Source organism: Hibiscus syriacus, unplaced genomic scaffold (assembly GCF_006381635.1).
Source record: "Hibiscus syriacus cultivar Baekdansim isolate YM2019G1 unplaced genomic scaffold, ASM638163v2 tig00110388_pilon, whole genome shotgun sequence".
Lineage (NCBI taxonomy): Eukaryota > Viridiplantae > Streptophyta > Magnoliopsida > Malvales > Malvaceae > Hibiscus > Hibiscus syriacus.
The window spans coordinates 2,369,874-2,514,052 of record NW_024062718.1 but is presented as its reverse complement, the minus strand read 5'-3'; the positions used below and the strand labels follow the sequence as shown (position 1 = coordinate 2,514,052).

Genomic DNA, 144,179 nt, shown 5'->3' with positions numbered 1-144,179 from the left:
ATAATATGAAATACTATCATGTATCAAAATATTGAATCTAGACTTATCACAAGTCTAGAACTGAATAAAATACATATTCATGCTATGCATATGCACTCACCTAGATTTCTTTGTCTTTCCCTCGATTGATCCTACTTATTGATGGTTCCGAAACTCGTTTAGGCTCGATATCTATATAGTAATTCATTGATACTTATCAGTATACTAATTAATATATTCTAAACTATCATTTCTTAGGCTAAAAGAAAAGCCATTTTCATCTTTTAATGGAGGTATGCATCAATGCACTACACCATGCATCGATGCATAAATCCTATTCGATGTTTGTATTTAATAGGGATGCATCGATGCACTCCTTATGCATCGATGCATAAATCCTATTCGATGTTTTCTTTTTAAATTAATGCATCGATGCACTGCATGTGCATCGATGCACCTTAAACAATTTCTGGAATTTATCATCGATGCATCGGTGCACAATGAATGTGCATCGATGCACATTGCCCAGAATTGTCATTTCAGCACGAAAATCTCTTCTTAGTCTACTTAACACTTTATATTTCCCCTCTTTATATATCCTTAACTTGCATACTCTTACTTAAACTAATTATTATCCATTTCATACTTTTGAAACTTAAAAATCCAATTCTCCATGTAGAATTTAAGAATCTAACCCAAATTCCAACATGTTCTAATTTTAATTCTAACACCTCATACTTCTTAGTTAGCTTTATGACAAGTCAAATTCCACTTCTAATTCGTCCTTAAATTTTAATTGTACGGACAGATGGGGATATTGAAGTCGCATATCTTCTTCACGTTCCCACGTAGCTTCTTCTACTTTGTGATTTCTCCAAAGAACCTTGACCAACGGAACTGTCTTACTTCTTAACTGTTTGACTTCAAAAGCCAATATTCTCACTGGTTCTTCTTCATATGTCAGATTCGATTGGACCTCTACTTGTTCTGGTGCAATGATGTGAGAGGGATCGGACCTATATCTTCGTAACATGGACACATGGAAGACGTTATGGATCTTCTCCATTTCCGGTGGCAAGGATAACTGATATGCCACGGGTCCTATTCTCTTAACAACTTCATATGACTTAATGAATCTAGGACTTAACTTTCCTTTCTGACCAAAACGTAATACTTTCTTCCAAGGAGATACTTTAAGGAAAACTTTATCTCCAACCTCGAACTCATTCTCTTTTCTTTTAAGATCAGAATAGGACTTTTTCCGATCAGAGGCCACTTTGAGGTTATGCTGAATTTCTCAAACTTTTTGTTCTACATCTTGAATTAAATCCAGACCAAGAACACTTCGATCTTTGAGTTCATACCAATTTAATGGAGTATGACATTTCCTCCCATATAATGCCTCATATGGGGCCATCTTTATACTAGACTGATAACTATTGTTGTAAGCGAACTCTGCCAGCGACAAATATTTTTCCCATGATCCTTTGAATTCCATCACGCATGCTCTCAACATATCTTCCAATATCTGAGTAGTTCTCTCTGATTGCCCGTCAGTCTGAGGATGAAAAGCCATACTAAAGTTTAAATGAGTCCCCAACGCTCCATGCAAAGATTTCCAGAATCTAGAAGTGAATTGAGGGTCTCGATCAGAGACTATGGAAATAGGCACTCCATGCAATCTAATAACTTCTCTAATATACAGCTCTGCATATTTTTCCATAGAGAAATTTGTTCTAACCGGGAGAAAATGCGCTGACTTAGTTAATTGATCAACAATTACCCAGATTGATTCTCTTTTATTCGGAGTCAAGGGTAACCCCGAAACAAAATCCATCGTAACATTTTCACATTTCCATTGAGGAATGACAAGTGGTTGCAATAATCCTGACGGAACTTGATGCTCATCTTTGACTTGTTGACATATCAAACACTTAGACACAAATTCAGTGATGTTTCGTTTCATCCCTGGCCACCAAAATCGATCATTCAAATCCATATACATCTTGGTTCCACCCGGGTGCATCGTTAACGGACTGCAATGAGCCTCTGTTAATATTTATTTCTTCAAGTCGTCATTGTCGGGTATTACAATTCTTCCTTTACAATATAGATTTCCATCTGACTTAATCTCAAAGTCTTTAATCTCTTTGCTCTTTACTTGCTCAATTCTTTTCAAACACGTTTCATCTTTACTTTAAAATTCTCCTATTTGTTCCAACCATGCTGGTTTAAGTGTTAACTCTGCACAAAGACCACCATCTCCCGTTAAAGATAATCTTGCATCCATAGCTCATAAAGCTGCAAACGTCTTTCTACTCAAAGTATCTGCTACCACGTTAGCCTTTCCGGGATGATAGTCAATTATCACATCATAATCTTTTAAGAACTCTACCCATCTACGTTGCCTCAAATTCAACTCTTTTTGAGTCATCAGGTACTTCAGGCTCTTATGATCCGTATATAAGTAACAACGCTCCCCATAAAGATAATGACGCCAAATCTTGAGAGCGAATACTACAGCAACCATTTCTAAATCATGAGTGGGGTAATTCTTTTCATATGGTTTCAACTGTCTCGATGCATACGCTACCACCTTCCCTTCTTGCATTAATACACACCCCAACCCGTTATGGGATGTGTCACTGTATACTACAAAATTCTTTCCAGATTCCGGTTGAACTAATATCGGAGTTTCCGTCAGAATTCTCTTTAAAGCTTCAAAACTTTCTTGACATTCAGAAGTCCAAACAAATGGTACATTCTTTCTCATCATCTTTGTTAAAGGCAACACTATCATTGAAAAATTCTTAACAAATCTTCGATAATAACCGACAAGTCCAAAGAAACTCTGAACTTCAGATACATTCTTTGGAACTTTTCAGTCCATTATAGCTTTAACCTTCTGAGGGTCTACTCTAATCCCAACTGCCGGGATCACATGCCCCAAGAAAATTACTTCGTTTAGCCAAAATTCACATTTGGACAATTTCGCATAGAGATTTTTATCCCTTAGAATTTGCAAAACTAGCCTCAGATGTGCACAGTGCTCTTCAATGGACTTCGAGTAAACTAGTATGTCATCAATAAAGACAACAAAAAACTGGTCCAAATAAGGCTGAAAAATCATGTTCATGAGATCCATGAAAGCAGCTGGTGCATTCGTTACTCCGAATGACATTACGATGAATTCATAATGACCATATCTCGTTCTGAAAGCCGTCTTCGGAATATCTTTCTCCTGAATCTTCAATTGATGATAACCCGGACGTAGATCGATCTTCGAAAATACCGAAGCTCCTTTTAGTTGATCAAACAAGTAATCAATATGCGGAAGGGGATACTTGTTCTTGATGGTTACCTTATTAAGCTGTCGATAATCAATACAGAGACGCATTGATCCATCATTCTTCTTAACAAATAACACCGGAGCTCTCCAAGGTGACACACTTGGTCGAATAAATCCCTTTCCTAACAACTCTTACAATTGATTCTTTAACTCTTACAATTCTTTCGGAGCCATCTGATAAGGTGCCATTGCAATTGGAGCGGTTCCTGGCATTACTTCAATTTGAAATTCTACCTCTCTATCTGGAGGTAATCCTGACAACTCAGCCGGGAAAACTTCAGGGAATTCTTGAACTATTGGAATCTTCTCTAGCCCTTTCTCTATAGCTCTTAAATCTATCACATTTGCAAGAAATCCTTGACATCCCTGTAGCAATAGCTTCTTAGCTGACATTATTGACATTACATTTGCTAAGGGATTAAACTTTTCACTGCTCACACTTATCTCTGTTCCTCCTGGACTTTTCAAGGTTACATTTTTCAATCTGCAATTAACATCTCTATAGTAACGGAACAACCAATCCATTCCCAGAATCACTTCAAACTCGTCAAAGGGTAATTCCATCATATTTGTATGGAATTCAATTCCCTGAACCTTTATGGGACACCCCTTACAGACTTTATTCACTCGAGCACTATGGCCTAACGGAGTTGTTACTATAATCTTATTACTCGTAGCTTCTAAGGGAATCCTTAATTCCTTTACTAACTTACTTGTAATATAAGAATAATTAGAACCCGGATCAATCAGTACCAATACTAATTTATCGTACAACTAAAAAGTACCTGCTATAATATCAGGGTCATCACGATCTTCACTTGTCTTTAGATTGTACACCCGTGCGGTTGATCGAACTTCAGGTTGAGCAGAGAATTCAGACGGGTTCCTTCCTCTGCCTCTTCCTCGTCCTCTTTGTGAGGAAGAACCAACTCTTTCAGATGGTGCAGGCTCACCAACCATCAATGGACAATCCTGGATAAAATGTTCGGCTTCTCCACATCGAAAACAAGTCCCAACAGCCATCCGAAAATCCCCAGAATGGTTTTTCCCACAGTGCTGACACTGTCTCGCTTGACTCGGAGCAGATCTCCCAACACCAGATCCCACTGACTGCGTCTGTCTAGGTCTTACCTGACTTGCTCCCCTAGCAGACGATGCAACTGATTCTGATCTAGCTTGTGATCAAAATCCTGAGTCTCTTCCCCTTTTTGATGGTGCTGAGCTAGAAGAAGCACCCGTTCTCTTTGATGTCTGAACTCTAAAATCCCCGAATCTCTCATTCTGAGCTCTTTCAAGAGCATTGGCACGATTGATCACCTCTTGGAACGAGAACAAATTCAATACTATCAGCATCTCTTTCAATCTAGGGCGTAAACCCTCCACAAACCATTCACAAGCCTCTTTTTCAGTAGGCACAAGCTCGGATGCAAACCTACTCAACTTGTTGAACTCACATTTATACTCATATACAGAGCAGTTCATCTGTTTCAAATTCAAAAACTCATGCTTCATCTGTCGAATAAATTGATCTCCAATGTACTTATTTTTAAATTCATCTAAGAATAAAGACCAAGTCAATTGGTCACTGGGCATCCTCATGGTGACGTTCGTCCACCATATTCTCGCCTGACCCCTCAACAACGAGACATCTCCATCTAACTTCTCCATTTCAGAATATTGGAGACCATCCAACATGATTTTTAAATTATTTAACCAAAGATTTGCCGCAACCGGACCTTCTTCAGTTTCTCCCTTAAATTCGGGAGCTCCTAAACCTCCCAACTCTTTTGCTACATTCATCCTTTGAGTTGGTGGAGCAGGAGGTTGAAGACGCGTTAGAATAACGTCTAACGTTCTGAAGAACATATCTTGATCTTGCACAGGCACTCCTTGAGATGCATGTTCTTCACCTTGCCTGGCCAGGGCAGGTGAATTACTGCTTTCAGCAGGCCTATCTTCTCCCGCTTCACTTCGGGAGCTATTATGTCCGGACATCTAATAAGAATAAACACATTGTTCTATTAGCAAAACAGCATACTCATACTATACCAGATCAGAAGTTCTCACTATTTGTTGGTATGTATTCCATTTAAAGACTGTATAGACTCTAGTTTATGCCTAGAATTGGCTAAACCATAGCTCTGATACCATTAAATGTAACACCCCCAACCCGTATCCAACCCGGATACAAGTCAGAGATATTACATTAACTTTTAAAACACAACTCATTACAAATAATAGTAAAATACTTGAACTTATATTACAAAAAATACAATAATATACATATGGTAATATAAGTTTACCAAAATATTCAGAGCATACACAACTTAACTCTTTAATTACATGCTAACATCCATTTTCATAACAAAATGACCTACTGATTAAGTTGCTTCTGATCTGATAGTTGCAGGAGTAATGTTGTCCAGCTTCTTAACCTCGATCGTTTACTTTATCAGATCCTACGTGTGAAACACTCACACGCTAAGTCATCGACTTAGTGAGGTAATATAATAATAATATCAATAAATATAAAGTAATTGCCAAAATGAGATGGGTTGCAATAATAAGATGTATGTAAATAATGCAATAACCAAAACCATGTTTCTTACACATATACTTATCAATTTCACATTTATAAGTTCGCCTTAGTAAGTTCATTAGCCCATGGTACCATACAGATAACCTAAGGTATGTGAGTATTATGAGGTTGTGCACTATGCTGTCACCACAGCTCATATAATTGCACCTAAGTGCCCTGTAGAATTGCACCGGAGTGCCGCGTAGAATTGCACCGTAGTGCCATATAATAATGTCCATAAGGACCATATATCATTCCTTAATAATCATATACATATGCCAAGGATCAAGTATGTGTCTCACCAGACCTCACACATGTTTCAAAGAATACATATATATCCCGAAGGACCACATATCATTCCTTAAGAATCATATACATATGCCAAGGATCAAGTATGTGTCTCACCAGACCTCACACATATTCCAAAGAATACATATATGTCCCGAAGGACCACATAGACCCTCTACCCTTGGCATGCCAACTATGCCTATAGTTCTCATTTTCATAACATGGGCTTTCACAATTTATCTTATTTGTATCACGTAGACATATTATTTTCATACCTTTATCACATAACTCATATAACTTTTTCTTGCATATTCATGTCCCATAATGCATATGGTATGAATTCATGTCATATATCATAATATGAAATACTATCATGTATCAAAATATTGAATCTAGACATATCACAAGTCTAGAACTGAATAAAATACATATTCATGCTATGCATATGCACTCACCTAGATTTCTTTGTCTTTCCTTCGATTGATCCTACTTGTTGATGGTTCCGGAACTCGTTTAGGCTCGATATCTACATAGTAATTCATTGATACTTATCAGTATACTAATTAATATATTCTAAACTATCGTTTCTTAGGCTAAAAGAAAATTCATTTTCATCTTTTAATGGAGGTATGCATCGATGCATAAATCCTATTCGATGTTTGTATTTAATAGGGATGCATCGATGCACTCCTTATGCATCGATGCATAAATCCTATTCGATGTTTTCTTTTTAAATTAATGCATCGATGCACTGCATGTGTATCGATGCACCTTAAACAATTTCTGGAATTTATCATCGATGCACAATGAATGTGCATCGATGCACATTGCCAGAATTGTCATTTCAGCACGAAAATCTCTTCTTAGTCTACTTAACACTTTATATTTCCCCTCTTTATATATCCTTAACTTGCATACTCTTACTTAAACTAATTATTATCCATTCCATACTTTTGAAACTTAAAAATCTAATTCTCCATGTAGAATTTAAGAATCTAACCCAAATTCCAACATGTTCTAATTTGAATTCTAACACCTCATACTTCTTAGTTAGCTTTATGACAAGTCAAATTCCACTTCTAATTCTTATTATGAACTCTAATCCAGGATTTCACTTTTCTACTTCCTTTCTTTGATTCTTCATATTCTCCTCATCTTATGGTTTTAAGATAATCTAAGATTTCCTTAAGCTTGGTTATCAACTAAGGATCAATAAGAAACCTTAAATTCATCAAGAATTTAATCAACAAGAAAACTCACCTTTAGCTTGGCTTCACGGCAGAGAAGGAGAAGGAAGAAGAAAGAAATATCCAGAACCTTGTTTCTCTCATTAGCTTTCCACGTGGTTTATTAAATATCCTTAAGAAACATTTAATTATTTCCTTATCAAAAGACTCATTTACCCCTTTAGTTCCTCATGCTTTGCTAATTGATACTACACCAAATATTTCAATCAATTCCCTTAACTTTCAATTTATCAACTTTGATCGCTAAATTATAAAATTTCACAATTTGATCACTAACCCGATATGGAGGATGTTACAGATTTATACTACATTCTTTGAAGATGTTGTTCCATCCAATGTTGAAGAAGCACTTCAGTCAGCGTCGTGAACTATTGCAGTGCATGCTAAGTACTCAGCGTTACTTCATAATGATACATTGATTCTTGTTCCCCTACCTGCTGATCGAATTTTGGTAGGGTACAAGTGGTTATTTAAGATGAAAAGGAACCCTGACGGGTCTGTGCACATGTACAAGGCTCGATTGGTTGCAAGAGGTTTCACACAAGTTTCTAGACTTGATTTCAAAAACACATTCAGCCCATTGGTGAAATTCTCAACCATGTATGTGCTTCTTGCCTTGGCAGTTGTAAGAGGATGGGTGTTAATGAAAGTTGATGTTAATAATGCCTTCTTGAATGGTGATTTGAGTGCAAAGGTATATATGCAGCAGCCTTCAGGATTCGAATAGTGTGATGCATATGGTACACCATTGGTGTATAAGTTGCCGAAGGCACTCTATGGTCTTCGCCAAGCACCTCGAAACTGGAATGAAAAGCTTAAGTCAAGTTTTTTGGAACTAGGTTTTGTTTAGTCAAAGGAAGATGTGTCGTTGTTTGTTAGACTTCAGAGTGATTGTTGTACATATGCTCTTATTTATGTCGATGACATTATTATCATGGGCACATCTGCCACTGTGGTTAATCAAGTTATTTGTATGCTTAGCACTTGATTTTCACTTAAAGATCTCGGCGAGTTATCGTATTTCCAGGGCATAGAAGTTAAGAAGTTGGGTGCTGGTTTGATGCTGAGTCAACGTGCTTATATTTGTGAATTGTTAAAAAAACTAACATGAGCAAAGTAACGACAGTGTATACTCTGATGGTTGCTGAAAATATTGTTGATTAGGAAGGTAAGCTATTGTCTAATGCTCGAGAGTATCAAAGCATTGTAGGAGCTTTACTATATGTTTGTCATACTCGACTGGATATAGCATTTGCGGTTAATAAGGTGGCACAATTCATGCAGTCTCCACGAGATGTTCATTTTGTGTTTGTCAAAAGAATCTTGTGTTATTTGGCAGGCATGCTGGATTATGGTTTGATGTTTTCAAATAATGATGCTCGACTATGTGTTAAAGGATTCTCGGATACTGATTGGGCTGGAGATGCTCATGATCATAGATCCATGTCCGGTTACTGCGTTTTTTCTTAGAGGGTGTTTGGTTGCGTGTAGCTCAAAGAAACAGAAGACTGTGTCAAGTTCAACAATAGAAGCTGAGTATATGAGTGTTGTTGAATCTGCTGCAGAAGTCACTTGGCTCACTGTACTACTTCATGATCTTGGTTTGTCATTATCGGATGTACCTGTTATTTGGTGCTATAACACGAGTGTGGTTGCCCTGAGTGTAAATCCGATGTGCCATGCTCGGTCCAAGCATGTTGAACTAGATGTTCTCTTTGTTCGAGAGAAGATTGTTGCTGAGCAACTTTGAGTTAGCTATATTCCTACTGAGTATCAAGTGGCTGATGGTTTAACCAAGCCAGCATTTGAGCAGTTTCGAGAAAAACTGAGGGTGCTAACTTGTTAGAAGAGGGGAAGGAAAAAGAAGTGGAGAGAATGTCAAGATATAGAGTATGCATGGCATGCATGTTAAGTCATCGTCTGCATAATATGCATGTGTGCATGAAAGCTGTTAGCTGAGGTAGTTGGGCTGAGTGCAAAGGCTGTTAGTAATTAGTTTTCAAGTTGTTAGGTTGTTTTGAAGTTAGTTACAGATGTTCTATAAGTATCAAGTGTAGCTAAGGTGTAAATGTGATATAGTTTGTTTAATAAACAATTCTTGATTACAATTTATATTTCCTCTGGTTTTGCATCACTGCAATACCTAATAATGACCTAATAAGAACTCCAACATGGCATAATTAAATAATACGATAATATGATATATATATATATATATATATATATATATATGTATATAAACATAAACATAAATATTATAACCGATTAATATGTGAATGTATTTTATTTATATTTTAAATCATTTTAATGAAAAAATAAAAATAAAAATAATTTTAATATATTACAATTGAAATATAACGAAGTGTTCCGTTGACTTAGAATTTTCCTGATAGTTGAGGGCTTATTGTAGTAAACATTGAACTTATGCATTGAATTGTTTATATCCCAATTAGAGTAAGAATTTTGTATTTTATTATTTATTCATTATATATTTGAAGAAAATTTTAGGGGAAACTTGATTTTATTGAATTAGTTTATTTTAATATAGAGTTGTTAAATAAGATTAGAATCCGATCGATGTTATAATATTTTAAAATATAAAATATGATACATTTCAGTTCAATAAAATTAGAATAATAAAGACAATTTATTGATTTAAAATATGTAAAATAATACATTTCAATTATAACATATTAAATTCACTTTTATTTTAATTTTTGCATTAAATGTGATTTAAAATATAAATAAAACATATTCATTTATTAATCAATTATAATATTTGTTTATATATTTTTACAATATTCAATTATTTCATGTTTGAGTCCTTATAAGGTCATTTATTACAATTAACTATATTATAAATCATATAGATCATGATCTATATACAGGGTAAATTTAGTGGTCTAACTTAGTGGTTAGAGTACTTAGTTTTTCAACTTGTGTCTCAGGCTCAAACCTCATTAGCTGCGGTTATTGATTTAATTTATTTTTCATTCATTCAATTGGTGACATGTGGCATCATTTGATTGGATGGAAAAGTTTATTAAATAAAAATATTAAAAAAATCCAATCACACAATGACACATGTCACCATCGAATTGAGTATTAAATTATTGAATTAATTAAAAGATAAGACCAAATGAATAAAATGTGTAAGTAATGAAGATTACTAAATGTGTAATTATATAAATTTAATTAACTGCCACGTGATCTCCTCCGTTAATATTTAACGGAAGGTGGCTTAATTGACAATATTTAAATAGTTAGGTGACCTGATTGATAAAATTGAAAAATCGGTGGTTAAAGTAAAAGGGATAAATAGTTTGGTGGTTAATGATATAGTTTACCCTAAAAATTAATGTTTTATAAATATTTTATTTTAATTAATTAAATTTAGATTTTTAACTAATTTATAATTATACGTTTAAAATTTTATAATTTAATGTTTTATAAATTAATTTAATAATATTAATCATTAACGATGTTCATTCGTGCTCATTGGACGTGTCGGCATCATCCCTTATTATTTTACGTATATTTTTCATCCATTAGTAACGGAAGCAAATTTAGACTCTAATTTAGAAAGCTGGAGATTGATTCATTGACAAACTTACTCCCAAAAGCGGCTAATTAATTGAAATTTAGGAATAACTTGGGGTATGAGGAAACTTGTTCGTGAACGATGAAAGAAAGAAGAAATAATTTAGCGACGGCTGCCCTAACTAGAGTATATATATAGATATATATGTATATATACATATACATATACATATATATATACATATACATATATATATACATATATATATATATATATATATATTATATATATATATATATATATATATATATATATATATATATATATATATATATATATATATAGTTTTACATCAATTTTCACCCTTCGAACTCTTTGACACCATTTACGTGCGTAACCTAACTTTATTCTATATCAATTCTTCAAGTAATATAACTAAACTTGTGGCTCTTATTTACATTTTCTTTTATTTTTTATTAGTATGGAATGATCACAAGGTAATATCTATTTAGAATATTTTTAACTTATTGATAACGTATACACACACTACAGACGTAAATGTTAGAACGCAAGATCTTTAGAAAGAACAATCTTTCCTTTTATCATTAACATCATTCGATGAATTCCTACTTTTCTCTTTTAAAAACGAAAAAATAAGAATGAATGAAAATATAATAGTACGGCCATTATAAACATATAACTACTCTTTCAAGGAAACGTATGGTTTATCACTTAGTTTCCTTTTATTGATTCATGTTATACCATCTCAGGTTCCTTCAATAGGTTTAATTAAATCATTTGTTAATTTCATTTTGAGTGGATCGTTTAAGCATTCGTATATTACAATATTATAAAATCATTCATAAATTAATATAAATAAATTAAAAATTATAATGCTGTTAAAAAATACGTATAATACTAAATTTAGTTCTCAATATTTATTTTTCAATTGAATTTGATTTTTAATATTTTATTTTAATTGATACGATTTTTATATAAATGATGATTAGGTTGTTAATATTTTCACGATACTAATGTAGAAATCAACTTGACAATCTATGTGTATTTCACTAATGAATGGTTCAGTGTTACGTTAACAAATAATTTTAAAATTATATTTTTTAAAATTTCAATTTACTGTAAAATAATAAAATATAACACATGCTGTCATATCATTAAAACGGTGCCACGTCAATAATGAAATACATACAAATTTATCAATTCTGTTAGATTTTACTATAAAATTAAGATCGTTGACTATAATTTAAATCTATAAAATAATTACGACCAACAAAATAAAAAAATATAAATGTTTTTATTTTGCAATATATATATATATATATATATATATATATGCCAGTAGAAATTTTTAACATTTGGTTTTTTTGTGTGTGTGTAAAATAACTTTAAACAAGAGGTATACTATAACATAAAAAAATCTGAATCAAATATAAATTAAAAAAATGATAAGGTTCAAATCTGAACGATTAAAATTTCAGGACTAGCACGAATTAAGCGACATCGGTGACAAAGAAATTGTTGTTATTTTTTGAGGTTTTTAGTTCGAGCACCATGAATGTCAGGAGTTTGAACGTTTTGTGTCTAATGGTTGAGAATCTTTAAATAGATACTATATTTTACTTACTCCAGATTAATTAAAAAAATTCAGAACTTATATTATCATTTTAAATAATTTCTGAATATAAAATAAATAAACGAATGAATTTAAATAGCACAATTTTAAGAGAAAACTGTAAACAAATTAGAGGATGACTGCCCAAGTACTCCAAAGAGTTTTCATAGGGGGAGACTTCAATGGCCATATAGGTAGTGTAACCGACGGGTTTGACGGTGTTCATGGGGGTTTCGGTTATGGTAGCAGGAACGATGAGGGACGTAAGTTGCTTGAATTTGCTACTGTACACGATTTAGTGGTCACTAACTCCTTATTTAATAAGAGAGATGCGAACTTGATTACGTTTCATAGCGGGGGGCATTGTACCCAAATCAACTTTCCTTTCCGTCCAAACCTCAATACTTTCTTCCATGGAGACACTTTCAAGAACACTTTATCTCCGACTTGAAATTCAATCTCTTTCCTTTTTAAATCAGCATACGATTTCTGTCTATCAGCTACAACTTTTAGATTATTCTGAATTACTTGAACGTTTTCTTCCGTATTCTGAATCAACTCAGGACCAATAACTTCTTGATCCTTAAGTTCATACCAGTTCAAGGGCGTACGACATCTTCTTCCGTATAGAGCTTCATAGGGAGCTATTTTGATGCTTGACTGATAACTATTGTTGTACGCAAATTCAGCAAGTGGTAAATACCTTTCCCACGATCCTTTGAATTCAATGACACAAGCTCTTAGTATATCCTCCAGAATTTGAATAGTTCGCTCGGATTGACCATCGGTTTGAGGATGAAACGCTGTACTGAAGTTCAACCGAGTTCCCAGTGCTCCATATAATGACTTCCAAAACCGTGATGTGAATCTAGGATCTCGATCAGAAACTATGGAAATAGGTACACCATGCAAATGTATAATCTCTCTAATATACAGTTCCGCATACTTATCCATGGAGAAATCAGTTCGTACCGGAATAAAATGGGCTGACTTAGTCAATCTATCTACGATCACCCAGATTGAATCCTTTTTGTTTGGAGTTAAAGGCAACCCCGTGACAAAATCCATCGTTATGTTTTCCTATTTCCATTGAGGAATTGAAATTGTTTGTAACAATCCTGACGGAACCTGATGCTCAGCTTTGACTTGTTGACAAGTCAAACACTTTGATACAAATTTCGTAATGTCTTTCTTCATTCCCGGCCACCAATATCGACTCCTGAGATCCATATACATTTTATTCCCTCCCGGATGCATTGTCAATGGATTACAATGAGCTTCCGTTAACAAATCAGTCTTTAATTCATCATCATCCGGAATTACTAATCTTTCTCGATAATACAAATTCTCATCAGACTTAATCTCATAATCCGTACCCTCTCCATTTCTTATATGTTGTATCTTCTTTAAACACTTTCTATCTTTAGCTTGCAATTCTTTAATTCGATCTAGCCATGCTGGTTTGACAATCAATTCTGCACAAATTACACCATCTTCTCTTAATGATAATCTAGCATCAAGAGTTCGCAAAGCTGTAAACGTCTTTCTACTCAAGGCATCAGCTACCACATTTGCCTTTCCGGGATGGAAATCAATCACAACATCATAATCCTTGAGAAATTCCACCCATCTTCTTTGTCTTAAATTCAACTCTTTATGAGTCATCAAGTTTTTTAAGCTCTTGTGATCCGTATACAAGTAGCATTTTTCACCATACAAGTAGTGACGCCAGATCTTTAAAGAAAACACTATTGCCGCCATCTCTAGGTCGTGTGTTGGATAATTCTTCTCGTGCGGTTTTAGTTGTCTAAAAGCATAGGCCACCACCTTGCCTTCTTGCATTAATATGCATCCCAAACCACTATGAGACGCATCACTATACACTATAAAGTTCTTACCAGACTCAGGTTGAACTAACACTGGAGCTTCTGTAAGAATCTTCTTTAACTTTTCAAATCTCTCTTGACATTCTTGAGTCCAAACAAATTTTACTTCCTTTTTCAACGGTTTAGTTAGGGGTAATGCTATGATCGAAATTTTTTTAACGAACCTTCGATAATAACCAGCTAACCCTAGAAAACTTCTAACTTCTGATACATTCTTTGGAACTTCTCACTCTAGAATAGTTTTAATCTTTTGGGCATCCACTCGAACTCCTTCTGCAGAAATTACATGTCTAAGGAATGTCACTTCATTCAACCAAAATTTACACTTAGAAAATTTAGCATAAAGCTTTTTGTCTCGTAAAATCTTTAAAACAATCTGTAAGTGTGAACTATGCTCTTCTTTTGACTTTGAATATATTAAAATATCATCAATAAACACCACAGCAAACTGATCCAAATAAGGTTGGAATATCATGTTCATTAGATCCATAAAAGCAGTTGGTGCATTCATAACTCCAAACGACATCACGATAAACTCATAGTGATCGTATCTTGTTCTAAATGCCATTTTTGAATGAATCTTTAATTGATGATAACCCGAACGTAGATCAACTTTTGAGAACACTGAAGCTTCCTTTAATTGATCAAATAAATCGTCAATTCGGGGAAGTGGATACTTATTCTTGATAGTCACTTTATTGAGCTGTCTATAGTCGATACAAAGACGCATTGATCCATCTTTCTTCTTAACAAATAGAACTGGAGCTCCCCAAGGTGATACACTTGGTCTAATAAACCTTTTGTCTATTAACTCCTGTAATTGAATCTTTAATTCTTGCAACTCTTTTGGAGCCATCATGTATGGTGCCATTGCAATAGGCGGTTGTTCCCGGTATTATCTCAATCTGGAATTCTAGCTCTCTGTCCGGAGGTAAACCTGGCAACTATGCAGGAAATACATCGGGAAATTCTCTGACTATAGGAATTCCTTCAATCACTTTCTCCTTGGTTCTAACATCTAACACATTAGCAATGAACCCTTGACATCCTTGTAGCAATAACATCTTCGCTGACATTATTGAAATTACATTTGCCAATGGATTTCATCATTCACTAAATACCACCACATCTACCCCTTCTAGACTTCTCAGCGTTACTCTTTTCAATCTACAATCGACATTAGCGTAATAACGATATAACCAATCCATTCCCAGTATCACTTCAAATTCGTCGAAAGGTAATTTCATCAGATTAACATGAAATTCAATTCCCTAAATTTGTATGGGACACCCTCGGCTCACCAAATTTATCCGGGCAATGTGCCCTAATGGGTTCGTCACTGTCACCTCATTGCTAGCAGTTCTAATGGAATGTTCAATTCTTTCACTAACTTACTAGTAATGTATGAATATGTAGACCCCGTATCAATCAATACAATTACACATTTGTCAAACAATAGAAAGGTACATGTTATAATATTTGGGTCATCACAATCTTCATTGGTCTTGAGGTTGTACACTCGAGCAGTGGAGTGTATCTCCTGTTGAGCAGATGATTCCGATTGGCTTTTTCCTCTGCCTCTACCTCTTCCTCTCTGGCCTGCAAAAATAGATCTCTCTGGCTGTGTAGATTCACTGGTTAACATTGGACAATCCAGAACAAAATGCCCAACATCCCCACATCTAAAGCAGACTCCAGAAATCATCTGGCATATCCCTGAATGATTCTTTCCACAATATGGGCATTGTCTAGCTTGACTCTGATTAGATCTCCCAGCTCCAGATCCCACTGACTGAGTTTGTCTACGTCTCATCTGATTTGATCCTCTTGCGGAGGATGCCACTGACTCTGATCTAACTTGGGGTCGAAAACCAGCATCTCTGCCCCTTTTTGATGGTTCAAAACTCGAAGAAGCACCCGTTCTTTTGACTGTCTGAGCTCTCGAATTTTCAAACCTCTCGTTCTGAGCTCTTTCCATAGCCTTGGCACGGTTGACTACCTCTTGAAACGAGGATAAATTCAAGATAATTAACATTTCCTTCAACCGAGGACGTAACCCCTCTACAAGTCACTCACAAGTATCATTCTCCGTATGAACTATCTCGGCAGCAAAGCGGCTCAACTTATTGAATTCACACTCGTACTCATATACAATGTGATTCAATTGCTTCAAATTCATGAACTCTTGCTTCATTTGACGAACAAATTGATCTCCGATGTACTTATGTTTGAATTCTTCTAAAAACAATGACCAAGTTACTTGGGCGTTAGACATCCTCAATGTAACATTGGTCCACCAGATCCTTGCTTGTCCTCTCAACAAGGAAATTACTCCATCCAGCTCTCAGCATCGGAAGAATGAAGTCTCGTAAGCATGACCTTCACGTCATTAAGCCAAAGCAGTAACTGCAGTAATCAGGACCTTCATCGGCTAAAGAATACATATTAATCATTTACAGGCATTCCAAGGATGTCTGTTCTTCACTCTGCCTGGCCAGGGCAGGTGAATACTACTTTCAGCGGTCTATCATCTCCCGCTTCATTCCGAACTACCTCTCCGACATCTATAAAATACAACCATATAGTTCTATTAACAAATACATACTTACTATTCCATCAGATCAGAAGTTTCCACTATTTTTTGGTATGCATACATTAGCAGACACTCTAGACTCCGGTTTATACCGAGAATTGACTAAACCGTAGCTCTGATAACATTAAATGTAAAACCCCTACTCATATTCGACCCGAATACAAGTCCGAGATGTCACATTAACTTTTCAAACTTTGATTCTTAAAGAAAAATCCTGGAATTTAAAACTTTCATTAAAACAAAATACTTTAATTTACATAAAAGAGACCACTTAATACAAAATCGATCAGAGCATTCGCAATTAACCAATTATTACATACCAACACTTTATACACAATAAAATACTATTTGTCAATTACTTCTGATCTGATTTCTTAGTAATGTTTCTGTCCGTGCCACTGCTATTCTGAATCTTCTTATTTCTTGTTATACGTGTAAATCACTTACATGCTAAGTCATAGACTTAGTGAGGCAATAAATGATATGCAACAATATCTTCATGAATATGTATCTTACCATTTCCTTCATGACATTTCATATGAATGTATCTATTACACAATAACTATATAATCATATCATGCATGTACAAAACTTACCTTCTTGTACCCACTTTCACTTTACTTTGTATTTCAATGCCCATGTATTATTGAGAATAGAGGTATGTGAGTACATAGAGGTTGTGCACTAATGCGTCACCACAGCTCGTATCATTCCTCATGGGCACCGAACCTTAGTTCAGTATTCCTCCCGAAGGACTGTCATATATGTCTCGTAGGACCACTACATCCCGAAGGAACTACGTCCGAAGGACTATTATACCCTCGACTCTTGGCATGCCAATTACACCTATAGCTCTCATATCGTATACTATGGTTCTTATATTTTATTGTTCATGTAATCATGTCATTTCTTTTGTGATCATGTAGCTCATGTCATGTTCTCATATCACATATCATACACATGTGTATTTGAATCTATTCATATATATACATCATTTATCCAATCACATGAACATATATATGCCTTATGCATGTATTACAATAATTATCATGTATGCATGTTCACAACTATTGTACTATGAAAATCAATATAGGAATTAGACTTATCACAAGTCTTATTCCATTATACTATACATATAGTATGCACTTACCTTAGCTTTGCTTTGATTCGATTCTAATCCTTTGATTGTTCTGGAATAAGCTTACTTTGTATCTACATAATCACATGGATCTATATTAGTATTATAGATAATACTCTAATGGTTCACTCTTTAGATTAAGATAAATGCCAATTTCCTCTTTAATGAAGGTGCATCGATGCACTACTTGCATCGGTGCATAAAAGCATTCGATTTTTTATTATTAATGGGATGCATCGATGCATGCCTTATGCATCGATGCACTAATTGCATTCGATGTTTTTATTTTAAAAGAGTGCATCGATGCACTACATGTGCATCGATACACCTTCAAACACTTTCTGGGTTTTAACATTGATGCACTATGAATATGCATCGATGCACTCTGCCCAGAATCCTCTTTTTGAACCTGAAAATTCATTCATTTTGGATTAAATCCTTCATGTTTAATCCTCTTTTTTCATTCTTAACTATAGTACACATCCTTAAACCAATTTATACTTATTTATTCATCTTAAACCTCCAAATTTTATCCTTCATATATAATTAACAATTACATCAATAATCAACATGTTTGAATTTCACTTCTAACACTTCGTATCTAACTAGATTGATGAAAGTCAAATTTAACTTCAATTCTAGTTATGAACTCTATTCCAAGATTTCATTTAAGAACTTCAAATCTTAAATCTCTCATAACTCCATCATCCTTGATATTAAGATACTTAAGCTTTCCTTAAGCTAGTTATCATCTAATAATCAAAACCCAATATTAAATTTAACAAGAAACTCAATAATCAGAAATCTTACCTTTGCTTTGGTTCACACGCACAAGGAAGAAAGAAGAAGAAGAGAACTCTGGAAGTCTTGGGTGTTTTCTCCCCTTCCACCCACGTGTATCCTTATATATACATACTTATCCCTTCTTTAATTATTTTTCCTTGCAATTACTCTATTATCCTTCCATTCCTTATTCCTTTCAATTCCATCCACACAATAATTTACATGTAAATCTTATACTATTCATTCTTTATTTTAACCACCAAATTCTGATACTTTACAATTTAGTCAGTAACCCGATATTGAGGATGTTACAATAATGAGGTCTTATTCCATTTTGTAGCATCCTGTTTGACTTTGTTTTTTTGAACTTTCTCATATTCTTTCGTAACTTGTTTGTTTTTTGAACTATTTTTTTATAAGGATATTTAAGTAAATTTATGTTGAGCATTGAATCAAATTTATAACTTGGAATTCTTTGAATATCAACTAGGGTTAAGAAACTTTGTAAATGATCGGAGTTATAGATCTTTGACAAAGTGACATGATCAAATAATGACCCTTGGTTTACCCCAAGACACACTTGAACACCATACCCTTTTCTTGCAAGAACTGATATGCCTTCTCCTTTCATAAGAGAATGAACAAGAGCTTGGTATTAGATATGCATAAGAGAAAACATGGGGCATCTTTTGTATATGGCATTATTACACTTTTGTTGAGGACGTTTGATGACGATAATGATCTTCACAGATGGAATAGTTGAGTAGGTGAATCTAGTTTAGGTCAATTGCTTGGAAATTGAACTCTAAAGATGAGGTTCCTTGACTTTTAATAGCACCTAGACTATAACAGGTTCTTCTTGATAAACTTAAGAAATTGGATCCGTATACCCATATTATAATTTTTATATATACAATAAAGCTTGAGTTATCCTAGAGAAATTGGTTAAACGCCCCAACTTTATGGATAAGATTCAGCTAGCCTGATAAAGTTGATTATAATATCTATACAATAAAGCTTGAATCATCCCACTAGAGCAATTGGTTAAACGCCCCCGGCTTTATGGATAAGATTCAACTAACCTGTAAAGGTGATTATAATTGAGATGTCCCTCTAGAACAATTGGTTTAATGCCCCGACTTTATGGATTCAGCTAGCCAGACAATGGCATTAAATTAAACTAAGAAGTTTCGGTAAAAATGGATTGAGTTAAGGACACCTGTTATAGTCAATTTCAAACGAGCACTCAGGAATTTCATTTTTAGACCGATATTTATGCACTACCTTTGTTAAAGGAGTCTACAAATCTTGAACAAATGGAAGATTTCAGAGGACCGAAATGGAAGGTCTAGTATTTGATTATGCTAGTTGCGTCAACTTGTCCACATCCGATTAAAATGCCAAGCCAAGAAAAAGGCATGTTGCAATGACCGAAAAAAGACATTTTTTACGGCTGAAACCTTAGAAAATAGGAGGCCAACCTAAAGCCAACTCATCCATTTGAATATTTTTCAAAGAGCTATAACTCTGAAAACATTAAAAGAGCTATTGATTCCTTTGATATACTTTGAACTCAGGTTTATGATTTGATTCGATTGCAAGCCTGAATTAAGGGGCAATGTTTTATAGAATTCTCACATTTTTATATCTTTTTTCTTTCCCCCTAAGATAAGATAAAGGAGAAAATATTTTCAAATAGGACAATCTCAAATGTGAAAAGTTTTGGAAGCTGTTGATGCTCATTTTGCCTCTATTGAAGAAAGAACGAACAATGCTCTTGAAAACAATCAGTTCGAGAGACCAGATAGAACTTGTGACATCATCAACAACCTGAGAAGAAAATGGGGCATGGTCGATTCCAATGACAAGACTAGCAGACAAAATGAGGCCATCCAAGAGATAAAACAATTTAATTCATGTTGCATGCATCTTAGACATACTTCACATTATCATTTTAGCATACATAATTTTTTGCAGTTTTTAGAGTCAGTTTCAACTTCAAGACGAAAGATACTTGATTCAAAAGCACATTCAGAAATTGATGGTGGTTGCTCAACTTCACAACGAATGAGTGTCTGTCAATAACAACTTTCCAGTTTCATTCAGAGTCAATTCAACTTCACGGTGAAGGATATTGACTCGAAACAACACAGATTGGATTTCAACTTCACAACGAATGATATGCAATTCAAAGCTCAACTTCACAGTGAAGGAGCGTCTGTCAACAAATACTTTCCAGTTTCATTCAGAGTCAATTTCAACTTCACGGCGAATGATATTGGAGTCGAAACAACAAGATTGGATTTTAACTTCAACTAATGAAATCCAATTCAAAGCTCAACTTCACAGCGAAGGAGCGTCTGACAATAAACAATTTCCAGTTTCATTCAGAGTCAATTTCAAATTCACAGCGAATGATATTGGACTCGAACAACGCAAGATTGGATTTTAACTCACAAACGAATGATATCCAATTTAAAGCTCAACTTCACAACGAATGAGCCATTCACGATTTCAACTTCACGACGAACGATATCGTGCCCACAAGCAAATATCTCGAGATTGATTTCAACTCACAACGAATGATATCCAACTCAAAGCCAATTTGGTGAAACTTACTCAAGATTGGATTTCAACTTCAGAGAAGGGTTATCTGTCATCAAATACCTTCAAGTTCGATTGCACTCAGCTCAAGGCACATCAAATTTACAGCATAGCTCAAGGCGAGAATGGTTATCTGTTAACAAAAGACCTTCGAGTTCGATTACATTCAGCTCAAAGGCATATCAAATTTACAACATAGCTCAAGGCGAGAAGGGCTATCTGTCAACCAAGACCTTCAAGTTCGATTACATTCAACTCAAAGGCATATCCAATTTACAGCATAACTCAAGGCGAGAAGGATTATCTATCAGCAAAACCTTCGAGTTCGATTACATTCAGCTCAAGGGCATGTCAAATTCACAACATAACTTAAGTTGAGAATGTTGTGAAAAGCTATCTATCAACGAAGATTTTTTAGTTCAATTTTGTTCAGCTCGAGGGCCTATCAACCACATGGTGGGGTCAAGGAATTATTTTCCAGTCAAATTTTTAAACAAAGGTCTTTAACCCGAGAAGAAGACCGAAGTTGACTACAATTTGGCAACCAGAAGCCACTATCCAAATTTCCTATGATTTCAACTTCATAACGAAGGATATCGTACCCTAAAGATTGACCCAACTTCACAACGAAGGAGTCATCAGTAACACAACAACATCGAAGTCTTCAGGTCAAGTTTCATCTTCACAACGAAGTATCTTGAGTTAGAAGAAGATCCAAGAGCTACTTGCCAAAACTTTGAGTGCAATTTCAACTTCACGACGAAGGATATTGTGCTTAGAATTTTTCAGTTCAACTCAACCTCACGACGAGGGAGTCATTTCGTGATTCAATCCAAATTGACAAACCAATCTTAACATTGGATTTCAACTCTACGACAGAGGACGTTCAAATGGATGAAATTTGTGTATTTTATTCTTTACTCTATTTTCGTTACACGATAATGAGCAAAGAGGGGCAGCTGTCGACACATATTTTCGTCCATGTGGCATTTACATGTTAATTTATGTGTTATTATTTATAATATATGGTGTATCTGTATTATATTACATAATATATACATATCATATTATATATTATAATTATATAACTTATTTATTTATTTATTATTTCATTACATGTTTCAGGCCTAAATATTTGGCCCCTTTACAAAACTGCTGGCCCACACCAGACCCAAGCCCTACGTGCAACCTAACTGCAGCAACCCAGATTCAGTGCAGCAGACCAAACACGCGACCCGAACCCCCTTGGAGCACTCGAACCAGCCCGAATCAGCTAGGGTTTTCGAACCCTAGCTTGGCCATCACTCAGCGCCGCATAGAGTCAACAACCCACGTCCGAATTTCATGGCAACACGCCACCAATCTCGAACCGTCCGGCGCTCATGAGACCATCACCAACAAACAAGCAAGGCAGTTCGATTAGGACTCAAACACTATAGTCTAAAAATAGGAAATTGTAGACTATAAATACATGTGTAATCAAATACGAAACAAACATGAAATATACTACGATTATACACAAAAATACGCACAGAAAAATCACAAAAAAGGCAAGAATACTCGAAGCATTTTTTTGTAAAAATTCGAAAGAAATACAAGGTAGAAAAATCTTACCTTTTCATCGTTCTATGCTTGCATGCTTCCCTTTTTATGCTTTCGTTTTTTTAAAAAAAGTATTTGGCCGATGAATGGGGAGGGCTTTGAGATCTATTTTTAGATCTAGCCCTCCCGAGGCACTTTTTGAAAAAACCAAGCCTGTATTTTGAAAGAGGAGAGGGTTACCTTTCGAAAAAAGAAAAAAAATAAATTTTGCCGCGTTACAAGGCAGCGGGGTGGCCGGTTTCTGGGTTCACCAAGAACCCACGGTCGTGTTCTTCGGTTTGAAGAACACTTGAGAGCATTTAAAGAAGGGGTTTTTTAGTGTTACAAATGAGAAAATGAAATTTTTTAGTTTGATTTTGGGTTATATACTAACCCGTTAGACCGATTTTGATCCCCAAGGTTTTTAATGTTCAATCTGATCCCAATTCGATTTTGATTTTGGGTTAATCCCCTTTCTGGTCCTTCTCTGTTTTTAATGTTCAATTTGAACCCCAAATTCAATTTTGATCCCAATTTACTTTTAAATTCGACCTTCTGTTTTGGTTTTCTTCCAATTTGGTCCCTTATACATATTTTTTTCTTTTTGCAATTAATCTTTTTCTTTTCTTTATTTATTTTTAACATAATATATTTTTTCATATATAAATTATTCTTATTATTATTTCTTTCTTTCTTATTTCTGTTTTTATTATTATTATTTTCATATATATGTATATTTACTATCATTTTTTTCTATTTTCTATTTTATTTTATTTTTATTTTTGGTTGTATTTATTTATTTATTGTATGTGTATTATTATTATTTTCTTTGTTTTATTTATTATTTTTCCTTTATCTTTACTTTTATTTCTTTTATTCTCATTATCGTTATTTTACTTATTTTATTTACTTTTTTATCTTTACTTTATCTTTTTATTTCTTTATTTCATTCGTTTTTTTATTTTATTTTCTCTATTTTATTTATTTTCATTATTTTTTTATGTAACCCGTTTCTCGACTTTTTAAGGATACATTTTTAAATCTATTAGAGGTAAGTAATTCATATCGTTATTTTATCTTTTAATTCAAACTTTCAATTTTATTAATTAAAGACAACTATAAATTATGTAGTATGAAAATGGCAGTTTAAGGGTACTAATCCTTCCTTGACTGTAACCGACTCCCAAATCCGACACATATTTGATAAGATGCAGATCAGGTAAGAAATAAGGTATTCGATCAACCCATTGTTTTAAAATAAATGATCGGTAGTTACTCTAATCCAATTCATTCACGTCGAAGTCTAATTTCGATCCCACCCGAAAGACGGTTCCGACAGTTTTGTATAATTATTTTATTTTTTTTTATTCGATTTGATTTAGAACAAATAATTTTCATATGAAAAAACCGAAACCAAATTAAAGTATATAATTATATTTTTAAATTGAACTAAAACCAAACCGCAAAATAAAAAAATCGAACTGAAATGCACAACTAAATTCTGATAAATTTTTTTTTTGGATATCTCGATATCTTTGCTCATCCCTAATAGCAAGTCGCTTATTAGATTTTGAGAGGGCAGAGAACACGTGAGTTTTCAAGTTACTGTTTTGTGGTTTATTACTTCGCGTGCCTTTCGACTTAAATCTTTTGTCGCCCAAATTTTTATTTCTTTACTCTTTAGCTCAAGAAATGCCAATGGTCCCCCATTTTTTATTCTCCTTTCCGAGAATTTATTGTTATTATAATTAATTAATTATATTTAATTTATTGATTAATTAATTTAAATTAAATTCTACAAAGGTTTATTATAGAACAACTTTTTTAATTCAATTTACTCTATTTATAAATGTAAAAATTTGATTCTTGACCATTCGAATAAATTATCAAAGCATGATAAGCCAATTTTCGTGATCACACATGCTTAACATTTTGACTATTAACATAATTTTTATTGTGTATTAACGATAATTTTAATTCTCATTTTAAAAAGTATTCTAACTTGCACGAATAAATTATATTTTTCTTGAGAATAACTCTAAACATACATATAACATGATTTATACTAGAATAAATTTATATTAAAAATTTACACATAATATTTACATATGATAGGACTCAAATTTATATACTTAATATATATGATATAACTGAAACATAATATAATAAAAACAAAAATCATTCTCTTCAAAAGGATCAGCCTTAGCCGAGCAAACATTAATCAATACCTTGAAGTAGCTTTCAATCGTTTCCAAATGATGTTAAAAAATTGCAGCCACTTCATGGCCACTAATTCTGAGATATGTTTTTAATAATTAAATTGACTTTGGTGAATTGGAAAAAAAAAAGAAGAGTTTGACATTTAGCAAAATTTCACTCTTGCATTGTCGAAAATAGTGGTTGAGATCATCCTAATGATGAAGTTTTATAATAGACCACAGCACGCCATGATAGCATTTTATATTAGTTTTTTTCTCTAAATTTTATTAATTCAAAATTTTATTTCTGCACATAAAACGAAAACACATCTACGTGATAACCCATTTTAGAAAAAATTTCTCTAAAGAAACGTTTTTGCTTATATGATATGTCATAAGTAAAATATATATTATATTCATACTTGAAGTGATCTGTCACATAAATAAAGACATTTTTTTAAAAAAATAATTTTTTAAAAGACTATTATATAGAAATGTATTCTTCCTATGTAATAAAAAATGAATGTTATTTTAGAAATGAAATATTTTTTAGTATTATTCTGATAAAAAAATATAAGGAATTATTTTAAAAATTTAGCTGCGTTATCCATTCCTGTTTAGCCAATTATGAGCGTCTTTCGCAGCTAATGCTCCTGTGTGTATAGGCATATGCGCTATCATAATTAGTTTTGCCCACAAGTAATGGCTTTCTTGCAACTTCAAACTTTAGTTAAAGTTCAAATTCATATGTCAATGCGTGCATGAATGGACCCAAAATTTTATGTTAGATGAACTTTTAAAATTTTAAAAGAAGATGAATTTATAAAATTTTAAGAGTTAAAAATATATTATGAATAAAGATAAAAAAATATATTTAAAATATATAATAATTTAAAATTTTCAAAAGAATGTTGCATGCAAAGCGAAAAAATATAATTTTTGGGCTCGGCTAAAGATGAAATTGAAAGAACTATAATGTACCATTTTAATATATTACATTATCTGTCTATGGTGGTTAGCTGACCTTTTCTTTAAAATAAATTTTAATGATAATATAGAAATAAACCCACTCGTTAAGCATTTGATTCATCATCTAAGGTTTTGGATTAGAACAATCAATTTAATTTTCGGATATGCCAAAGACTTCTATCCAAGAAAGTTCTGGATGAAAATGGCATCAAATAATTCTCTTTCAAAACGAAAAAAAATGTAGAAATAAAACTATTCCATTATCAAAGCTAATAAAAAATCGATCATAGTGAACTTATTGAGTGATCTTTGAGGTCTTGGATTTGAGTAACTGTATATGTATAATATATGTGCATTGTCAATGATTAAGAAAAATTATAGACATACTATCTTATAATCATCTTATACTATTAAAAAAATTGATCATAGTAATTTATTCCTACCTGTCCTGTGTACTAGGGATGGACGACTCTGTTCAAGGATCCAACGGGTTGTTCTAATGCTTCAGGAATGCTATTTGTAAAACTGTTTGAAATGTACAAAATTATTTCGATAGATAGTCTTACAAAACTAGTTGGCCTGCAATTTGAGGTATGTAATGCGAGCTGCTTCAGATTTCTGTCGAACATCCTCAAACATTTTCACAGAGGCCTCGGAAAATCTCGTTAGCCTATCGAGTAGACGAGTCATACTTGTTTGAATGCAGCGTAAGTTTGAAGATGCATCATCATTTGTATTACCATCAGTTAACACGTTAACACCGTCTCTGATCTTGGGATCCCCTTTGTTTGTGTCGACGGATTTCTCTTTCTTTTGCGGTTGTTCGATCGACAGGTCCGTTTGATGGCAAATATCAGATAAGAAGGTTTTGATGGCAACTCTAAGTTCCTCGGCTGGCAAAGCTTTTACTGCTGCTGACCACTCATGACAAAGTACATATATCGGTGGTCCAAATCCCGGGTCTAGGCGAGGAGAGAATGGATACCTATTCTTCGAATGTTCCCGCGGTTCTATGATACAGTTTTGCATCCAACCGTTTAGAGCTTCCAAATAAGATACATGGCTATTGATCCAATCCGTAAAGCTTACACCAAAGCATTCGATCCCTTGCCGAAGCTGAGCCATAATCTGCCTGTGTGTATGTCCCTTCAGAGCACCGGTTGAGTTCCTCGTGTGGTATGCCAGTGAGATGGTGATATACTGTGAATGATGGCATTCAAGCATGACATTCCACATCCTTAGCAATCTGCATAGACGAGATTTACGAGATATCAATGTCAATGATTCGAGAACGCTCAAGATTAAAAGTTTTTCTTTAATTCACCCCTGAATTAATTCCACAAGTTGTGGCTGCAACTCTTCATCTCTCATTTTCTCAATCCGCTTCGATACAGTATTAACAGAATGAAGTGCAACTCTAATCACGGAATGTAGTCCCTTTACAACTGCCCGAGTTTTATCTATTACTTGAGTGTTGAGATCCTTAGCAAACTGGAGTCTGAGCCGATCACACTTCCGGTCATACTCCTTCCAGATAGATTCACTAGCCTAAAGAGTGCAAACAAGGCAACAATGATATCTTACACCGATGAAAACGACAATGAGATTAGAAGTTATACCAGAAAATCAACATTGGTCTCACAAGTTCAAGTTTCCAATATGTATATATATAGGAAAGAAGACATTCACATGTTGAAAATATGTTCAAGGGTTTCATCTGATACATTAACTTCATCATAGAGTTTTTTCCCCATGCATACAATCTGTCCAAGGTGGATGAATGGCTACCAGCAACCATGCAGAACTCTTCAATGAAGTCACTTCCACTGTCATCAGCATCGTCTTTAGACGCTTGGTTAGTGGATTTCTCGATGAAGAAGACCTCCAAGATGCCGACCGCTTCCAATGTACGACTTTAGTTACACGTGGCACCGACTCTACAACATCATGACATGAGAAGAAGAGTGAAATGTTCATTAGAGGTTATCAAAAAATGTTAAACAAGTAAAACCTACAAGTTGAAGAGACTATCTTTCAATTAGCTGTATGCAAGACAGGTTATGACCATACTAACATAAAAAGAGAACAAAACAGTTGAACTTTGTCTCTTGGTACTAAAGCAACATTCAATCCACCATCGATGCAAAATCCCAAGATTTTTCTCTGGTGAAATAAACTTATCGTTCCACCCTGCAACACCATATACCATACCATGGGAAACAAGAGCCGTGTTTCTTCGGCAGCAAACAAGTCGAAAAGCTGCCATAAAAGTTGAGGATCCCCCTACAAGTAGTTTATCCATAAGATACTCGCAGCCAAAATTAAAAGTTGAAGGAGAAATAAATTGCCTCTCATGGATACAATGCTTACCTTTGCCTTCAAAATATCCAACCCTGATTTTGTTTGACTCAAGCATCTTGGAGACTTCTTTGCCTGCTTCCGAGGCTCGAAAGAAGCGATGTTCGATTACTTTTATGCTTGAAAGAAAATCCTTGGCCCTATGGGTAATAAACTCAGAAGGGTCCGCTTTCTCTGCAGATAAATCATCATCTTCAGCACCCTTTTCTCTCTTTGAACTTGATTGTTCAAGAACACATTTTCCTATCAAAGTTTCACCTGGTTCATTGACATTATTCCCCGCACATAGCTGCCTCACTTTCTTGCCATTTCTCTGCCTTATATCTGCATTTCCACCCCTTGATCCAATAAAAAACATATCATTATCCATGGAATACGAGTATACTTGCGAGTTCTTGCCGTTGTTGAAGTATCGGATATTTTGACAGCATTTCTCCCTGAATCGGGCCAAAAAGTCCGTTTATTCAGTTCATTATTTTCATCCAAACCACCATGATCAATCCCTGTGTTCCTAAACTCTCTCGAATCCTCAAAATCCACATCCATTCCATTATTCCTCTCAAATCTGAAGCTCTCACAATCATCAATGGGATCAAAAAAATCCCACGAAGAACCTGACTCAAACGGAGGAGGTGGGGGGTGGGGGCGGGGGCATTGCCATTGCCAATTACTCATCCTCCACAAAACTAGGATTAATCATAAAAGTCACACCAGCACTCTTTCCTGCTTTCATATAACTCAAATTCGCCATTTCTGGTGAAATGGGGCTCTCATTATTCAATGGCGAGTCAGCTCCTAAATGAGAAGGAGATGGTGAAGGGTAGGAGGAAGGGGAAGGTGTTTTATCAAGCTCGGTAGCTAAGGTTGATCGAGAGGACTCTATCAAAATATCAGCTTCAGCCAATCTTCTTAAAGCTAGGCCGATGTTTCTAAAAGATTGAATGTAAGAAACATGTGCAGCCGCTAGAGCGTACCTCGAATCAATAGCTTGCTTTATGAATCTCCTTTCTTTACATAGACGCAAGGCTTCATTTTTATCAGCTTTTGAGCTTCCACAACCCATTTGTTGCCCCAACTAAAATGACCCGGATCATAAAATCAAACTCATTTAACTGTGATAAGTAATTAAATTTATTTTTTGGAGTAGAAACTCTATAGAACAGTGAAAACAGCGGAGAACAGACTAGATTTTCTTTCTCGGGCAAAATGCAGAAGAATTACAACACAAAACGAGGAACACAGTTCCAGAAATATTTTTTCAATGACGATTGAGACAAGACAGCGAAAACGAGAAACGAAAGAGATATAGTTTTTGGAATTAAACAGTGGGAAAATAGCAAAGAGAAAGCAGAGGAGTAGTTTTTCATAAAGACAGAGAGAGACGAGAGAAGAAAACAGAGGCAAATGCAAACAGAAAAGAACAAGAACAGGGGAAAATCAGGGAGAAAAGAGAAATGTGATACAGTACATTACCGATAAGAGGAGACTTCCACGATTTTTGTCATACATTCCACTGCATGAGTAAAGTTAAAATACTATGAAATCAAAGAAATTAATAATAAAGAATAACAGAGGTCTGAAATTCCTCGAGTTCTATGATTTAGTAATTATAATTTAATTAATTTTTTAATATTATTCTAAATAATATAATGATAATATAATCAAATTATAGAACTTTAAATTAGTAAATTAGAGAACATAAATCTAAATCTACAATTAATAATAATATAAGTAATATTGACATAATTTAATTTATTCAAATGAGACTTAAATTTTAAATCTTAAAAATTATATAAAAACAATTAAAATAAAATATAATGACTAAATCTATAATTTATATTATATATAATACAAGTGCTAATAATAAAATTTAGCTATTTTTTCTTATAGATTATTTATAGAGTTGAGGATTTAGTTTTTTATTAAGGGAAAATATACTATATTTTCAAAGTAAACGTTACATTCAAAAGTACATATATAAAATTGATTATTTGTATATAAATTTTCATTTAATTTGATTTTTACAAATCATTAACATTATTATCAATATAGCATTATTTTATGTTTAGAAATTACATACACAAACATTTATTTTTGTAAACAAATTGATGATTCTAATTTTAGGCTTAATTAAAAAATAAGTTACTAAATTTTGCCTCAAAAAAAATTTTAATGCATAAATAAATTTTCGTTAAAAATAAGTGCATAATACTTTCATCGGAGATTTTTAGTGTTTGGATAGTAACGACCGTTAAATTTGAATGTTAAATGACACGTATCACGTATGGTAATTTTAAAAATTTATTTAAAAAATTAAAATGTTTTTTATTAAAAAAAACCCACAGCCCCACGTCACCCCTTTCTATTTTCCTTCCCCGTCTCCCTCCCCTTTCCCCTTTTTCATGGTCGTCGGCTGGCCATCCATGACCGTCACCAGCACCTTCATCAGCATCGACATCTACCCCTGATCAAACCCTGTTGGCCTTTCGTCGTAAAGTGTCACCGTTTGTCGTAGAAAAACGTTCAAAGATTCGTCGCATTTAAGCCACTATCACTGTTTTTCGTCGATTCCGACGTCCATAAGCCACACCGCCATCACCAGTCGAACCACCATGCAATTATGATCAAAACCCAAGTGTTCGGTGACGATGGTGGCCGAAAATGATTGGCAACCTTTGGTAATGGGGTTGAAATGAAATATTTTAATTTTTCAGAGTTTTTTATAATTTCATTAAAAGTTTGGGATTTTTTTATCAATAAATTAAGTTTTTTAAAATAATATTTTATTATTAAAAATTAAAAAATTAAACGGTAAGCACCTAAACATTAGACACGTATTTTTAGCAAAAAATTCTTTAGACACCAAAATATTTTTTGAAGCATTATTTAGACAATTATTTTTATATTAAGCCTTAAGTTTAACATTGTATACTTGAATACAAATTAATTTTTTATTTTATAATTGTATAATATCAAAGTTCATATTATATTAAACAACAAACTAAAATTTATGAAAATTTAAAATTAATCTCATTAGTTGAATTATAGGTAGAGTGACAATAAACTTATGTTTAAGTTTTCAGTCGATACCAATCTCGAATTTGATCTTTAGATAATTCGTATACCTGTCAATTATCTTTATCTTATATGTATATTCCCAAATTAATATCTAAAAGAAACAACCCCAAAAGCTAAATATTTTGAGGTATGCCTATCAACACAGGCAATCATATTAAAACATTTAAAAATCAAAGAAAAACGACCAACTTATAGTTTTGATAACCGTCAAAAACCCAGCTGGGTTGCAAATTATTAGGACACTAACATATTATCGAACCACCCAAATGTCACTTATAGTAAATATAGGCATCTTTCTTCGTCTCTCTAAATGCTAGAGGTATGTAGGCAGGGCGTGAAGCAGCTCCACTAGTGCCGGCTTCTCTTTTACATTTTCTCTTTTTCGGTTCAACCTGCAACGGCAAAGTTGCCGATGAGTATCTTCTCGGATGGATCGGAACCCTTACACCCTCCGGTTGATGTCGTTTCTTCCCTTTCTTCTCCATTTCATTATACCACCTATTTTGAAATGTAACGAACATTGTATTATGCTATCAAAACTTTTTATTTTAAGTATGTATTCGAGTTCGACCTCTATCTTAATGTGTGCATGAAAATATATAGTAATGTGTGATTGTGGCAAACGGTAAATTACATATGATGATTTATTTACCTGGGATATGTGACTCGATGATATTCATTAACCAACGATGGAGGAGCTATAATTTGTTGTAATCCTTGATAATCCACTTTCTCAGATACACCATTTTCATAATTTATCTGCGTAAAAGAATTGAAGATATGTGTACTACATTACTGTAGAATATAATCTATGAAATTTTTAATGTTTTCAAAGTTAAAATAAGAAAAAAAAAAATCAAACCTTGAAGAGTTTGGTTTCACCGCAGTAATTCAAAACCTTACCCATATAACCTTTGTTATCAAATTCTTTATTTACCCAAACTCCCATCCAATTTTCAGCTTTCACAGGAAAGGGTAACATTGCACTTGATTTTGATTCAGACTTTGTAGCATCATCCAATAAGCTGCTCTCAACTTGGTTTGATACTGCATTACAGAAATTTTGTTGTAAGATTTGATAAATATCTCAAAGGAATATATATAACCATTCATGCCTTATATGAACAATACATCTTAATTACTTCACATAAACTACCCAATCATCATTAATATACCCGTACAAAAAAATCATAATTTTATTTCATCGTGCTATCTGCGCACGTCACATATGCCAAGTTAACTATTAATCTATTCAAGTTATCCATGTCTAAATAATTGTTAGATCTAATTCCTTCACACACAAAATCTAATTATATTTATTGTGTTATTTGCAAAAGTCATATATCTTTTATTTGTTAAATTAATTATCTATCACATGTCAAATTAACTACTAATCAAATAGAAATCCGACAAAAAATTATTATATGTATAAATAAATATCGATCAAATCTATGTCTTTAGAATAGAATCAAATTTATATTCTTTACTTTAAAATTATCTAAAAACAAGAATACACAATAATTAACAAATATCTTGCAAAGATCCATCAAATAAAAAGGCACAATTCAAGATTCCCAGTTCGAATATATTTATATTAACCAAAAATAAATCATCAATCTATAACGTGAAATTATGTAGAGAGAGTGAAAAAAGATTATAAAAAATAATGAAGTAAACCATTTAGAATGCTTTGTGGCATCAAGACCTTACCTCTAAGGTTGCTTTTGGCATCCACAACTTCACTCATTTTCAAACGAAGATCTCTCAAGGATTAGATCTATAAATCAAATTAAAAGATTATCAAGAAATCAGTGTTGAACAATATATATACCGTATTTATTATAAATATACATACAAGGCAGCTAAAATGTTGATAATTATGAGATAACTTTTATTTGGTAAAATGACACCAAAAATATGATAATTGGTCAAATTTAATGAGTTCTTTGTTTTAAACGACACATGCATTTGAGATTGTTTGAAGAAGTGTGCAATGGCATTAAATGTACAACTATTCTTCTAAAAATGATAGGTGAGATTTATTGGGCAGTTTTTTAACATTAGGAATGATAGCTAAACTGAGACGAACGTAAGAATTTATGATAAGGAGCAAACTTATAAAATTTTAAGGGGAAGACGAAACTTATAAAATTTTAGGAAGACGAAAATATATTTTCGATAAAGAAATACAAAGAAAATATCTAAAATATATAAGACTTCGAAATTTTCAAGGGGGACGACCGCCCCCTTCAATCCATCCAAGCCCGTTTGCACTAAAGTTTTTAGTTTTGAATGATGAATATGATCATAAGATGATATCAGTATAAAATCTTTTTAAATTATTAATAACACACTTCTTGTGAACACAACAACTTTAAAAATAATAATAATTCATTTTATCATGGAAGCTAATGACTTATTATAATAAAATAAGTTTTACTTCAAATTCAGCCACTAAAATAGAAAAGATGTAGCAAATAATTCTCATAAAATCAAAATAGGACAAATGTTGTTATGTTCTCTCAATTGGTGATACATACGAATTACGAAATGTCATTTCAATATGATTTTGCTCAGTATCATCATCGAATTTTACTGTTATTGTGTTAAAAGTCAAATAATTTAGGCACCAAATGGTGCTTTGTCAAAGTAAAAAATTAGGCACCTAATTTTTGTTGAAATTGGGTAATGGGATAATTAATTTTAGTCATTGTAATTTAGGGTATTTATAAGATTAGTCCTTAAGTTTCAACTATAAATACCCTAGCTCATTTAGCTTCAAAATCATCACAAAGCACTCTAGCTTTCTTCCAATACTAGAGAGAATTTAGAGAATTTCTTGAGAGTTGTTTTCTCATTTTTATCAAGAGAGAATTATCATTGTTTTCTCCTTGGTAGATCGAGAGAAGTTGTAATTCCTATTTTCTCATAGTGAAATTCTTCTACTGTTGCCCGTGGTTTTTACCCTATATTATTCAGGGGTTTTCCACGTAAATTTTGTGTCTCTTTTATCTTCATTTTTATTTTCTCAAATTATCAGTTGCGATTTTGCTCTATTCGATAGCCATCTTCCGCAACAATTGGTATCCGAGCCAGATTTGAGTGTGTAATATTTGCTTATTGTCTTTGTGGTTGCCACCAAAAGGTGGATCATCCGACATAAGAAAATAAGAAGGTATTACCCATTCTTTGAGGTTCTAGAGAACTATTCACGATAGTGAAATAGTGGGAGCTATCAATAATAGAAGCTATGGCAATAAAATTTGATATTGAAAAATTCAATGGGAGAAATTTCTCACTGTGGAAATTGAAGATGAAGGCCATCCTGAGGAAAGACGGGTGTCTAGCGGCTATCAATGAAAGGCCGATGGATTTCGCAGATGACAACAAATGGAACGAGATGGAAGGAAATGCTATGGCAAACTTTCATCTAGCATTAGCAGATGAAGTATTGTCAAGCATCGAGGAGAAGAAGACAGCTAAAGAGATATGTGATAATCTCAGCAAATTGTACGAGGCCACATCGTTGCACAATAAAATTTTCCTTAAGAGGAAATTGTACACTCTTCGGATGTCAGAATCTACTTTAGTGACAGAGCACTTAAACACACTGAACACTTTATTTTCTCAGCTTACATCCTTAAGCTGTAAAATAGTAGAACAAGAACGTGTTGAACTTCTACTTCAAAGTCTACCAGATTCGTATGATCAACTCATCATCAACTTGAAAAACAATAATGTCACCAGTCTAGTCTTCGATGACGTTGCAGCTGCTGTTCTACAAGAAGAAAATCGGCGCAAGAATAAGGAAGACAGACAAGTAAATCTACAACAAGCAGAAGCGTTGACAACGACGAGAGGGAGATCAACAGAACGTGGCCAAAGCAGCAGTCACAAACATGGTAGATCAAAGTCGAGGAGCAAGAAGAATTTAAAGTGCTACAACTGTGGAAAGAAGGGTCACTTGAAGAAGGATTGTTAGAGTCTAAATAAAAACTCCAATCCACAAGGCAATACCGCAAACACTTCAGATGATGGAGATGCACTATGCTGTGAAGCGTCAACCACCGTGGAAGGAAGAAAAAGATTTATAGATATATGGCTCATTGATTCAGGAGCAACATATCACATGACCTCAAGAAGAGAATGGTTTCATCAGTATGAACCTGTCTTAGGAGGATCTGTGTATAGTTGTAATGATCATGCCTTAGAGATCATTGGCGTGGGAACCATCAAATTGAAGATGTATGATGGAACAATTAAAGTTGTTCGAGATGTGCGGCACGTGAAAGGCCTAAAGAAAAATTTATTATCCTACGGATTATTGGATAATAATGCAAGCAAGATTGAAACACGGAAAGGAATCATGAAGGTGTTCCGTGGAGCGCTTGTGGTGTTGAAAGGCAAAAAGATAGCAGCAAACTTGTACATGCTGAAGGGAGAGACTTTGTTAGAAGCAGAAGCCTCTGTTGCCTCATGTAGTTCAGATTCTGCAATGCTATGGCATCAGAAACTTGGACACATGTCAGAACAAGGAATGAAAGTCCTTGTGGAGCAAAAGCTACTTCTCGGCTTAACAAAGATATCACTTCCTTTGTGTGAGCATTGTATAACAAGTAAGCAGCACCGGTTGAAATTCAACACGTCAAATTCTAGAGGCAAAAATGTTCTAGAATTGGTTCATTCTGACGTATGGCAAGCACCAGTTACATCCCTAGGTGGAGCAAAATACTTTGTCTCATTTATTGATGACTACTCTAGGAGATGTTGGGTGTATCCTATTAAGAAGAAGTCAGATGTGTTTTTAACTTTCAAAATCTTCAAAGCGCGGGTGGAACTTGATTCTGGAAATAAGATCAAGTGTTTCAGAACAGATAATGGAGGAGAATACACAAGCGAAGAATTTGATGACTTTTACAGAAAAGAAGGCATCAAAAGACAGTTCACAGTGGCAAACACTCCTCAACAAAATGGAGTGGCAGAGCGGATGAACAGAACCTTGTTAGAAAGAACAAGAGCAAGGTTGAGGGATGCAGGCCTAGAAAAATCATTCTGGGCAGAAGCAGTCAATACCGCTTGTTATTTGGTGAATCGAGCTCCATCAACTGCAATAGAGCTGAAGACACCAATTGAGATGTGGACTGGTAAACCAGCTGATTATTCAAACCTCCATATATTTGGAAGTATTGTGTACGTGATGTACAACTCCCAAGAAATCTCAAAGCTGGATCCAAAATCCAGGAAATACAAATTCTTGGGGTATGCTGATGGAGTCAAGGGGTATCGCTTGTGGGATCCCACTGCCCGCAAAGTGATCATCAGCAGGGATGTTATCTTTGTAGAAGATAAGCTACAAAGAAAAGAAGAAGATGGTAGCGCTGAAAAGTTAGAGACTACGCAGATACATGTGGAAAAAGAGTTTGAACAAGGAGATTCTTCTGAAGCAGAACCGACACATGATGAACAAGAACCAGAGAGTTCTGAAGCTCCAACAACTCGTCAATCAGATCGTGTGAGAAGACGTCCTAATTGGCACTCAGATTATGTTATAGAAAGTAATATTGCATACTGCCTTTTAACAGAGGACGGTGAGCCATCAACATACCAGGAGGCAATAAACAGCTCAGATGCTTCACTGTGGATGATGGTAATGCAAGAAGAAATCGAAGCCCTTCATAAAAATAATATGTAACATCCCAAACTACGGGTTAGTGACTAAATCGTAAATTTCAGAATTTGATAATAAAAGTAGAATACTTGAATAGTTCAATGATTTATTTGAGGATATTTCCTGAAAGTTGTTAGTAATTATCTAAAGAATTAAAGGGCAAAAGGGTAATTTGTCATGAAAGATATTTTATTCCTTTATTAAGAGATAAAATACATGAGAAGATGAAAGCATTTCATCTTCTTATTCCTTTCTCTTCCCCTCCCGTAAGAGCAAGGGCAAAGGTAAGTTTCTTCATTAGTTGATTATTTGTTCAATTCAAGGTTGGGTTTTGATTATTAGATGATAATTAAGCTTAAGGAAAGCTTAATTTGTTCTAAAACAACAAGATGAAAGGTATATGAGAGATTAAAGATTTTGAGTTCTTGAATCAAATCTTGAAATAGAATTGATAAGTTGAATTTTAAGTTGAATTTGACTTGTCATCTATGAGATTAAGAAGTTAGAAGTGTTAGAATTATGTTTGAATAACATGAAAAATTTGATATGATTATTGAATTCTATATGGAGAATAGAATTCTAAGGTTTAAGATGAAATAAATGAATATAGATTGGTTTAAGTATGTGTACTAGAGTTAAGAATGAAAAGGGGATGATATATGAAGTGTTTGAGAGAAATTGAAGTGATTTTCGAGCTAAAAATATGATTTCTGGGCAAGGGGAATTGGTACCCATTCAAGGGGAACCGATACCCCTTCAAACGACAGAATTCCAGAATGCCAGAGGGGAACCGATACCCCCACAGGAGGGAATCGATTCCCCCCTAAAGGAAAATGTTAATATTGGTTTAATAAGTTCGTTTAAGTTGCTAGTATCCAATTAAAAGGTGTGGGTATCTAATAATTGTCTTAAAATGTATAATTATGTATATTCAAAGCCTAAACGAGTTCCGGAATCATTGACAAGTAAGATCGATAAAAAGGGAAGATAAGAGATTGAAAGGGACTAGTGAGGCCAGGTGAGTGCATATTAATTCAATTATGGTGCTAAATGGAAACAAGACTTGTGACAAGTCTATTTCCTATGTTTAATGCATGAATATATGATTATATGTATATGTATGACATAAATTGTATGTATGCATGATTATAGGTGTTAACATGCTTTTGAATGAATGATATGAAAAGTGTATAAGTGAAATAACATGATAGGTGATAAAACTGCAAGTCTATATGATTATGTGTTATATGTACATGATATGACATGCAAGTTACATGAACAAATGAGAAATGGTATAAGTCATATGAAACGATCTACGTGAATACATGCACTTGTGATACAAGTGATATGAAATGTTATAAATGATAATGCCCATGTTATGTGATATGAGAGCTAGGGTATAGTTGGCATGCCAAGAGTCGAGGGTTTACCTATGTTCTACGGAACATATGGACAGTTTTACCTATGTCTTTCGAGACATATGGACAGTATACCTATGTTCTAAGGAACATATGGACAGTTACCGAGGATCTTTATGACCTCTGGACAGTTACCGAGGATCTTTATGACCTCTGGACAGTTACCGAGGATCTTTATGACCTCTGGATAGTTACCGGGGTCTTTGTGACCTCTGGATAGGTCCTTCGGGACATTTATATGAGCTGTGGTGACAACATAGTGGTGCACAACCTCAATAGACTCCCATATCTACAGTTCTCACAGGTGCACATGGGCTAATAAGAGATAACATGGAATGTACTGTATATGATATATGTGTGTTAGTGATTATTGTATATGCTATAAGATATATGATATGAGCTTAATTGATTATATGAACAAGAGAATAGAAATATGAAAGGTGATAATATGATAATGATAGGAAAGAAGATAATTATATGTATGCGTGGATATATATATATATATATCTATATGAAAGGTGCATAGTAGGAATCATTACATGTATATGTGGGTATGGTGCTTGTACGTGATATGTTAGTAGAAATTGTTCAAGCATGATTACGAGTTAGAGTTTTATTATATGTTTTATGCCTCACTAAGTCAACGACTTAGCGTGTGATTGTTTCACACGTAGGTTACAGAAGTGAGAAGAGTAAAGAGCTAAGAGGAGCAAGACAGGTCAATTCTCCTTACCCAATTGTCAGATCAGAAAATATATGTACGGTATATAGAGTGTAGTTGGCATGTAGTCTAAAGATATAAATTGTATGAACTCTGATATATTTTGTAAACGTTTTGAATGAGTTAAATGTTATCCAAGTTTTTAAATTACTCACTATTTTATACGAATAAATGTTTGAAAAGTCAATGTGACACTTCAGACTCGTATCCGGGTCGGATACGGGTTGAGGGTGTTACATTTAATGGTATCAGAGCTACGGTTTAGCCGATTCTAGGCTAAAAATGAAGTCAAAAGTGCTTTAAAAAGTATACATGCCAACATAAAGTGAAAAAAAATTTCTGATCTGATAGTGTAAGGAGTATACTATCTTGTAAATAGAGTTAAATTGTTATGTTATATAAGATAAGTGAATACATGATGATGATTTATGAGATATATATGTTTATGTGATAGATGATATGTGAACATATGCAAATGACATATGTTAAATTATATGAATTGGATGATCATATGCACATGTTATATGTGATAGAAGAAATGATATTAGTACATGAATATATGAGAGCTTCTAAAGTGAAGCACAAGGCAATAGACTGCAGGTAATAGCATTCACCTGCCCTGGCCAGGCAGGGAGAAGAGCGAAAAACCTCAGGGCGTGCCTGTACAAGATTAGAGAATGTTTCATGATATGTAATGATATTATGATATATTTTAATTTTTTACTTCAATAATTCATAGAATGAATGTATTGAAAAGAGTTGAGAACACCCGAGTTCAAGGGTGAATGTGAGAAATGTTCCATTGTTGCGGAAAATTGATCAAATGGTAGGAAGATAATGTTAGAAGATTGTCATTTCTCCAAAGTGGAGAAGTTAAATTGAGTAGTTTCGTTACTAAGTGGTCAAGCTAAAGTATGGTGAACAAATGTCACCATAAGAATGTTAAAAGATCAAGTGATGTGGTTATCATTTGTAGAAGAGTTCAAGAATAAGTACATGAATGATCAGTTCATAAAACAAATAAGCTCCAATATATGAGCTTGAAGCAAGGGAATTATACGTGCATGTGTATGAGTATAAGTTTAATAAGTTAAACAGATTTATTGTTGAGTTGATTTTGATTAGAAAGGATAAGTAAGAACATGTGATTGGTTGTTTAGGGCTTGCGCCTTAAATTAAAAGAGTGTTACTGGTTTCGAAATTTTTCTTATTTCAAGAAATTATTAATCGTGTTAAAGTTTTATAAAGAGCTCAGAATTAAGAGATTGGAGAACAAAAATCTCATATGATTAAGAGAATTAGTGCTTTATATAGTTAAGCACCATTAAAGAAAGATAGAGATTCTGATTTTCAACTTTAAACCCGATATGAATTAGTTGTATTCTCTGTCAGAGAATCGAATTAGATGAGAGTCAGTCAGACTAAAGCAGTAGGGTATGATATTGGAAGATTAATCAATGAGTTAATTGATAATAAGTCAAGGTTAAAGACAACCTTTGTGAATTGGGTTAAAAGCCCTGTTAGAAGTTATGTAAATCGAAGCAGAAAAAGTATTTGAAATGGATTAGATGAGTATTGAAATCTGGTGATTGTTGAAACAAGTGGAGAAAACATAAGTATAAGAATGATAAAGAATAAGGTTTTGTGCAAGTAAAGTTGACTATCAAAGTCATGAAAATGTGATAAGGAGTGATAGTTAAGGATAAATATATGTGATATAAAATAGCATGAGAGTATGAAGGACATGATATGGTTTAGTTATGTATAGGACAAAGGTAAATGGAATGGTTGAATTCGAACCAAAGGAATTATATTATGGACAAATGAGAATTAAGGTTTGATAAGTGAAGGAAATAGAGAATGAATTATTTTGATTGAGAAGAATAAATATATGGATAGTTTGATGAAGGTTTATGTTTTGATTGAAAGAAATTAGTTGAATAATAAAGTAGTGTGATAGTGAGCGTATTAAGTTAAAGGATTTGTATGTTTGACGGAAACTAAGGATTGATAGAAAAGTTGAAAAGGATAAAGAAGGAAAAGTATAAATGATATGAAAGGAATGTAAAAGCATAAGGAAAAATGTAATGAAAGAATTAAAGTAATGAAGTGAAGTTTATGATAGCACGAAAGATTTATTGAAGAGATGATATGTAAAAAGGAATAGTAGACGTGTAAATAGTATTGTGTATAAGAAAGAGTAATAGAAAAGTTTAAGAATGAATATGGATTTGACAAGTTAAGTAAACTATTATTGAGATAATTATGGTTGAAAAAAAAATATAGGATTAATTAATTAGGGCTCGTGCCCTAGATTGAACAGTTGATATTTACTAACTGTGATAGTAAAGGTGATAGAGTTATAAGATTGGAAGAAAAGATAAAGTGAGTTAATCAAGTATGATCTGGATTTGAATATGGTTAGATATTTGGATCATATTGATATGATGAAGACAAAGAGAAGAGTATTTACAAGTTTTAAAGGGAGCTTTGAGGAAAAATAATACAAAGTACAAGAGATGATAAAGAATGAGGTTCTGTATAAGTGAAACTGCTTAACAAAGATATAAAGATGTGATAAAGATCGGTAATTAGAGATGAATATAAGTGAGATGAATAGAGTATGAAAACATTGATGAAAGATATGATTTATTTGTGGATAATGAGATCTTGATTATAGAAAGATGGAGATTAAAGGATCAGATATGATAAAGGTTATATGGAAATGTAAATTATAAGTTTAATGGAGAAGTAAGAAAAATGTGCAAGGTGATGTGAAAAGATGATTTGATTCCGTACAGTATATGTTTAATCACAATTGAAGAAGATGTAAGGTTATGTTCTTGGTTAAACGATGATGGAATAAAAGTTTAGTTATTGTTGCAAGGAAATTAAAAAAATTAATAAGGAATTTTATTGATTCGTGATACTAAGTGATGAAAAGGATTGTTCATGTCCTACGTGATGAGTGACATTATATGAATTTTAGAGAGATCAAAGGGAAATGCAGAATCGAAGGAAAGAAAAGACAGAAATGGATGAGGCTACCAGTTACTGTTTATATGATAAAAGACAGTAGATGAATGAAAAAAAAAACTAGTTGAAGAATTAAAGGAAATAACATAAGAACATTAGAAGATATGTTCTTATCAATGTGTGCAATGAAAATTCGAGGACGAATTTTATTAAAAGGAGGGGAGATTTGTAATATCCCAAACTACGGGTTAGTGACTAAATCGTAAATTTCAGAATTTGATAATAAAAGTAGAATACTTGAATAGTTCAATGATTTATTTGAGGATATTTCCTGAAAGTTGTTAGTAATTATCTAAAGAATTAAAGGGCAAAAGGGTAATTTTCATGAAAGATATTTTATTCCTTTATTAAGAGATAAAATACATGAGAAGATGAAAGCATTTCATCTTCTTATTCCTTTCTCTTCCCCTCCCGTAAGAGCAAGGGCAAAGGTAAGTTTCTTCATTAGTTGATTATTTGTTCAATTCAAGGTTGGGTTTTGATTATTAGATGATAATTAAGCTTAAGGAAAGCTTAATTTGTTCTAAAACAACAAGATGAAAGGTATATGAGAGATTAAAGATTTTGAGTTCTTGAATCAAATCTTGAAATAGAATTGATAAGTTGAATTTTAAGTTGAATTTGACTTGTCATCTATGAGATTAAGAAGTTAGAAGTGTTAGAATTATGTTTGAATAACATGAAAAATTTGATATGATTATTGAATTCTATATGGAGAATAGAATTCTAAGGTTTAAGATGAAATAAATGAATATAGATTGGTTTAAGTATGTGTACTAGAGTTAAGAATGAAAAGGGGATGATATATGAAGTGTTTGAGAGAAATTGAAGTGATTTTCGAGCTAAAATATGATTTCTGGGCAAGGGGAATCGGTACCCATTCAAGGGGAACCGATACCCCTTCAAACGACAGAATTCCAGAATGCCAGAGGGGAACCGATACCCCCACAGGAGGGAATCGATTCCCCCTAAAGGAAAATGTTAATATTGGTTTAATAAGTTCGTTTAAGTTGCTAGTATCCAATTAAAAGGTGTGGGTATCTAATAATTGTCTTAAAATGTATAATTATGTATATTCAAAGCCTAAACGAGTTCCGGAATCATTGACAAGTAAGATCGATAAAAAGGGAAGATAAGAGATTGAAAGGGACTAGTGAGGCCAGGTGAGTGCATATTAATTCAATTATGGTGCTAAATGGAAACAAGACTTGTGACAAGTCTATTTCCTATGTTTAATGCATGAATATATGATTATATGTATATGTATGACATAAATTGTATGTATGCATGATTATAGGTGTTAACATGCTTTTGAATGAATGATATGAAAAGTGTATAAGTGAAATAACATGATAGGTGATAAAACTGCAAGTCTATATGATTATGTGTATATGTACATGATATGACATGCAAGTTACATGAACAAATGAGAAATGGTATAAGTCATATGAAACGATCTACGTGAATACATGCACTTGTGATACAAGTGATATGAAATGTTATAAATGATAATGCCCATGTTATGTGATATGAGAGCTAGGGGTATAGTTGGCATGCCAAGAGTCGAGGGTTTACCTATGTTCTACGGAACATATGGACAGTTTTACCTATGTCTTTCGAGACATATGGACAGTATACCTATGTTCTAAGGAACATATGGACAGTTACCGAGGATCTTTATGACCTCTGGACAGTTACCGAGGATCTTTATGACCTCTGGACAGTTACCGAGGATCTTTATGACCTCTGGATAGTTATCGGGGTCTTTGTGACCTCTGGATAGGTCCTTCGGGACATTTATATGAGCTGTGGTGACAGCATAGTGGTGCACAACCTCAATAGACTCCCATAACTACAGTTCTCACAGGTGCACATGGGCTAATAAGAGATAACATGGAATGTACTGTATATGATATATGTGTGTTAGTGATTATTGTATATGCTATAAGATATATGATATGAGCTTAATTGATTATATGAACAAGAGAATAGAAATATGAAAGGTGATAATATGATAATGATAGGAAAGAAGATAATTATATGTATGCGTGGATATATATATATATATCTATATGAAAGGTGCATAGTAGGAATCATTACATGTATATGTGGGTATGGTCCTTGTACGTGATATGTTAGTAGAAATTGTTCAAGCATGATTACGAGTTAGAGTTTTATTATATGTTTTATGCCTCACTAAGTCAACGACTTAGCGTGTGATTGTTTCACACGTAGGTTACAGAAGTGAGAAGAGTAAAGAGCTAAGAGGAGCAAGACAGGTCAGTTCTCCTTACCCAATTGTCAGATCAGAAAATATATGTACGGTATATAGAGTGTAGTTGGCATGTAGTCTAAAGATATAAATTGTATGAACTCTGATATATTTTGTAAACGTTTTGAATGAGTTAAATGTTATCCAAGTTTTTAAATTACTCACTATTTTATACGAATAAATGTTTGAAAAGTCAATATGACACTTCGGACTCGTATCCGGGTCGGATACGGGTTGGGGGTGTTACATAATACATGGGACCTTGTGCCACTACCACAAGGAAGGAAGCCAATTGGTAACAAATGGGTTTTCAAAATCAAGCGAAATGGTGACGATCAATTGGAGAGGTATCGTGCAAGACTGGTGGTAAAAGGATATGCTCAGAAAGAAGGTATTGATTTCAATGAAATTTTTTCTCCTATGGTTCGACTAACAACAGTTCGAGTAGTCTTGGCAATGTGTGCTACATTGAACTTACATCTAGAGCAACTAGATGTTAAAACAGCTTTTCTTCATGGAAATCTTTAAGAAGAGATTTACATGCTCCAGCCTGAAGGTTTTGAAGAAAAAGAAAAGAAGAACTTGGTTTGCAAGTTGAACAAATCTCTGTACGGTCTAAAGCAGGTGTCAAGGTGTTGGTATAAGAGATTTGATTCCTTCATTATGTGCCTTGGATACAGCAGACTTAATGTAGACCCTTGTGCTTATTTCAAGATGTCTGGTGATAACGATTTTGTTATATTGATGTTGTATGTGGATGACATGTTGGTTGCAGGACCCAACAAAGATCATATTGACGAATTGAAGGCACAACTGGCTAGGGAATTTGAAATGAAGGACTTGGGATCAGCAAACAAGATTCTAGGGATGCAAATTCACCGAGACAGAAGTAATAGGAAGATTTGCCTTTCACAAAAGAATTACTTGAAGAAGATCTTGTCACGATTCAGCATGCAAGATTGTAAGCCAATTTCTACCCCTCTTCCTATTAACTTCAAATTATCCTCCAGTATGAGTCCTAGCAGTGAAGAAGAGAGGATGGAGATGTCTCGAGTACCGTATGCATCGGCAGTGGGAAGTTTAATGTTAGCTATGATATGCACAAGACCAAACATTGCACAAGCAGTGGGAATGGTTAGTCGATACATGGCGAATCCAGGCAAAGAGCATTGGAATATTGTAAAGAGGATCCTAAGATACATCAAAGGGACCTCAAATGTTGCATTATGTTACGGAGGATCAAATTTACTTATAAATGGGTATGTCGATTCTGACTATGCAGGGGATTTGGATAAAAGCAAATCTACTACAGGATATGTGTTCAAAATTGTTGGTGGAGCTGTAAGCTGGGTTTCAAAATTGCAGTCAGTTGTGGCTACGTCCACAACAGAGGCAGAATATGTAGCAGCTACACAAGCCAGTAAAGAAGCAATTTGGTTGAAAATGCTATTGGAGGAGCTTGGGCACAATCAAGAGTATGTCTCTCTGTTTTGTGACAGTCAAAGCGCCTTGCATCTAGCAAGGAATCCAGCATTTCATTCAAGGACAAAGCACATACGAGTTCAATACCATTTCATTTGTGAAAAGGTGGAAGAAGGAACGGTAGATATGCAGAAAATCCATACCAAAGACAACATAGTAGATTTCGTGACGAAGGCAATCAATGCTGATAAATTTACCTGGTGTCGATCCTCCTGTGGCCTGTCAGAAACGTAAGCAACATGAAGGTACAAGGTAGAAAGAATGGTGTGAAGATATGATTATTCCAATCAAATCTTCAAGTGGGAGATTGTTAAAAGTCAAATAATTTAGGCACCAAATTAGGCACCAAATGGTGCTTTGTCAAAGTCAAAAATTAGGCACCTAATTTTTGTTGAAATTGGGTAATGGGATAATTAATTTTAGTCATTGTAATTTAGGGTATTTATAAGATTAGTCCTTAAGTTTCAACTATAAATACCCTAGCTCATTTAGCTTCAAAATCATCCCAAAGCATTCTAGCTTTCTTCCAATACTAGAGAGAATTTAGAGAGTTTCTTGAGAGTTGTTTTCTCATTTTTATCAAGAGAGAATTATCATTGTTTTCTCCTTGGTAGATCGAGAGAAGTTGTAATTCCTATTTTCTCATAGTGAAATTCTTCTACTGTTGCCCGTGGTTTTTACCCTATATTATTCAGGGGTTTTCCACGTAAATTTTGTGTCTCTTTTATCTTCATTTTTATTTTCTCAAATTATCAGTTGCGATTTTTCTCTATTCGATAGCCGTCTTCCGCAACATGTTGAAAGTGTGTTTTCAATCGGAGTTTTTACTCCTAAAGTAATTGATGTTTCAAGGTTTTATGTAGTCCAACAATCATATAAAAACAAGTATTTGTCTACTATAGTTTTAAAACTATTTTCAATTAGCTCAACGATAAATTTATAATCAAAATAGGATACATTACACTAATAGTCACTAAACGTTTAGGATGTTTGCACTTTAGTCATTAAAATTGAATTCATTGAAATCATTGATGTTAAGAAATTTGTTTACTTTAGTCACTGGACCATTAAATGACTAATGACATATGAGTTATCATGCTAACATCTTATGTTCCGTTAAATAAAACTTATAGAATTCGTGTAAAGATGGAGATTGTTAGAGTTTAGCCCGAATTTGATCTAATTCAAATTAATGAAGATTTAAAATTAACATAAAATAAAAAAAAAGTATGGAACTTAAAATGATTGAAAGTAAAAAATCTATTAGATTTTATATAGATTAAAGATAGAAAACATAGTTTGAATAGATTTTTATTAAGCTTTTTGAAATCAAATAACCATCCCTATAAATAGATAATAGGGTTTGAAGAAAAAGTTGTTTTTAAAAATCCTTTTATAATCTTCTTTTTCAATATTAGTGAAACTCTCTTCTTCTATTCATACTTTTTCTGAAAAAAAAAAGTTTACGTAAAATCTTGGTATCTATTTTATTGTGTGATAGCTATACTTATCGTTATCTTCTAATAAATCGATATTATAACATATTCATGTTTAATTCGATCAAAATAATAGTGTTCATGTTCGATTTATGTTAATTTATTTATTTTTGAATATGCTCGTGTTTGTTCATTTAGCGATTACGAACATGTTCATTTAACGATTACGAACATGTTCATTTAACGTTCATGTACACATACGTTTAATGTTTGACAACCAACGACCTCTTTTACTCTTTTTATTTGTAAGTCAAAAACATGGTGAAATTACATCACTAGTCCTTAATTTTCTTAGGTTTTACAGTTTGAACTCTATAATTCACCTTAGGTTCAATTTGGTCCATATCTTCTCCAATATTTAAAATTTAAAAAAAGAAAAAGAAAAGGAGAATCAAGTATACAAGATAATAACACGAGCTTATAAACGAGTCGATAGATGAGTTTTTTCGTGAACACAAATGAAACGAACACACATTTGTTCGTGCTCGTTCATTTATTAAATGAACATAAAAATTTTGTTATTGTTTATTTATTTATTTTAATAAATGAAAGTTACGTGAACAATTTACGAATAATTTGTCGAACGCTCAGTTCATTTACACCTGAATGTAAAACTAAAAAAAATATATAATACGATTAATATAGATTCATATAATTAAAATCAAAATCAATCATTCTAGAATAAAAATAGATGGATTCATAATCGATTATATCTAAACATGATACACATATAATAAAACTTAAACCAAAATAAAATTTAGATCGAAAATCCACCACCTTCACCAACAAAGTCAATGCTTCTAGGACACAAATAAACCTTTTTTTAATGCTATATGTAAATGTAAATACCAATAAATAAACTCAAATTAAGAATAAATTTATTTTTATATAATTGTATTGACATGGTTAAATAGTATTTTTGAAATTTACACATATTTTTATATAAAGATAACCTATTCTAAATTTCTAGTCATTGTTCTTGTAAAGAGTGAAAAATAAAATAAAGAAAGTGATTTCAGATGAAAATAAATGCAGGTGAAATTTACTTTAAATGATCTAAAGGGAATAAACAAATAAAATTTGGAGTTACAACTCATAGAAACTATGCCGTTTAGGTATAGAATCTTCGTATTGCGATCTCTTTACCGCACATGAATAACCTTTCCTGAATCTGTTACCGGATTTTCTCGTCACTTCGACTTTCACCGTAAACAATGACGAAACGGGCCGATGATCGGAGAATCTCGTCTCACCACGGACGTACGATAATTGCTGAATGCTGTAACCGTGCCATAATATTCGATCACACCTAAAATGTTCCCGATTAGAAAAGCGATTAATTAGATGATTTTATCTTTATCACAATAATGTACACAAACACTGATTTGTTTAGAGTGAATGAGTACCATGCAGGGGTTCGTCGTTTTTTCTTCGATTTAACAGTTTCACCGGCATATAAATCTGAATTTTGCGAATACTTGTACGTAGGAGCGAAGATTATTCGTCCCTCGTGGAATCCATTGAAGACACTTCCGGCATCTCTCTCTATGTTTAACTGCAAAAAAACAACACATTTCCAATGAGAATTACTTATTAACCTTTCCTCTTCATCTAACCATGGCGAATTTTACCTGATCTTTCTCGAGAAGGACGTCCCAATTGTTCCCCTCCAACAGAGTCCTGGTTTTCTCATAGCTCAAGGCTACCCGATAATTCAAATCTCCAAGCCATATTACTCGGCTGCAATATTGATGATACTTGTTAAATAAAACACACAACAGAATGTTATAATAACGATATGAAAGGAAACGTACTCATGTTCTATAATTCTCTCCGGTGCTCGAGGATTCGAAGCTTTGCACATCTTGGGGAACTGCGTGCTTCTGAGTATCTCGTTAACATCAGCATTTCTCTTGGGTTCATTGCCTTCCTTCTCACCCGAAGCTAAGTGACTGCAGACGAAGCAAAAGCTGGTCTGGTGCAATGTCATGCTTACTGCTATACATCCCTGCAATGCCCCCATTGTTTATGAAACAAAGTGACCTTATATGGCGAGGGAAGAGATCATGTTCAAGGAAGATTTATATTCTAACCTTGTTGCCGAGACGTCCCAATATTCCTGTTCCTATACAGGAAATTCGTAGATGAGCAATGTATGGTACTAACTCAGTTCGAGCCCATATCGAGAGGAAAATCCCAACCATTTGCTTACTAGCTACGAGCCGGTAACCCATGTGTCCGTTGGAAAAGTTTTGGGGCATATTAGAAAGATCAACCAAGTCATCATCAGCGGCACCATCACGACGCGCGGGTAGGGGACGGAGGTCTTGTTTGCTGGCTAAATCCCTAAGCTTTTTTTGCCCTCGTTTCGCCCCATGTGTGGATTCAATCGGACAATTGCAGGTCTTGAGAAGGCTACTTTCCGCCCTGAAATTCTTACTACGGATTTTGAGTGACGGCTTGTGGAAGAAGTGACTGTTGGGAGATTTTGACTCCTTCAATAAGGACTGGGAGCATTTCAAACTTTGGATACAGTCGGGAGATGGCTGCGTGATGTCGTAATCGGGCTTGTTAAGTACTTGGTTTGTAAGGACCAACCATTTTGCAGCAGGCTCATTGTCTTCAATCACTAGAACATTTCCGGCATTGAGTGGAACTATTTCCTGAAACCTGGGAAATCGATGTTCTAAGTAAAAAAAACTCCAAAATCTTGTCATTTTATATAAATGAAATGAAGCCTGAAACAATCATAACCACAGACATAAATATCTGCAGAATCCTCAGTTAGAAAGAAATCTTCAAGGTTAATGTCAAGATTGGGTGCCTTCCCTCCCACATTCCAAGTTGCAACGAATACCCTGAAAATGCCTTATATTACTTCTGTAAGAAATAAACATAGAAGGAAACAGCAGCATAAAAAGGAAAATGATATATGGATACCGGAAATCCCGAGGTTGAGTCTTTGGTGAAGCCATGGAACACCCGAAATCTGAGAGATTTAGCCCTTCGATTAGCCCTCCAGTAACTTCCTCTCTTCCTAGGAGCAGATAAGAAAATTAGTCTCATTATTGTTTTTCTTTTCTTCTACCAGTTGTAGACTCAAACACCAATAATTTTGTCGATCATAAAGCCAAAAGGGTCAACGTCAGAAATGAAACTCTTCCACTTACCTATTTATATTTTATTCCCTTTCTAACATTTTCTTGTTAGGTTAGCTACGAATGTTGTATAGCAGATGGGAAGAATTTATTTTCCCTGCTAACTGGATACGTGGCCTATACTCTTTACATTATAAAATTACGGCTCATTGCACCTAATGCATTCTTCATATTCATTTCAACACCGGCAATGTCTTCGTGAAATTTGAATTTATTTATATCAATTATTCATTTCATCATGATGTTTAATTTAAACTTTTATTTGTTTTTATCCTATATAAAATATTTTTACCATAAAAAATATTTTTAAAACCGCCACAGAGACTTCCCTGAATTCTATTACGTTTGATGTAATTTTCTACTCGAATTCTACCAAACATATCACGTAAGAGGTTTAACTTCTTATATATATATATATATATAAAGAACATTAAGATGTGTTTCATATAGGATGAAGGTGGTACCTGTAGGAGAAACTCCACAATCTGGTAATACAAATTCTTCATCTGATGACCCACCTCTAGCACGTCGCTTGTAAGAAAAAATCTTTGGGATAAAGGACTTTACCCCACAACGATAATAATAATAAAAAATAAACGAAAAATCAATAAAAATAGAAATTAGGATCAATTATTTTGAAGTAAATTAAGAAATATATTATTACTGTACGGGCCTTCTTTTTCTTGTCATTCTTGACGGAGTTATCAGGAGAGGTGGCAATGGCGGTTGGGGTGGTGGGGCGGCCGATGCATTGGCCTTGATCGTCCCCGAGTTGGCTTTCGTTCATTAGGTTACTAACAAAAAATTATTGCAATGAAATTAACTGTCCAATTTTCCAACAGTCTTAGGTATCAATTAGCCAAAAATTCATAAACAAAACAATGTCGATGGGAAAAACAGACTCTGGGTCTTTGTGTTTATGATTAATGCTGTTTTTTTCTACTAGTTTTCTTTTAATCACTTTATATATTTTTAGGGTAAAAATGATTGAACATTAATATTTTATTTGATCTGTTTGATTAGGATGAGATATTTTCGCCAATTCTTTGGGAGAGTATTGAATCATCGTAAGGAGGCGAGGGAAAGAAGCCGTTCACAAATAAATAACAGCAAATTTTAACATTGCTTTTTCTGTCTGTCTAAGAACTTTACAACACATCATCCTTATATTTGTCCATTTCATTGTTTACAAGAACCGACGCACTATTTTGTATTAAGGATACGGATTGTAGAAACTATACTATGGATTCAATGGTGTAAAATTATACAATTTAAAGATACATGAAATTATATAATTATTAAAAATTATAAAAAAATATCTAGGGAAAGGGAATGAGAATTTTGATTTTAATAAATATTGAACCTACAAATTAGATGAGAAGAAATGTGTCAATTGAGAACTTTTAATCACTTGATTTAGAGATTATTAGCGTTTGGTTTGTTCTTTATTTCATATTAAGATGACGGAGAAATGATTATTTAATATTATTATAAACTTAGGAAATTAATTAAACAATTTATAACTTTGAAGTAAAAATAGCTAGTTAAATAAATAGCCACTGTTTTAATAAAACAAGGAATTGCAAATGGGAAAGCCACACCACCATCAAGAAAATGATGGGATCATCATTATGACATCCTAAAATCAAGAAAAAGGGAAAAGCTAAAGCACGAACATCAAATATTAAATGATATATTTTATTCATCATCCTGCAGTAAACTGCGGAGCAGTTCTGCGCAACCGGCCGCCGCCGTATCCTGGAGGAATCCCATTGCATTTGCGTAATGAATGTGGGAAACGGCACCGTTGCTGCGGGTCAGGATAACAGTGGCCTTGTTACGCCTGGTGTCCGGAACTGCACAGCTTTTAATGGGGCTGCTAACAAGCGTGGCGTAGCATATTTGGTCTTGGTGGTCATCTTCAACCAAAATGCTATATGTTCCGGTTGCGTCCGTCTCCGCTCCAACGCTGAATTTCAGCTTCATAGTGATCCTATCATAGCACTTGATTTCGACCCTCGCACCTAAAAACAAAAAGCTTTGATTAGAGACAGATTGAAGGGGGAAAAAAACAAGACATAACCGATGGTGAGAGATTAATTGGTTTAATCTTACCAGGTATGTAAGAGCATTTAACTGTCTCGAAACCAGCACGGCAGGCGTCACAGTAAACTTTTCCGATGATTTTGAAAGGTTGCCTGTTTGCGTTAACGAGAACAGGAAGAACACAGATGGCAAGCAACAAGAACAACTTGGTGGCCATTGCGTTGATTTGAGAGAGCAAAGAGGAAGAGAGAGACTTGGAAATGGTGGATCATGGGGGGAACGAGAGTGATATTTTATAGTGGGATTCTTCATGTAGGAATAATATAGTAATAGTTTACTTTGGGGGACTTTCTGCTGGAAGACGGTCACATGGTGAAAAATTATTAAAGATTTTCGGGTGTTGCGGCATATTGTTCTCAAATTATGCATTAAATGGAGGCAGGTTGGAATCAGATCCAAGTTGCCAAATCCTTCGTTTGCGCCATATGCATTCTGCAAAACATAAATATATTGCACTACTTTTAACAAGCAATGTATGAACATTTAGATTCTCAATACATCAACTAGCAACAAGTTAGTGACTGCTCATTTATGTTGGATTGCTCACAGTTACATTTGTAAAATATGTATTCGTTATCAATAACTAATTTATTTTTGAACATATACTATCTTATAATTATTAAATACTATTTAAAAAAATATTATCTCTCATAATGATACAAAATATAATAATTTTGATAAAATAGCTACTATTTACTATATGTCAATAAATACACAAATAATGTAATAAACATGAAAATTTACATGTTTAAGGATATATTGGTCGATCCAATAATCCAATGTAAAAGCAAGGCCTTTAGGCCATTAATAAGCGTTGATCGAATACATTAAGCTAACCTCGAATATATCCTAAACATTTGGTGCCTTTTGGCTCCCTTTAACTGTTTATTATCTATCTAATATAAATTAATTATCATTTGCAAGTATAATTTTTTTTCATGAATGAATTCTTCTACATTTAAATGGTGATAATTATTGAATTAAAATCTAAATGAAAAGTTTTTTTTACAAATTCTAAATCTAACTCTAATTCTATGTAGAGGGGAGGGGGAACTCTAAGGGAGAAAAGAAGAGTGTTTCTAGTAGGTTTAGAACACATGACATAAAAGAATATGAGAAAATAAAAATGAACAGTTTGACCGGCCAATCAAAATAATTACTCCAAACATTTCACTATTAGATCTTCATGTTTGCTAAAAACTTTAATAGGCATGTGCAAATGCGAACTTAATGGGGACTGAAGGATGTAATTTTTTTCCATGCTATCAAATTTTAGATAATTATTGACCACTTAAATGAATGTTATCGATCCCTATGACAAAGCCATCGTATTCTAAATTTTTTAATGAAGTGGCTAACTATTTTTGCATGACATATGCGAAAACTTTGGATCGAAAGTCAATGACAGCATGCATCACATGAAAGTGGAAATACAAGCACATACATATTATATTTTAAATGGAAGTGGTTAATTAATGTTATTAATTAAGACTAGCCTTTATACCCAAAAAAAGGCTAACCTAATGCTTTATCGGTTCCAAAGAGGGAACCAATTTCCTCTGATTGGTATTATCCGAGTCCTAAAGTACTTATTTTATTATTTTAGTAATCACTTACTGTGGAACTATTATTTTTTCTGAGTCATCTTCTTTTTCAACTATCATAGTGATAGATTCATGTAGTGGTATGGTCTGTGTTTGCTAGTTCCGAAGGATTATCACCTGGAATAATGTTTTAAAGGCGGAAGGTATAACATTTGTCACTTTTGTCACTCCTGATTGATGGAACATCATATAGTGACGTGATTATGAATGTGTACTTTCCATGTTGGGCCCTTATCTTTCGTAGAAGACGAGTTTATGAGAAAACTGTGTGCACATATGAGTTATATATATACAAATAGCTAAGTGCATGTTGATGTCGTTGGACCCAAGAGAATAATTGTTGATATGGGGACGCTTAAGGCGTAGTAACCCCAAGCCTTATACAAAGAAGATAGGTTACTTTGGTAAGTATTTTACTAATGTTAACTTTAAATGGTCTTTAATTGATTATTTGACTTTGGATTGCGTAAAAATGCTCATGGATATGAATACAACCTTTTTTTTCCCCTTCAATGTTTATATTTTGATCGAATTGGCTAGTTTGTTGTGTTTGCTGTGTGTTCATATTGTGTTTTAATATGTATTGATTGGAATTAGTCCTATTTTGGAGTAACACTGTTGTTAATGGAAAGACGTTTAACTAGATTGTTAGAGTTTGATTCGAAGTCAAAGTAACACAAATTAATTAATATATAAATTTGAGAAAATAATAAACATAGTTTGATTAAAAGTAGAAAATGTTATTAAAGTATATTTCTACCGTATATACTTTCCTTTACAATCAAATATATATCCTTATAAATAGATACTAAGGATTATGTTTAATGATTAGGTTGTCCATTAGGACTCTTATTATTTTCTTATTCTCTTGACATTAGTGAATTTTTTCCCTTTTCTGCCCGTGATTTTTCCCAAAAGGATTTTCCCCGAAAGGATTTTCCATGTAAAATTTTAGTGTCTATTTTATTAGGCGATCATTATGCATATTGTTATCTTTTAACAAATTGGTATCGGAGCGTTCAAATTATTTGATTCGATCACAATAATGACATCTTTGAAGTATAAAATTTCGTTGTTAGATCGCAACACCAAATTAACACTAAGGAAGGTAAATGCATGAAAATTTATAAGAGCTCTCTTATTCTGATGAAATGGAAGAGAAAGACTATCAAGTTGTATATTATGCAAGGTTCAATAATTATAGAATATGATCTATTATTTTCTCCTTCGTGGCAAATGGAGATTTTTGTTGAACAAAATGACCGTAGGCATAACGAATTTTGGTAGCAGAAAAGAGTTATGTTTTGTGGACATAACAAATTTGAGAAGAAAAATAGAGTTCAGTTTTGTGGACATAACAAATTCGAGAAGAAGAAAATTCATTCCTGTGAGCGTAATGAAAAAGATAGAATTGACATTGATGATCGGGATAGTTTTGTGCATTATATTTTTTGTAGTGAGCAACTTGTGAGCAAAGTTAACACTTGTGATTTGCTTACCGATGTGAAGACTAAATTCAAGTTTGGACAAGCTTTGGATTCAATTGGCAATCATTGTTGAAGAATACCCATCTAAGGGGTTTCATGGAAGAGGTGGAGAACTTGTTCGTTGAAGTGAAGGATTGTTTTTGTTGAGTTTCGGTATCTCATCGAATTTAGGTGTTTTGTCTCAAAACCTTTGTCACTTAAGTATTCACATAAAGGTGGATATTTGTTAGAGTTTGATTCGAATTCAAAGTAGAACAAATTAATTAATATATAAATTTGGAAAATAATAAACCTAATTTGATTAAAGACTTAATACCAAAATAAGTGCCCAAAACTATACCTTTTTCCCGAATAGGTGCCTACAATATTTTTTGGACCATCCAGGTGCCTAACGTTACAAACGTTACCACTTTAGTTGTATGGACAGTTAACAACGTTAATTTCCTTCATTAAGTGACACGTTTCACAATCTGATAATTTTGAATTTTTTATATAAAATTCAAAAAATAAAATTAAATATATATTTTTAAAAAGAAAACACATAAATTTTGAAATAACCTAAAAACTTTGAAACCCTTTATTTTAACCACTAAACCCACGCCAACCGCCACCCTTTGTCGTCGATGAAGCTTCACCCGATCTCACCTCCCCCCAACGATCAAAACCCCTATGAAATCGTGATAGATCGACGACGAATCGATGTCTTATACTCTGCGAACCCTAGGCAGAAAATCGCGATCACACACGATTCCAACGGCAAATCGACGACAACTACGACGACGTATAACTAGGATGATGGAAGAGCCTACGTCGATGGCGGTGGTCATGTCTGGAAAGGGCAACGACAGGGGGTTAGTCTTAGGATTTGGGGATTTTAAGGTTTTTTATATTTAAAAGAAATTAGGGTTTTTTTACAAATATGATAATATTTAAAAAATAAATTTAAAAATATCAAATTATGACACGTGTCACTTAACGGAGAAAATTAATGGTCGTTACGTCTCGGGCACCTAAAGTGGTAATATTTATAACATTAGGCACATGAATGATTCAAAAAAAATTGTAGGCACCTATTCAGGTAAAACTATATAATTTGGGCACTTATTTGAATATTAAGCCTTGATTAAGAGTATAAAACTTTATTAAAGTAGAATGATATTTTATATAGTTTTCTTTGTAATCAACTATCTATCCTTATAAATAGACACTAAGGATTAGAGTTATAGATCTGGTTGTCCATGAGGACTCGTTTTGTATTATTTTCCTCTTGATATTAGTTAATTTTCTCTTCTTTTGCCCGTGATTTTCCCAAAAGAGTTTTTCACGTAAAATTTGGTGTCTATTTTATTAGGCGATCATTATGCACATTGTTATCTTCTAACATGGGTAATTTAGGGTGTTCATTTCTTATAGATAGGAGGTTATAACCGCCGAAATGGAGGGAGCAAACGTTGGCTCGACCACTAGCAACGATGGAGAAGGAAATGTTTGGAGAGTATTTTGATGGGAGCGACTGAGTTGAAGATGTTGGTGTCATCAACACGGTAGCAGATATTGCTTTGAGTTGACTTGAGGACTACGATGGCGCACATGGTGGTTGTTCAGTGGACGATGACAACAATGTAAAGTTAAAAGGGAGGCCACCGAAATGAAAAAGGGGAAGGCACAGTGCACATGCAATGGGTTTTCAAAGTTTGGCACTGCACTTTGAAATTGGTTTTTAAAGTTTGGTATATGTCTGTTTAAAATGGTAATGGGTAAAATCACATTTAGCCATTGTACTTTAGAGTATTTATAAGATTAGTCCCTAAGCTTCAACTATAAATACCCTAACCCATTTAGCTTCAAACTCATCCCAAAATCATTTCTTTCTCCCAATACTAGAGAGCTTTCTTGTGAGTAGTGAGTGTTTTGTAAATACTTGTAAATTTTCTATCTTAGTAAAAGATCTGCAACAGTCCGGAGACGTAGGCACAATTGGCTGAACTCTGTTATCAATTTTTTGGGTATTATTTTTTCGTTTTTATTTCGCATTCTCAATAATCTGGTTATAGGGAAATTACTTGTTACTCGTTTATTTTCCAACAACTGGTAATCAGAGCTTTTGGTTGTGATTTTTGTCAATTTTTGTGAGGTTAATATTCATTACTATTCATATGAATAGTGAATTTCGTGAATAGTGAAATTTTGTCGACGATACGAATTTATCGACGGAGGTGTTCCTATACACAGTAGTTCGCAAGAATTGTCAGAAACGATCCAAACGAAGCCAGATTCGAGTGGGAGCGATGGCTGCAGACGAATGGAAGGTGAAAATTGAAAAGTTCAATGGTGTGGACTTTGGCTTTTGGAAGATGCAGATCGAAGATTTTTGTACCAGAAAAATCTATATTAACCCCTCTCAGGAAAGCAACCAGAGGGCATGAAGAATGAAGACTGGGCTCTTCTCGACAGACAAGCCTTCGGAGTTATTCGACTGACGTTATCCCGCAATGTTGCTTTCAACATAGCAAAGGAAAAGACCACGGCTGGTCTTATGGCGGCTCTCTCCAGTATGTATGAGAAGCCATCGGCCTCAAACAAAGTTCACTTGATGAGGCGATTATTCAATTTGCGGATGACGGATGGGGCATCAATGGCACAACAACTAAATGGACTCAACACAATCACAACTCAGTTGAGTTCAGTGGAAATTGAATTCGATGATGAAGTTTGAGCTTTAATTCTCTTATCATCTCTACCAGATAGTTGGAATACTACTATTAAAGCAGCCAACAGCTCGTCGGGAAATAGAAAATTAAAATTCGATGATGTTCGGGATCTGGTATTGAGTGAAGAAATTCGACGAAGAGAATCGGGTGAAGCATCAACCTCCCCAGTCTTGCACACGGAGTCTAGAGGGAGAACTTCAGAAAGAAATTCAAATTGTGACAGATCGAAATCTAGACGGGGAAAATCCAGAACGAGAAAGAAAGATTTTACCTGTTATAATTGTCACAAGAAGGGTCACTTTAAAAGAGATTGTTGAGCATTGAAGAAAGATATTGGCGCACAGGATTCTGCCAACATGACAGAGGAGACAGGTGATGCCATGATTCTAAGCGTAAACAGTTCGATTGAATCATGGATCTTGGATTCAGGGGCATCTTTTCACTCCACCCCATGCCGAGAAATCATGGAGAACTATGTCAGTGGTGATTTTGGGAAGGTTCATCTAGTTGATGATGAAACCTTGAAGATCGTCGAAAAGGGAGACATCCGATTAAAGCTGCCAAACTAGACCACCTGGACGCTGAAAAGTGTGAGACATATTCCTAGTCTCAAAAGAAATTTGATTTCTGTAGGACAGCTTGATGGAGAAGGATATAGTACAACCTTTTCAGGATGTGAATGGAAGATTACCAAAGGAGCACTCGTCATTTCTCATGGTAAGAAGACTGGTACTCTCTATGTAACCTCAAATTTAGAGAATATCATTGCAGTAGCAGATGCTGATGGAAAATCAAACCTATGGCACCAAAGGCTTGGCCATAAGCGAGAAAGGGATGAAGACACTTTTGTCAAAAGGGAAGCTATCGGATCTAAAGAATGTAGATGTCGGACTATGCGAGGATTGCATCTTTGGCAAACAAAAGAAAGTCAGCTTTGCAAAGATTGGTAAGACATCCAAGGTTGAAAAATTAGAGTTGGTTCATACTGATGTATGGGGACCATCTCCAGTTCCATCTCTTGTAGGCTCATTATATTATGTCACCTTCATCGATGATTCAACAAGGAAGATATGGGTTTATTTTCTAAAGAAGAAATCATAAGTCTTTGATACCTTCAGAAAATAAAAGGCCATGGTGGAAAATGAGACTGGTCTTAAAGTTAAGCGGTTGAGGTCTGACAATAGAGGAGAGTACAGAAATAGGAGATTCAGAGATTTATACGCAAACAATGGGATCAAGATGGAGACAACAGTTCCCATGACACCACAATAGAATTACGTAGCAGAGCGCATGAACAGAACTCTGAATGAACGTGCCAGAAGCATGAGGATACATGTCGGATTGCCCAAATTTCTATGGGCTGAAGCTATCAACATTGCAGCTTACCTGATTAACAATGGGCCCTTAGTTCACTTGGATGGTGGAATACCAGAGGAAACTTGGAGCAAGAAAGAAATAAACCTTTCACACTTAAGAGTGTTTGGTTGTATTTCTTATGTACACATAAATTCTGCTGAAAGAAGTAAACTTGATGCCAAGTCCAACAAATGTGTCTTTGTTGGTTATGGTGGTGATGAGTTCGGTTACCGATTTTGGGACTACGAAAATCAGAAGATCATCAGAAGCAGAGATGTCATTTTCAATAAGAATGTGATGTACAAAGACAAGTCAACTGTAGAATCAAGCAGCTCCAATACCAAAGCTGAAACAAAGGAATTTGCTGAGTTCGAGGAGATTTCTGAAAATGATGTTCAAATCAGTCCTGAAGCAGTTCAAGAAGAACCAGGCACACCGGAACTAAGACGCTCCTCCAGAATTCCTAAACAAACCCAGCGTTATTCGTCTTCCTTGCACTACTTGTTGCTGACTGACAATGGTGAACCAGAGTGCTATGATGAAGTAATGCAGGTGGAGGATTCAGTCAAGTGGGAGTCTTCCATGAAAGATGAGATGGACTCGCTTATGTCAAATCAGACGTGGGAATTAGCTGAATTACCACCAGGCAAGAAAGCGCTCCACAACAAGTGGATTTATAAGATCAAAGAAGAGCATGATGAGAGCAAACGCTACAAAGCGAGATTGGTTGTCAAAGGTTTTTAGCAAAAAGAAGGTATTGACTACAATAAAATTTTCTCTCCAGTCGTAAAACTGTTTACAATCAGAATGGTGTTGAAAATTGTAGCTGCAGAGAATCTACATCTTGAGTAGTTAGATGTAAAGACAGTTTTCCTTCATGGTGATTTGGAGAAAGAAATCTATATGAAGCAGCCAGAAGGCTTCATAGAGGCAGGCAAGAAAAACCTGGTATGTAGCTTGAAGAAGAGCTTGTATGGTTTAAAACAAGCTCCTAGACAGTGGTACAAGAAGTTTGATAGCTTCATGAGTAGCAGTGGTTTTACCAGATGCCAAGCAGATCATTGTTGCTACATCAAGCGGTTCGATAACAACTTTATTATTTTATTATTGTACGTTGATGACATGCTCGTTGCAGGCTCAGACATGCAAGAGATTATAAACTTGAAGCAAAAATTGTCGAAGTAGTTTGCTATGAAGGATCTGGGCGCTAAAAAGCAGATTCTTGGGATGAGGATCAAGAGAGACACAAAGTCGGGGACTTTGATGTTATCACCGGCTGAGTACATCAACAAAGTATTCTCCAGGTTCAACATGCAAGATGCTAAACCAGTAAGTACACCTTTAGGTGTTCATTTTAGACTCTCCAAAAAACAATCACCAAAGACGGAGGAAGAATGTGCACACATGGTGAAGGTCCCGTATGAATCAGCAATTGGAAGTATGATGTATGCCATGGTTTGTTCCAGACCAGATATTGCTCATGCAGTGGGAGTTGTTAGCAGGTACATGAATAATCTGGGCAAGGTACACTGGGAAGCAGTCAAATGGATCCTCAGTTATCTACGGGTACCACAAACAAAGCACTTTATTTCAAAGATGGAGATACGATACTGACAGGCTATGTAGATGCTGACTTAGCCGGAAATATCAACATCAGAAGAATCACTATAGGGTATGTCTATACTCTAGGAGGAACTGTAGTGAGTTGGGTTTCTCAACTACAGAAGATAGTTGCTCTCTCCACAACTAAAGCAGAATATGTCGCTGTTACGGAAGCCAGCTAGGAGATGGTCTGGCTCTAAAGTTTCTTAGAAGAGTTAGGCAAGAAACAACAAAACAATGTCTTGTATTACGACAGTCAAAGTGTTATCCATCTAGCAAAGAATCCGTCTTTTCATTCCAGGATGAATCACATACAATTGCGATATCATTTTATCCGGTCTCTTCTGGAAAATGGGATTTTGAAACTTGAAAAGATTAGTAGAGCTCAAAATCCGGCAGACATGTTGACAAAGACAATGACTACAGACAAACTGAAGTTGTGTTCAACTTCATTTGGCATGCTAAAATAACAAGACCATAAATGTTGTTGCATTGATCGAGGTATGAAGACAGATTAAAATCAGTCTTCAAGTGGGAGATTGTAAAGTCAAAAGGGAGGCCACCGAAATGGAAAAAGGGAAGGCACAACACACATGCAATGGGTTTTCAAAGTTTGGCACCGCACTTTCAAATTGGTTTTCAAAGTTTGGTATATGTCTGTTGAAAATGATAATGGGTAAAATCACATTTAGTCATTATACTTTAGGGTATTTATAAGATTAGTCCCTAAGCTTCAACTATAAATACCATAACCCATTTAGCTTCAAAATCATCCCAAAATCATTTCTTTCTCCCAATACTAGAGAGTTTTCTTGTGAGTAGTGAGTGTTTTGTAAACACTTGTAAATTTTCTCTCTTAGTAAAAGATCTGCAACAGTCCGGAGACGTAGGCACAATTGGTTGAACTCCGTTATTAATTTTTCGGGTATTATTTTTCTGTTTTTATTTCGCATTCTCAATAATCTGGTTATAGGGAAATTACTTGTTACTCGTTTATTTCCCAACAAACAAGCGTCAATTCAGAGATTAGAATTTGGATGAAGAAAAGAAGAAGATGCAGACAAATAGGATCCATTTAGCAGAGATTATTCTCGAAGTACATTGTTTCATGACAGAGAGAGGGAAAGGAGCGGGATGGAGTTGGAAATGTAAACAGGAATGAGAAGATTTATGAACAAAGTCTGAAGTAAAAGGTAGGTCAACTATTATCTCGCGTGGTCAAACTGTACCAAGTAAGATAATTTAAAGTGTCACGTTAGTTTTTTTGTTATTAGGATAACGAAGGTAATGATCGAATAATCGATTTATTATAAACGACAATGTTAATAATAATTTCGTTACTTTTAAAACTTTAATACTGAAATAAAATTGTATTTATACATAAGTGATTATTTATGTAATTTATCCTAAAATAAAATAAAACTATTAAGATTACAGAAATTCAAAAGCAATTTTTTAATTTATAAAATATTTATTAAAATTCAAATTTATATGGCATATGATATAATAAAAAGTTATTCCTCGTAACTCTAATTTATCTTCGTTACAATTTAATTGTTAAAATTGTCATTTTTAAAAGGAGAAGATAATTTTGAAAATGAACTTCCTCATAGAACTTCTGATTTTTCAAGTCAAACTCACAGACTTTGATTTTAATTTAAAATATTAAAATGTTTAGAATCAGATTATTTCAAAGTTCTAATGATAAATATTTTTAAATAATCTAATTTTCAAAAAAAATTATTGGTTGAACAATTTTTATTAGAAATTATAAATTTAGCTAAATATGATAAAATCTTTTCAGTTTCACCATTACATTACATAACATAAAATCCCCAAGATTTTACCATTTACTTTGAACTATTTTCTGAAGCACAACAGTTGATGACAACCATAGCTTTTATACTGATAAGTCTGTCTAGTCAATCCTCATTTTCTGATTTTGCTTTGATGATTTCTTCCTAGGAATACATTTCCCTGTTACTGACTTGTCTTTTTCCTTCTCTTCCACTGTTTCACCCACCACCTTGCACCTCCTGTTCAATCAATATCAACTTCATTAATATATCTGATATTTGATATTAGGATACTAAGATTCATCAAATTTTATTCCTACCAAATCAAGCTGATTTTTTTTGCATGCAACATTTTAAATTGCAGAATTAAACAGGAATCGAATGAAGTTCACCTTTCTTCATTGTAAGAATTGGATTTTTTTAGCATTGGTTCTGGTTTCTCAGAGTTCATGGACTCCACAATGCTGCCACTGAAATACTCCTTCTCTTCAGCCTGTAAGTTCCCAAACCTTGGATTCTCAGACAACTGCTCTATTATCATCTCATCGTCTTCAACAACCTTCTTCACCGCACACTTACAGAGAACCCCTCGATGCAAATTTTCTCCCTTCTTCACCACCGCTTTGTTTTGCACCACGGGTTGCTTCATAATGGCCACGTTCTTTGCTTTATTAACAGCTAAGTTCCCACAGGCAATTAGTTGAAGCAGAACTGAGCTTCGACTCGGTGCAGATTCAGTCCCGACTGGTTCATCATCTTCGAACCTAATGGAAGTGCTGTTTTTGCTTTGGTTTTGTTTGTCGTTGGAGGAAGTTGACAAAAGGGAAGAGTGTTGTTGAGCTGACTGGGAGACTGTTTTAGGGGGCTCTTGTTGGTCTTCAAGTTCATTGGTAGAAACCCCTCTGGAGCAGCGAGAGTGAGGAGTTGTTGAGCTTGTGTAGCATGTTTTCTCCTCGTCTAACTCGTATTCATCCTCTTTCTCTTCATCTTCATCGAAATCTTGCTCTTCATATGCTGAAGCCCTGTGTTGAGTCAAGGTTGAAGTTGGGGATTTTCGTTTGGTGTCTAGGCTTATGCTTGGTTCCTGAGAATGGTGAACCCTGTTTCTGATTTGCAGGTGCTCTATTATTTCTGCAACAGCCAAATTATCCTTGGTTTCTGTAAGAAAAATCTGGTAAAAAACACTACTTTCAAGGTAATTTAAGTGGATGATCACTAACCAGAGCAACCTGGAACTAATTCTGAGCCTTTGAGTACATATTCAGCACCATCTGATGGAGGAATAATGTCATTGTCTGTTAAGTCATTCCATACATAGCCATTCTTGTAACTCCTAATAACCGAACACTAAAATCAGTATAACAAATAAGAGCAGAAAATGATGATTTAATGGCAATGCAATGACAATGTACCTTTTGCAAGACCAAGAGTAAAGAGAAGGTATTCCTTTGCCTCTAAGAGCAGTGAGTCTTTCCATTACATCTACGAAACAACAAAAGAAATAATGCAAAGTTGAACCCTATTATAGACATAAGAGAGATTTTCAGTTTACCTCTCAAACAAAGCGGTTGATTGATCAAATGGGTGACTTCCATGTAATGAGGGTGCTCAAGCTGCCCATTTCGAGTGAGATAGTAAACAACTTGAACTTTTCTGATGGGCTTCAGCACTTCGGCTGCATGCAATGGCTGTTTTCTCTGCTTCTTCTACTTCTTAAATCCATGTTTCTTTCTTTCTTCACCTTCCTATTTGTTCTTCACTTGCTGTTGGTTCTTCAATGTCGACAAATCCTGAATGCCATCTCTTATATTGTTCATTCACTGCACGACTGGCAGACAGTGAAAGGGAAAGATGAAGAGGTTAAAAAAGCATGGTGAAAAGGTACTTATAACCAATTGAGTGAAACATGAAGCTGTCTGTTAAATGTCTGTGATTTTAACTGCCTTAATTACCCAGTGCTGCTGCACATGGTCACATGATGTCAGGAAACTTCGAAAATTGCAGTAACTGGTTAAGATAAGGAAGTTGTATGGCGAACAGTGTTTGGTTATTAGATTGTTGTTTTGTCTGAAGGGTTTTAGTCGCTGTTACTGTACTTACTGCTATGGCATACGTAAAATAAAAAAGCTACCTGCTAGACTTACTGCTAGAATTGGTACAACTTTCTTTTTTACTATGACTTACATGTTAGTACGTGTCGGTGAAGTTTTTATGAATTACTGTGTAAATTCACATCTTATTTTCTATATATATAATTTTATATAAAATAGTAAAAATAAAAATAAAGCTATTTTAAAATGATATTAACATAACTTCAAAAATATTTTTTTATTTACCATATTTTCTTTCAAGGGAAAATTCAATTAATTATTCCAAACGACTCTTTATAGACTAATTATTTGAAACAAGTCTTCATAAACTTGTATTATAATTCAACATTTCAGCTAGACAAATAACCAGATATATGGTATGAAAGTGAATGTCAAATTATCAAATATAGTTATAGTATGTATAAAAAATGATACGAATGTACTTAAATATGCATCATAGTACATTCAATACATGCATGTACTGAAACATGGAAGATCAGTTAGTCGAATCGAATTATAAGAGATGGTGCATTTTAAACACTTAAAGAGTTTCATGTTATCATATCTAATTCCACGAAAGTGGAACTTGCTCAAGAATGAGCTTTACATGAAACAGCTATAACAAGAGCGCCAAGCGATAGAGGTGGGAAAACACCATAATATACCAACCATAAACTATGCAACAAACCCTTACAACCAGTGCAGGCTCTCAGTATGTTCTCCAGCATTGCTCGCTGCTTCGACAGTGCATTTATGGGGGAACCTGTTTTTCCCAAAAGAATGCAATTAATATCAAGGTGTAAATACTTCTTATTCACCAACTTATCATGATTCTATTGAATTCCCACCATTCTATTCACATTCTTGTATTAAAGATGACATAAAGTTTACTCAATTTTGTCCCCATTTAGTTCAAGCAGTAATTTAATACCAACTTAATTGTCTAGAGTTAAAGGAAAAAGGCAAAAGCGTCCTTTTGGACTCACAAGAGGAGCCTTGGTGAGGTAACTGCGGATAGTAGCCACAGTGTGGAAAGAGTGGAACTTTCCCCGCAAAATGAAAATTCATATCAATCGATTGCATAAAAAATGTAACGGTCAACACAATATTAATCGATTAAAACATCGGCTTGGTCGTTATAGTAAATGACATCAAACATATCTCTCCTTCACCTTTGAGATGGATCCTGGTGCTAAGCTCAGCAAGAAGAACCAAATCTAGGATGATGGGAGCAGCCAAAAGGGTGTCCTCACATGTGTTGTGCAACACAATGGTGTTCTTGCCTCCCATGAATCTCTGATGTGTACTCATCCATTGCCCTCTTGCTATCTCCCACATACGGCACATACTACGATTCAAAACAGACAGAAGTGCACATTTAAGTCTCAGACAAAGGGCTTGGAGACCACACCATGATAGGTAAAGTTAATTACCTTGATGACAACAACATGGTCAGGATGTTCACCAGGCTCTTAGAGAATTCCATTACTTGAAACCATGTCATCAACAACATTGCTCTTTGATATCTCTTTCGACCGGAAGGTCTGGGGAGCTGATAGATTCATGCCATCATTGTTTCCTAGATGATTGTATCTCACTATTGATGAAGGCTGTCGAAGTGCTAACTTACCATCATCATTATTACAATTATCCATCAATGTCAAAGTATCATCTTTATTGAAAGATAAAGTTACGAAATCACATCAATCATGCTGCTAAGTACTTCCTATCTTACAAATTAAGGTGAAAGCTTTATAAAGTTAAAAAAGAATTGTACCTTGATACCAGCCCCAACAAGGAAATGCACTAGGACAGATTTCATCTTTGTCTGGCCACTCGTCATCTCCTCCAATCAGAGAGTTCCTCTGAATAGCCAAATCAATTAGCCCTGGACAACAACAAATAGAAAGCCCAAATAAATACTCATTTCTAAAGGGTTATTACATTTACTGATGTTATTTCAAAAGAAATAGGAATATACCAGGAACAAAGGTGTTTTGAGGGCTTCCATTGACAAAAGGAACATTCTCAAGAACAAAAGCAATAGAATACAAAGGGGAAGGAGAAATCTCTGCTACATTCTTCTCCAAAGAACCCATGAGGCTCTCCACGGTGTCGTTTAGTCCCACAATGACATTGCTGTACCTCTCAGTGTTTGCAGTCCAGAGGGCAACCACCTTGTCCACCTTGTTTTTCTCCTTCAATTCCCTGATACAACACAAGTTAATGTTAAAATGTTGAAAAAGTACAGCAAGAACATACCTTTTTCTAAAGAAAACAAAATGGAGAGTTGAATATTGTACCTGATGTCTTTGATGATTTGCTGAACTTGTTCTTTCTTGGTCCCCTTGAAGACGTTATTGGCACGGTCACCTTGGTTTGCAGCAATGAAATCTGGGTCGTAAATTCCAGGGAGTGGGACCATGGATTCCATCTAGGGCCTGAGCTGCTTTTGCAGATCAATGTCGAAGACCTTGGCCCTAGCCATTGCATCAGCTAGGTTCATGTCACTTATGTCCCATCCACCAAACACAATATCCTCTGGTTTCACCTGTATTAATTCAGAATTCCCTGATTAAAACAGACAACAGTATATAGAATAAAAAAACGAAATCTCAGTTCATCAGGTGCATACCATGATGAGAAGGCTCTTAAAAGGGGCATAAATCTCCTCTCCATTGTAAGATCCCACTCGGATCGTCGATGCCTGTGTCAGTGAGCCGAAGTAATTAGCTTGTTGCCCCTTGTCCTTGATATCCCAGGAGATTCCCGTTTAACAACCATTACCCAATTTCTCATAAATCAACAAACATATTAAAAAAAGACAAATTCAGTAAGACTAGAGGCGGGAAAAAGAATCTTACTCTCGATTGGCAATAACACCACCAGTCAGGGTTGCACCATTGTTTCCTCCCCATCCAACAAAAATCACCCTGGAACATTAACAAAGATTTAAAACAAACCCAGAAAAGAAAAAAAAACAAAAGAAATGATGGGAAGTTCAGATTCAAACCCTAGTTTAGGGACAATGATATCAGTCTGGAATTCATATTTGAGAGTCTTGGGTTTGACAACCCATTGGTAGGTTCCATCCCTGATCTCATGAACCAGCTCAGTTGTCTCATAGTTGTACACAGATTGAATCTCATTGTCAGTGTATTTCACATTTATTATAATTTTTAAATAATTAATAAGAATTGATTAAATAACTTAATTTTATTATATGGGAATCAGATTTATTATATATTTTATACCATATATAAATTGTACGTATGACATGTTATTATTGATATACTTTTTTGTCGGGAATAGCTAGGATCGGTCAAACAGGTGTGAGGAGGAGGTGTCTTTCATGACAAGTGTGATTTATTTTAAAACGTGCTGATCTCATATTTTATTTTTCAAAAATTTATATTTATATTTATATTTAAATTAAATTCTTATTTTTTAAAAGAGTAAATATTTAGGTGATTATATCTAACTGTTATTAAAATTATTTAAAATAATATAAAATATTATATTAATAAGATATAACCATGAAATAATTTTTAAGAAATTCAAAATTATTATTATCGTTATCATCATCAAATAACAGAATAATGTTGAAGTAATAACTTATTAAAAATGGACACAATGACACATCGAATGTAAGGATGAACCCTTGTGAAGAACCCAACATTAATGCTAGCCTGCAAAACGACGTCATCTCTTGCTTGATTTTGGATGATGAAATCAAAGGTTGAATAGTGTAGTGATTATGATGTGAAACGCTTAAATTTGACCTGTGCCATTGACTTTCTCTTGGATCCTTTCAAAATATTGGTTAAATTCAAGTACTATTTTCATAGATAATAACAAATGAGTGTCCATTTTATAAATAAATTTTGAAATGATACCTTTTTAATAAAAAGAAAAAAAGTCTTAGCGGTGCTTACGCGCTGACCAGAGATGTGGTGTTATAATCAATGTTAGGTGAGTCCAATTTTCAACAACTTGACCCGTGTTTTTTTCATTCTTTTCATACGAATCAGTGTGGAGATTTACAATTACAACCCTGTCGGAGAAAGAAAGTTGAAGTAGAGAATCATATTAATTGAGGTGAACAATTTGAGTATCTATGCACCAACTTATTTTCATTTATCTCAATCAAAATTTGGATTTGGAATAAAAATCTCAAACGCATATCTTGAAAATAAAAATGTTGAAAATCAATGCACCGAAAGTGCATGGTTTGAAAAAAAAATTGAATTTTGTCAACAAATGTAGGCACCGAAAATTAGGTGTAGAATTTGTTGATTTTTTATATGGGCAAATTACAAATTCTAGTCACTAAAATTTAAGGTATTTACAAATTAATCTTTAAGCTTCAACTATAAATACCCTAGCTCATTTAGCTTCAAAACTATCCCAAATCATTCTAGCTTTATCCCAATACTAGAGAATTTATAGAGTTTCTTGAGAGTTGTTTTTCTCCTTTTTATCAAGAGAGAATTATCATTATTTTCTCCTTTTAATATCGAGAGAGGTTGTAATTCCTATTTTCTCATAGTGAATTTCTTCTACCGTTTCCCGTTGTTTTTACCTTATATTATTTAGGGGTTTTCCACGTAAATTTTGTGTCCTTTTTATCTCTATTTTTTTATTTTCTCAAATTATCAGTTGCGATTTTGCTCTATCCGATAGCCGTCTTCCGCAACAATTGGTATCAGAGCCAGGTTTGAGTGTGTAATATCTGCTTATTGTCTTTGTGGTTGCCATCAAAAGGTGGATCCTCCAACATAAGAAAGTAAGAAGGTATTACCCATTCTTTGAAGGTTAAGTGAAATAGTGTGAGTTATCCGTAATATAAGCTATGTCAACAAAATTTGATATTGAAAAATTCGATGGGAGAAATTTATCATTGTGGAAATTGAAGATGAAGGCCATCATGAGGAAAGACGGTTGTCTAGCAGCTATCAGTGAAAGGCCAATGGATTTAATAGATGACAGCAAAAGGAACGAGATGGACGGGAATGCTATGGAAAACTTTCATCTAGTATTAGCAGATGAAGTATTGTCAAGCATCGAGGAGAAGAAGACAGCTAAGGAGATATGAGATCATCTCACCAAATTGTACGAGGCCACATCGTTGCACAATAAAATTTTCCTTAAGAGGAAATTATACACTCTTCGGATGCCAGAATCTACTTCAGTGACGGAGCACTTAAACACACTAAACACTTTATTTTCTCAGTTTACATCCTTAAGATGTATAATAGGAGAACAAGAACGTGATGAACTTCTACTTCAAAGTCTACCTGATTCGTATGATCAACTCATAATCAACTTGACAAACAGTAATGTCACCAGTCTAGTCTTCGATGACGTTGCAGCTGCTGTTCTACAAGAAGAAAATCGGCGCAAGAACAAGGAAGACAGACAAGTAAATCTGCAACAAGCAGAAGCGTTGACAACGATGAGAGGGAGATCAACGGAACGTGACCAAAGCAGCAGTCACAAACATGGTAGATCAAAGTCGAGAAGCAAGAAGAATTTCAAGTGCTATAACTGGGTCACTTGAAGAAGGATTGTTGGAGTCTAAATAAAAACTCCAATCCAACGCAAACACTTCAGATGATGGAGATACTCTATGTTGTGAAGCGTCAATCACTGGGGAAGGTAAAAAAAGATTTGTAGATATATGGCTCATTGATTCGGGAGCAACATATCACATAACCTCAAAAAGAGAATGGTTTCATCATTATGAACCTGTCTCAGGAGGATCTGTGTATAGTTGCAATGATCATGCCTTAGAGATCGTTGGTGTAGGAACCATCAAATTGAAGATGTATGATGGAACAATCAAAGTTGTTCGAGATGTACGACACGTGAAAGGCTTGAAGAAAAATTTATTATCCTACAGATTATTGGATAATAATGCAAGCAAGATTGAAACACGGAAAGGAATCATGAAGGTGTTCCATGGAGCGCTTGCGGTGCTGAAAGGCGAAAAGATAGCCGCAAACTTGTACATGCTGAAGGGAGAGACTTTGCCAGAAGAAGAAGCCTATGTTGCCACATGTAGTTCAGATTCTGCAATGTTATGGCATCAGAAACTTGGACACATGTCAGAACAATGAATGAAAGTCCTTGTGGAGCAAAAGTTACTTCCAGGCTTAACAAAGGCATCACTTACTTTGTGTGAGCATTGCAAGTAAGCAGAACCGGTTGAAATTCAACACGTCAAATTCTAGAGGAAAAATTGTTCTAGAATTGGTTCATTCTGACGTATGGTAAGCACCAGTTACATCCCTAGGCGGTGTAAAATACTTTGTCTCATTTATTGATGACTACTCTAGGAGATGTTGGGTGTACCATATTAAGAAGAAGTCAGATGTGTTTTCTCAAAAAAAAACTTCAAAGCGCGGGTGGAACTTGATTATGGAAATAAGATCAAGTGTTTCAGAACAGATAATGGAGGAGAATACACAAGCGAAGAATTTGATGACTTTTGTAGGAAAGAAGACATCAAAAGATAGTTCACAGTGGCAAACACTCCTCAACAAAATGGAGTGGCAGAGCGGATGAACATAACCTTGTTAGAAATAACAAGAGGAATGTTGAGGGATACAGGCCTAGAAAAATCATTCTGGGTAAAAGCAGTAAATACAACCTGTTATTTGGTGAATCGAGCTCCATCAACTGCAATAGAGCTAAAGACACCAATGGAGATGTGGACTGGTAAACCAGCTGATTATTCAAACCTCCATGTATTTGGAAGTATTGTGTACGTGATGTATAACTCCCAAGAAATTTCAAAGTTGGATCCAAAATCCAGGAAATGCAAATTCTTGGGGTATGCTAATGGTGTAAAGGGGTATCGCTTGTGGGATCCCACTGCCCGTAAAGTGATCATCAACAGGGATGTTATCTTTGTAGAAGATAAACTACAAAGAAAAGAAGATGATGATAGCACTGAAAATTCAAAGAATACACAATATATGTGGAAAATGAGGTTGAACAATGAGATTCTTCAGAAGCAGAACCATCACATGATGAACAAGAACCAGATAGTTCTGAAACTCCAACAACTCGTCAATCAGATCGTGTGAGAAGACGTCCCAATTGGCACTCAAATTATGTTATAGAAGGAAATATTGCATACTGCCTTTTAACAGAGGACGGTGAGCCATCAAAATACCAGGAGGCAATAAACAGCTCTAATGTTTCATTATGGATGATGGTGATGCAAGAAGAAATAGAAGCCCTTCATAAAAATAATACATGGGACCTAGTACCACTACCACAAGGAATGAAGCCAATTGGTAACAAATGGGTCTTCAAAATCAAGCGAAATGGTGACGATCAAGTAGAGAGGTATCGTGCAAGACTGGTGGTAAAAGGATATGCTCAAAAGAAGGTATTGATTTCAATGAAATATTTTCTCCTGTGGTTCGACTAACAACAGTTCGAGTAGTTTTGGCAATGTGTGCTACATTGAACTTACATCTAGAGCAACTAGATGTTAAAAAAACTTTTCTTCATGGAAATCTTGAAGAAGAGATTTACATGCTCCAGCCTGAAGGTTTTAAAGAAGACGAAAAGAAGAACTTGGTTTGCAGGTTGAACAAATCTCTATACGGTGTAAAGCATGCGACGAGGTGTTAGTATAAGAGATTTGATTCTTTCATTATGTGCCTTGGATACAACAGACTTAATGTAGACCCTTGTGCTTATTTCAAGAGGTCTGGTGATAACGATTTTGTTATATTGTTGTTGTATGTGGATGACATGTTGGTTGTAGGACCCAACAAGATCATATTGAAGAATTGAAGGCACAACTGGCTAGGGAATTTGAAATGAAGGACTTGGGATCAATAAACAATATTCTAGGGATGCAAATTCACCGAGACAGAAGTAATAGGAAGATTTGGCTTTCACAAAAGAATTACTTGAAGAAGATCTTGTCAAGATTCAACATGCAAGATTGTAAGCCAATTTCTACCCCTCTTCCTATTAACTTTAAATTATCCTCCAGTATGAGTACTAGCAGTGAAGAATAGAGGATGAAGATGTCTCGAGTACCGTATGCATCGGAAGTGGGAAGTTTAATGCTCGCTATGATATCCACAAGACCAGACATTGCACAAGCAGTGGGAGTGGTTAGTCGGTACATGGCGAATCCAGGCAAAGAGCATTAGAATACAGTAAAGAGGATCCTGAGATGCATCAAAGGGACCTCAAATGTTGCATTATGTTACGGAGGATCAAATTTACTAATCAATGGTTATGTAGATTCTGACTATGCAAGAGATTTGGATAATAGCAAATCTACTACAGAATATGTGTTCAAAGTTGCTGGTGCAGCTGTAAGTTGGGTTTCAAAATTGCAGTCAGTTGTGGCTACATCCACAACAGATGCAGAATATGTAGCAGCTACACAAGCCAGTAAAGAAGCAATTTGGTTGAAGATGCTATTGGAGAAGCTTGGGCACAATCAAGAGTATGTATCTCTGTTTTGTGACAGTCAAAGCGCCTTGCATCTAGCAAGGAATCCAGCATTTCATTCAAGGACAAAGCACATACAAGTTCAGTACCATTTCATTCGTGAAAAGGTGGAAGAAAGGACGATAGATATGCAGAAGATCCATACCAAAGACAACTTAGCAGATTTCATGACGAATGCGATCAATACTGATAAATTTACTTGGTGTCTATCCTCTTGTAGCCTGTCAGAGACGTAAGCAACATGATGGTACATGGTAGAAAGAATGGTGTGAAGATATGATTTTTCCAATCAAATCTTCAAGTGGGAGATTGTTGAAAATCAATGCACCGAAAGTGCATGGTTTGAAAAAAAAATTGAATTTTGTCAACAAATGTAGGCACCAAAAATTCGGTGTAGAATTTGTTGATTTTTTATATGGGCAAATTACAAATTCTAGTCACTAAAATTTAGGGTATTTACAAATTAATCTTTAAGCTTCAACTATAAATACACTAGCTCATTTAGCTTCAAAACCATCTCAAATCATTCTAGCTTTCTCCCAATACTAGAGAATTTAGAGAGTTTCTTGAGAGTTGTTTTTCTCTTTTTTATCCTATATTATTTAGGGGTTTTCCACGTAAATTTTGTGTCCACTTTATCTCTATTTTTTTATTTTCTCAAATTATCAGTTGCGGATTTTGCTCTATCCGATAGCCGTCTTCCGCAACAAAAAAGTCTAACTACCTTTCATTATTCTTTTCATGTATAAAATAGGATTATTTATAATTAAATAATTGTGATGTGTTTGAATATTGTTTGAGTATGTATGTACCAACGTGTTTTTTTTGTAATTTAGAGTGGAAATATAAATGAAATTCTTGTTTGGGGCGTTTATGATAACTGGTTTTGGTCGACTGCAGAAGTTTTTGACAGTTTTAGGGATAAGACAGGCAATTTCAGGCCATCTCTATGTAATGATATCAAGGCAATGCTGAGCTTGTATGAAGCTTCTTACCACTGTTTCGAAGGAGAAAGCATCATGGAGGAAGCTTGGCACTTCACGTCTAAACATCTCAAACATGTCGATAAGGTTGATTGTGTCGATCCGATTCTGGCCATACAACTCAACCATGCCCTGGAGATTCCCCTACACTGGAGAATGCCAAGGTTGGAAGCAAGTTGGTACATGGATATATATGAAAGAAGAGCCAACCTCAACCCCACTTGTAATTCAGGAGGAATTAAAGAGAGGTGATGTTGCCAAATCTATCCAATGTTACATGCGTGAACATGGAGTCTCCGAGGAAGCTACACGTCAACAAATTAAGAATCTAATGAGAGAGGCATGGAAGAAGATAAATGTGCAACGAGGTTCTGCGTGCCCATTAACCAGCACTGTCCGGGAACCATGGTGATCTGGTGAGGGGTGCTCATTGTTTTTATCAACATGGAGATGGACGTGGTTATCAAAACCACGAGACAAACATTACGCCAAGTCATTTCTTTTTGATCCTATACCTATGTAGAATTAATGTTTTGTTCTTTAAAAAAATCATAAAGAATCTTCCATATAGTGGAAAGGGAAGCAAAGAACTATAGTTCGGGGTGGTGTTCACCTCGTAACTCGGTTTCTTTGAACCAAATATCGAATGAATGATACTTTCCCTTCAAATCAAAGAGCGTTAGATTTACAAAAGGTTTAACCAATTCTCAAGCAAACCCTTTCCTTTAAGCAGGGAATCCCCTTTAATTTCAATGCAAGTCACTTCTTTATTCCATCAAACACCACTCTTATATCTTAATGTTTTTCAGTTTGAGTTTCAACTCCCAATTCATAATCTTTTCCCCCATTAAACCCAAACCTTCCTTTACTGCAAAATCATGCCTCTCGAGACAAGCAAGCCTGACCAGTCCACTGGTGAAGGAGATAAACACAGACACTTGAACAAAGAAATCAAAGACATGGTCTCTTCCATAACTCGCCGCCTTGGTGGTGGTGTTGATGATGATGGTGCTGGAATCGTCACACTTGCCGGGAACAATGTCGGGGCCACAATGAGAAGTGAGTTGGATGAAGAATCCGATCCCCGGTATGGGAATTCGGTTAGAGATCAGGCTGATGCACTGAGTACATATGTGAACAGCAATTTCCAAGCAGTTAACAATTCAATCATGTTCGGCAGTAGCTACAATGCCAATGATCCAGGCGTCCATTTGGATATCTCAGATGTTGTCGAACATCAAGGCAAGAAGGCAGCAGATAAGCCCAGAAGGAGGGGAAAGGAAAAGAGAGACCAGACGTGAACATTGCAATCAAGTTAATGCTAAAGACGAGTCCTTTTTTCTAAGTCAATATAGTAGCATAAAATAAATCTTTGTATTGCTTTGTCATATTTGAGACTACGTTTGCATGTAAAAGGTGAAGCTTAGTTTGATAATGGCGTGTTTATTTTAAGTATTGTTTCAATAAATTAAATTGACAGATCCATTAATTGATTCGGTAAATATAGATATTTATATTATCTTGTATTTAAATCTTAACATTTATCTAAATGTGAACACTTTTCTACTTAATAAAAATAAATACATTTTTATTATTAACTAAATAACTTATTTATATTAAAAATATTAAGTTATTCTAATTTAAAAAATCTAAAATTGACACTTTTACTCAACATATTTTCCACATATTATCACCAAATAATATTTAGTTGATAATATAAACAATTTAATTAAATTGAAAGTGTACGATTTTTTTACACATCTGGAGTAAATACAAGACTCTCAACCAAATAATTAACTATGAAATTTCATACCCCTGTCGAAGCTCGAACACATGACCTCTAGGGAGATTAATGAGTCTCTTAACCACTGAGATCAATTGGTTCGTGCAAAAGTACATGATTTAAATGAAAGTTAAAATTAAATTAATCTAGAATATAAATTACCCTCCCTCGTAATTAATAGCTAATACGCTGAAAATATTTATTAGATCCTCTATCATAGAGATTGATTTAAATTAATTCTTCCAATAAATAGATCGATTTAATATTAAACTAATTTGTTTAACTAATATTTATTATTTAAAAATATCATAATATTAACTTTTCATTTTTCATAACCATTAAAACTTCAAAAATGTCACCTCTATTATACAATAAATGGCGTTTATTTAATATAAATGTTAACTCTAGTAAAATTTGGCATAATATATGAATTCAATGAATATATTTAATAAACAAATAGATTAATTTTAATTGATTCCTAATAGAAAGACCTATATCTCTAAATACACATTTCTAACCAACCATAGTGCATATGCAGAACCTTTGACATGCCCACGTGATACGTCAAAACGAAATTCAAAATTTGATTAATAAATTCATCTAATCTTACAACTTATAAATAACCATAATGATCCTACGATAGAAAGAGACTAAAAGTCATATTGTAAATACCTCTAATCAAGATTGGCAGAGAGGCCGAGACCCTTAAGAACTCAATACCTTCTTCTTTATTAATTTTCTTCAATATAAAATCATCGATCAACAATTGTCTCCTTATCGACTGCAACTCTCTACACAAATAAAAAAAAGAATTAACCTCCAACAATCTAGGACCCAACTTATTGTGATAAACAAATATGATATAAAAATAATCGATATATGAAACTTATATGGTTTTTCCCTATTAAGCAAAAATCCTTCAAGATTGAACCATAACATCATTATCATCTGGAACGAAAGACACATGCAAAGATACTTTGCCTCATTTGGACCATTCCAAATTAAATAGGTGGACTATTAAGTCTTTATTATTTTATTCAAACTCATAAGCCTGTAGAATGGCAACACACCACTTATTTGCTGATTTTTTCATATTTCTCGGTCAAATAAATGGATGCAAGTAACTTTCTGGCTGCTACTTGGAAAATATCCAAGTTGACTCCCATTTTTCTTTACACCTCCCTCAACCATATTCATATATAAAAGCCACTAAGGAAGTTTGATTTCAGAAACTAAGGACGACCCAATTTTCTCTGGACACAGTATAATTCACTTCTTTTTCTTTTTCAGTTCAAATCAGGATCACTTAGAGTCATGATTTGGGTTTCAAAATGCAGAAGCAAAGCAATCAAGCTTCTGTTTTTAATAGCACCAATTAGGTCAACCATATTCCCAACCTTGCTAAATATTTGAGGGGGTTAGGTAAAGTTGAAGTATACATATCATATTTCATTTGCTGACCCCTTTTTTTTGTTAGGGGTGGGTGTACAATGACAGAAGCAAGACTGACCGTCTATCTCTAAACTAACTGATAGCACTAATCCATGCTAGTGATACTCTCTCAAACCAAATGATGCTGAAGAATGTATATTCAAGCAACAGACCTTAATTATCATAGAGAGAGAGAGTGTGTGTGTATTTGCAGAAAAGGAAAGGCCAACCAACATATCACAAGTTCACAACAAATTTTTGGAGTCCCGTCATTTGAATATTTTCCAGATTTCATCAGTATTGAATTGTATTTCCGAATGAAGGCTAGATACATTCCTAGCTTATAGAAAACAAATTATCTACTGAAAGGATGCATTTATTTATTACCGATGACTGCAAAATGAGATTTAAATGTAGTAGAAATAGCCACGTTAAACTTCATATACGAGATTATCAGCAAATTTGCAATCCATACCCTTAATACTAAATTATCCAAAGACTAAATCTGAACAGTTAGAAACATACCGTATCATTAGCATTAAGGCCGCTGCTATCATTAGCAGCAAACTTCCAAGCCAGTGTCGCCGCCAGCTTTGCTTCATTACTGGAAGATTCGCTGAATCTCAGAAAACCTTAGCCCCTCTCTAGATCCAGCCACTATACGGCGTCAAATCATTAAAATTTCATGCCAAACAGTAAACGGAATAAGTCAAATGAGAATTTATCCATCTATCAAATCATCGTCAAAACATTAAAATCTCCTGCCAAACAATAAACGAAATAAGTTGATGAGAATTTTACTCTCAATCAAATCCAGACCAAGCAAAAATCCTCCTGATTCAACAACAAATCTATCTCGAACGAACACACAAATCCAGTGCATCCAATACTAGTAAACTAAAAAGGTAACGAGAAGAGCAATAGATCACATTTCCAGTTCACTGATTTTTCATTTAGTTTCTTTTCTCAATAAAATGAACTGAATTTCACCAAACTAAAACTCAGTAGACAGCAAATAAAAGTCCGATTAAAGGGGGGAAATAACAAAATTAAGACTGCAATGCAACAGCGGGAGTGAATTACTGCATTGAATGAAGTGATTTTGAAGAGCCCCGGTTTAGAAGAAACTATATAATATCAGAAATGGCGAAGAGCTAAAGCAAACTTTGAAAAGAAAAGAAAAATCTCTATGGACGAAACTGGAAAGAGATGCAGAGAAACAAACCAACCATTTAGAGAGAATAATTAAGGGACATTGACACCGACAATTTGAAAGTTCTATTCCTTGCTCAGCGCGGCTTCCTCTGTTTTAAGCTCGGCTTGGGCCAAATGATTATTAATATAGTTATTCTGCATCATTCAAACCGAGTTTTCAACTTTTCATGCAACAAAAGGCCAAAATAAATAAGTAAAGGCAAACTCCATCATTAGTCATCAACATATATTTCTCTCTTATTTTGGTCACCTCGACCATTACTCTTAAGCAACCATTTTTTTTATTTGTCCATCACCATATTAATTAAATAAAATAAAAGAAAATTCTAGTAGTGTTATGTGTCATCATCATAGTGATTAAATAAAAATATTAATTATTAATATGTGAATTACTAGTAAAGAGAGAGAATGACGTGAAAATTCAAAAAAAAATAACACATCAATATTATTATAAATAAGATAGAAGAAAAATGTAATATTAATGATACTTTGGTTAAAATAATTAATTTGGTTACCAAAATAAGAGAGAAGTGATATGTTGAGGACTAATGATATAGTTTGCCCAATAAATAAATAAACCATTTCATTAGAATATCTTTGTCTATTACTTGTCCATTTTCCAATTCATCTTGCTCCTAACAACATATTTAAATTTGGAAATTTTACATATTCATTACATCGGTGAAAATTTCCTTTATCCCCTATTTCAAAGAAATAATATATCGAAAACAGAATTATGTTTTAAGTGAAACTATCTGTAATTTTTAGGAATGAAAGGCGAATGTTGTTCTTAGCGTTGAAAACAAATGGAATATATGATGTATATACCATTTATTCTATATAGAATGTCCAATTTATTGTGGTGAGATGGAATATAGGATGTGTGTTACCATTTATTCTTTTTCTAGTGCACAAATAAGGTGATTACATTGGTTAAGGGATGGTTGTTGTATCTTAAAGTCTTGAATTTGAGTATAGTGTCTGTAAAGGTGTTTAAATATTCATTGTTAAATGATTGAGATACTTCCAAACATATATTATCTTATAATCACATCAGACTAATAAAAGAAATCGTTTTTTAATTGTTAAAGTGTTATTTAGACAACCAGGGGTAAGATGAGGTGCGTTAATCTCACCTCAAATTCCCGAAATAATATGATATTAAATTATTTAATTGGTAGATTGTAATATTACTTAAAAAGTAATATTATTAAATTATTTTTATTAAGTAAAGAGGTATTACAATTTTAAGGTAAATGTCAGGATTTGAACTCATACTAGGTGAGAACATCTTTAATCATTCGATCAATTAATGGATCTCTTACTAAATTGTCTTTATGACATTATATATTTTTTATAATAATTTAATGTATATAACAAAATTTATATAAATTAATCATAAATAAGTAGTTATATAATGAATAAAATATAGATGCAAGTATAAATATATAATTAATTTTTTATATAAAATTTAACGTATTTATTAAAATAATTACTACTTAACATATATTTTGATGTAATCTTAATGGTAATTTTTTATCTTTCACCTCCGTCCTCACCATCATTGTAGCATTTGAATCCAAACACATATTTCACCATTGATTTTAATCTCACCGTTCTGGTATCCAATCTCTTTGTCATAGTAATTAATCTCTTTGTTACTGCTATTTTCATTTTCACCAAAATTAATTTCACAATCCATCCAAATAAATCTTAATGATTTTTATGAAATCGGTTTGATATAATTTATTGTAGAGTTTTTCAAATAAAATTAAAATAGTAATGCATGCCTTTAAGGTAAAGATGGAATTAAAATCCATATATCAATTTTTGACTCAAAAATTTCATTAAATTATTGTTAATGAAAAAAAACATTCAATTTTATATTGATTAAAATAATTTTATGTTGTAAGGAGTTTATGGTCACATAATTTGTGACACTCAGGAATTGGTAATTTATAAGAGTATAATATCCGATGATAAGAAACTATAATTTTATAAATATGATAATATTTGTAAATGTCTTATTTATTTGAATAATACATGTCAAATTGTTAGTTATTACAAACCTAAAAACATAAATAAATAAAAAACATCCCAACAACAATTATTTTTTATTTAAATAGTACATGCAAATTTGATAATAAAAAATACTTTATAATCACCCAATAAACATAAATAAATAAAGGATGAACAAAATATTTTTAAATTGAAAGAAAACAGCTGTAAACGGAGCCAAGCCGAGAGGGAAAACCTTTTTATCTTTCTCATAATTGACTGAGACATAAGGCAATTAGCACTTCTGGATTGTCGGTACTCTCTTTTAAGAGTAAACTACACGGGAGACCACCAAATTATGTTTAAAAGTCAATGTGACCACCGAATTATTTTTTTTCAATCAGACCATCGGCAGTTAATTTTTAACAGATGTGGTGACGTGTCCGTTAATAAATTTGGCATAATTATATATTTGATCCTTAATATTTACATATTTTAATTCAATTAAATAAATTTAACTATCCAATTAGAACATAACACGTGTCAATACATGATTGGAATGTTTTATTTATGAATTTTAAATTATTTAATTAAATAATTTTTTAACCAATCAGGTGGTGAAATGAAAATAGAAGAACAAAGATGTGCTCAAGGAGAATCGAACATGCGTTTATGGGGAAAAGAGTAACCAAACGCTTAAATCATTGGGCCAAAGGTCCCCAATGATTTTAACTTACAACAATGTATATTTAACTTGTAAAAGTTTGTTGCTGATAAAAAATTAAACAAATTATTTGTTAAAATAAATTATTTTTTTTAACCGTTAATTGAACCGAAATTTATTTGAAAATTATTAACCAAACTGAATTAACCGAATTTTTTTCTTTAACCATTAATCGAACCGAATTTATTTGGAAATTATTAACCGAATAAAATAAATTATTTTTCTTTAACCTTTAATCGAACCGAAATTTATTTGAAAATTATTAACCGAACCAAATTAATCAAAAAAATTTCTTTAACATTAATCAAATCGAAATTATTTGACCGTTAATCGAACCTAAATTTATTTGAAAATTATTAACCGATTTTTTTCTTTAACCATTAATCGAACCGAAATTATTTGACCATTAATCGAACCGAAATTTATTTGAAAATTATTAACCGAATCGAATTAACCAAAAAATTTCTTTAACCATTAATCGAACCGAAATTTATTTAAACAAATAATTTTTTTAATTTTTTTTATCATTAACAAACTTTTACAAGTCAAATACAAATTGTTGTAAGTTTAAACTATTGGGGACCTTAGGTTCAATGGTTTGGCTGCCTGATTTCTCCTATCCCCCATAGACGTAATTCAATTCTCCCTGAGCACATTTTTGTTCTTCTATTTTTTTCCATTTCAATTGAGTGGTGACACGTGTCACCACCTGATTGATTAAAAAATCATTTAATTAAATAATTTAAAATTCATAAATAAAATTTTTCAATCATGTATTGACATGTGTCATGTTCTAATTGGATAGTTAAATTTATTTAATTGAATTAAAATAGTGACTAAATTGATAGAATATGTAAATATTAAGGATCAAATATATAATTATACCAATTTATTAGCGGAAACGTCACCACATCTGTTAAAAATTAACGACTCGGTGGTCTGATTGAATTAATTAAAAAGTTTGGTGGTCTGATTGAGACAAAAAATAGTTCGATGGTCACATTGACTTTTAAGCATAGTTTGGTGGTCTCCCGTGTAGTTTACCCTTATTTTAATTATTCATTCATTACTTATTCCAATTATGAATGTGTGCTTTTCCCTCCAAATTTCTCCCAACGATTATTTTTTTACCTGTATAATAAATATGAATAAAATAATTATTTTTAAATTTTCACTAAATTGTTATTAATAAATTAAAGAAAAAAATACTTCAATCCTAATTAATATCAAAGTTGCTTATTAAGCTTGTTATTCATATAACCCAGTTCAAAAAAAAATTGTTTTTGTTGTAAGTTATATTATTTTCTTATTTAGTTGTTCACTTTTTTTTCACATTGATACCTAGATATTTTTCCTTTCATGACACGACTTTCTTCACGTTAATACATGAATTTATCTATTTTATTCACATTGATACCTTTTTTTAACGATATTAAAAGGGACGTTGTGACGCTCTAAAATTGTATCACATGACCATCTATCTAAAATTAGAAAAATAGAAAAAAAAAACAGTAACAATTATCAAAATATAAGAGTTAGAAAAGATAAAATCATAAAAATGTACTAATGTGAAAAACGTAAACAAGTTTAGGTACTAATGTTGATGAAAAAATGGTTTAGCTACTAATGTAAGGAAAAATAATAGACTGAAGAAAATTCAGATACTAGTGTGAGAAAGACAAGTTTAGAGACTAAAATATAATTTATCCCTAACTAAAATTAAAATGAGGTAATACTCAACAATAGCTATCACCATAAATTAAAATTGAATGACAGTTATAAAGGAGGAAGAAAAAGAAAAAAATTGAGGGAAAAAAAAAGCAGCCCACGAGTTGGAGAATCTTGAAGCACATGGAATTATTATTTTCCCCTAGAGGTTGAAAAATGAAAGCACATGGACTTGGATGGTGGCACCAGGAAGGGAATGGAAGGCCTCCATTTCATTTAAAAACATTAAAACGCACAAATCAAGTGACATTGGTGATTAAAGAATTATTATTATCCCTTGAAGCTCCGGGTTTGAGCATCGCATATGTACAAGGATCGAAGTACTCATTGTCAAATGGTTAATAATCTTTGAACATATACTACATCGTATTCACTCCAGAATTATAAAAAAAACATTGAAACATACAACAATGTAGCAACCATGCCATGCATGTGTCTTGTTTAACTTGTCTATTTGCTTAAAAAGCCCCTTCTCAACACACTAATATTATATAAATATAAAATAAAGTACATAAATTATTATTAACATTTTTTTTTATTATTAAAATTTCAAAATTTCAAAATAATTATTTTTTATTACGTTATAAAATAGATATCTTACCTCTAAACTCCATTAACCTAACGATGGAGTGACTGCATTTCAACCTAAACTAAATAATTTCCACATAATACCACAGTTTTGGTTTTAACTTTTTGGTTCGTGAACCAAGTGTCCTATCATAAGCCTACTTCCAACATTAAGGCCTATAAAGGTCTATTTGAAAAGATGAAGAAACATGAAACTTTTCACTAAAAACAAAATTTTTATTTGGAAGATCATGGACGATCTACACAGTTTAAAGACCAAAAACAATGAATGGGGATATAGGTTTCCCAGAAGCAAAAACACAAATTTGGTTGCTGTTATGTTGACTAGGAAAGCAAGAAAATTTATTTAGCTTTAACTCACTAGTTCAATGAGGTTTGTAAGTTCCCTACCTGGGGTCTGAGGCACTGTTTGAGATGAATACTTGGAGATCAGGTAAGACTGATGCAAGTAGCATACGATTGAAGTACTGTTAATGCTTGCTCGGTGATGGCCCTATTCCTTGCTCGTTTCACCCAATCACCAATGATCTCCTCCGCTTGGCTACCTTTGACACCTTGTTCAAGTGTTCCAGCAGCTTCAGCTAGTTTTCCTTCAGCCAGGTAATTTTCAACTCTATTGATTATTGACTCGATTCCTTCACCAGATTCACCAACTTCTTTCACCTATTTGATAGTCAAAATGCATACATGAGAATATTTCAGCAACTCGGTTATATTATCATGTGAAAGGTCAATCCCAATTTTTGTACCTTTAACCAGGATGCAATATGTGCCAAAGAATGCGTCAAGATACCACCACCCCCTGGTGGAATGAGGCTGTAGTGCCTCAGGCTACCTTTCAAGGCATTAAACTGCAAGAAGAACATGTGTCAAACATTATGAATCAGTATCCAGAAGAATATCATTAAGGATCAAAAGAACTATTAATTATCACTGCTAGATAATTTAGGACATTCTGCCAGAGATGATTTGCTAATGCCACTGCATCAGTGATCTAGCTGAGACAATTTATACCGGGCAGGTAGATCATGTGCGACATAAAGAGCAGTACTTTCTTTTCCTGTATGAAATTAAACCAACAAGCACATAAAAGAAGAAATAAATTCGAAAGTATTCTTGTTCTTGACAATCTTATCCTCATCAAGCTCGACACATTGAACCAAACCACCACTTTACAGTAGTGTTTGAATATCAGTCTCAAATTCTATCCATCATAAAATACTTGATATTCGTTTAGTATCAAGTTGATAAGTTCATAATGCAAAAGAACCATTAACTCTAAAACAATAAGTAAACCTCCTTTGGGTTGCTTTGAAATGATGCATTTCGCATTGGTCCTCCCTCTTTTTTCGGTTAATATTATCTACAGGATAACTGAATTCAGTTCCTAGCAAATTCCTATCACAGCACCAAGCCCTATCAACTGAAGCAAACTAGGATTGCTATGGCAGTTACAATGTAAAGATCACCAAAGAAGGGGCTTCAGCTAGAGGCCTCTCACCTTGACAATCCAAAATAACACCTTAGTGCTTCCCTTCACAAATCACTATTGAGGAAATTCTTTCTTAAAAAATCAGACCTCGGGAAATTTGACTGCTAAACTACCTACATATTCTTTGTTTTTCAAAGAAAAACAGGAAGCAATATTCGGACACGATAACAAGGAGAACGGCAAGAGACGGGTGTGGAAGTAAGAGGGGTGGCAGAGAGCATTTTAGTTCAATTTATTTAGCATAAACACAGACACAAATATTAATGTAACACCAACTGGGTTATAAATTTTTCTATTTAAAGTCAGCAAAACAGTCATAAAATCACTCCTGGTTTTTGTGAATACTTCCCTTAGAAGAAGAAAAGAGTGACATATATAGCTAGAAGGGATGCAAGTGAATGGTGCCATGAGCATCCATCCACCCAGCTTTCAGGTTTTGGAAAAACTAAGATTTTATATATTTTTAGCCCGACTCTATAAAAGCATTTAAATAGTTCCACTTTTTGAAAAATATCATGCCAAAAGTAAAGCATACAGTTCTTGCAAAAATTTCTATGAAGGGCAAGCTATCAACTATGTAACAAAAAGATATTATCATTTGAAAGGCCTTGGAATTCACAACCATATATTTCTATAAGTACAGAACAACTTGCCTTTTGATTCAACTCCAGTAGAGTGTCTGTTCCACAATACCGAGTTTCTTCAGGAAGAGATGAAAGGACCAAACCTAATACTGAGTCCTTCTCAATGCCTTCAAGGTAGTTGTGTAGAGCATCTATTTCTTTCTGGATTGGTAATCCTTTAGCGAGGGCTTCTTCTAGCGCAAGCGCTCCCTGTAGGACCCAATTATGTTAAAGTTGTGGGGCAATAATTTACAATTGAGAAAAATTATTAGTAGGACTATCAATCATTATACAACATAATTCAGGTTCCAACAAAATGTAGACAAATAACATGAGACAGAACTATGAATCAAGTTGGAGAAGGTACCAAAGTGAGCTTGTGAATAGAATGACTCTTGTGTGCCTCTTCAGATCGTGCATAAAATGCCATACATAAAGCATGTATCTACAAAAGAATAATTCAGGCCATGGTTATGCCCTCTAATCACATCCTAATAATATAAAATATTTTAGATTATGAAAGTAATATTCGACTCGAGCAGATATAAAGTATAAAAACACATGTTTATTTCTCAACTTCAAGTTTATTTGAACAAAAAACAATAAACTAAGAAACGCATTTACAATTAATGTTTGTAGCTGATAACTAAAAGTTTCTGATTTAAAATATTTTTTTTAACTTTAGACATGCACATTGATCCTGAAATGATTGTTCATGTTTAATATTCAAAGCAATATATCAGAAACTATTCTAGCTTTCACTTCTCTTTCCAAAATAGGTAGTAATAGTTAAACTCCATTCTGCTTTCAGTAAAGTTGGAAACCCATTCACCATTTAGATCATAAATCAATACATTCCAGTAAATGCAAATATTAATAAAACTTTGATAGAAAAATATTTGATTTTCAGCTAGAAATTGCACAAGAGGCTAGTTAATTTGCTTCAGATCAATGAGCACTTGATGAGTTAAATTTTCAGCACAATGCATATTCAATTTTTACATATAACTTCAGGGTGGCGTGGTCACTTTGGAATAAGTTTCTGAATTTTTGAAAACTAAATTCGGTTTTTCATGACGATGTTCAAAGCTTCTTCCTAGCATGGAATGATATGGTGCCTTATTCCTCTATTTGGCCCTTTATTCCGGGAGTTGTTATTTGTACTATTTGGAAATGTAGAAATGCCATTGTGTTTGAAGGACGGAGCCTTGGTCAGATTGAGCTATTTTTCATGGCTAGATTCAGACTAGCTTCTTGGTTTTTAGCTAAGTTCAAGGAAGTTGATATTCCTAAAGACTCTCTTATTAGTGATCCTTCTATTGGAGATTTATGCTCTTCTTCTGGGAATTCGATTTTTAAAACCGTGCCTTGGGTTCCTCCTCCAAAAGGCTTTCTAAAATTGAATGTGGATGCGGCTGTTTGTGGAGATTGGTGAAAGAGTGGTATAGGTGGCTTATTAAGGAATGAGTATGGCGAGATAAAGGGTTCTTTCCAAGAGGCTTCGGGTCCAGGATCTCCTACTTTGATGGAGCTTTTAGCCATTAAGAGGGGTTTAACTTTCTTTTTTTCTACTCTTCAGAGATTCAAGAACAGATGGATTATTGAATCTGATAGTAAACTAGCAGTTGATTGGGTAAAGAATTTAGGTAGTTGTCCTGATGTTTACCTTTATCTAGTGAAAGGTATTACTGTCAGATTAAGAGAATTGGAGGGTATTATCAGATGGGTTGATAGATCAGCTAATATTGAGGCAGATAATCTAGCTAAGGCTGGTATTGGTTAGTTTTACTATTGAGTTCAGGATGTTTTAGTTTGAGTATTTCGGGTTGTTATTTGTAAGGGTCTTTGATGTTTTTAAACATTATGTAATTTCTCAGTTATTAATGAATTTTGAGGCACTCTTTTCCTTCTTCCGCTGATAAAGGAACTCCTTTTGGCGTTCCTTCAATCATGAAGGAGGTTTTTAACGAGGCCTCCACTTCCTATCAAATGTTTTTTTTTTACATATAACTTAAATATAATTATAGACTGCACAATGTCTATCAAACACATGGAGCATCACCATGCATAAGACAGAAAGCATGGAGGTTGATATTGCAGTAAGCTGAAAGCTAAGAGCATTTATGTATGGCACTTGGATTGACCTTTTTCCGTACATGCTATATGCCCGAAAGTAAGAGCCATGAGATTTTATATTACAACCCATCATATAAGAAAAATCTTGCAGCATAACTTTCAGATTTCCTTATTCCATCTTCCTATCAAATGTCACCGAAAGGAACTTCTAGTTCATATTTTCATCCTAAAATAGCGAGTTGTTCAGATTTTCATTAAAAATTTCCTCCAGGAGAAAGCTTACGTGAAGATTTGCTTCCGCCATTTTCTCAATCTGTGCTGCTTTCTCATTTGCAATCGCTGCAATCACTTCTGCTTTCCCTAGCTCCAGAGTTTTCTCCAACTTCATTTCAGCTTCTCTTTCCTGCAACAACCAAATTATAAGAACTTGAGTCCATGAATTATGAAATAATGTTATAGAATTTCTTTGTCAGCATTAAACTATCTACCTTCTCTTCAAGTTCAATCCTAATTTTCTCTTCCATTTTTTCTTGAAGGGATTTTATAGAAGCTGCTGCTTTTGTTCTTTCTCTCTGTAATTCCTGAAAGTGGTAAATTCAAATTCTTAGCAGCTTGAATTCACAAAATTAGATAAACACCTTTCTTTACTTTCACTTGCTTTTTTAACCCTTTCAAAGGGCATTTGTACATGTGAGTATACTCCATCTGCAACTGAAATGTGACTTTCTCAGGTAAATACAGCCAAAAAAAACCATGCTCATCAAAACCCAGAATGAATAGCTTAAGTTGATTAATATAAATTCTGGTGTAGAGGATAAAGCCCAATCAGATGAAATTGGGGTTGATTTTTCACCAATAAGGAAAATTATCCCTACTGGGCCTGCATTTATTCCTAAGTGGGTTGGGTAGAAGAATGGTACTGGTAGATTTATGCCCCAGCCCAATACCATTTCAGTTAATCATAGAGAAGTTGCAGAGGAGGGTGCAGTTACGTTGGTGAAAGAAAAGACAGGGGGAGAGAAAGAAATGTCAAATAGTGAGCAGGATGTTGATATGGATAAAGAGCAGCATGTTGGCTTGAGGAGTCGAGAGGAGAATGAAGCAGCTAATACACTGAATTCTAATGATTTTGAGAAAGACAAACTCTCTGTCCAACAGAGGGCTGGTTCAAAGAAGAATAAAAGGATAAAGGATGATAAACAGATTGGCCTGATTGAGGGTAGCTCTTCCAGCTCGTGTTAAGGCAGAAAAATGTAGTGAATCAAGTTGGAACTAGTTATGAGTCAATTATGGATGGTCAGTTCAAAAGAAAGGAGAATAGTTTGTCCTCTTCCAAAATTCCTGTTCAGCGTCCTCATCGGGCAAAAAGCCTAAATAATCAGAGGAGACTAAAAATTGCTCCACGACGTTCAGGTAGTGTGTGCTCAGAGAGGGAAGCGTCAATCAGTTTTTTTGATGGAGTTTATAGAAGGGTGTATAGAACTATGGTCAGGGATTCTTTGGAACAAGACAGATCATCCTCAAAGTCTTCACACTCTTCTGTTAAAGCTTTGAATGAAGCTGCTGCTACTAGAGAAGTTTGCAACATGTTAGGGATTAATTTCGAAGGGGGGCAACATTTGTTAAAAGAGGAGATTATGAAGATGGAAAGGAAGGGGTCTAGGAAAGAAAGGGAGTAATTTAGTCTTCCTTTTCAGGGGTTTTAAGATTTAATATTCCAATGTCAAGTCTTAAAGTTATTTCATGGAACATAAGGGGTTTAGGGAGAAAGGAAAAAGTAAGAGCAGTAGCCCATCTTGTAAATAGGGATAAACCGATTGTCTTATTTCTACAGGAGACGAAATTGAATCAATGTTTTAATGGGTTAAGAAGGAGATTAGGGGGTAAGATGCTTCAAGGACAAAGTTTTTATCCGGCTGATGGGTCAGCAGGAGGGTTGATGTGTTTATGGAATGAAACTTTTTTTCAAGTTACAAGGGAAGAAAAGAACAGCAAATTTGTGGCAATCTCAGGAATGTTCAAATTGTATAAATTTGAGTGTGTATTAATTAATGTGTATGGACCGTCAGTGAAGGAAGAAAAGGAGGAGTTCTTTAGGGAGCTGTTGAATTTTGTTACAAATTTAAACCTACCAGTATGCATAGAGGGTGATTTGAATGCTTATCTTAATCCATCTGAGAAATATGGTGTTGCACATAATTGACATGCTCTAGATCTGCTCAGATCCTTTGTTCAACAACCAAACCTCATTGATCTCCCTTTATCAGGAGGTATGTACACTTGGTGAAACAATAGAGAGTCTCCTACGTGAGTAAGACTAGATCGTTTTCTGGTTAGTAGTAATTTTTTACAGGGGTTCCCTAAATTGGTACAACGAATTCTACCCAAATCACTCTCTAATCATAACCCTATTGTGCTGGAAGAAGATGGGCAAAACTGGGGTCCCAAACCTTTTAGATTTTTTAACTATCTATTAAAGGAAGAAGGTTTTGATGATTTGGTTGAAAATTCCTTGGCTGATTTGAAGAAGAAGAGGTAGGGGAATTTTTAATTTATTAAAAGGTACTAAAATGAAAATAAGGAGCTAGTCTAGCAGTAAATATATGGGGATCTCAGAGTCTATTTTAGAAATTGATTCCAAAATAAATGACTTGGAATTGAAATCACAAGGTGTTGCCTTTTGTCCTCAAGATAGAGACCAGTTAGTGTTACTCATAAGTGAATTATGGAGACTGCACAGATAGAGGAGAGCATTTGGCGCCAGAAGTCTAGAGTGAGGTGGGTCAAAGAGGGAGACAAGAATACGAGGTATTTTCATTTAAGTGCCTTGAACAGAAATTAAATGCCATTAATGCTTTGAAGGTGGATGGTGTAGAATTGACAGATACAATTCAGATTAAGTCTCATGTCTCGGATTATTTCAAAAAAGCTTATAATACGATTAATACACTGGAAGTAGGAGAATTTGAACTTATTTTTGCAAAGCTATCTGTTGTGCAAAGGGATCGTCTTGAGGAGATTTTTACAAAACAGGAAGTTTGGGAAGCAATCTCTTCATCAGCTAGTGATAAAGCCCCTGGACCAGATGGTTTTACTATGGGATTTTTCAAGAAGTATTGGCCTATGTTAAAGGAGCAGATCATGAAGTTTCTATTTGACTTTTATAATGGAAGAAAATGGGACCATGGGGTTAATCATGCATTCATATCCCTAATCCCTAAGAAACTTAATCCAGAAAGTTTAGAAGACTACAGGCCAATTAGCCTTGTTGGCAGTTTATATAAGATCATTTCTAAAGTTCTATCCAAAAGATTGGTTTCTTGTATAAAAGATTTGGTTAGCCCTCATCAGTTCGCATTTATTCCTGGTAGGCAACTACTAGATTGTGCATTCCTAGCTAATGAAGGTATAGATTATTGGAGGAAGCAAGGTAGGAACGGGGTAGTCTTTAAAATTGATTTTCGAAGAGCATATGATACAGTTGAATGGCGATTCTTCTTAAAGTAATGAAAGCTATGGGTTTTGGAGAGAAATGGGTTTCTTGGATTGAATATCGTCTATCTTCTGCCTCAATTTCGGTTTTAGTTAATGGTTCTCCTACTGAGGAGTTCCCAATGACAAAAGGGTTAAGACAAGGCTGCAGTCTTTCCCCTTTGTTGTTTAATCTAATTGGTGAACTCCTACATCTAATGGTGATTAAAGCTTCTGATTTGGGACTTTTCCAGGGGTTTGATATTGGTAGATCAGTTAATCCTTTCCTTTTGACTCACCTACAGTTCGCTGATGACTTGATTTTGTTCTGCCATGACTCTCTTACTAACATCCAGAACATCAAAAGAGTGCTCAGGATTTTCAGTTTAATGACAGAGTTGCATTTAAACCTATCTAAGAGTAAGCTGTTTGGTATAAATGTTGAAGTTGATACCTTAAATGAATGGGCGAATGATATTGGATGCTCAGTGGGTTGTTTTCCTATGGATTATCTTGCTTTACCTATAGGTGCAAAGAAAAACTCTGAAGTACTTTGGGAGCCGGTTCTACAGAATTTTAACAATAAGTTAGCTGGTTGGAAGGCTGCTTCACTGTCAATGGCGGGCAGACTAGTGCTTATAAAATCGGTATTACCATCGTTACCGATTTTTTTCTTATCCATTTTCAAAATGCCGATCAAAGTAAGGCAGAAAGTTAATACATTGATGGCTAACTTTCTTTGGGGGGAAAGCTCAAACAAAAATCGAATGCACTGGGTTAATTGGCAGGCAGTTTGTAAACCTTTGGAAGATGGTGGCTTGGGAATTTTGAATTTGAATATCACAAATAGGGCTTTGTTGGGTAAATGGGTGTGGAAATTTGCAAATGAGAAAGATTCACTTTGGAAAAGGATAATATGCAGCAAACACAATGTTAGTACTTTATCTATGTCAATTAGCAACGTTGTTTTAACTCAAGATTCCTGGATTTGGAAAGGGATTGTGAACAATTATTTGAAAGATGATGACATTGGAGGATGTTTGAGATCTCATACTAAGATTCAATTGGGAAATGACAAGTCTATTTCTTTTGGAATGATGTTTGGGTCAATGACCTACCCTTGAAGATTCAATTTCCCAGGATATTTGCATTATCAAACAACAAAAGGGGTAAGGTGGCAGATTTTGGTTGCTTTGATGTAAATGGATGGGTGTGGAATGTTCAAACAAGAAGAAGCTTATGTGATTGGGAATTGGACCAATGGATCGAACTAATGGCAACACTAAACTGTTTTAATTTATCTGATTCAGTGGAGGATTTTCTTTCTTGGTCTGGGAAGGGGGATGGTCTGTTCTCGGTGAAATCCTGCAAGGTGGCTCTATCAAATAGTCAAGGAGGTGGTTTTTCTTGGAAAAGATGGGTTTGGTCAGTTTTCGCTCCTCCTAGAGTAGAAACCTTCCTTTGGCAAATCATACACAAGAAATTGACAGTCAGAAATGAGCTGAAGAAAAGGGGGTTCCTATGGAAGACGCACTATGTCCACTATGTAAAAAGAATGAAGAAACAATCAAGCATCTTTTTTTATCATGTTCAGTTGCAGGGGATATTTGGAACAGATTGTTGAAGATTTGGGACATCTATACAGCTTTGCCTAATGATCCACAAGTTTTGCTAAGTTCATGGTCTGATTTAAACAAAAACTCACACATATGGAAATTCATTCCGGGAGTAGTTCTTTGGTCTATTTGGAAAGCAAAGAATTCAGTTGTGTTTGATAATTCTAGCCTTGATATAACCTCTCTTTTTCCTAATAAGATTTATGTTGGCTAAATGGTTTCTAGCTAAGTTTCCCAATATCCAAATACAAGTTGATTTGTTGGTAGGGACCCCTCTCTAGCAGACAGGTTTGGTTATCATAATACTCATAGGTTTTTGAAACAAAGTTGGCAGCCCCCCCAATAGATTTTTATAAATTTAATGTTGATGGGACTGTCAAGTCTAATGGGATGGCTGGAGGAATTGGAGGTATTTTGAGAGACTGTAATAGTATCATTCTATCGACTTTCTCTGTTAGTATCGGTCCAGGCCCTCCTCCGTTGGCTGAACTAAAAGCTATTAAGAAAGGCTTAGACTCTTTTCTATCATCAGATTGGGCTGTAAAGGGAAGACTGATCCTAGAAAGTGACTGTAAATCTGCAGTAGACTGGATTTTGCTGCCTAATTCTGTTCCTAGTTTCTTCAGTTCACTTGTTGAGGATATTGTGTCCTTAGTTCAAGAGAGGGCGGTTATTATTCGATGGATTTCTAGGGGATGTAATTGGGAAGCAGATAAATTAGCTAAGGATGGGATTGGTTGATTGTAAGGGTATTTATATAGGATGTTTTAAGATTATAGTTTTATTTTGTTGCCCTAAATGTATTGGTGTACTTTATTGTAATAGTTTCTCTATTCAATAAACTAAGACACTCTTTACCTCCTTCCGCTAGTTACTCTTTCCTAGAGTTAACTAAGAGGGAGGTTTTTAATGAGGCATATTATTCCTATAAAAAAAATAAGTTCTGGTGTAATTTCATTATCTAGCATAAAAAATAGAGAAACTAGTTGGGGCTGGTTTTCCCCATTAATAGCTTTTGGCCTCCTTTATTCCTTACGAACAAATCAACAATTGCTCCAAATTGATAAATTAACACTTGCCTTTTGTAATATTTTACACACAGAACAGTAAAAATCCAAATATATAAAGTATAATAAAATTGCATGAACTCCATAACATGGGATAAAAATTTCTTTATGGTGAAAATGCTAAGAGGTTCAACTATCAATCACTATTTAGCATGTCAATATATGTAATGATACGGGCATATGGGTGATAAAGCACTACAGAACAATCAGCATTTAATCAAATTGCTTGTGTTAGAGCATCAGCCCTCCCATTCTGCCTCATGTTCAGCCCTGATATACAGATTCTAGGGATACAAAAAAACAAGCGGATTCACAACAAGAATTAAGCATAAACTTCAAATGGGAGTCATAATGGCTGTCACAACTAACAAGCTTAAAGAGAAAGATATATTTGTGGTAGAAACCAGGTTATCAAATATGTGTCACTCGTAAAGTGGATGGTAGGAAAAACAAATCCTCTTCAGGCTGATTTCATTTGAAAGACAATAACAAAAGAGTTGGAACTTTACTTACCTTTTATTTTCACTAAAACATAAAGAAAGAAACTACTGTAATGATTTGCAAAGCAAGAGCAAGAGATAAAAAATAAAAAAAGTGAGAGCAAATAAAAATTACCATATCATAAAACTGAGAAGCAATGACCAAAAGCTTTGCAATCAATCACAGGAAATATAATATGAACAATGAAAAATCTATAACCTTATCCAATATAGCTGCCTCTTCTGTACGCATTAGTTCCCTGGCTCTTGAATCCCTTAATTCCTTTTCATACATCTCCTGGAGAGAGAGAGAGAGGCATTAGCAAACAGTATGTGATAATCAGAGTGAAGTTGCAGAAATAAAGAAAGCAGATAATTTGTACTGGAGCTTAGTGCTCAAACTTTGGACCTTCAATGCTCTCTTCTCCTCAGCAAAAGCATGTGCATCCAGCTCAGCTTGCCGCTTTTCAGCAGCATGAATGGCTTGCAAGAAATCAAGAACTAATTTTCCATCCTTTGACAAATATCCATCATCCAGTTCCTCAACTGATGTACCAAAAGCCTAATGTGTTAAAAAGAATGAAAATCGCATGTTAGTTGACACTCTTGCTTATCATATTCATTAAACAGCAAATGAGATATGTATGTAACCTCTGTTTCTTTAGAAAGACGCTCATATTTTCTATTTAGAGAAGCCAAATAGCTTTCATCTGCCTCTTCACTAAGGTGATAGGTTTCAAGAAGAGAACTTGGAGTTTCTCTATCTTTACTGAATTTATCCTGCAGCAAAGCAAAACAAAATGTCATTTTGTATGAAATCTACTAGAATAATGGAGAAGCTACATATACATCCATACATATAAATATCGATATATTCAATAGTGAATCAGGAGCGGCTCGTGCTTTTGCCACCTCTATGACAATGTTCCCAGACACAAAGGCATAATAGAAACCTTAATCCCTCAGATGTTGCAATCCTAAGCCTGTTTTTTAGGGGTCATGCCTCCCTATAAAGTTTTTCCTTGCCTAGAAAATAAAAAAGGAAATTAGAATAGTTGTTTGTCACCCTAAACCCTATATTAATAAAAAGAACAGGATCTGTTCAAGCTTTTGTCACCACACATGACAGTCTTTCCCTATCTAAACACACATAAATGAGGATTTTAAGTGGTTAAATGTTACTACCATAAGGCAGCTCTTGGGGGTCAAAACCCCTCCCTATAGAGCCTTTCTTTGCCTAGCAACTAAACGAAGAAATACATGTTATTTGTCATCCGGAAGCATTAGCTATGTATTAAAAAGCAGTGGACATCTTCTAAATTATAAGCATATAAACTCACAAACAAAGTGGAGAAAGCCTTCCAACCATACTACCCCCCCCCCAAACAAACCACAGTGTGCTGAAGAGCATAATAAATATAAGCTCATGATAAAAAATATATATATAAGGTACATTCCAAAGTATGTAAAATTCAGACAATGAGAATATGAACAACCCTGGAAAGAGTTTTTAACAAGCTTCATGGACCAACTTCCAAAGAATAACAATGGTTTGTGTTGCTACTCTGAAAGGTTACAAATCAGAAACAACGTAAAATGTAGGGTAAAAAGAGAAACGGATGAAGGGAACAAAGGATACCTCTGCAGTGGGAGGTAGAGATGGAACAGATTTTAGTTGGCTTTCTCCAGGGCCTAAATCATGGGCTTCTGCACCTTTACTTGGTTCATCCTGAAACAGTAGACCACCAAAAGTGGATAATATTGAGCCTGTACAATGTAAGTATCCTTGACAAGATAGTAATTTTCCAGTGCCTAGCTAGTTAAATCAGTTAAGCCTCAGTCTCTTTGTTAATGGAAACTTCCACATAAACAGATGAGGCCAATTCCATACTAGAAAACAAGAAAAGGGACTATGGTTCTTTGGCATCCTGAAACATTTCTTTATGCAACCATGAATAAAATTACAAAGCACTGCTAGATTCCATGGCTCATGTAAGTTATATTAAAAGAAATATGAATATGCATAGATACATGAAAGACAATGGTCATGGTGTTTGTCGGCAAACAAGTGACAATTGGCTAAGTATTGCTATCATAACTGAGTTCATATTGAAGTGCATCTGATTATCCTTTTAATAGAATAATATTTGCTTGCATAAGCATCACACCATAAAATACAATCTGCATATAGGTGCTTGAATCAATCTTCAAAATTTAATAAAATCAGTAACTCCAATCAATCTGTATCAATACAAATATAGGGTGCAGAAAAAAGGTACCTGCAGCCCAGCTGCTGTAGTAGGAGATGGTGCAGTTTTGGTCTCCTTCTTTCCAATGGATTCACTTGATTGGGTATCCAATGGAATATTTTGGATTTCCTTGTTTGGTACCGTTGCAGGTTCAGACTCAACCTTTTTAGATTCTCTTCAGCTGATGCAGCAACATCTGCAGTGTGATCAGCAGATGGCAAGCTGCTCTGAGAATATTCTGGTAATGCCTGGTCTGGTAAAGTTGTTGTGCTTTCACCAAGTATATCACTCGACTTATCTTCCACATCCGACTGGTTTTCACCTTGGGTTTCACTCAAAGTTTCGGGCTGAGGAGGAAGATCGATATTAGTTGCAACTTTTTGCTCAGGCAAGTCCACATAAGGAGGCAATTCTTCATTACGAGAAGAAACAACCTGGATATCCTTTTCATTTTTCCCATCAAAACCAATATTTGTCGAATCAACAGAAACCTTGGGGCCTTTTCCATATTTCTCGAAGTATCCAGCTTGGTAAGCAATCAAAATAGCACCACTAATAACAGCAGTTCCAACTCCAAGGGCAAAATTTGAAACCCCACTCTTTGATTCAGGTTTCGAATTACCATTTTCCCCAGCAGAGGTCGAAAATTGCTTCCTTGAATAAATAAATGGCGATAAACGCTGCATTTCCATCATGCATCATAAAAAGAACAATTATAAAAATAGTACATAGGACCTCAAAATTGATACTGAAACTCAACATGGTTGAACTTACCTGGGACGCAATCTCCCTGGGTATTCTCCAAGGAGTCCCTCGGCAACGTGATAACTGAAAAATTGACCTTCGAAGCATACCGACGGATTTTTCCCTTTTGTTGGTGTTTAGAAATTATATTGCGGAGAATGTGTTTGTGAAAATGACTGGCAGAGGAAGTGGGGATTCTTAATGGAGGAGTCGCTTCGGGTTAGGCTGTTGGCATTGAAACCAATTGCCTTCGATTTAAGTCTTTTGTGGGGCTGAGCGAGCCAGAGCACGATCGCTTTCCCGGGTAGCCGAAGAGGAATCGCCGTTGGAGGCTTGGATCATGAAGATGAAACTGCAGGTGGATCAGCGTGCGACTGGCAGTTTGTAATTTCAATATTTTTTTTCGTTTTTAAATAATATTTATTTTTTAAAAAATACACAATAAGTAAATTTTGGAACACTTGTTAACAATGTTATTTGAACCTTTTTAAAACATTACAAATTGATTATCTAGTTAATTGACTTCGACTTTTTAATGTTTATTAATTTTTTGATATAAAAAAATGATGTTATTTCTTAGTATTAAATCAACCAAAATGCCATTTCATATTATAACATAATGGTTTTATAAGATGACCAAAAAAAAATCATTCATTATCGGTTAATATTTGGTGTAGTATACCGTAAATATATATAATTTGAAGAACGATAAAATTTAAACCTTAAATAAAAGGTGTTAATTCTATTTAATCGTTAAAATAAGGGTAAATTATATAATTGATCACTTTTGTTTTGTTTTGTTTTAATTCTATTGAAACGTTAGTTTGATGACATGACACGTTAGTAAAAGAGTTAATTTTTATTTGAACCTTGAATTTTAGATAAATTACTAATCATGAGTCTTTTTGTAAACTCAAAATAGTTCAGGGATAAAATGCCAGTTTATCCATTTTTCCATTTGTTTTTCTTTCCCAAACCATCTTCTCCGCCGCTCCCCCCGGTTCAAACCATCTCTTGTTAGTCCTTCTCGAAACCTCCACCAACTGACAGAAGATGGGCAATGGAGTTCCTTCCATGGCACCGTTCGACGCCATCTCTTCTCTTTCGAACTTCTTCGAAAACAGAGTACTTACAATCCACCAATCATAACAACAAACATGGTGACAGTAGCAAGTCCATTGGTGTAATGATGCCTAACCAGATAACCTTCGTACCAAAAGAGAAGAGCATAACAACAAAGTAAGTCGCCCCCAATCCCATTCCCTTTGCGAATCCGGTTTTGTAACCGAGCTTTTGAGCAACCTTCAACGCCGAAGAGTAGACGTGTAATGCTCTTGACTCGCCAACAAAAGCCATAACAACCCGAATTTGAACCATCATCTGCGATTAGAAAATACCAAGATGAGAAGGAAAATATGGGAATAAAAACTCAAAATTTGCACCCTTTTTTACATGTTCTACAATATTTTCCCCTTGAGATTGTCTTTCAACGGAGAGCTTGGCTAATGTGGTGGTATGGATTGCTCCAATCACAGCAATGAGAGGAACCACTGCAAGCGTGATCAAAGCCAATTGCCATACTGCTGTAAAACCCACCACAAAACCAGAAGAAGATAACTTTATTTTTCTCAGTGAATTTGAATGACCTGCCCATGAAGATGCCCAAATTGTAGCACCCACCACAAGGAAGTAAAATGCATACTACACACCGATTACCAGTGGTTTAGAGATGAAGCAGGGGAAGCGGCGGGAAAAAGATAGATCTGGGGAAGAAAACATATAAAAAAAGGTAAATTGATAGTTTATCCCTGAACTATTTTTGATTTACAAAAAGATCCGTGATTAGTAATTTATTTAAAGTTCAAGTGTTCAAGTAAAGATTAAATCTTTTTACTAACGTGTCACATCGTCAAACTAACGGAAGTTAACATTTCAATGACCACATCTTAATTAAAACATAACGAAAATTGTCAAACTAACGGAAGTTAATGTTTCGACCACATCTTAATTAAAACAAAATGAAAGTGATTACGAATTGTATTTTTTTTAATCCAATTACTATACATTTATAAAATTGAAACAAAAGTGATCAACTCTATAGTTTACCCTTAAAATAATAAATTATATATTTTCTTAAAAAATATAATATATTTTTCTAAATTACCAGTTTCGTCATCCACTTATTATTTAATTTCTATTTTGGTCTCCTACCTATTATTTTTTTCAAAATCATACTTAACATTACGTTTTAATTCTGTTTTGATCACTCGTTGTTAAAAAATTAATAGTGATGTTGATGTGGCATTTTTAATTATTTTGAAGTGTTGATGTGGTATTACCTTATAGTGACACGCCAGTATCATTGTTAATTTTTTAATGAGAGTGACCAAAAACATAATCAAAACGTAACGTTAAATATGATTTTAAAAAAATAATAGTTGGATGACAAAAATAGAAACTAAGTAATAGGTGAGTGACAAAATATGTAGTTTACCCTACATTTTATTCAACTTTATTTTTAAAGATCAGAGTCTTATGTGACGTGAATAACTCCTAAAAGATTAGAATTTATTTAAGCATTTGGCATTCTTTTCCTATTAAAAATTTTATAAAACATTTTGTAAGACTAATTTCATGGGCAACCTTTATATTTTATATTGATTATATTATATAAAAATATTATTTAACAAAATTATAATCCTTAAATAAAATTTATTAATAACTTATCATTAAATTTTTATTTTATAAATAAGTGTTTTATATAAATTTAAAACTCTGAAAAAATAGCCAAAATTAGAATTTCAGAAAAATTAAACTTAACCTCTCATTTATTTAATTCAATATCACCAGACATCATCAAATTGTTTTTAAACTCTAATGTCATTGGTTTTCTTCCATCAGTCGTAGCTAAAATTAGTAGAACAATAAAACCTAATAATATCCCACTCATAAAACTCTCCTTTTATGTTGTCCATTTTCCCTTTCCCTTGACTTTGTTGCAAACTAGGGTTTTTATGCATTGAAATTGAGATTGTCAGATTATATTTCTCGTAATCTTTTTCTTCAAGTAAAATCGTGAGTTCCCAAATATATAATCTTGTGAGTACTTTAATCTTTATTTTATCTCTATCGTTTCTTTGTGGATAATTTTCGGATTTGTTTTCATTTTCAAAAACAAAATTTGGGCTGGAAAATAGCTGGTTTTAATTTTGTTGGATGCTTATGGAATTGATTATGTATTTTTTTCTCTTTTAAACTCTTTTAAGGTAAATATTTCATTGTTTAAATGTTTATGGCATCTTTCTTTCTGGCTTCTTAATTCTTATCATGTGATATATAGAAATTACTTTTTAAATAAGTTGATATTTGTGTCCAACTTATAGAAATTAGTAATTATTTATAAATTTTAAGGATCAAATCGATGTAACAAAGATTAATTATTATCTAAAAAGATGGGGAAAATAGATATGAACATTAAATAATAATAGTTTTGTCTCTGGTTGAAGTCTTATAAAAGAGGTTAATATTTATAAAAAAATATTAGTTTATGATTTCATGATTTTGACTTAATATTTCTTAGAATCAATTTATTGAAAGTGTAGTAATAATAACTGGCAGATGAAATAAAAATATATATATAACGAGATTATTATTTGATATGTTAATGATGTAGGTTTTTAATTCTCGAATGACCTTAGTTCATTGTTATATCTCCTTAAATACGATTAACTTTTTTATTTTTAAACTTATAACTGTAAAATTAGTTGTAAACAAAAACATAAAAATTGTTTTTGGGCCAGTCAATATTGCTTTATTTACTTGGTAAAAATAATTAATTTATTTAATATATAAAACTAGTATATTTATATAACAACTTTTTTTGTATATGAGTTTTCAACAGCCCTTCCAACTAATTATAAGTATGATTTAACTTAATTTTTGTAGTTTCTAACAGCTTTCTTTGGCCATGTGTCCATCAATCGTGGGTGTTCGTATTCCACTGCATGTATATAATCGTTTCCTTGTTGATTTCTAGTGAATGACTGAGAAAATATAATGTGTTGAACAAGGCATTGAAGCATGTCGTCAGAGTTCCAAATACTCGATAATCGACCAATCGATAAATGGAAGGTGGTAGAGTTGAGAGAAGAACTCAAGAGACGGCATTTGACAACTCGAGGCTTGAAAAAGGATTTGGTAAGACGCTTAGATGCCGCTGTTAGAACCGAGAGGAAAAAAGCTGCAAACGAGGCAACTAATGGTTTTAACAATGGCGATTCTCAGCCTGTAGTTGAACAAGGGACTGAAAAGGTCAAAGAAGTTGTGGATCATGGTGGGTTAAAGATTCAGGACAATATTACTGATTGTGCGGCTGCTTCGGATCATGGTGTAGTTGAAGAAAAGGACATATTGATGGAAGGAGAACATTTGACGAGCTCGAAACTAGAAAAAAATGTGAATTCTAACATACAAATTGAGTGTCAAGATCCAATGGTACCTGAGCCAAAGGATGATATAATTGATGATAATGTCAAAATAAGTCTAGATGTTGTTAAGCCGGAGATGGTGGAACCGTATTCATCCACTGGTCCGGGTCATGGAATTGTTGAAGAAAGGGATATATTGGTGGAAGATGAGCCTGTTATTCAGGCCACCGTAGTTAAGACCGTGATACCTGAGGTACCATTGACTGGACAGCATTTGCAGAGCTCGGAACAAGAAGAAAATGTGAACTCTGACATGCAAACGGAGAGTGATGATCCTAAGGCTCAGCTAGAGAATGAGAATCAAGAGGATGACATGCATAAGAAATTTGATGTAGGAGATGATGGTGGTTGTGAGAATGAGGAGTGTGGGTTGAAGTTTAAAGATGATATTACTGATTGTGTGGCTGCATCTGGTCATGGAGTGATTGAAGGAAGTGACATGTTGGTGGATGATACGGCCGCGGTAACAGAGGTGCCACTGATCGGAAAACATTTGAACAGCTCGAAACAAGAAGAGAACGTGAATTCCAACATGCAAATGGGGAGTCGAAATCGAAAGCTTGAAGAGGAGAATGGAAGTCCAAAGCTTGAGGCGGGGAGTTATGATCCTAAGGCTCAGCTAGAGAATGAGAATCAAGAGGATGACATGCATAAGAAAGTTGAAGATGTAGTGGATTATGGAGGTGGTGAGAATGAGGAGTGTGAGTTGAAGTTTAAAGATGATATTACTGATTGTGTGGTTGCATCTGCTCATGGTGTGATTGAAGAGAGTGACATGTTGGTGGATGATAAGGCCGCGGTGACAGAGGTACCATTGATGGGAGAACATTTGCAGAGCTCGAAACAAGAAGAGAATGTGAATTCAAACATGCAAACGGAGAGTCAAGATAAAAATCTTGAAGTGGAGAGCGGGAGTCCAAAGCTTGAGGAGGAGAGCGATGATCCTAAGGTTCAGCTAGAGAATGAGAATCAGGAGGATGACATGCATAAGAAAGTTGAAGATGTAGTGGATCATGGTGGTGGTGAGAATGAGAAGGGGTGTGGGCTGAAGTTTAAAGATGATGTTAGTGATTGTGTGGCTGCATCTGGCCATGGAGTGATTGAAGTGATATATTAGTGGATGATAAGGCCTCAGTAACAGACGTACCACTGATCGGAGAACATTTGCAGAGCTCGAAACAAGAAGAGAATGTGGATCCTTACATGAAAACGGAGAGTCGTGATCGTAAGATTGAAGAGGAGAATGGGAGTCCAAAGCTTGAAGTGGAGAGTGGTGATCCTAAGGTTCAACTAGAGAATGAGAATGAAGAGGATGAAATGCATAAGAAAGTTAAAGATGTAGTGGATCATGGTGGTGGTGAGAATGAGGAGTGTGAGTTGAAGTTTAAAGATGATATTAGTGATTGTGTGGCTGCATCTGGTCATGGAGTGATTGAAGAAAGTGACATGTTGGTGGATGATACGGCCGGGGTAGCAGAGGTGCCACTGATCAGAAAACATTTGCAGAGATCGAAACAAGAAGAAAATGTGAGTTCTAACACCCAAATGGAGTGTCAAGATGGAAAGCCCCCAGTGGAGAATGAAAGTCCAAAGGTTGAGGTGGAGACTGATGATCCAAAGGCTCATCTGGAGAATGGGGATGACATGCTTGACGCTTCTTCTTTGAACAATCAGGCACCTGAGATCAACCCAATTTCAGGGTCTCTAGCAAAATCTGATTATATGTCAAGTAGTGAAAAGATTGAAGTAAAGGATAATCTAATTGATGATAATTTGAAACTAAGCCAAGATGTTGTTAAGCCAGAGATGGTGGTCGAACCATGTTCATTTAGCAATGTGTCGTAACCGATTTTCGTCCGGGCACGAAAAATTTAACTTGACGGGAAAAGTGATGTGAATAAATGGTTTTGAAAATAATTTGGGAGTCGTCATCGGCCTTTTGGGTCAGGTAGGTCGAATACCTAAAAAATATCTTTTAAAAAAGTTTTTAAGAAAACATCAATTAAAAGATAAACTGATCTGCGTTTTAACCAAAAAATCGTTCTTTTTAATAATAAAAAGGGATTCGTGGTCGGTTACGTTTAGGGAATGATTAGCACCCCTACAACGCCCAAAATTGGTACTTTTTAATTATAAATTGTCTCTATTATTAAAAATTCAAAATTCAAAATTAAAAATATATTTAATTTAGATTTATTACTATAATTTTAAGTAAATTTATTAATTTATATAAATAAAATATTTATTTATTAAGAAATATCAGAAAAGGACTTCTAGGTGCCTTAAGACAGCTCTTTTCTTCGATATTAAAAAATAAATAAATATAAAAACATTTTTCTAAAAATAATAATAAAAAATATATTAATATAATTTATAAAAGTAAGATGTTTATTTATTTAAAATATCAGAAAATTGACATCGAGTTGCTTTAAGACTGCCATTTCTTAATATTTAAAAATAAGTAAACATTGTTATCTAATCGAATTAAAATTTTATAATATTGCATTTCATATAAATATTAGTGAATAAAAATATAAATAATAAATATATGAATAAATAAATACTATACTAATTTAAACATAAATGATAAAAATATATAAAAAATGACCAAAAGAAAATGATATCTAAATTAATGAACCTAACTAGAAATATAAAAATATATTTAATAATAGTGTAAATATCCCTTTATTAATCGGTGATTAGAATAATAATTATTAAAACTACAATAGTTAAATAAGTTATTTTACCTTAAAATATATATAAGCATATCATGTACTAAATTATAAAGTAAATAAAATTATAAGACCGAATTAGAAGTTTAGGATTTGATTTCAGTGACCAAATTGTAAATTTACAGAACTCAAGAGGACTACGTAAATGGTTTACCTAAATTAGAAATTACACAAACATCCCTCACCAAAACTACGTAGTTTTGGTGAGGGTTTAAATACCCTTTAATTGTCCCAAATGATTCATTTTCCCTCATTTTTCATTTTTTCACTCTCTCTCTTAAAGAGAGATGACAATTCTCTCTAACTTCTCTCTAGTCCTCTCTCACCGGAGGTGATCCGGTCATCGGTTGGTCGACTTGCTCCGACGCCGGCAGCCCCCGCCGGCCACCACCCGCGGTGGTCGGAAATATTTTTTTTACACTAAAATTTCTTTTTATTTTTCCTAAACCCGAATCTGAGATTATTTTAACCTAAAGAGCATTTAATCTTAATATATCTACAATAATACCTTCGAACTCCGGTGGTTTCCGGCGACGTTCGGGTTCCCTGCTCCGGTAAGTTTCTTCACGATCTTCTCTTTCTGTTTTGGTGCTTGTTTGTTGGGTATTTTCTCTAGCTTCCTTCTCTTGCTCTCTCTATCGATTCCCCTTCTCTCTTTGCAGGCTCGGTGGTGGCTTTTATAGCCACCACAAAGCTTTCTATGGACCGGGTAATAAGGGGGAATTCGGTGAGTCACTAAACTATGGTGGTGACTCACCTATAGCTTCAATGTGGAGGGGCAGCTGTCGCTGGAAGCTACTGGAAATGCTGCGTGGAGGGGCTGCTGCAGCTGCTGGAAATTGCTGGAAATGCAACGTGGAGATGCTGGAATGAAGAGGTAAAAATGGTGATTACAGCTGCCCCTCTTTGCTCGTTGCGGTGGAACAGGAATGGAGCAAATATATAAAACACCATTTTTAGCTTGAAATGTTTAAACTTCTAAGCTATAAGTTCTTCTCATTATGAACTTTTTGCTCACTTCGGACGAATTCTTCTCATTATGAATTCTTCCACTGGGATTGACAATTTATCTCATTCTGGCAATGTTGGTGCTGATCTATCTCCTTCTGTGATAGAGTCATGCAAAGGTTGAACAAGTTCTTCTCATTATGAACTCTTCTCCTCTTCAGATGAGTTCTTCTCATTATGAACTCGAACTGGCAATGCTGATCCATCGAATGATGAATTCAAGCAAAATGTTAAACAAGTTCTTCTCATTATGAACTTCTTCTTCCTTCTTCAGATGTGTTCTTCTCATTATGAACTCTTCTGGAAATGCTGATCCATCGAATGATGAATTCAAGCAAAAGGTTGAACAAGTTCTTCTCATTATGAACTTCTTCTTCCTTCTTCAGATATGTTCTTCTCATTATGAACTCTTCTGGAAATGCTGATCCATCGAATGATGAATTCAAGCAAAAGGTTGAACAAGTTCTTCTCATTATGAACTTCTTCTTCCTTCTTCAGATGTGTTCTTCTCATTATGAACTCTTCTGGAAAAGCTGATCCATCAGATGATGGATTTGAGCAAAAGGTTGAACAAATTATTCTCATTATGAATTTCTTCTTCCTTCTTCAGATGTGTTCTTCTCATTATGAACTTTTTCTGGAAAAGCTAATCCATCAGATGATGGATTTGAGCAAAATGTTGAACAAATTCTTCTCATTATGAATTTCTTCTTCCTTCTTCAGATGAGTTCTTCTCATTATGAACTTTTTCTGGAAAAGCTGATCCATCATATGATGGATTTGAATCTTTGCTAAAATTTTGAAATTCCTGTCAAATATTCAACATGGATAAAATGAATGAAAATGCTCCTATTTTGCAAATGTCTAAATATGATGCATGAATGTTGATGCAATCTTCATTTGACTTCAAAGTGGTGAACTTGGTCTTCCTCTAGTTCATCATTTATTGTCAGGGTTACCTCTGGATATCAGTATAAAAACTTATGCTATCAAGCTTGCATTTTTGTAGAACCATCTGATCAACTTGTATCTTTGCGTCTTCTTTGCTTCATGAAAGTCTCAGAAGAAATGTTTCATTTTTGGAACTCTTGCTGTAGTCAGAGCTATGACTTTGATGCCCCATCTTGTCTTGGATAAAACCAACTTTCTTTGCTTGGACTTGTGTAGAAATCCCATAAAGCTTTCATCTTTGAAAAGAGAATCAATCATCTGACTCAGCAGGGATTAATTAGGAGAGTAGAGTCTGTTCTAATTTAACTCTTGAAACATCACAAGGAAGATTTATTCCAATTCCTTTCATGTCTCCACATATAATCAGATCTCGAATAAGGCAACTTGGACCAATATCATGTCGAGATGCTTAACAACAACCTGTAGTTCAACCTTAGTTGACCCCATTAGTTTATTGTTTAAAATTTCAACTTTCCTTGGAAAGAAATCTTCATTATATCTCACTTCTAATCTTGGGGTTAAAGAAGACAAACTTCATCTTGGATCAATAAATGGAAACCATATGATTGCAACATTGGTTCAGCATCAGAATAACTGGTTCGTAAAACATTTGACAACACATGCATCATCTCATGTGGTTTCTACTCAGATGTAAAACATTTGACAACACATTCATCATTTTCTGTGTATTCTGCTCAGATGTCTCAATCATTGAAGCTCTTTGCCTAGTGTTCAAAGTTTTTGTATAATGTCACAAGATCACTTGAGAACAAAACTCAATGGGAATACAAGAGAAATGTTAGTATGACCAAAAAAGTTGGTCAAATTCACAAAATGTGCTGGTGTCGAATTGAATAGGAGATACTAATTGATCTTGATATTGTCTCAGGCAAGGGTAAGTGTGATATTGATCACATTTTCTTCTGTAATGAGCGTTGTAGGAATTAGAAACAGACTCACTATAAGAGCCATGTATTGAAAGATATCCGTAGAATTCTTGATGCTGGGGATGAAACGCACATGATAAAATCCCAAAATAGATAAAAATTCAGTTCAGCCTAGCTTGAAAATGAAAACCCTAGTAACAGTGGGAATGGGTAATATGTGTAAGTCGAGCTTCTCTCTTCAATGTCATCAAGTAAACAAAAACTGATGTGAAAAACAGCTTCATAACCTCAATAGTATGGTTGAAACTAACTGCCAGGAACCTCAAAGAAATATTTTTAATTATCACCGACACATAAAAGGCCAAATTCAGAGTTGGAGGTCTCGATGAACTGATCCTTGGATCGAATGGTCTACAAAGGGACCATCTTTGTAGTTTATCAAAGAACACATTGTCATGTGACACATGGTTTAATAAGATTGGGTATTTGAAACCATACTTGCTGAATAGATATTTGTTCAACAACAAGATTCTAATGCAACTGCCTGATGAACGAAGCAATTATGTATAGTCTGATCTACTGTCACTGTTTTTATTTTCAATCTTCATATCTTTCTGTCTCATTAGAAATATTTGTTTAAGTCAATGATCTTGACACAGGATGTTGTGGGCCTTCAACATGCCCCAACATTGGCTAATACAAGTGTTCAAATGCATCAACAGTTCTGATTCTGATTGAAATGGGTTTTCAGCATGCCCCAGCATTTTGCTGATAAATATTCAGAATATTTCAACATTTCTGATTCTGATTGAAAAGGGTTTTCAGCATGCCCCAACATTTGCTTCTTGTTAATCTGAGCCTTCAAAATGCCCCACATGGATCTGTCTGAAGGAACCTTTAAAATGCCCCAACAATTGCTGATACAGATGTTAAAAGTGTGCTCAACATTACTTCTTGTTGAGATGAGCCTCCAAGAATGCCTAAATATTCATATTGTTGTGAGCCTTCAAAATGCCTCAATATTCTATTTCTGGTTGAAATGGGTCCTCAAGATGTCCCACATGAAACATTTCTGTCTGAAATGGGCTTTCGAGATGCCCCAATATTCTGCTTCTGGTTGACTCTCAATGTCTGTTTGACTTAAATATCATGATCCCCACGAGGTCTAATTTTGACAATACACTGTTGTACTTGTGGCTTTATTCATGCCCCAAATCTGTTTATCTTGAATACTCTCATTCTGATGTTACTGAACAACAATGTTGTCAAGTAACTGGAGAAATTCTCTTTATGTTGTCATAAACTTAAGAAGTACTCAATCATTCTAACAGAAACGTCTGAGATATGTGTCTTCTGAATGAGGTGACCATTTTCTGTATCTGGAGGGATTTAGTCGGACAGAGCAGTAAAAATAGCTTGGTAATCCGTTCCAGGCTGGCACAGTGGCTTATCATCTTTCAGTGAAGATCATCTCTGAAATATACTTTTATGTGGGAGAGAAACCAATTTATGCAAACAATAATCTGATGCAATGGCAAGACTACATATACAATGGTACAAGCTCATCAAAAATCCGCACCCATGCAACATGTTGATTCTGATAACAACTCATCTGATTATGAAGCGATCTTTCAGGATGATTTCACAGATATTGATAGTTTTTCTGATATCGAGGAAATCATGAATTCTGATTCTGATGAGGAGAGTAACTGTTATACTTGACAAAAATGGGATTCTCAGAGGCTGAGTTTTCAATAACCATGGAGAGATGTGGTTCAGATTCATCAATTGCAGAATTGATAGATTTTATATGTGCTGATCAAATGGCTAAGGTTACTGATGCACTTCTTATGGTAGAAGATAGGAAGCCATTATGCAATGATCCCAATTATAAGCAAATGCGAAACTTGGGCTATGCTTTGTGGAAAATGAATAAGCATAGGAAGCTTGAAAAGAAATTTCTTAATGAAGACGATCATGCAATTCATCCTTTAATTCCAATGATGGTTCTGGGGTTCCTACCGAATCAGATCAGATAACTCAAAGAACACTTCCAGAAGATGCTATTGAGTCTCCTTATTTCTACTATGAGCAAATTCATCTTTTAAATCCAATGATTGGTTTTGGGGTTTATACTAAATCAGATCAGATAACTCAAAGAACACTTCGAGAAGATGCTATTGAGTCTTCTTATTTCTACTATGATCACCTGGCACTTGCTCCAGTTAATGTTTGGACTGGAATATCACAATACTTATTCGATGTAGAGCTAGAATTTGTAGATTCGAAGCATTTTCATGCTACTACACTGAAAAGGGCTATATTCATAATTCTTCCAATTGAGAACAGATTTTCTCTTATTCTGCTTCCTCCATGTGCTGATGTTTTTCCATTGAAAAAGAAATGATGGCCTTCCTGGGATCCAAGAACAAAGTTGAACTATTTATAAACATGTACAGGAAGTGCCAAATTGACAGAAAGGACCTGTAAGGCTCTTGAAGCTTATGACAATGAGCCACCTTCGAATATCCAGAAGTATGTTCTTGATGAGTGCTGAAAATGGAATCTGGTATGGGTTAAAAAGAATAAAATTGTTCCACTTGAATCTGATGAAGTGGAAATGCTTCTAGGTTTCCCTAAAAACCATACACGAGGAGGATCATTAGAAACATGTTCCTCTAGGTTATCAATGTCCTGTCCCTTTTCTCTGGAATCAGTGATGCAGAGATTACCTTCTATTGGCATATCTTTGAAAACAGATGTGTAAGAACTGAATGATGATCGGTTGGAGCAATTGATGAGTAGTTTTGGCGAATTCGACCTTGTGTCAGTGTCATCCAGTGTAACAACCTTACTGGAAGAAATAAACATCCTCATGATGAACTAGAAGATTTTTGTTAATGCATTTTCTTGCAATGACTGCCACAGTGACTGTCTATTCTGCTGCTCCAAAATACACACTGCCATATCCCACTCTTCCCTAACCATGGAAAGGTTTAGTTTATGGTAAAATTGGTTATCTCAACTTTTAGAATCCTGTACGGCATACAAATGTAGAATTTGTTCCAACGTCTTATTCTGTGCCATAAGTCCTCAAATTCAAATTCAACAATCTTCTGAAGGACATAATGGATATCATTTTGACAAAGAAAGTGATCGGCGTAGAAGAAGTAGCAATGATGTATCAAGACTTGAGCTAACACCAGAGTGCAGGTAGTAACTTGTTCATGGCTTTATGATGTAATCTTCTAGAGAACATGAATTGATGGTTGGGGAAAATAATCTGTCTGGTGATGCTTATCGCCCTCAGCATGATATAAACGATAATCTTTCTTGATGAATTGCTAATGTCATAGGAGAGTGTCACAAGTTCAATTCTCCAGACTTTCTGGCTTCTTGGACCACTTGCCTTCAAAAATGTGAAGCGCTTCATTCTTCTGGCTTCGTTCATTCTTTTTCTACAACAGAGGTAGAATAAGCAACAATTGCTTTAAGGACCTTCCTCATTTGAGACTGTACTGTTTGAAAATGTTTTTTCTCCTTTCTTATTGAAGAATGAAAGAATTTTGCAAAGTATTACCCCTTTCAGGTTCACAATATAATCGAATCATAAACAATGAGTTTAATGAATATCAAATAAATCAACTACACTTTTAAATCATTCAAAAATCATAGTCCTATGGCAAGTGTCAAAATTATTGACTGATTTGAGGTGTAGGTTGATTTTGGTAAAGTAGGTTCTTTCAAGTCGGTTCAGTATGTCGCTTCGGGCTTCCACTAACTTGAAGAAATGGTTGTTATGCTCATCTTGTAGAGATGCTTCTCGTTTCCAGAATCTCAGGAACGTTTTTTGAGATGTGTGGTGCTTTATTAAGAGCTTAAGATCGTCTCTTATGTCGTTGTTGCACCATTCAATATTCGAGCCGCCTTTTCAGGTTTTCAACTCGAATCCTCCTTTGGTTTCAAGATGTTATTTAAAAATTTATATCTTGAACCCACCTTTATCATTTTTCATATCATGCATTAAAGATTTTAAAAACTAATTTTTGCAAATAAAAATCAATCTTGGAAGGCGGAATGAATTCTAAAGATATCATCTTTTACTTAGAAATCCATGTATGATTAGAATGAACTTTTCAGGTACGTAACGTAGGCCATGGCTTATGGTTACGAAAGAAAGGGATAAAAAGGCCCAAATAAGTGTTTAAGGGTCATCAAACCAAGGATCAATTCATTCTGATGCCATCAATCTTGTTTGTTTGACTTGGATCTGCCTTGCTGGGGAATTTCCATCAACTGGATCCCTCTAGACTGCCAAATTTTGGATTCATTTCCATTTTCTCATATCTCCAGCATTTCTTGCTGTTCTTGTTTGTATTTGATCAACCTTGTAACTTGAGGCTCAATAAATCACCCATCTTGATTCAATTTTCCTTTTTTTTTCTTCTTTCTTTGCTGGATGAGTATAATACTTCAATTGCTTTGAGCACCTCCTTTTCCTTTTGCATTTTGGAGGTTTTCCATTATTCTTGATTGGATTGATCTTCAAGCACTCTGTATTTGACATACTTTGTAGTTCAAAACTTTCATGACTTCATGGAAACTTGTCTTCGTAATAAAACTGTATTGACAATCTTTATTCTTGTGAGCCAATATCCTTTACCTTGCCCCCCAATGTAGAGGGTGATCCTTGGTTAGGGTTGAATTAGAAGAAAAATTATTCAGGCTCAAATGGGGACAACAAAGGATATATATATATATATTAAAGGATAAATGAAACAATGCCGTTCATCATCTCATACACAGAAACCTTTGTAAAAAGAGGTATCCACAAGGGGATGAATATTCAAGATTAACTTTATTTACATAAAAAAATGTAATTAATGCATGATATATTTATTTCAATCAATCACTTTCCCCTTCTTCTTTGAGTATGCCCTAATCACTCGAAATTATCATCAATGAGTTGGTCCATGATACCTCATCTCGTCTCTTCTTGCAGTAAAATTCACGAATAGTTGAAAGTTTGGTTCTTTTGAGGTCTTTTGGTTTATGATGGTTTTGTATTTGGAAGGACAAATGTGTGACTTATAAAGTCATGTATATGGTGGAAGGTAGTATCATCAATCAATCGACTCTACCCGAGAAGGTAAACATCTAGAGTTTGTGTCTCAAAAACAGGTAGAGACATTTCTTCAGAGTCTTAGATAAATGTAGTGTCAGGATTTGGTTTTGGTAAAGGTCGAGTAATTGGTGTTGGATGGGATATGGAAGATATAATTTTATCACTTGCCAATAGATCTATAACTCTTGCAAATTTAAAAGAATATTTAATCTACTTGATACTCAATAATCTCAAGATTAAAACTTGATTCTTTGCTCATAACCATAAAAGCAACACAATTTATTTTTTTGCACAAAAGGCAGAGAAAGGAACAGAAAACATATTCAAACAAGATGCTGAAAGTAGAAAGGTACTACAATGGTAAATAATACTTCCACTTGTTTATGCATCATTACTCCTCTATTATTGGGTGTGTACTTGGCCCAGGATTTTTATCCTTATTTGCTCCCCATTTCTTGATCATTTCTTGTGTCAAGACTCCCTTATCGACGAGCGTCTCTATTTCCTTTAACAGTGACCAATAATTCCCTGTTGAATGTCCAGATACTCCCAAGTGAAAATTACAGAAGCTATTTTGATCATAGCAATGAGCATAAGGCCTTGGTGATACCTTCACCAATCTTGGTGTAATGTATTGACCTTTAACAAAATGAGGGTACAAGTCTGAGATAGATTCTTGAAACACCTTTAGAGCTTTTCTTGCTCGCGAGGCTATCACTTTCTTTGATTGTTCTGAACGAATGAATGCTCTCATGTTATTGAGGGGGTTCTGAATGCTCATTTCAGCTATAACTGGGGTAGTATTAACCAGACTCCTTAAGTTTCCCCTTGCCTTACTGGTTTTCAGAAAATCTGATATAGGTATCTGAGGTGTCTTCTGGGTTATATCTGCCTCATTCTTTCTTAGACCTATAGGCCAATCTCGAATTACATCCATGGGAGCCTTTTGATTTCTTTTCCCATTTTCTTGTGCCTGATATTCTTCGTAGGATTTGGTTATATTAGTTTCTGTTGCAACAATGGTTTCTGAACATTGAACCTTAACCCCTTCTTTTATCTTGCATTTTTGAATTGCTTGCTCTAAAGGGTCTTGGAAATTTCCCTTAAGGTTACCAGGAACCTTAGCTGAACAATTTGGAATTCTAGTCTGATTTATCCAATGAACTTCCTTATAGGTCCAATTCTCATTTGGAGGCCATTGTGATTGATCAAGTTGTAGAGTAATTGATCTGGCTGAGAGCATTTTTGGATGCAATTTTTCACTCGAACAGTGGAAGGGAGGAAATTGAAATCCCTGCACATTCTTTTTCTTCTTGATCACTCTATAAGGTTTGGCACCATGTTTAACTGAATAAGACCTCATTGTATTAACCCCAGCTTCTTTCTTGACTTTAGTATTGTCAGAGCCTCTTATCTTGCCATTCTTGATAGCCATTTCGATGATTTCTCCACTTATGATGATGTAAGAGAAATTATTAGGGACAACCCCTATCATGTGATTAACATAAGGAAATTTTAATGTACTGATGAACAAAGTAGTGAACTCTTTTTCAGTCAATGGTGGATGTACTTGAGAAGCAACGTCTTTCCATCGTTGTGAATATTGTCGAAAGCTTTCATTGCACTTCATATTCATGCTTTGCAACATTGTTCGATTAGGGGCCTTATCAGTCATGTGCTTGTATTGACCCAAAAAAGCTTGAGCTAAATCCCTCCAAGAACATATTTGAGTACGTTTTAGATGATTATACCATCTGGATGCAGACCCAGATAAACTGTCTTGAAAACAGTGAATCAATAATTTTTCATTCTCTACATAGCCAGTCATACGACGACAATACATAGTGATATGATATGAAGGGCATGTGGTCCCATTATACTTCTCAAAATCTGGAACCTTGAACTTTGGTGGAATAACCAGGCCAGGGACCAAACTTAGTTCTTTGGCATCAAACCCATAAAATGACTCAACTGTCTCTATAGATTTTATCAACTCTTTTATATTTTCCAGTAGTTGAGTGAATTTTTCCTTCTCAACTGATTTGTTTTGGTCAAGGACCTCATTACTAATACAAAATTCATCAGGCTTCAACTCAGAAGTATTAGGACAATCAGTGGGGAACGATGCTCCAGCTTGATATGGTGAGTTCTTAACAGCGAAGTAAATCGGTGATTGAATTTCCTGGGGTATAGAGGTGAACTCAGGAATATGAACAGGTGTAACATCCAAAGAATTTATGTGGTTTTCAACAAGACTCTTTCCAGCGGTCTGATGCTTCTCAATCATTTCTTTCATATTGTTTAGTAGATCGATATGAGAATTTGTGATATTAGCTTCAATTTGTGCCAACTTGCTCCTCAATTCTTCATGTGTCTCTTTTTGCTCTATCTCTAATTTGGATAGCCTATCTTCAGTTTCTTTAGACATTTTTCTTGTGTCGTGCTGAGCGTTCTTGCTTCAAGGAAAAACCAAGATCACTTCGTTTGAAATCCTTATTTTAATGAATAAATGTTTTAATGTATTATGACATAAAAAATGCAAAGATGCCAAATGCAAATGTAAATATGTGAATGTAATAATAAGAATACAAATTGTGCAATACAAAAGCAAACATAAAAATACAAATGCAAAGATACCAAATGTAAATATGCAAATGTAAACATGTAAATTATTTAAAATATCAGAATAGGACATCCAGTTATATTAAGACTGCCCTTTTCTTTGATATTGAAAATAAATAAACATTATTATTTAATTAAATATGTTTTAATGCATGATGTAAATTTAAAAATGTAAATGTAAATACAAACGTAAAAATGTACAAATGCAAAATACAAATGCATGTATGAAAAGGTGTTACTCAAGAGTGATCATCTTAGAACAGATTTCATTGAACGCAAAAGTTTCGGTACATCAAACAAAACTTTACATATATGGATATATTTCATTCCTAACTTCTCCAAAGCCAAATTAGTCTATCAACTTAAGGGACATATTGCTTGTCTGGACTGCAACCTCTTCCATGACATTCTCTTTCATTTTCTGTGTCACTTCTCGGAGTTGTTCATTTTCCCTTGTAAGAGATCTTTTCTGTCCAAGAAGTTCTTGAACAAGATCTTCATATATGTTGCAGTTCTTTTTCAGCTTGGTGACCCCTGCTATCCATTCTTCTGGGGTACTTCCTAGGCCAGCATTTTGAAAGGTTTGACTGATCTTCTGAAAATCTTCATGCATGGTTTTCATTTCTGTGCTCAATTTCTCGTTTTGGTCGTTCAAGTCCTTCAAATAACATGCTTGAGCTTCATAAAAATCTCCACTACTCTGAATGTCCCGACTGATACTCTTACCATAGACTGCTTTTGGTATCAATCTAGCAGAATCTTTATGGATTACTTTTGGTATTAATATAACCGGTTCTCTGTGTGCAGAACTTCCCTCGATCCTCGTAGTTTCTTCAGGATGTCTTTCCTTGGTCGTATCATATTTTGTTTGATCATAAAACTTTTTGTACATTTCCGATTTCTTTCCAATATGATGAACAGTCTTTCAAGCCAACACCTTTTGGTTATGCCATGATCATGTAATGCAAACAAAAGAAATCAATATGAACATATTAGAGCAATGTAATATGCATGATAAAAAATAAGAAAAAATAGAATAGTTAGTACCAACTATAAAAATCTATCTATCAATGTATAAATCATAACCTCATACTTTCTAGTTCCATGCTTTGTTTGGAAAAATTAACCTAACTGCATGATTTCTAGTTCGCATGCATTTATTCAGGAAAAAGAAATAAATTAAAAGCTAGAGTTTATTTCTCCTTTGTGTATACCTACTGACAAAATTTCGGCATGGTTTCAGATCGGGAGAGTTTCTAGGGTTTATTATATGCAGGTTTTCAGTTCTAGGAGTAAAGGTACTCGAACTGTCCTTGTTGATGTCCCCTTGGGCTGTCAAACCCTCAATCCTAGTCCATCACAGACTTAAGCGGATCAAGTTCAATTCGAGGGGATACATTTCTCTATACCTGACACGGAGAATAAATTCTCACGAAGACATAGAGCATATGAACCCCGAAAATTACTTGCTAGGTCTGACACGGAGAATAAATTCTCACGAAGACGTCGCTTTCACTTCCACTTAAAAGGGACAAACTCAATTATAGAGCTTTATGTTATGCAATGCAAGTGCTCTGTGTGAGGAGAAATGTTCAAACCTCTAACAGATAAATAAAATAATTAATACCTGAATAAAAAAACAATATTAATATAAAAATAATAAATAATAAAAATTTGAAAGAAAAGAATTAAAAATTAAATAAATGAATTTTTAATTTCTAATTAATAGAGACAATTTATAATTAATTTTGAAGTTTGACAAGTCCCCAGCAGAGTCGCCAAGCTGTCGTAACCGGTTTTCGTCCGGGCACGAAAAATTTAACTTGACGGGAAAAGTGATGTGAATAAATGGTTTTGAAAATAATTTGGGAGTCGCCATCGGCCTTTTGGGTCAGGTAGGTCGAATACCTAAAAAATATCTTTTAAAAAAGTTTTTAAGAAAACATCAATTAAAAGATAAACTGATCTGCGTTTTAACCAAAAATTCGTTCTTTTTAATAATAAAAAGGGATTCGTGGTCGGTTACGTTTAGGGAAGGATTAGCACCCCTACAACGCCCAAAATTGGTACTTTTTAATTATAAATTGTCTCTATTATTAAAAATTCAAAATTCAAAATTCAAAATATATTTAATTTAAATTTATTACTATAATTTTAAGTAAATTTATTAATTTATATAAATAAAATATTTATTTATTAAGAAATATCATAAAATGACTTCTAGGTGCCTTAAGACAGCTCTTTTCTTCGATATTAAAAAATAAATAAATATAAAAACATTTTTCTAAAAATAATAATAAAAAATAGATTAATATAATTTATAAAAGTAAGATGTTTATTTATTTAAATATCAGAAAATTGACATCGAGTTGCTTTAAGACTGCCCTTTCTTAATATTTAAAAATAAGTAAACATTGTTATCTAATCGAATTAAAAATTTATAATATTGCATTTCATATAAATATTAGTGAATAAAAATATAAATAATAAATATATGAATAAATAAATAAATACTATACTAATTTAAACATATAAATGATAAAAATATATAAAAAATGACCAAAAGAAAATGATATCTAAATTAATGAACCTAACTCGAAATATAAAAATATATTTAATAATAGTGTAAATATCCCTTTATTAATCGGTGATTAGAATAATAATTATTAAAACTACAATGGTTAAATAAGTTATTTTACCTTAAAATATATATAAGCATATCATGTACTAAATTATAAAGTAAATAAAATTATAAGACCGAATTAGAAGTTTAGGATTTGATTTCAGTGACCAAATTGTAAATTTACAGAACTCAAGAGGACTACGTAAATGGTTTACCTAAATTAGAAATTACACAAACATCCCTCACCAAAACTACGTAGTTTTGGTGAGGGTTTAAATACCCTTTAATTGTCCCAAATGATTCATTTTCCCTCATTTTTCATTTTTTCACTCTCTCTTAAAGAGAGATGACAATTCTCTCTAACTTCTCTCTAGTCCTCTCTCACCGGAGGTGATCCGGTCATCGGTTGGTCGACTTGCTCCGACGCCGGCAGCCCCCGCCGGCCACCACCCGTGGTGGTCGGAAATATTTTTTTTTTTACACTAAAATTTCTTTTTATTTTTCCTAAACCCGAATCTGAGATTATTTTAACCTAAAGAGCATTTAATCTTAATATATCTACAATAATACCTTCGAACTCCGGTGGTTTCCGGCGACGTTCGGGTTCCCTGCTCCGGTAAGTTTCTTCACGATCTTCTCTTTCTGTTTTGGTGCTTGTTTGTTGGGTATTTTCTCTAGCTTCCTTCTCTTGCTCTATCTATCGATTCCCCTTCTCTCTCTTTGCAGGCTCGGTGGTGGCTTTTATAGCCACCACAAAGCTTTCTATGGACCGGGTAATAAGGGGGAATTCGGTGAGTCACTAAACTATGGTGGTGACTCACCTATAGCTTCAATGTGGAGGGGCAGCTGTCGCTGGAAGCTACTGGAAATGCTGCGTGGAGGGACTGCTGCAGCTGCTGGAAATTGCTGGAAATGCAACGTGGAGATGCTGGAATGGAGAGGTAAAAATGGTGATTACACAATGTTGTCCCAGATAATGGTGAATCACATTCAATGGATGATGAACAAACGCTTGAGAACAAGACATCTGTTGATTATGAGAGAGACGACAAGAATGATACATCAACTGCAGACATGAGTAATACAGATGACAGTGGAGAGATGGGGTACTCGGAGAAGTTAAACTTTGATAGGAATTCGAGTGATGACTCCATGGAGGAGGATTTGCCTGAAACCAAGCAAAGTGATTCACAATGTAGTACCGATGAAATACAAGAAGACAGTGTGGAGAACGAATCACTTATTATCAAGGAACTGGAAAGTCATGTTGTTGAGAATAAGAGCCATTCTTCTATTCCTGCTGAGAAAAGAAAGCTTCAGGGTAAGTGATAAAGTATTGTAATTGAAACCTCCATTTGGTGGGGCAATTCTCACAATATTAGTTGTCTTCACAGATGAAGAAGCTATGGAGAACAATGAACCTCCAAAAAGGCACAAATGGAATTCTAATGCCTTTACACCAACCGACAAGCCAAAAGACACTACGCAACTGGCTGCTTTTCAATCCAACTCTTCCTCATCAGACTCCAAAGATAACGAAGATACGACCAAGGAACAAGATGGTAAGTTCTCATTTCTCAGTCAGATATAAAAAGAACTTTGGTCAAATTCTATATATGGTCTGTGTACTGTGTGTTTTTCGACATATCTAATCTGTTATAATTTGATCCTTTTTATTTCGGCATCTTTGAAATTATCATTATTCATGCAGTTTCCATCTGTGGAAGAAGCAATAGAGACATGTGATACAATTTATAACCTGCAATGGCCACCTAATGGTGGACGTCTATTGGTGGCTGAATTTGTGGATCCTCATGAAGTTGAAACACTCACTTCCCAGCCCCAACCCTCAGCTCATCAATAGGTTTCACCGCCGTCGCCACCTTCAGAGGAACCAGATTCACCTATGCTCACCCTAGATGACCAATTTTGGAAAACCAAAGCAACTCCTAAGATCTACCATTTGCCTCTTTCAGAAGAACAAGTTGCTGCAAAACAAGCCACACACTACTACGTGAGGGAAACACCAGGCAGTGGTGATCAGGCCCTAGTTTATCTCCGGTTGCTTTTCAGATTTCTTTCTATTTATCAGTCTGTATGTTAAGGTGAAGATAAGAATGTGTCACATAATCACCTCTTTGTAGTTTATAATGTTTGAATTATACATTATCGGACTTGCCATGTTGCATGCATTTTGTTCAGGAATGTAGAATACCAAAAACAACAACAAATAGACGTAAGTTTTGCTTCTTTATTTAAACGTTTAAAGCCAATGAGAAGGAAAGGAATCCTCCAAAAAATGGCATCTTTGGCTACCAAGAAAATTGTTTCTGTTAATCATCATCGTCACCCGGAAGGATTACTCGACTGCCCAAATCCTCATCGGGCGAAAAACATTGACCAGCAAGATTTGTATTGTCACCCAAGTTGTTGATAATGAAAAACCCAAAACCATTCACTGTGGGATGGCTAGAAATAATTAGAAGTAGAAGGGGGAATAACAGTAGCTCATGACTTTTCCAGGGACTCCTTGTTGGAGAATTAAACTGATGTTGATGTCTCTACAATTTGGTCATCCAGATTACTAAAGCTATTCTTTTATCTACCATACAACTGGTTCTAGAATCATAGAATCTTTATTATTTCAAGCAAAATATAAAATAAATCATGAAAAATACTCGAAAAGGTTCGATTGAATCTAAAGATTATAATAATATGTTATCGTGACAAAAAAATCCAAGTGACCACATTAAACCTGCAGCAGGTTTGAGGTTGGAGAAATCAACCTTTCATTGCTTTCCTAATAATGAAATCTTTAACAAAAATTGGCAAATGGTACATAATTCCCATAATAGTGGAGTAATGACCTGTTGAGAACCAAGCTGGGGGATTTTTCTTCAGTATTACCTTCACTGTATCCTTTGCAAACACATCTGCTGGGGTTGTCTTGGATCGTTGCGAAAAGTAAGCTCTCTTGGATGGCTTGTTCGAATGGTTTGTATAGATTCCACTCGGGCATCCTGTTGTAGCTAGCAATAGCAGAATTCCCTATGTTTGACCTTAGAGCTCCTGGAACAACATTGATGACATCGATCCCGAAATGGCTCAGCTCCAATCTGCATACATCACAAAATATAATAAAAAAAAACTACATTCTTGCTTGGTTTGGAAGATCATAAGGGATTACCCTATATTACTTGTACTGTATACGAGCATGTGTCTAATATGGGTATGCTTAATTGTTTTCAAAGATTTTTTTTTTGTGTTTTAAGTGTCTTTGGAGGGTTATGTTCTCATAGCTATATATGAATGTGCTGGACAAGTGTACTTTAAAAAAATGAAGAATCGGAGCAAAGCAAGATGTTGTAACCGTTTTTTGGCGGGAATAATCGTTTAATTGTTTAGAAAATAGTTACGATTTTAAATTTTGGAAAATGAAGTGATTTGAATTGATTTGAAATAATTTGGATAGAGTCGTCATCAACCTTTGGGTTAGGTAGGTTGAATACCTAAAACCGTCTTTTAAAAACAATTTTAAGAAAAAACATTTTTTAAGACAAAAGTTGGTATGCGTTTACCAAATATTTGATTAAAACGGGTTCGGGAGTCGGTTACGCATGGGGAAGGATTAACACCCCCCACAACGCCCAAAATTGGTACTGTGTTGTTTATATATTGTCGTAATGGTGGAAATCCAAGAATTCGAATATCAAGTTAAAATATGATCCATTTATTAAATATTTATTGAAAAAATAAATACAGTGGGTCAAAAATATTAAAGAGACCAAAATATAATATTATTAAAATTTATTTAATCAAAAAGGAAATTATAATTATTTTTTATGAAAAAATGCATTGTTTTGTAGTTCCTTGAAAATGCACTTCCTTTGTAGTTAGGAGACTTACAAAAAAATATATTGTATGAGTTTTTAGATAAAATACATATATGTAAACAAAAAATTACTCGAAAATAAATTATATTATTTTATTCGAACAATTCTTAGAAACACACTCCTTATCAGCTAAGACGCATTTCTATAAATTCATCGAATAAAATAACATTTTAAAAATATTACAAATATCAATAAATTAACACATGTAAATGACAGGTAAAATTGCATGGATAAAGAAATTAATATAAAAAAATAATAGAATAAACAAAGGTATAAAGCTCACAAAATATACACATATTATACTTTAATTCAAAACCCAAACAATGTATAAGGGTTTAAAATATATGCATCGAAATGATCAAAACCAATTGTAAGAAAAAAATCAAAACCAATAAACAGTAAATTTCCTATTTTAATAACTAACCATCTTAAATTAGGTGCAATATGATATGAAGCAATGATTGACAAAAAAAATAAAAAAATAATACTAATGATTACACACAAATCAGCTAAGATTAACGACTAAATTAAATACTAATTTTCTTTAAAATAGGTAAGGATATAAATGGTAGGGCACACACACAATAATAGGGAAAGGAATAGAAATAAATGTAATGGTGCTAAGAAGTTAAATAAAAAATGAGTAACTAAATTGAAAAAACCCGTTCAATATGAATACAAAACCTTGTAGCTTCAACATTAATTTATGGGATCTAACTTATATGCTATCATTTAATAATGTTTAATTAATTAATTAATATTATATAACACTAATGTCAAAGTTGGAAGACAATTGCATGTGAACGGCAAACATAATTTTCAAACATCATCAAATCTAACATTATTTTATTCATACTTTTTTTATAATATTCTAATATTATAAACTAATAAATAATTATTAAAACTTAAGGATCACATAAACCATATACTTCGTTTTTCTTTTGAAATTGAAATCAATTAATCTATTACAAAAATTTTTTAGATCACAATATTAAATAATAATTATATATATTGACTAAAATGAATTATTTTATTAATATAATATCTAAATTCGAATATTAACAAAAATTATAAAATAAATAAATTAGGACTAAAAAGAAACATGCAGAAAGTTAAAAATCGAATGTATAAACAAACATAAACTAATTACACTGCTAATTAGGATTTAAATTAAATTTGGGTAAAGCATGGAGACAAGATTAAAAATGCAAAAATATTGATTTAAGGACTATAATATATAAAACTGAAATATTAAAACTCAAAATAAAATAAAGAAAACTTCATTTAATGACTATAAGGTATGGATATAAATTAACAGGGACTAAACGTGTAGTTCTTCCCTAAATGGAAAACACAGGTGAGATTATAAAAGAGCAAGGATTAAAACTGTAATTAGCCCTAAAAGTTTACAAAACACGGAAATAAGAGATCTTAAAACTACACCGTTTTGATCCAAATATTTAATATCTAAAACCGGTTTAAACTTTACTCTTCTCCCTCATTTTAACATTTCCCTTTCTTTCTCTGGTTTTAGAGAGAAAAGTTTTCTCTCAACTTCTCCTCGCCGGGAAAAGAAACCATGGCGGAGCTCGCGGTGGTGAGCGGCGGAGCACGGTGGCGCCGACGTCTAGAGATGACTAAAAGCTATCGATATATTCCTCTCCTTACCCTTAACACGAATCTAGCCTCCCCTTAGTCTAAAACTTAACCCAAAACCATAGATCTAAGGGATTACCTTCGAAATAAATGAAGAACACGGCAACTTTCGAGCTTCCACGACCGGCTTCAAAGCTTCCTGATGGCTTTGAACCTCCACTGTAAGTCCTCTCCTCATAAATCTTTTTTTAGTGTTTTCGTTTGAATCTCTCTCCTTGATGAGTGTTTTTTTGTTCTTCCCCCCCTCAACTTCGAATCATCTGCGTATTTTATGGTTGATATCTTCACCGAATCTCCTTGGATGCATCTGAAATTTCTTTGCATTTGGTATGAAAATGACAAGTTTAGGTATGATTTAGGTGATCTGCTTTTGACTTTGCTGATATCATTTATTTATTTTGCTGTTTGGTGACCAACATGGTGATGATGACGGTTCAGCTTGCTCGGCGGTGGCTCGGCTGAAATTTGGTGTATTCGGCGACTGACTTTGGTTTAGGGGATTAGGGTTTCAAAAACCCTAAAGCTACTGGGTTGTCATTTAGGATGCTTGGGTTTGCTTGTTGGGTCACTGGTGTTGGGCCTCTTGGTATTTGTAATTGGGCCTGCAAATATTGTAAAATAATAATAATAATAATAATCATACTATAGTATATAATAATAAATATAATATACATTTTAATCCCAATCAAAAAATGGGTGTCTACAACTGCCCCTCTTTGCACATTCTTGTTTTAACAAGAATAGGGCAAAGATGAAAAAGACAACCAGTTTTTTGTCCATTCTTCATTCGTTGTTGGATTGAACAAGTTCTTCTTATTATGAACTTCTTCTCTCTTGTGGATGAGTTCTTCTCATTATGAACTCTTCACTGAAAATGTTGAGTCACATATTTCTGTGGTGGACTTGAAATCAAGGTTGAATAAGTTCTTCTCATTATGAACTTCTTCTCCCTCTGTCGGATGAGTTCTTCTCATTATGAACTCTCAATTGGAAATGTCAATCCCTCAAGTGAGGTGTCAATGATTCGAAATATCGTGAATCGAGTGATAGGTCAAACAAGTTCTTCTCATTATGAACTTCTTCTCCCTCTGTCGGATGAGTTCTTCTCATTATGAACTCTCAATTGGAAATGTCAATCCCTCAAGTGAGGTGTCACTGATTCAAAATGCAGTGAATCGAGTGATAGGTCGAACAAGCTCTTCTCATTATGAACTTCTTCTCCCTCTGTCGGATGAGTTATTCTCATTATAAACTCTCAATTGGAAATGGCAGTCCCTCAAGTGAGGTGTCACTGATTCAAAATACCGTGAATCGAGTGATAGGTCGAACAAGCTCTTCTCATTATGAACTTCTTCTCTTTCTGTTGGATGAGTTCTTCTCATTATGAACTTTTCACTGGAAATGTTGATCCCTCAAGCAAGACATCACTGATTCGAAATACCATGAATCGAGTGATAGGTCGAACAAGCTCTTCTCAATGTGAATTTCTTCTCCCTCTATCGGATGAGTTCTTCTCATTATGAACTCTCCATTGGAAATGTTGGTTCACCTCCTTCTGCGGTGAATCTTAATTGTTATTGACTCTCTCTAAATTTCTGTCAAAACATTCAAAGCATTTCAATGAATATGAATGAATGAGCATGCTCTTATTTATAGATGCCTACTAATGTATGCATGATGTCCTTTTAAAATTATGAACTCTGTGGTCCTGCAAATCTTCATTTCAAATGCGTCATTTGTCCTTTCATTTGCACTTCATACTTTGCTTGGGTTATTTTATGCAAATTCTCATTTCTCTTGTTCCCATACAAATCTTTTTCTTATTCCTTTTGAACTGTTCATCTTTGTCAGCATATCAAAATATCAGTGTTTTCAATGTGCTTTTTCAGCTCACATGCATTTTCTTTGGTCATATCTTACTCTAATCTTTTCGAGCATTAGGGCTAGAATCTCTGAAATTGTAAGTATTAATTCAGAGTAATACCAAAAAATCTTTTATTTTTAATGCCATGTCAATCCACTTATAAGAAAAATGAATAAAATTGGGACTTGAAAGAACAAACAATAAATTGAATTTACAAAGTTATGGTAATCACATAAATAATGGAAATTTACAAACACATGTCAGATGTCCCTATGAATTACTAGCACGAATGTTCTTGAATCAATCCACTTGATATAGCTATTGAGTTGAGCTTCTGTCTGAAAGACTTCAAGGATTGCCAAAATGTCTATAGATGTGAAGCTTCTCTCAAAATATCATACCCTCGAGAGGATTTAGCTGCCTGATGCCTAATGCCTTTGAGCCATCTTTTCAGGTTTTCAACTCAAAGTCTTCCCTTGGTTTCAAGATGTCCTTTACGGATTTTCATCTCAAACCCTCCTTTTTCTCTCTTTATTTTTTCTTCTTCTTTTTTTCTTTTTTTCTTTTTCTTCAAGCATAATACTTCTTGACAGAATCTGAGTTTACCAAATTTCTCAGTTTTTCTCCATTCATCTCTGCCAAGATCAATGCTTCTCCAGAGAAGGCCTTATTGACAACATATGGACCTTCCCAATTAGGCATTCATTTCCCTCAGAAATCTTTATGAATTGGCAGGATCTTTTTTAGCACTAGATCACCCTCTCAAAATTCTCTTGGATGAACTTTCTTATCATGAGCTCTCATCATCTGTTTCTGATACATCTGACCATGGCAAATAGCTCTTAATCTTTTTTCTTCAATGAGATTCAACTGGTCAAACCGAGCCTGAACCCATTCAGCTTCATCCAACTTCACCTCTTTCAAAATTCGAAGTGATGGGATTTCTACTTCCACTAGCAAGACTGCCTCCATCCCGTAGACTAAAGAGAAAGGCGTTGCCCCTATCGAAGTTCATATTGTAGTTCGATATGCATACAAAACAAAAGGTAATTTGTCATGCCAATCTCTGTAAGTATCAGTGATCCTTGTGATGATCCTTTTAATATTTTTATTTGCTGCTTCCACTTCTCCATTCATCATTGGACGATATGTCACTGAATTAGAATATTTTATCTTGAACTGAGTACAAAGTTCTACCATCATCTTGTTAATCAAATTGGTGGCATTATCTGTGACAATTCTTTATGGCAACCCATACCAGCAAATTATCTCTCTCTTTATGAATTTGCAAACTGTAGATCTCGTGATATTTGCATATGAAGCAACATCAACCCACTTAGTAAAATAATCAATTGCTACAAATATGAAGCGATGTCCATTCGAAGCCTTTGGTGTAATTTCCCCAATGACATCCATACCCCACATAGAAAACGACCATGGTGCGGTCATCACTTGCAAAGGTGATGAAAATGTATGGATCTTATCTCCATAGATTTGACATTTGAGATATTTTCGTGCATAATCAACACAATCTGAATGTATAGTGGCCCAATAGTATCCATATCTCATGATCTTCCTGGCCATAGAAAGCTCATTCGCATGTGTTCCACATATCCCTTCATGTACTTCTTCAAGTATATTTTTTGCTTCTCGGGCATCCACACATCTCATCAAAACTTGATCACTACATTTTTTGTACAGAACTTCCCCATCTAATACATATCTAGCAGTCATTCTCCTTATTGTCTTTTTATCGATCTCCGACGCACCTTGTGGGTAAGTTTGATGCTTGATGTATTGCAAAATGTCATAATACCATGGATGACCATCTTCCTCTTCTTCGATATTATAACAGTCTGCCAGGGTTTTATACATTTGCATTTTAATTGGCATCATTTCAGCTCTTCTATTTACTTGGAACATTGCAGCAAGTGTCTCCAAAGCATCTGCCATTTGATTATCTTCTCGAGGGAGATAATTGAAAATGACATCTTCAAATTATTTTACCAATTCAAGGATCAATCTTCGGTATTCCACTAACTTTGGATCTTTTGTCTCCCATTCTCCTCGCAATTGATACACCACTAATGAGGAGTCTCCATATACTTGGAGCACTTTGATTCTTCTTTCTACAGCTGCTCTTAACCCCATAACACAAGCCTCATACTCTGCCATATTGTTGGTGCAAAAGAACTATAATTTGCTTGTAAAAGGATAATACATATTTTTCGGGGAAATCAGTACTGCTCCAATTCCTTATCCTAAAGCATTAGATGCCCCATCAAAATACAGCCTCCAAGATTTATCATCTGAAATTGTTTCCTCCTTGGTTGTGATGCACATCAGATCCTCATCTGGAAACTTAAAGTTTAAGGACTCATAATCATCTGAGGCACGACTTGCAAGGAAATCTGCTATGGCACTCCCTTTGATTGCTTTTTGGTTCACATATACAATGTCAAATTTTGATAACAACATCTGCCATCTAGCCAATCTACCAGTTAAAGCCGGTGATTCCATTAAATATTTCAAAGGGTCAAGCTTAGATATCAACCAAGTAGTATGGTATAACATGTATTGCCTGAGCCTTCGAGTAGCCCACACCAAAGCACAACATAACTTTTGAATTGGCGGGTATCGAATTTCGCAATCGGTTAACTTTTTGCTTAGATAATAGATGGCTCTCTCTTTTTTCTAGATTCGTCATGCTGCCCTAATACATATCCCATCGAATTTTCAAAGACCGTTAGATAAAGGATCAATGGTTTACCAGGGACTGGTGACACCAGAATTGGAGTATTAGACAAATATCCCTTGATTATCTCCAAAGCCTTTTGGCACTCGTCATTCTAAACTTTGGGGTTGTTCTTTCGAAGCAATTTGAAAACTGGGTCACATTTTTCAGTTAATTGTGAAATGAATCGAGATATATAATTTAACCTTCCTAAGAATCCTTGAACTTCTTTCTGTGTACGAGGCGGTGGAAGAACTTGAATGGCCTTTACTTTATCTAGATCAATTTCAATTCTTTTTTGACTAACCACGAAACCCAAGAGTTTCCCTTAACGTTACCCCGAATATTCATTTAGTTGGATTGAGTTTCAATTGATATTTACTCAACCTTTGGAAAAGATTCCTCAAGTTTTGAATGTGTTCACCTTCAGTTCTGGACTTAGCAATCATGTCATCCACATACACTTCAATTTCTTTGTGCATCATATCATGGAAAAGAGTCACCATAGCTCTTTGGTAAGTTGCCCCAGCATTTTTCAAACCAAATGACATCACTTTATAGCAAAATATGCCTCACATAGTCACAAATGTGGTTTTTTCCATCTCTTCAATGTTCATTTTTATTTAGTTATACCCCGAGAAGCCATCCATAAAAGAAAACCACGAATGACCAGTAGTGTTATCCACTAAAGTATCTATATGAGGCAATGAAAAATTGTCCTTCAGGCTTGCTTTATTGAGATCTCTGTAATCCACACACATGCGAACTTTACCATCTTTCTTTGGCACAGGGACTATGTTGGCAACCCATTCAGGATACTTTACCGCTTGAAGAAACCCTGCATCAATCTGTTTTATCACTTCCTCTTTAATTTTTAATAACATTTATGGCTTCATTCTTCTGAGCTTTTGCTGAACTGGCTTACACTCAGGCTTTATCGGAAGCTTGTGCACTACTATATATGTACTCAGCCCTGGCATATCTTGGTAAGACCATGCAAAGATGTCCTTGAATTCTCGAAGAAGATCTATCAAGACTTGCCTTATCTCAGCAGAAAGTGTGCTGCCGATTTTCACTTCTCTCTTATCATCATCAGTTCCCAAGTTTATAACCTCAGTTTCTTCCTAGTGAGGTAAAATCTGTTTGTCCTCATTTTCTATCAGTCTTAATAGTTTGTTAGGAACATCACATTCTACCTCATTCTGACACTCATTGATTTCTTCCAGACATATGGGCTGCTCAAAGTTTATCTTAGTATTAAATTCAGAAACATTCATGCTATTGATATTGTGACACCTACAAAGGAAAAAATTGAATCGAATATATATTTGGAATGAGACCAAAATTTATGAAATGAATGTAAATAATAAAGAATAAAAAATGAAAATATAAAATAATGATATTCATTTAAGAAACAAAAGACTGTCTTTTATTGAAAGCAAGTAGAGTTAACATAGCTGCCTTTATGAAAATTCCGTAATACTTGTGGGCACAAGTATAAGGATTAGTACTGGGTATTACTCTGAATTAATCTTAAAAACAACAGGGAGATCCTCTGCAGTTCAATTTTTCAGTGTTTCCCCTGGGAAGCAAGGACATATTCTAGCCAAATATCTTCTTGCTTTATCATCCCCAGTTATCATGTTAATGACCAAACCCTCCATAGCTTCATTGAACAAGTTTTTGTCTTTCATCTGCTCTTCTTCGTCAATTGCTCTAGCTAATAGTTGCTCTATATCAAACACTCCTCCAAACTTGAAAGAGCTCATCAAGGGAGTAAAAGACATATGCTCCCATGGAATGTCCTCTCCTTTCAGTCTAGCTCTTCTTATTTCACCTCTCTTTTTCGTTTCTTTCTTTCTTTGCTGAAAATCAGGCTTAAATCCCAGCCCGAAGCAATCGCTCTTCGTCATGACAAATTTGGGATATAAAGTCCCTTGCAGACATCTACCAATACCCCTTCCTATCTTGGCTCCTTTTTCTAGAGTCTCTCGCACAATCATCTTAGTACAATTAGATAAGCGTGGGCGAGGAATCTTGTTTCCTTCAGCAACAAAAGTAGCATTGACAAATTCTAAGGCTCTGAAGGAACACTCTAGAGCATTCTCATTCGTCTCAGTATATGGGGCGTCAGTCGTTACAGAAGTAATAATTTCTTCCTCTGTCCCAATACTGATCAACTGACCATCTGACACTAATTTCAATTTTTGGTGTAAGGACGAAGGGACTGCCCCTGCAGAATAAATCCATGGCCTCCCAAGCAAGCAATTATAAAGGGTTAATGTCCATCACCACAAAATCAATATTGTAGACAGTTGGTCCAATTAACAGTAGTACCTCTATCTTTCCAAGCACATCCCGCTGAGTTCCATCAAAGGCTCTGACAATGTTTTGGTAGGCCCTCATATGTTAGTTGTCCACCGGTAACCTTCGTAATGTGGCCATAGGCATAACATTAAGTGCAGACCCATTGTCAATCAAAACACCTGGTAAGACATGACCATGACAATGAGTTGTGATATTGAGGGCTTTTACCGATCCCATTCCATCATCAGTGAAAGTTATGTAGTTGTCAGCAGCTATGTGCCCTACAATTCGATCCAACTTGTTCACTGGTATATCCTCAGACACAAACGTTTGATTGCGCACTCTCAGTAAAGCATTCCGATGTACCTCTAAATTTATTAACAAATCCAGAATCGAAATTCGCGCTTGTTGCTTGTGTAGTTGCTCAACTACACTATACTCACTATGTTTTAGAAACTTCAAGAATTCTTGAGCTTGTGTTTTCTGTTACCGGCTCATTGATCATTGGTGGGGGTTTTGAATATCTTCTGCGGTACCACTACAACTTTTTCTTTTGCATTCACTTTGTCTACTTCTTTCGATATCTCGGGAGAATAGCACCTCCCACTTCTTGTGAAGTGACAAACTTCATTCAGTATTTCAGTCATCAAGTTGCCTCATGGTGATTCACCTTCAACTACCTTTATTTTCTCTAGCGAACCAGATTCCCCTATCAATGAAACATTGGCAGTGTAGTTCCAAGGCACTTTGCGGGTGTCTTTAAATGAGAATGGTGAAGGAGATGTGATTACAACTTTTAGCGTTAACGACCCAGAATTCATTGCTGATGGTTTCACAGTAATGACCACTGGCTTGCTTGTTCTGTGAACGGGCTCAGAATTTTCTGTCGTGAAGACATCTTCTTCTCTTTTTTCCTTATCTTCCTCAAAGAACTCTACCTCCTTATTATCCATCAATCTTTGTAATAACCACCTAAAAGCAGGGCAAAGCTGAATTTCATGTCCTTCTTCTCGATGATATTCACAATAGTGTCCACACTCATTGGTCTTTGGCTTAGGATCTTGTCGAATCATGCCAGCCTGACAGAGTTGTTGGAATACCCAACTGAAGGGGAGATTTAATTTCATGAACGTCTTTCTTTGCCTTCCTCCTATTCTCCTCATGGATTGCATTTACCCATTTGCCTTCATGATTCGGTAGTGGGTGTGTTGATACATCTGGTGAGTCAAGCTGTAATCCTCCTGTGTTAATCAGATTTTGCACTATGTTTTTGAAGGCAAAACAATTCTCAATAGAATGGCCAGCAATTCCATCGTGGAAATCACAATGTGCATTTGCGTCATACCAATGAGGGTACGGTGGTTGAAGATGACTTAAACGGTAGGGGCGTACCACATCTGCTTTTAATAATGAGGCGTATATCTCTGAATAGGGTACGGGTAGTAGTGTGAAAGATATTTTTTCTCTTTTCTTGCGAGGTCCCCTGAAATCTTTTCTGGCGGTGTTCATGGCATTCCTCTCCGCCCTTGATTGGGTTATTATGACACTATTTGCAGTATTCTTGTGGTAGACACTTACAACTTCATTCTCCTTTTTTCGGTATACAGGTTTTTTTGAGCTAGACCCTTCAGCTACTTCAATCTTGCCACTTTTTATAGCATTTTCGATGAGCTCACCAGAGTTGATCAAATCAGCAAAAATTTTTGTGGCATTTCCAAGCAAATGCCCCAAGTATGGAGCTTTCAAAGTGTTGACAAAAATTACAGTAGCTTCCTTTTCGAGTAAAGGGGGTTGGACCTATGCAGCAACATCATGCCACCTTTGGGCATATTGTCAGAAAGTCTCATTGCTTTTTTTCCATATTCTAAAGAGTCCATCGATCAGGAACCATATCTGTAACATGTCGGTAATGTTCTAGGAATGCTTTTGCCAAGTTTTTCCATGATTTGATGTGAGCCCTAGTTAATTGGTTATACCACTTGGCGGCAGAACTTGTTAAACTGTCTTGAAAACAGTGAATCAACAGTTTTTCATCATTCACATGACCAGCCATCCTCCGGCAAAACATGGTAATATGAGATGAAGGGCAAGTGGTTCCATTATATTTTTCGAATTCAGGAACCTTGAATTTCATAGGGATGATCAAGTCTGGGACCAAGCTCAGCTCTCTAGCGTCAGACCCATAGAATGGTTCAATCATTTCTACTGATTTTACCATTTCTTTCAATTTCTTCAACGGTTGAGTTATTTGTTCAATGGCTTTTTCCTTTTCGGCTAACTCATTTAGATCTGGAGTTAAGTGTTCAGTAACAGGCTGATAATTGTTTGGGAATGCATATCCCATGTGGTACTGCTAATTCTCATTGCTAACATATACATGAGGTCATGCTTCTTGAGGTACCAAAGGGTGAGCAGAGATGTGTATAGGTGTGAAACCAGGAGGATGACCGGATTCTGGTGTAAACACTGGTGGGTGCTGGGGGTCAGAAGTAATCCCCGCAGGATGTGATGCTCCTAGTCCAAACCCTGGAGGATGCGATAGATCTTGTTCGGATGATGTTAGTTGGTCATCCGCGATCCTTCTACATATAGCATGTTTCTTAAACATTTCTTCCATCCTTTTGTAGTAGACCGGTTTGCGAATTTGTTATCTCTATTTCCATCTTATTTAATCTCTCTCCCATTTCTTCTTGAGCTTGTTTTTGTTCTTATTCAAGTTGGATCATTCTTGCTTCCATTTTCTTAGTTGTATTTCGAGTACCGTATGAGTGTGAAGTGAATGCCAGAATAACTACAATGATTGGAAATTATATTTTATATTATTTTTGGTATTTTAATGAATGCATGTAAAATAGTTTAAAACAAAATGCAAATGCATGATATAAGACTATATTATGCAAAGATGCAAATGCAAATGCAAATGCAAAAGGTATCAATTTCCAAAAGTAACCATTCTTAGAAAAGTTTCATTCTTACAAAAGAGCTTTCATCTTTACAAGAAAGATCAATTCTACAAATACGGTGTGGCTCTGTTGTTTAATTCCATGATTTCATTCATGACCCCAGTGACCTTCTCCCCATATTCAGATGATAAACTAGTACAAAACAGAATAGCCACCTCACTCATTTGTGCTATTGCTTCGCCCATCATGCGTTCACGTTCCTCAACCAACATCCGGTGGTGTTCATATATATCCTTCAATCCCTCCTTAACTTGAGTAATTTCCCTTTTGAGATTGGTAATGTGTACTCGACAGCGTTGAAACTTACTCTCTAGTCCTCTGACTTGTTCTCGTAAAGAGTTATTCTCCTCACGGGTAAGCCTTAAGTTCATCCATTCAGGTGGCACTTGCATTTGAAGTAAGGACTCCTCAAGATGTGAGATATGATCTCTTAGCTCACCATTCATAGATCGAGACCGATTCAACTCCTCTTCATAATGGGTCTGTAAATCTTCAACTTCTTCTGTTAATTGTCCCACTCTCTTGCTCTTTGTTTGAAATCTTTGCATCCAAGACCCAATTTCGGCCTGTTTTCTTTCGAGAATTCAGTTAAATCCCTGTCTCTCAGTCCACATTTCCTTTTTCTTTCTCTAATTCCTAAATCTTCTGATCTCTAGCCTCGAGTTCCTCGAGTATATTATTCATCTCAGCTTCCAAACCACTGACTCGATATTTTTCTGTTTCCCATTCTTTCAATATAGCTTCCTTCTCAGTCTTCAATTTCTCGACTCTACGACTTTCAATCTTAAGCTGCTTAGTCACTTTTATTTTCTCAACTTTATATTTGTCCCACAATTTCTTCTCGGCTTCAATTATCCTAAGTTGGCATTTGTTCTCAGCCTCTAGACGTTGAACTCGTTGCCTCTCAATTGCCAACTCTTTAGCCCATTGTTGTGATGTCTTGCTAGACCCAGATTTTTTTGCCTTTTGTAGATTGCGATATTCCCTTTTTAAATCAGCCAGCTCGAGATCAACTTTCTCTTTATCTTTCTTTAACAAATCATATTGTTTAACATGGAGACTCCTATCAAGATCTATCATGAACTTTTCTTTTCTTGCTTCTTCCATTGCTTTGTCCCATTTTTTCCTTTCAGCTTCAAACTCGGCAGTAAGAATCTCAGCATGTGAAGGTACCACCTTGATAAGCTCTTCCCAAGAAATATCTCATCCTGGATCTGGAAAAAGGACATTTTCATTTGTCCTTGTAAATCTCCAAGCCTCATAGTCGGGTGTATACATAACATCTCCAGATACAACTCTTGTTCTAAAGGTTCTTTTCCAGGCGAGTGATAGATCTCGTTCTTTCTTCTTGTAATGGTCTCCACGATAAGTGATTTCAGATTCCCTTAAGCCGCTTGTTATTGGAACAAATTGACGAGCTCTATATTGTCTGAGAACCATTAATGGGGCATAGCTGACTCATCCCCATAATCCCAGTAAAGGGATATGGTCAAGATCCCCACATCTAAATAAAATATCAGTATATCCAAGCCAGGGAACACACCAAGCAATATCTCGGTCTTGTAAATTGCTGAAAGATGTTATCCATTTCTTCCTTGGTAACCTTCTAGCCACTCTTTGCTCAGAAATTCTTTCTAAGGCGAGTACTTCGTAGAAAAACGATGGTATGATACCTTGTCTTCTTTCCATAAGTGACTGTGAGTCTATACAGTGAGTAATTGAGCACATCCTACAAATCGACCCTCTTCTAATCTTCGACAATTGTTTAGGGATCGGAAAGTTTTTGCCAAAACTGTTGGTGCTGGATTTATACCCTTCTCCAATGTGTCAAAGAAATCTACAACAACACTCTCCACATGGAACAAAGTCTTTGGAAATATTACTAGACCATATATGGCAAGAGCAAATGTGTCCAATCTCTTATCTTTATCTATATGCTCGAGTATCACCTTCTTGAGACAATGCTAATGAAAACATTCGATTTCTACTTTTTGTTGAATGTGTTGTACTATCCAATTTTCACATGTACCGGTAATCTTTACCAGTTTATTCTTGAAGGTTTGAACTTTCGGAGGTCTGGAATACACTTTATCCACCTGGATGTTTTCAAAATTAAACAGAGTTTTATACTCCTCGATCGTTGGTGTCAGATCCTGCTTGTTAAAAGTAAAACAGCTATACGCAGGATTCTAGAATCGGACCAGAGCCTTGAGCAATGATTCATCCATCTTTACATAAAGAAGTTGCGCTACGTCACTATATTTCTTGTAAAACCTCTCTTTGGTAGGTGTTCTCCAACTTTCCCAAATCTTTGTCAATTCTCGTAAATCGTTCTTCTTGAGATTAGCATTAACATCCGTGGATAGCTGCGATACATAACCTTCAGGCAAACTATCTCCTTTTACTTTTTGCATTTCCTCCGACCAAGCCCGTACAGCTGAATTGAGTTCTTCCTTGTTATGAAAACTTTTTTCCATTGCTATGACCGCTCTTCTAATCTGATGATTACTTGGTTAATCAACACCTTTCTTTTATTCATGATGATTATGCAAAAAATGCAAAAATGTCAATGCAAGCAAACAAAATAAATTAGAATTACAAACAAAAGAGGAAAAAATGAATTAGTAATAGCAAGATAATCAATAGAATTAAAAGATGTTATCTACAAATAAATATAACACCTACTCAATCATGATATCTACCCGAGCATGCTTTAAATAAATAACAATCATACCCGAACATGCTTTCTACCCCAAAAAGGATTATTTTCAATAAAATGATCCTAATCGCATGATATCTAGTTCGCATGCTTTTATTTGAAAAGAAAATTTAAAGCGAAAAGAAAAATTCTGAAACGCTTCTCCTTTGTGTACACTTAATTTGGGTACCTACTAACGATCAGAGGTTTGGTATGTCTATACCTAGGATAACAGTTCTACGGTTCAATATATGCATGGTTTTGGCTCTAACGGGAAAAAGGTACTTGGATTGTCCTTAACGTTGGCGCCCCCTTAGGCTACCAAACCCTCAATCCTGGCCCATTACAGGCTCGTACGGATCGAGTTCAATTCGAGAGGATACATTCCCTCATGTCCATGCAGAGAAACAATTTATCTCACGTAGACATAAGGTATATGAACCCCAAAGATTACTTACTAAAACCCGTGCGGAGAAACAAATTATCTCACGTAGGTTAAGCTTTCATCTCAACTTAAAAGGGACAAAGCTCGTAAGTGAGCTTATGGTATGCAAATGCCGATGATGTTTGAGAGGAGGAACATTCAGCCCTTTGACTCAAAAGGAAAACGAAACTACTCGACAAAACTTTGGACAAATCTGAAAACAAAGATAAAAATGTTAATAAGATAATAATAAAATGAAGCAATTAAAAACTTCAATAAAAGGATCATAAGTTAACTAAATACTCGAACTTATAATTTCCACCAAACGATAATGTGTAAGAGACTTACAGCCTGACTTTCTGAAAACAAACGTCCACAGCAGAGTCGCCAAGCTGTCATAACCGTTTTTTCGGCGGGAAATATCGTTTAATTTTTTAGAAAATAGTTACGATTTTAAATTTTGGAAAATGAAGTGATTTGAATTGATTTGGAATAATTTGGATAAAGTCGCCATCAACCTTTGGGTTAGGTAGGTTGAATACCTAAAATCGTCTTTTAAAAATAATTTTAAGAAAAATTATTTTTTAAGACAAAAGTTGGTATGCGTTTACCAAATATTTGATTAAAACGGGTTCGGGAGTCGGTTACGCGTGGGGAAGAATTAGCACCCCCACAGCACCCAAAATTGGTACTGTGTTGTTTACATGTTCTCATAATGATGGAAATCCAAGAATTCGAATATCAAGTTAAAATATGATCCATTTATTAAATATTTATTGAAAAAATAAATACAGTGGGTCAAAAATATTAAAGAGACCAAAATATAATATTATTAAAATTTATTTAATCAAAAAGGAAATTATAATTATTTTTTATGAAAAAATGCATTGTTTTGTAGAACAATCCTTGAAAATGCACTTCCTTTGTAGTTAGGATACTTACAAAAAAATATATTGTATGAGTTTTTAGATAAAATACATATATTTAAACAAAAAATTACTCGAAAATAAATTATATTATTTTATTTGAACAATTCTTAGAAACACACTCTTTATCAACTAAGACGCGTTTCTATAAATTTATCGAATAAAATAACATTTTAAAAATATTACAAATATCAATAAATTAATACATGTAAATGACAGGTAAAATTGCATGGACAAAGAAATTAATATAAAAATAATATAATAAACAAAGGTATAAAGCTCACAAAATATACACATATTATGCTTTAATTCAAAACCCAAACAATGTATAAAGGTTTAAAATATATGCATCGAAATGATCAAAACTAATTGTAAGCAACAAATCAAAACTAATGAACAGTAAATTTCCTACTTTAATAACTAATCATCTTAAATTAGGTGCAATATGATATGAAGCAATGATTGACAAAAAAAAAATACTAATGATTACACACAAATAAGCCAAGATTAACGGCTAAATTAAATACTAATTTTCTTTTAAGCATGTAAGGATATAAATGGTAGGGCACACACACAATAATAGGGAAAAGAATAGAAATAAATGTAATGGTGCTAAGAAGTTAAATAAAATATATGGAGTGAATAAACTGAAAAAACCCGTTCAATATGAATACAAAACCTTATAGCTTCAACATTCAACATTAATTTATGAGATCTAACTTATATGCTATCATTTAATAATGTTTAATTAATTAATTAATATTATATAACACTAATGTCAAAGTTGGAAGACAATTGCATGTGAACGGCAAACATAATTTTCAAACATCATCAAATCTAACATTATTTTATTCATACTTTTTTTTATAATATTCTAATATTATACACTAATAATAAAAAAATAATTATTAAAACTTAAGGACCACATAAACCATATACTTCATTTTTCTTTTGAAATTGAAATCAATTAATCTATTACAAAAATTTTTTAGATCACAATATTAAATAATAATTATATATATTGACTAAAATGAATTATTTATTAAATATAATATCTAAATTTGGATATTAACAAAAATTATAAAATAAATAAATTAGGACTAAAAAGAAACATGCAGAAAGTTAAAAATCGAATGTATAAACAAACAGAAACTAATTACACTGCTAATTAGGATTGAAATTAAATTCGGGTAAAGCATGGAGCCAATATTAAAAATGCAAAAATATTGATCTAAGGACTATAATATATTAAACTGAAATATTAAAACTCAAAATAAAATAAAGAAAACTTCATTTAATGACTATAAGGTATGGATACAAATTATCAGGGACTAAACGTGTAGTTCTTCCCTAAATGGAAAACACAGATGGGATTATAAAAGAGCAAGGATTAAAACTATAATTAGCCCTAAAAATTTACAAAACACGAAAATAAGAGATCTTAAAACTACACCGTTTTGATCCAAATATTTAATATCTAAAACCGGTTTAAACTTTACTCTTCTCCCTCATTTTAACATTTCCTTTTCTTTCTCTGGTTTTAGAGAGAAAAGTTCTCTCAACTTCTCCTCGCCGGGAAAAGAAACCACGACGGAGCTTGCGGTGGTGAGCGGCGGATCACGGCGGCGCCGACGTCCAGAGGTGACTAAAAGCTACCGATATATTCCTCTCCTTACCCTTAACACGAATCTAGCCTCCCCTTACTCTAAAACTTAACCCAAAACCATAGATCTAAGGGATTACCTTCGAAATAAAATGAAGAACACGACAACTTTCGAGCTTCCACGACTGGCTTCAAAGCTTCCCGATGGCTTTGAACCTCCACTGTAAGTCCTCTCCTCACAAATCTTTTTTTGTGTTGTTGTTCGAATCTCTCTCCTTGATGAGTGTTTTTTTTGTTCTTCCCCCCCCCCTTCAACTTCGAATCATCTGCGTATTTTATGGTTGATATCTTCACCGAATCTCCTTGGATGCATCTGAAATTTCTTTGCGTTTGGTATGAAAATGACAAGTTTAGGTATGATTTAGGTGATCTGCTTTTGACTTTGCTGATATCTTTTATTTATTTTGCTGTTTGGTGACCAACATGGTGATGATGACGGTTAGGCTTGCTCGGCGGTGGCTCGGCTGGAATTTGGTGTATTCGGCGCGACGGTTGGCTTTGGTTTAGGGGATTAGGGTTTCAAAAACCCTAAAGCTGCTGAATTATCATTTGGGATGCTTGGGTTTGCTTATTGGGTCACTGGTGTTGGGCCTCTTGGTATTTGTAATTGGGCCTGCAAATATTGTAAAATAATATTAATAATAATCATACTATAGTATATAATAATAAATATAATAATATATATTTTAATCCCAATCAAAAAATGGGTGTCTACACAAGATTAGCTACCTGCCTTTACCTAATTATAGGTGTTTTCTTCTGTTTGCTTTCAAGTTTAAACTAATAATAATCTCATATGACCAACATGTTTTGAGCCAGAAACTCATGCAAAGTTTTCCTTTAGGGAGTTCTTGCTTGGTTTCAGAGATTAGCCTACATTAATCAGACTTAAGTGTGAGTATTGTATACAAGTATGTGTCCGGTATGGGTATGCAAACTTGTTTTGAAAGTTTTCTTTCATGTATTTGGAGTGTCTTTGGATTGTCATATTCGTTTAGGAGATTAATTACTAGTCATTATCTAATTATATTTGTTTGCTTTCTAGTCTTAACAAATCATAAGCTCAAATGACCTACAGGTTTTGGGCCAGAAACTCATGCAAAGTTCCCCTTTCGGGGATTCAAACTGGCAGATTCTTCGTCCATAATAATTCAGTTACTTAAAATATCCTTAGGTTGGGAATACTCTTTCCTCTTCAGAAGGAGGATCTAAGCTTCCTAGTTTGTGAAAATACAACTAAGTTGCAGTTTGAGACAAAAAAATATACACACATATAAGATGATAAATCACTCACAAATATTTGGATCTTGGCAACATAAAAGATGTCATAAACCATGTTTACTCAATCTCTGGAATGAGTGTTTGATAAGAATATGTCTTCACACAGATATGTTCAATTCTGCTAAGGTTTTGTGTTTGGAGGGCTCCATATACTCATATTCAGATGTGCATCAAACAACCGTACTTCAAGAAGAATTAAGTGTCAGAGCAACCTAAGTTATAATATCTAGACATTTTTAGTAGAGAACAAATTATAGAAAAGCGATGTTGCATAATCAATGGCTATTTTCAATTCCTCAAACCAATTGCACCTTCAAAGATAATGACAATTGACAAGGTTTGAATGCTTAAAATTCCAAGAAATATCATACAGAAAATGAATCAGATTTTGAATATATTAACAATTAAGTTGTAAAATTGGAATTGCATGACAAATTTGAATAATAAATTTTTTGGTGGATCTTGAATCCATTCAGATGCAAAAGAACAAAAAGGCTAACTAAAATTTCAGTTAAAGTACAGTCCCTACATTATAGTCAAAAGAGCAATTTAGTCTCTATACTATATAATTGAGTACTTTAATTGGTACACGTCTTATATTGGTGCAAACAATTGAAATTAATAACTAAGTTAATGGAAAACCGTCCAGATGCTGAGATGAACTTCCAAAACCAGACAAAAAGCTTATGTTTTTTAATAGAAGAAAACCGTTTGCTACTTTAGTTCTATCAACAGGTATGCGTTGTAAGAATTCAGCAGTTCACATCAACATTTCATTGAAAATGTTATCAACATTATTTTTTTGCACCAATAGCAAACGTATAAAGATTAAATTATTCGGTTCTATATTGCTATTTTGGTCTAAAACTAAACTCAATTCTTTGTCACCTCCATCTAAACAAATGAGCAAAAACATTATTTTTCTAAGGGAGTTAGACGGCAGTTAATGAATTGTCTTTGAAGTCTTTCATTTTATACAAATATCATGTTAAACTGACCTCAAAGTATCAGTTAGCGCATGAAGAGCTGCTTTAGATGCCGTGTAGACACCGGACCATGGCCCAGGAGCCAAAGCACTAACACTTCCAATGTTCACAATCCTTTCCTTTTTCTTAGATGCCATGTGAGGTACAACAGCTTGAACTACCCTAATTGAACCTGTAATCAAATACAACACCATAAACACAGACAATCAGTTGCATCTATATAAATCAGAATTCAATGTTTTGCTGTGTTAATTATGGCTAAGGATGGGGTCTTCAATCCAATTCCTGATATTCAGCAAAAAAGGAGGAAAAAATAAAGTGAGAACTATGCAGTGTATATAAATGTTTCCAAGAAACCACAAAAGAGATGATCTGCAAGGAAATACAAACATGAAACTCATCTAAGACAAACAACTGTTATGAATTTATGACACTTGGGTTCACAAAAAAACAAAACAGTGCAGCTATGTTATTCGGACTCAGGTGTGTGTTATATATGAGTATGTTTCCAACTTTGTTCTTTTCTTCTTCTTCTAAGTTTTACCATGTATTTAGAGAGTGACATCTCTACACTTCAAGAAAAATGGAAAGCCGGAGCAACATAGCAGCCATACTATCCAGCCATAAACAATTAGGGAAAGACTGCTTCTAGGTCCTTAATCTCTGACTTAACCATTTAGCTGTCATAATTGAACCTCTCACATTACAAGCTAAACCAAGAGCCAAAATAACAAGTAATTTAACCTTAGAACAGTAGCTAGTAAAATTTTCATCGAGTACAGAAGATTGCATAGTACGAATTTACTTCGAATATGACAACACTTAGAACATAGACCCGGTTCAACATCCAGCAACCACAACTTTCAAAGGAATCGGGATCAATTAGTGGAGCATAGCTTGGTCAAATTGTTGCAACAAACAATTGATTGATTGATTCAATAACTTCATCTTGAAAGATCAATTTATTTAAAACTAGTTCTTAACAACTCTATGAATAATTTTTAACAGAAGAATCCCAAGTTATAAAGCACAAAGACCCTCCACCCAAAGGAAGCAGTACATGTATGTAATACGGCGAGCAATTCGATTCGGTTCTAAAATTCCAAAAATCGAATTAATTAAACCGAAACAGAAAATCCAAAGTTATTCGATTGGTTCGGTTAACAATGAAAAATAAGGAGAGATTAAGCTTTACCAAACACATTGGTATTGAAGGTATTTTCGAGGGCGGGCAAAGGGATTTCTGCAAGAGGGCCAACGCATTGGATCCCAGCATTATTAACCAAGACATCAACACGACCAAACTTATCAATTACATTCGACATGACATGTTGCACGCTTTGCTCCGAAAGAACATCGAGTTCTTGAAGATAAAACCTGGGATCTTGTTGCAGGTCAGACATGGTGCTCAGAGACCTACTAGTGGCCACCACCTTGCAGTTGCTATCGGCAAAAGCGCGTGCCAGGGCGTGTCCGATTCCCCCCTGTGAACAACCTGTGATTAGAACAACTGGGTTTTGATCCTGGGATTCCATTGAATTGAGATAGGGTTGTTTGGAGCTTGTTTAAATGAAAAACTACAAGGGAAGCAGGCGATCAGTACGAGGGAAATTTCATTTCTAATTTGGGTAGTTTAGAATTCAATCTTCTTTTAACGTCATTTTATAATTTATACGCATACGATAATCTTGAATAACAATTAAAATACTTACTGGGATCCCGTTCAAAAAAAATACTTATTGGAATTTGGACCGCCAAAATAATCTCTTATATCTCGCATTTATAATTT

At 34.4% G+C, this 144,179-nt stretch overlaps 6 protein-coding genes, 2 long non-coding RNA genes and 3 pseudogenes across 9 annotated transcripts; 2 read left to right on the top strand and 9 right to left on the bottom strand.

Annotated features, from left to right (window-relative positions):
• Positions 1-26,939: 26,939 nt before the first annotated feature.
• LOC120123021 lies at positions 26,940-29,788 on the bottom strand (annotated as a pseudogene).
• A 19,109-nt stretch (positions 29,789-48,897) lies between these two features.
• On the bottom strand, positions 48,898-50,962 carry LOC120122954 (type I inositol polyphosphate 5-phosphatase 5-like). Its single transcript, XM_039141983.1, has 6 exons — positions 50,837-50,962; positions 49,990-50,754; positions 49,711-49,904; positions 49,528-49,636; positions 49,303-49,451; positions 48,898-49,205 (listed from the first exon to the last, which is right to left on the bottom strand). Exons 2-6 carry the CDS (start codon positions 50,611-50,613, stop codon positions 48,983-48,985), a joined length of 1,299 nt encoding a protein of 432 aa, XP_038997914.1. The 5' UTR covers positions 50,614-50,754; positions 50,837-50,962; the 3' UTR covers positions 48,898-48,982.
• Positions 50,963-52,693: 1,731 nt separating this feature from the next.
• Positions 52,694-53,326, bottom strand: LOC120122956 (protein DOWNSTREAM OF FLC-like). The gene is made up of 2 exons (XM_039141984.1): positions 53,170-53,326; positions 52,694-53,078 (listed from the first exon to the last, which is right to left on the bottom strand). The coding sequence occupies exons 1-2, from the start codon at positions 53,315-53,317 to the stop codon at positions 52,753-52,755; spliced, it is 474 nt and encodes a 157-aa protein (XP_038997915.1). The 5' UTR covers positions 53,318-53,326; the 3' UTR covers positions 52,694-52,752.
• Positions 53,327-63,837: 10,511 nt separating this feature from the next.
• Positions 63,838-65,194, bottom strand: LOC120122986 (protein UPSTREAM OF FLC-like). The gene is made up of 4 exons (XM_039142007.1): positions 65,129-65,194; positions 64,946-65,049; positions 64,109-64,847; positions 63,838-63,956 (listed from the first exon to the last, which is right to left on the bottom strand). Exons 1-4 carry the CDS (start codon positions 65,191-65,193, stop codon positions 63,839-63,841), a joined length of 1,026 nt encoding a protein of 341 aa, XP_038997938.1. The 5' UTR covers position 65,194; the 3' UTR covers position 63,838.
• Positions 65,195-66,396: 1,202 nt separating this feature from the next.
• On the bottom strand, positions 66,397-68,605 carry LOC120123105 (annotated as a pseudogene).
• A 7,549-nt stretch (positions 68,606-76,154) lies between these two features.
• On the top strand, positions 76,155-76,577 carry LOC120123104. The gene has a single exon (XM_039142093.1). The coding sequence runs from the start codon at positions 76,155-76,157 to the stop codon at positions 76,575-76,577; it is 423 nt and encodes a 140-aa protein (XP_038998024.1).
• A 994-nt stretch (positions 76,578-77,571) lies between these two features.
• On the bottom strand, positions 77,572-79,684 carry LOC120123018. Of its 2 annotated transcripts, none has more exons than XR_005516151.1 (3): positions 79,574-79,684; positions 79,016-79,251; positions 77,572-77,850 (listed from the first exon to the last, which is right to left on the bottom strand). It is a non-coding gene; the product is annotated as an uncharacterized LOC120123018 (long non-coding RNA). The 2 variants fall into 2 exon arrangements; XR_005516150.1 differs by having other exon boundaries at positions 79,016-79,147.
• A 5,250-nt stretch (positions 79,685-84,934) lies between these two features.
• Positions 84,935-100,736, bottom strand: LOC120123103. The gene is made up of 18 exons (XM_039142092.1): positions 100,725-100,736; positions 100,013-100,261; positions 99,767-99,940; positions 99,538-99,669; positions 98,591-98,644; positions 98,111-98,496; positions 97,847-97,991; positions 97,207-97,296; positions 96,219-96,347; positions 95,977-96,129; positions 95,788-95,865; positions 89,423-89,515; positions 89,218-89,337; positions 87,226-87,303; positions 86,889-87,068; positions 85,493-85,594; positions 85,108-85,406; positions 84,935-85,071 (listed from the first exon to the last, which is right to left on the bottom strand). Exons 1-17 carry the CDS (start codon positions 100,734-100,736, stop codon positions 85,173-85,175), a joined length of 2,409 nt encoding a protein of 802 aa, XP_038998023.1. The 3' UTR covers positions 84,935-85,071; positions 85,108-85,172.
• On the bottom strand, positions 89,522-95,772 carry LOC120122927. The gene is made up of 3 exons (XR_005516136.1): positions 95,058-95,772; positions 92,816-92,819; positions 89,522-89,736 (listed from the first exon to the last, which is right to left on the bottom strand). It is a non-coding gene; the product is annotated as an uncharacterized LOC120122927 (long non-coding RNA).
• Positions 100,737-119,924: 19,188 nt separating the features above from the next.
• LOC120122926 (dentin sialophosphoprotein-like) lies at positions 119,925-121,123 on the top strand. Its single transcript, XM_039141966.1, has 3 exons — positions 119,925-120,316; positions 120,390-120,557; positions 120,707-121,123. The coding sequence occupies exons 1-3, from the start codon at positions 119,989-119,991 to the stop codon at positions 120,739-120,741; spliced, it is 531 nt and encodes a 176-aa protein (XP_038997897.1). The 5' UTR covers positions 119,925-119,988; the 3' UTR covers positions 120,742-121,123.
• A 575-nt stretch (positions 121,124-121,698) lies between these two features.
• Positions 121,699-143,939, bottom strand: LOC120122925 (annotated as a pseudogene).
• Positions 143,940-144,179: the final 240 nt, after the last annotated feature.

Excerpts from the sequence above, each read along its gene's own strand:
- LOC120123104 (XM_039142093.1), top strand. The coding sequence starts at position 76,155 with ATGCCTCTCGAGACAAGCAAGCCTGACCAGTCCACTGGTGAAGGAGAT.
- LOC120122954 (XM_039141983.1), bottom strand. The coding sequence starts at position 50,613 with ATGACAAGATTTTGGAGTTTTTTTTACTTAGAACATCGATTTCCCAGG. Across the intron at positions 49,905-49,989 it reads TGGGACGTCTCGGCAACAAG|GGATGTATAGCAGTAAGCAT; the intron begins GTTAGAATATAA and ends GGGGCATTGCAG. Across the intron at positions 49,637-49,710 it reads GAGAGAATTATAGAACATGA|CCGAGTAATATGGCTTGGAG; the intron begins GTACGTTTCCTT and ends TCAATATTGCAG.
- LOC120122986 (XM_039142007.1), bottom strand. The coding sequence starts at position 65,193 with ATGGAAAGACTCACTGCTCTTAGAGGCAAAGGAATACCTTCTCTTTAC. Across the intron at positions 64,848-64,945 it reads AGGCTCAGAATTAGTTCCAG|AAATAATAGAGCACCTGCAA; the intron begins GTTGCTCTGGTT and ends TGGCTGTTGCAG. Across the intron at positions 63,957-64,108 it reads AATTCTTACAATGAAGAAAG|GAGGTGCAAGGTGGTGGGTG; the intron begins GTGAACTTCATT and ends TTGATTGAACAG.
- LOC120122926 (XM_039141966.1), top strand. The coding sequence starts at position 119,989 with ATGGATGATGAACAAACGCTTGAGAACAAGACATCTGTTGATTATGAG. Across the intron at positions 120,317-120,389 it reads TGAGAAAAGAAAGCTTCAGG|ATGAAGAAGCTATGGAGAAC; the intron begins GTAAGTGATAAA and ends TTGTCTTCACAG. Across the intron at positions 120,558-120,706 it reads TACGACCAAGGAACAAGATG|TTTCCATCTGTGGAAGAAGC; the intron begins GTAAGTTCTCAT and ends TTATTCATGCAG.
- LOC120123103 (XM_039142092.1), bottom strand. Across the intron at positions 99,670-99,766 it reads TCTTCTCTTTTGGTACGAAG|TTCGAAAGAGAAGAGATGGC; the intron begins GTTATCTGGTTA and ends TTTTCGAAGAAG. Across the intron at positions 85,407-85,492 it reads ATATTGCATCCTGGTTAAAG|GTGAAAGAAGTTGGTGAATC; the intron begins GTACAAAAATTG and ends ACTATCAAATAG.
- LOC120122956 (XM_039141984.1), bottom strand. The coding sequence starts at position 53,317 with ATGGCCACCAAGTTGTTCTTGTTGCTTGCCATCTGTGTTCTTCCTGTT. Across the intron at positions 53,079-53,169 it reads TAAATGCTCTTACATACCTG|GTGCGAGGGTCGAAATCAAG; the intron begins GTAAGATTAAAC and ends TTTTGTTTTTAG.